Source organism: Aulonocara stuartgranti, assembly GCF_965226115.1.
Source record: "Aulonocara stuartgranti genome assembly, chromosome: 16".
Lineage (NCBI taxonomy): Eukaryota > Metazoa > Chordata > Actinopteri > Cichliformes > Cichlidae > Aulonocara > Aulonocara stuartgranti.
The window spans coordinates 21915067-22057740 of record NC_138952.1 but is presented as its reverse complement, the minus strand read 5'-3'; the positions used below and the strand labels follow the sequence as shown (position 1 = coordinate 22057740).

Below are 142674 nucleotides of genomic sequence, written 5' to 3'. Positions count from 1 at the left end.
AGGCCCATTCATGCAGCCTGCCTTTCCCCCTCTGATTCAATTATCATGTGCTCTTTTTGAGAGATATTCAATTAAAATGGCTCCCCCCTTTTAATTTATCTGAAAATAATTTGGCAAATATAAATAATAATTTCAAAAGGCTGCACATATGTAACCATGTGCACAGGCTTAACTTGGCCAAACTAAGTAGAGCAAGCGGGCGACTAACATTCATCTTGTTTAACAGGACATATACGATTACTGATTCCATATTTTTGCATTTATTGGGCCACAGTTTTTTCTTAAAGTTTTCTTTTTAAGATGGCTAATGAGAGAAAAAAAAACTCTTAGTTACATGATGAGAGCAGAACACTGGAAAAGGAAGGACAATTGCGTGACCATGAAATCGTGAAAGGGAAAGAAAAAGACAGAGAGAACAGCAAAACTACCTTATTCAAAAGGCAGCCTTTTTGTTGGGAGTATTCTCTACTGAATCTGCCGGCTTTCATTTCATTTCTCTGACATTCTCTCTGTCTGACCATCCAAGTCCTCTCCTGAGACAGATGAGTGGAAGCAGAGTTCCAGAGAGAGCTATCAGGATTAGGATAATTAATATCATCTCATTTCACTGTGATCCTCTCCGCGGCCCACTGCACACACAAGGACAGGATGCAGCGAATATTGTGGCAAGAGTATCCAGTCGGCTGTCAATCTAGGCCGCGGAGCACCCCCCCTCCACCCCTCAAATACACACACATACACACAACCCAACTCGCTCACATACAAATGCACCCTCCTCAGTGGCTAAATTGCAGTTTGAGAGACGACAGGGGAGAGGCAGCGGTGGCAGCGGTGGTGGGGGGGCCGCCGGGGCCCGAGGGACGCCATACAATGGAGCGTGCGGCTGACCAGCGTTCAGGTGAAATTGAATTGGAAATCTTCCATGGCTGGTTAGCATAACAAAGGGCCTCGTGGCTTTAGACAAAGGCTGCTTCTCTAATGCACAAAATCAATCTCTCTACGGGCTTGGTGCATTGTTCCCTCCCGCCATACAGGTGTTCCTTCAATGGTCCTTAATCAAAAGTGTCAAAACAAAGTTAAGAGTTATCTCTGCTCCTCCGCATCTGCTTCTGCAGAGCAGAAAGAGGAAAAGAGACCAGACACTCAGGAAGGCAAACAGCTGAGTGAATATGTGTGCATGCCTGTGTGTGTGTGTGTGTGTGTGTGTGTGTGTGTGTGTGTGTGTGTGTGTGTGTGTGTGTGTGTGTGTGTGTGTGTGTATACAGGATGCTGAATGCACTACATCCTACACCACAGTCTGTTGGTGTTAAAGTTGTGTCGCCAAAGAAGCCTAATCACATTTTTCTCCTCAGCCTTGTCCGCATGTGAGCAACTGGTACTCTGTGATGTGATCACTGAGCAAATCCAGGCATGAAAAGAAAGCAGAAGTTTGTCCCGCATGCTTATTTCACAGGAAAAGAGGGTGGCCGCAGCGAGGAATCATTTTTGAAAGATCTCTTCTTTTACAAATGCACCCTGCGCATCATTTCTCATCTCTATCTTCAATCTGAAGGCCTGATTGCTAATATTGGTAGTGGTTGCCTTTCTCTCTGAAGGTTGTTTAACAATGAAAAACACAATTACACCTCTTATGCACCCCCCCACCCCCCGCCATCCCCAACTCCCTTCTGCTTCACTATAACACTCGTCCCGCTCACTCCATTTCTCAGACCTTGACTTGTTCAGACTGGATTGAATCAAAGAAGAATAGTTAAAACACTAAATAGAGACCTTAGTCCATGGCCTTTTTCTCTTTCAGTCTGTAGGCTAGCAGATTCATCCACTATGAGAAGGTAAGAGTTATAGTTCTCCCTGGCTTTATGTACTCACTTCTGCTCCAGGGCATGCAACATGATATTTATACACCTGAACTTTAAGTGGCCTATATGACACTGTAGTTTTTACCAGCACCAAAAAAAAAGTCTTTAATGACTGTCAAAGATCTTTCATCTTGTGTTTTTCCAGTGGGCTGAACACATTAAATTCATACATTCTTTATGGAGAGTGTATGTATTGTATGGGTATTTTGATAAGGTGAGAAACTTAGTCGCCGTGCTGTCGATGGATTACTATATGTATACTAATGTACATAATATGTAGACTAATCCCATCTCCTAATAAGTAGCATCACAGGCTCAACGCCTCCAGTTTGACAGCCGCCAGACGACAATCTAACCACTACACATCCCTCTTGAACATTAGATACCATGTGGTTTAAAATGTCAGATAAGTGGCAAAGAAATCTCTGCATAATACACTTTAAACCGGCATTTTCAGATTACAGCAAAAGGGGCAGCAATATGATACAAGCTGTTTCCAAACATTACTAAGCTTTGTTTTTTTCTTGCAGTAACTTATTAATATGACTTAAATGTCGCTGCCCAATGTGGTAGCAATAAAAATCACAATGTGATTTGCATTTAGATTGTTTCTTTATAAGTCTTTTCTTTACCAAAGTGCTTGAAGACATGAGGCCATCTATCTAAAAGCCGAGTTTGAACCAGAAATAGACCTTTTAAAGGTATAATGATCCTAAGCACACAATCTGCCAAGAGCTCGCTCCAGAAAAAAAAGTAAAACATCATTATTGAAAAGTTTTAAAATTTGTGGCACTTTAAACTTTAAAAAGAAATACTCAAATTATCTTGCAGCTCAATTGAGTTTGCACTGAGGAGTGGTCAGATTTTTCAGCAAACTAATGGGACAAACCACTACACAATTATGCAAAAAGAAGAAAAAAATGCATTTTGGCATATAATTGACATCTGTACAAAGTCAGAGTCAAGCTTGTTCATCAGCCATGAGAAAGCTTTCAACACTAAAATGCTCCATGTGAAACCAGGAGAGACATCCTGCTGGACATTTCTGCTGGACTGCTTAGTAATGTGTCAGTAAAGCACATGGTTACTTCATGCACTGCATTTTTATTGACTAGTAATTAGTTACCTATTACATTTCAAAAGAAAACTTTCCAACACTGTACATTACTGTGCAAAAGTCTTGAGCCACCCCTCTTTTCTTTGCTATATTACTTCTCGTGAGCCAGATTTTCCCGCAGTTTTTAACAATAGCTCTCCAGGCTTTCTGAAGGTCTTTCAAAGAATTTCTTTGAACATTGGCTGCTTTTTCACTTATTTTCTGTCCAGTCCTTGCACCTGATCATTTTGAGAGGAATTTTCTTTTGTTTTTTTAAGCAATTTAACACTGACCTATGAATCATTCATTCAAGTAAACAAAAGGCATGTAATTCAAGGTTGTGTAACCAGTGTTGTCTCTACAAATAACAGACAGCTTGACAAAGAACCAGTTTTAAATCATATCTTAAGGCACTTTGGTATTAGCAGCCTGTCACAATCCAAATAATTTGTTCCCATTCTTTTTTAGTTGAATCTACAAATAATGGAAAAGATAAGACAGTTTGACAGGCCTAAAATAGTATTTTTGCACCAATAAGATTCCTGGAGAGCTATTTGCCAAAAACTTGGCTTATCTCAGCATGGCGTGCAAAGCGTTCTTAAAAAAAACTGAAGGAATTGGACAAGTGGAGGACAAAAGAAGAAGTAGGAGGCCTAAAGCACTATCAACAGCAGATGATCTGTATGTGAAAGTCACGTACTCAAGAAATAGGAAAAAATCTGACATAGACCTGAGAGATGCATCTGGTCCTTCATTTGATCTATCGACTGTTCACTGAAGCCTCATCAGCAATGGTCTGAGAGTAAGGGTGGCTGTCAATAAGCTATTCTTGAGGAAGAGAAACAGGGAAGAAAGGCTAAGTTAAGCCAAATTACATAATAACTGTATTGAACATCAGTGACAGCAGGTATTATGGAGGACAATTCCAAAATCTTTAGTTCAAATCATAAAAAATACACAGAGGAAGTCAGGAGAGTGGTACACAGTAAATGTTTACAGCCACTGTCATGGTTTGGTGCTGCATTTAAGCTATGGTTGTTGGAGATGTTTTCAAAATTGATTACTTATGAACACAGAAAAGTACCATCAGATTTAGATCAACCATGCAATACCATCTGGAAAGTACTTGATTAGAAGCTCCTTTAGTTTTCGGCATGACAATGATCCCAAACACACTGCCAATGGAGTTAAATCATACAGTGGGGCAAAAAAGTATTTAGTCAGCCACCGATTGTGCAAGTTCCCCCACTTAAAATGATGACTGAGGTCAGTAATTTGCACCAGAGGTACACTTCAACTGTGAGAGACAGAATGTGAAAAAAAAAATCCATGAATTCACATGGTAGGATTTGTAAAGAATTTATTCGTAAATTAGGGTGGAAAATAAGTATTTGGTCACCTCAAACAAGGAAAATCTCTGGCTCTCACAGACCTGTAACGTCTTCTGTAAGAAGATTTCTGTCCCCCACTCGTTACCTGTATGAATGGCACCTGTTTGAACTCATCATCTGTATAAAAGACACCTGTCCACAGCCTCAAACAGTCAGACTCCAAACTCCGCCATGGCCAAGACCAAAGAGCTTTCGAAGGACACCAGGAAAAGTATTGTAGACCTGCACCAGACTGGGAAGAGTGAATCTACAATAGGCAAGCAGCTTGGTGTGAAAAAATCAACTGTGGGAGCAATCATCAGAAAATGGAAGACATACAAGACCACTGATAATCTCCCTCGATCTGGGGCTCCACGCAAGATCTCATCCCGTGGGGTCAAAATGATCATGAGAACGGTGAGCAAAGATCCCAGAACCACACGGGGGGACCTGGTGAATGACCTGCAGAGAGCTGGGACCAAAGTAACAAAGGTCACCATCAGTAACACACTACAACGGCAGGGAATCAAATCCCGCAGTGCCAGACGTGTTCCGCTGCTGAAGCCAGTGCATGTCCAGGCCCGTCTGAAGTTTGCCAGAGAGCACATGGATGATACAGCAGAGGATTGGGAGAATGTCATGTGGTCAGATGAAACCAAAGTAGAACTTTTTGGTATAAACTCAACTCGTCGTGTTTGGAGGAAGAAGAATACTGAGTTGCATCCCAAGAACACCATACCTACTGTGAAGCATGGGGGTGGAAACATCATGCTATGGGGCTGTTTTTGTGCCAAGGGGACAGGACGACTGATCCGTGTTAAGGACAGAATGAATGGGGCCATGTATCGTGAGATTTTGAGCCAAAACCTTCTTCCATCAGTGAGAACTTTGAAGATGAAACGAGGCTGGGTCTTCCAACATGACAATGATCCAAAACACACCGCCCGGGCAACAAAGGAGTGGCTCCGTAAGAAGCATTTGAAAGTCCTGGAGTGGCCTAGCCAGTCTCCAGACCTCAACCCCATAGAAAATCTGTGGCGGGAGTTGAAAGTCTGTGTTGCTCGGCGACAGCCCCAAAACATCACTGCTCTCGAGAAGATCTGCATGGAGGAATGGGCCAAAATACCAGCTACTGTGTGTGCAAACCTGGTAAAGACCTATAGTAAACGTTTGACCTCTGTTATTGCCAACAAAGGTTATGTTACAAAGTATTGAGTTGTATTTTTGTTATTGACCAAATACTTATTTTCCACCCTGATTTACGAATAAATTCTTTACAAATCCTACCATGTGAATTCATGGATTTTTTTTTTCACATTCTGTCTCTCACAGTTGAAGTGTACCTCTGGTGCAAATTACTGACCTCTGTCATCATTTTAGGTGGGGGAACTTGCACAATCGGTGGCTGACTAAATACTTTTTTGCCCCACTGTAACTGGGTAGAAAAAGAGACAGTGGAACACTATCAGTCACGGACTGACCTCCCCAGAACCCAGACCTCACAATTATTTAAGCAGTTCGGGATCATCTTTTCATAGAATGGAATAAAAGATGAGCAAAGAAGAGCACTGAATGGCCTTCAAAAAGCCTGGAGAACTATTCCTGAGCAATATTTCAGACAGAGTTCAGGCTGTGTTGAAGAATAAAGTAGCCATGTCCAATATTGACTTTCAGACATGGTCTTTGGTTTTTATACTGTATTTCCATGAATGTTTGCACACGTGTCAATAAGTCGCTGCTTGAATTCCCATTTTCCAAACAAAATATAAAGACATCCACAGGATATTGTAATGTTATGTGGTGTCTAGCAGAGAATATTTAATGTGAAATGATGTGAAAAATTGTGCATGCCTGCTCACTATCAGTGTGGGTGTACAGTGCATTGAAAATCCAGGAGATTTTAGGCCACAGAAACACAGGACTTTTTTTTTAATCTGCCCTCATTTTCTAATTTGGACAAAAGTATTGGACCAGCCCTCTTAATCACCAAATTCAGGTGTTTAATTTAGTCCCACATGCAGCCATGCACTCTGCCATTACAAAGATTTGTGAAAGAATAGGTCCTTTTAAAGTGAATTTGAATGTGGAACTTGAATAAGACACTGTTGCAACAGTTTATGAAATATCGTTCTCCCTTGAAGTGGAAGAACATATGAAGCTGTAACTAACCTCAACACTCTTCAGCCACATGTGCTAAGGTGCGTAGTGCTATGCTGACTCAATAACTGGAATATTCCAAACCTGCTCTGGCATTAACACCAACACAAACACTGTACACCAGGAGCTTCATGGTGTGGACTCGTAAGACTAAGCACCTGTATTCGGGCCTTACATCATCCAGAATAACAGGAACCATTGGAGGGAACTGTTTAAAGAAAACCACCACTGGATTCTGTAGCAGTGGAAACATGTTTTACAGAATGATGAATCATGTTTCTCTATCTGTAGACTGATATAGATGGGTTTTCGTGTATTGGGACCCAGCTGACTGCATTGGGGCAGCTGTAAAGTGTGGTGAAGGAGGTTTAATGCTATAGGACTGTTATTCAGGGGATGACTTGGGCCTTTAAGTTGGGCTGAAGAAAAATCTTATTGCTTCAGCACAGATTTTGTACGAATCTATGCTTCCAACTTAGTAGGAATACCTTGGGGAAGGCCCTTTTCTGTTTCAGCATGGCTGTGCCATAGTGCACATGGTTAGATGAGTTTGGTGTGAAAGAACCTGACTAGCCTACACTGAGCCCTAGTCTCAACCCCACTGAACACCATTGGGCTGAAATAGAAAAGATATTGTTAGCCCACAGAGACAAGATTTCTACAATCATGTAGAAATCTTTTCCAGAAGCGTGGAAGCTGTCATAGCTGTAAAAGAAGGACCAACTCTGTATTTCGCAGCAAAATATTAAGAAACTAAGTTTTAGAATGAGATGTTATAAAAGCCACTGTGTGTATAACATGTAGGTGACATAAATTTTATTGCCCACATAATGTCAGCAGTCCACGGTTAAGATCATATTGAAGGGGAGAAACCTGAAATTTGAACCCATAAGGTTCTGTATTTACATGGGCTGTTCTTGGAACTCTCTAATCACATCTTGAATTTTTGGAAGTTGTATTCTTGGAAGAATGCGTTCTGGTCACCTCAGAAGTTGGGAGCCAAGGAGCCACTGCCCCAGAGCACTCTTACATCGCCTGCTCCACATAGTCAGATCTGTTTATTCAGATCCAAAAAATCTAAAGAGTCAAGCTTGGTTAAAATAAAAATGCGTTTGAAATTACCAGGAGAAATTACTTACCTCTGTAGCTGAAACCTTTTCTTTGGCCTTAGCTAATGCTTGCTAATGCATGCTTGCTGTTATTCATTTCAGTTGTGGAGTTCCTCAGTTGTGGTTCAATATCAGTATCAGTCATGATATCACCCACTACTGCTGTACAGATAACAGCAGTAGTGCTCTTTTTCCATGTCCAAGCAAAAAAGTTGCTCTCTCACGCTTTTCCAAAAATTGATCATTCCTGTCTGCTGGACAAGGTCATCCATGCATTTTTTTAACCCACTTTGACTATTGCAGTGTTGTACCTACATCAGTCAGAACTTATGTCAATGACGGCAGTTAATTAAGAACCCTGCACCGAGAAATATGAACATATTACTAAGGTTAAAGTTAAGTACATTGTGAATTGATTAAAATTTTTAATAATGCCTTTAAAAGCATAAAACGGTTGTATGATGAAGTACATTAAGGATTTATTAATCCCTTATTGTGGTTAAAGCACTGCAACTTAAGAAAACAGCAGCATGCAGAAAAACGTTAAAAAAGCACACAAAGCAGAGCTGAAGTTTTATTTCATTATGTTTTATTCAGCACAATGGAAAAATAAAAAAGCGTGACAGAAATTGAATAAAGCACAATGAAAGTCAAAAAAACAAACTCTCAACAGAAGTGCTCCTGGGAAGAAAATAACGTGACAGAGCAGATGCAGAAGTGACACAAACCAAAGGTTTGCACTGAGATGGGCTTAAGAGAAGCGCACGACTGACGGGTGTTGTGAGGGGAAAATGGTGCAGGGTAATTAATCACATGATACATATAATACTGTGGATACATGTTTGGTGTTTTTTGTTTAACCTCGTTTTCTACGGCACCATCTTCAGGACAGCTGAACTGGTGTAGCATTGTTTAAATCTTTGCATTATTAGCTGGCATTGTGCTTCTGTACCTTTAACCTACCCACAAATTCGACTTCAATCACAGCATACTACTTGTTAGCATGTTTTCTGTTATGCTAACACATTGCATGTCACTGAATTTCATTGTGTTGGCTGCCACTTTCATCTGCAAGACAAAATTACATTGAGGGTGGTTGCTTAGGCAGTAAGCATTTATTTTTCAGCCACATGGTCAGAAGTTCACCTTGTGATCTGAACATATCCAGAACAAATTTTTTAAAATTTCACTTTGTTAAATAAAGTGAACCTGGCGCTCTTGCTCAATATTTTTTTTTTCTATTGGCCTATCGATTGGTTGAAAAGTAAGTATGATTTCAACTGAAAAAGATTTTTCCGTGGTTCCCTACATCCTGTAGGCTCTACTTTACACTAGTGTGGACATATTGTTGTCAGGGCAGTTGAAAAATTAGCTTACTGTGGATGCAGTCTGTAGTGCTCTCTTCCACTATCTCAAGCTGGCTATCCACCAGCCCTCAACTAAATCTCTCACAGCCTCTCCTGCCCTGGCCCTTGGGAGGATTCATGCAGACTAGTTGATGAAAATTCACTTAGTGGAGAACACAAACAAAGCTGTCAGTCTTTAGCTTGCCCATGGGATAGAAGACGGCTATCGGGGTGGGTGGGGGGCAGAGTGGCATAGTAGGTCTTAAACTGAAAATGAAGAAGACAAGAAAGAATAGATGATGGGTGCTGTTTTAGTTTAAAAGAATCTAAGACTAGAACCGTGCTATAAGGAAGGATTACAGCTGGTTGAAGGATTGTTATTATAATAATACATTTTACAACTGCTTAAACAATCATACTGTATATTTTCAAATTTAAATAGCCATTGAAGCTTCAGACATGACAATTTAAAAAAAAAAAAAAGAAATAAAATAAAATAAAATAAAATAAAATAAAATAAAATAATGATCCTTGATTTAGTAATTTTTGCACCTTGAGAGAAAGGGTTTACCTTGCCATCACCACCACTAACAAACACATTTTCACTAATTGTTTTGTAAAATAAAATGTATTTTTAAAATTCAAATTACCCAAATATTCGAAATATTTGTTTTTATAGTTTTATAAAAACTAGGAAAAGGCTCACACTGGAGAAACTGTAGCAAGCGATTATTCGGAATATTGTAATATTGTAATTTCCTCCTCTTCTTATACCCGTTATCTCTCCTTCATTGTCTGTTTGTACTTCTCCCCCAAAAACAACAACAAAAACAACAACAACAACAAAAACCTTCTGAAACAATTATTCAGGTTCTTACCAATTTATTAACTAACTATTTTAGCTCTAATCCACCCATTGCTAAATTTATGATGGAGATTTTTTTAACCATTCTGGCATTTATTTAGGCCAAATTATATGGAAGGGCTTACAATATTAGTCAGTAATGATGATGAAAACTTTATTAATGAGGATAAATAAATAAATAAATAAAAACCACTGGCGTGTTTCCCATAACTGAGACACGCAGCATCAAGTTATTGACTCTCTCCAGCTATTCTTGTACAATTCAATCATAGGTTCACTGCTGCAGAACAACAGGAGGCAGGAGCGGTTAATCATTTGTTCAGAAACTATATGTGTCAACACATGATGGCCGTTACTGGTCTGATCGTACTGTGACACCCATGACAGTAATTACTGAGCACACACATGGACACACACACACACAGCTGCCACTGACACGTAGGAAGCAAGTCTCCAACGGTCTATTGGCCTTCACGACCAGATGGTATTTCCCACTGGCTTTCCTCACACAATCACACACATATTTGTAGGCCACATTTATATTAGTGTATCCAATACACATTTGTTACAGAGTGCATAAGTCTTCAGTAGTATTATTACTCGCATAATATTCTGGGTTCAAGGACTTACTGCTCCTGCAAGACGCAGTCTACATCACCATGTTTAACAAGCGCTCAAACTGATCACGACTGCAGAAACCTTGACCTCCTCCATCTACAGTTACTGAACATAAAGCAAAATCTGAGCGCATCACAACTTTATTGATTTATATTATACCTCAATAAGGATGGGTCACGGAAGAATACCCGAAAGAAAACTACATAAACATGCTCAGCATTTAGGAGCAAGGTGAGAGGCGTCCCAGAGGAGAAAAGTTGAAAGAGAAATCGAGTACATGGTAAAAAAGAGAGAAGTACAAACAGACAATGAAGGAGAGATAACGGGTATAAGAAGAGGAGGAAACAATGAATATGGAAGTCTCCCAGGCTACAGGAGCAAAGTCACCCCCTCGGTATCCCCACTGGGGCCTTTAAGGGTCAGCTGAGAACTAAGAGGCACATTAGTGTCTACTACATTGCCTGTTGAGGTGACTGGAGGAAGGATGAGAGAAACACAGCCATGCTTGGTGAATTATACATACATTCCTCCCTCTGACACACACACACACATAAACACAGGTTACTCCGCACTCTCTCTTATGTCAACCCTTCTTCAAGCCGTTCTGAGTCTCCATCTTATTTTTTTGCTGACCTGTATGTGGAAGGGTTGACAGAGGTGAGCACACAATCTCCCAACGCCCAAACACAGAGAATTGGATCACCCCTAGGGTGACCTTCTTGGTGCAATGCCTTGCCTATCTGCACCCTGTGCTGTCTAGGGGACCATTTAGGGCAGACGTTGACCCCTATTTGGCCCCTGGGGTTCGTTGCTCCTCTGCTTCGGCTGCTGGGCAACATGACAACCTATACAAGACCCTGTCAAACACATGACTGACACATACCCGCCCATCTTCTCCACCAACATTCACACCCGCGCCAGCAAATTATCCCAAAACCCAGACAGATGACCATGTCTTGGCTCCCTATTTGCTCTCTTGTCATCTTCCATATGTTGCGCGCGCACACACACACATGCACGTGCACGAGCACACACAGGCACACACACACACACTCAGTTCTGTCCTGGGAACCACTGTGTCAACATAAAGCAGGTTTCATATTGCAGTAAAAGGAGATATGTGCTCATCAATAAACAGCTTATATGGTAAATAATTGCTATAAACAAATATCTTCAAATGTATATACTGTACAGAATCTGTAGGCATGATTTTTGTGACTGGAACTCTCCTTGTTTCTGCAGGTACTTGCAGTCTAAGCAATACTGCCCAGACATAAGGAGGCTTTGGTTGTTGGCAGGTAAACTGTCCACATAGTGACCCAAACAGCAGCAGCACATGTGTACATGAAAATCTCTGCAATTGCTTAACAATTATTTTTGCTTTTTATTAATTGTTTTAAATTGATTTGAATTCATAAATAAAGACATAAAGACACAAATAAGGTTAAGACAGACATCTGCCCCACAAAAACTGGCTTTTGCCCTTAAAGGCTAAGTCAGAAGAGTAGCTGCCGGTTCCCAGATTTCATGGAAACGAAACCAGAACAAATGCACTGTATGTTATTTAGTCCCTGTTACTTTTTCCATCTTCCTGAGATTGATTTTGTTAGTGTTGCAGGGCAGTCTGATCACGCACTGCTCTTCATAAACCACAATGCATCCCATGCCTTTGCTGTACCTGTGGTGGAGATTGGCACACACACACACACAAGCGCAAACAAATTGCACGCACACATACAGAAAAGCCATACACACAAACACAAAAAGAGGGTCCCCGCTGTGAGAAAAAGAGCTACAGTACTCCCTACATCAACAGTGGCCTAGATAAACACAATACACACAAAAGAGTCACCCCATGAAAATAACCCTCCATCTAAGCATCACTGCACTTATCTACTCATAAACATAGGGATAAATCAATTCAGTGAGAAACACATATTTTTTTCTCTCATTTGAAATTACAGCTGCGGGACCAAAGCTAGAATGATAGCATAGGTCAAATTCACTAACCTCTTCTCTCCATGGCAACAGTCTACCTCTTACAAAAAAAAGGCTTAGTGTGGTTTGTTGAAGTCACTGAGAGATGTTTTTTTTGTTCTTGTTGTTTTTTGGTGACATGCTTGTGTTATGAGAGTGTTGGTGTATCTTTGCCTGCTTTTCACAAGGACACAAGAATGCATACATGTGTATACATTTACATCTGTCTGTGTTTCAGTGTGCGTGTATGTGTGTGTGTGTGAAACGACAACCCCGTTATCACAGCGTCTGTATTAGCATCGCAACGTCTCACCGCTTTGTTTTACTCTGACCTGTATAATCAGTGTCACATTAGCAACACAACAAATCAAACGCTGCGAGTTTCCCCTGTGCAACCTTTCACACACATGCGCTCACGCACACACACTTACATGCACACCGCATGTCCTCCTTCATGCTCCCAGCTGGCCACCATACTGTGTCAAACAGATGTTAATTAATATGATAACTAATACTTATTACACAACGCTGAAAGCTCCAAAACTACTAATTAAATTTCTTCTTATTCAAAGCAAAAAAGATGAAATGGATGTAAAACAACTCTGCCCTCTGTTTATATGCAAGCTAATGCAGTTCATATCAGTGTAGGCGGTTAGGTTTTACTATATTTGAAGTGTAACAGCACGCTGACTTGAATCAACAAGGCAAGTTAAAAGTCTCTCAGACTATAGTATTCGCGTTAACTCGTGAATGAAAACAATTGTTGACACGTTATAAGATTATTAAATGTAATAAACTGGTAGTTATACTTTAGTAAATAATTATTTTAGTGTTAAACCGTATTGAAATTATAATAACAGGTAGTCATCAGTGATGTTGTAAGTTATGTCTTTTTTTTAACCAGATAAGATGTACTACTTATTTGCTCTTTAAAATAAGTATTATAAACATCGGTTGCAATTTCATATCCATCCCAATGTTCACATATGCTGGAGACTGTATTTATTAGTTATTTACAAAGTTTTATTTACGTATTTTGTAACTTTAACCCAGCTATCCAGATGATGTTCGAAGCTGGTTTGCTCAATAATAATTGGCCAGTGAGTCAAAACCGGTTTTTGTTTTATCAGTTATTAAAAGGCCAACTTTTAACAAAAGTCCACCATTAACATTTATGATAAAGCTCAATCCAACAATTAACTAGAAATGAAAGAATCAACCACCAGAAAAATCCTATTCCCAATATTTTGGTAATTAATTTACTGTCTGAGCTTCAAAATTATGAGAATTTGCTGCTTTTCTTGTCCGTACAATATTATTGTAAACTGATTATCGTTAGATTTCGGAGCGCTGGTTGAACAAAACTTACAATTGAATGAGAAGTGCTTTACCCAATCGTTTCTTTTTGTTTTGGTTGGTGTTTTTTTGGGGTTTTTTTTTACATTAGGTCTCAAACAACTTTTCACAAATACATTAGTAACAATGCAAAGATATGAAACAGGATACACATACTTAGAGATTCACCACCAAATCAGCCAATTAAAGGTTTCAGTATGTGTGTTTTGTAATTCAGTAAAAACTTGTATTTATAAATAAATATCGGCTGTGAGACTTGAAAATCACAGCTTTGAGTCTTTGGGTCCACAGTTTTGGGTGAACCAGATATTGTGATTATTTTATGGAAGACTAATATAAGAGCCCGTATTCATGAGCATGTGTAATTGTTTATACATGCCTTAAATCCTTTTCCTCAACCTTTCAGTATTTAGTACACAAAAGTATTCAGATATCAGTCAATAAATTATTAAACAACACTACTTACAAGCAAATGACATTTAGTTAAGTATGTATAAATTAATAATAATAAATATATTTTTTGCTTTTATTTTTGCTGTTGTCAATTTGCCCAGTTTAATAGGAAGCCAAGGCATTACAGATACTTTGATTTGGTATACAGCTACAGCTTTTATTTGTTTTCTTCTTCTCCTTTTAATAAGGGCTCTTTTCCTTATCGTTTTAACCAAAAATGTCAAAATGCAAACGGAAGGATTCAATTAAACAAGGTTACTGAAGTATTAGGCAAAGTTTGGGATGGTGGAGAGTGAAAGTGATAGTATGATGTTCTTTCTCATGCTGAACGTGACTTTTAACACCAGCTGAAAAGAAAATGGAAAAAACAAAAAAATCCACTCCTGATGAAGACTATATTAAAAGCTCACTGACAAATTAATAAATGCAGGGGAGACAATTATTATTTTTAAAAGTGCATATTGGCTTTATCCACAGCAATGCAGATTCTTGTCCTGATTTCTTGATGCATGAGCAGGGAAGTCAGCATCTGCTCTGCTCCTTCTACTGTACACCCTCCAGCACTGAAAAAAGGGAGAAGAAAGAGGAAGAGAGGAAGGAAGAAACTGAGAAGAGGGGAGAAAAAAGAGGAAGAAAAGGAGAGAAGACAGACGGAGACAGATGGGCAAAAAGACAAGTGCGGAAAGACAGATGGGAAGAGGGAGCTGAAAGGAGAAGGAGAAGAGATAGAGGGATAGATTGAGCAAGGAAAAGGAGGCGTATTCTAGGAGATCCAGCTGACATTAGTGGGTGAGTTTATGAGATGTGATGATTAGCCAAATCCTGCTAATCAATGACACATTCACATGGGTTCCTGCTCTGTTGCTAAACACTAATTGGTCTATTCTGCAGCAAATAGGAAGATGCTGTTCCCCACTTCACTGTAAGCACTGCGAGCTGACACGGAGGGCACATATGGGGACACACACACATACACACACACACGCGTGTCAAATGTTACTTGCATGCACATACTGTACATCTGTAGCGGATTTTGGTGCATAAAAGGTCAAATTGAGACTGATTAAATTTGAAAGTGGATGAGAAGCAGAGGATCATGCTTGACTCCCTCTAACAATAAGGAGAGAATGGGATCCTAGAGCGGCCCAGTTGAACCAGCAGAATGGGTGGGTGGGGGTCGGGGTGGGTGCCGGGAGGGGGGTGGCGGCTGGAGAAGGAGCCCTAAATTCAATTTCACTTTGTTGAGCATTTAGATAATGTCCCCTAATGTAATGTCGGGCTGTGAGTGGATCCACAGTATAGCCTCGGCGGTCGTTAATCACAATGCAGCAGCAGCACCACCAATGTCTGAGGACGGGCACTGCAAGGACGGATGCAGGGAGTACACCTGCAGCTGTGTTGGAAGCAAAAACACCAAAATATTATATTTGATTATTTTTTCCAGTCGCCTTAGTTTTCGACTCAGCTGAACTTGAATTCCAAAATACGGCTTGTGCGCATTATCCATCGCTGTCAACTCAGAAATACAAGCAAGCTTAAGAAAAAAAGCTCTGCATAGATGTGTGGGGTTCACGCGTGTAACACACATGAACCGCATATGCTGCAAGTGTGTAACTACTGTATTGCACTACCTTATCATTGCAATTTGCTCTTGTGCACTTTCTTACACATTCTTCTGTTTAAGCCTGTCTGTAACTGTCTGATCGCCATTCAAACAGGATGATGTTCACGTTGATTTTTTAAACGTTTTCATATGTTTATGCTGGAGAACTTACTGAACATTGTTTTTAGCACAAGAGCCACTAGAAAATAGAGTTATGTTCCCTTGTGCATGACCAGAAAATACTGTGCTTGTTAAATTAAAGGAGACTCATATTTCTATCTAGTGACGCTTTTTTAAAGCGAATTGATTACTCAGGAAACAATCAATTCAGTTACTTGTCAGGTAAGAAGATGAGATATTCAGTAGTTCTAGTGCTTTTAAAAATACTTCCACAGTTTTATTTTTAATGTACTTCAATTTGCTTTAAATGGTAATTCATGGGGAAAAAAGCAGTTAGTAAAGGTCACTATAAGAACTTCTTCTTGGTTTAAAATACCCAGTTTTAATTAAGTTATGATGAACAAACATCTATATTCAGTAAAGAATCCCTCACCTCGGAGGATGAAGCTGTCTTAATGTCTGATATATTTTTATTCTCACACAAGCACAAACAGACAAACGTCGACACCCACGGCGTGATGAGTACCGTCGATGTGGGGTGTATTCCTCACTCGGTGAGTGCCAGTGGTTAACAGTGCTTTGCGTTGAAGAGGGGGACAAGAGGAGGGTTCACTCAAACACATGACTGCTACAACCTAAATATTAGTGCAGGGACTCTCCCTCTCTCCCTCTCTCTCCCTCTTTCTCTCTGAGTGCGCCTCAGTATGTGACGTGCATGTGTGCGTGTGTGTGTTGATGTAATTATGTGTAGAGGAGAGGCTGTTTGGGGTAAATAGAGTTGCAATTATTCTTTTAACCTGTTTGATTGTCAGTCCCACTAACACACGGGGCCAGGGAAAGATAGAAAACAGACAGAGAGAGAGAGACAGATAAGTACTGCATTTAGCGATAAACAGTGGCACACATTTAACTCACAGCTAAAAGGCCCCAAATTTCTCGATGACACGTATTAGCAGAAATGTGATTTTGTTTTTCCTTTGGAATAAAACAGCAGAGCGACGATTGTGTGCCTCCAACATAAAACATATATAATTTTCTAATTGTGTTGTGACCTCCCCGAACACAGTAAAAGCATGAAGCGATGAATGGATGGATTTATGCGTTCATATATTTTGTCACTCTTTTTTTTTCACCTTATTTCAAAGCAGCTTCAGATGTGCCAGGAGCGTTTAAAGGAGGTGCAAATATTTCTGCAATAAGTGATTTGATTGCTGCGTGTCATGACATGATAACGTGAACTGATTGAATTTGTGATACACTTGCTGCTGACAGCTGTTTGACTGAGCTGAAGTGTAATGCTCCATCAGCATCAAATGGAGTAACCCATTCAGCACCAATACTGGCGCATTAGAGAACAGGAAGTGCATTTTTATTTTCCCCTCAATACCTTCTAAATGGCCTCACAGCAAAGCGGATGACTGGGTTTTGAATGATTACATTTCTCCGGCAGCGATTTCAGGTGGCAGGGGAGTGTAATTCAGACCTTATTTTGAATATATGTACTCGCTACATTTAATGCAAATTATGTTACATTCAGTCACTAAATATATCAAATATAATCAATGACTTATTAATCATATCTTTTCAGATCTTCAGACTGCCAAAGTGTCAAAATAAAAGCACATAAATACGTATTAAATATGGGCTGCTCAATTTTCGATCAAATACTTTATATAGAAATATTTTCTCCTCCCACTCTCTCGTCATATTTTGCACACACACAGGCACACATACACACACACAACTAATAATGTTATCGGCTCAGATCACCAACTCAGCAGATCTCATCCACATGTCACCTGCAATAGCTCAACACATGCATGCACACACACAGATGCAGAGTTTTGTGCTCCTTGTCAATAGGACGTTAAGGGTTTTGGCACTAATGACCAGTGTAGAGATAAGAGAGGAGAGGTTAATGTGTTGCAGTGGGTGATCAAGATAAGACCGATCCCTTCAATCCTGCAGACAATGAGACAGTGAGAAAGGGAGAGAGGATTAAAAAAAACACAGGAGGAAAAATATCTACAGAAATACAAAGAAAAAAGAAAAAAGTGTGCTTGTTTTCTATAAGTTTCATTGTTGAGTGTAAAATTTTTGGGTTTTTTTTTTTAATTATTACGTTTTATGTATGAATAAGAGGATTCATGTCAATTTGGTCCATCAGTGTTTGTGCGCATAAATATGCACACAGCACACAGTAAAAACACTAAAGATGCAAACACATACAAACACTCAATAGCCACCACAACCAGCCAGTCCTGCCTTTCAGCGAACATGTTATCAGTGCAGCTCAAAAGACAAACCAAATATACGACCCTGTCTTGCATGCTAAATGGCTTTATTTGGAGGCTTTCTTTGCACCGGTTGAGATATGTGTGTTTACAAGTGAATACAGCTACTGTATTATGTGTGTGTACCTCTGGTGTTTTGTTTGTTCGGTCTATTCATAGCATCACAGGGTAGATACAGTTTATTGTGATTGCTAATAATTTAAGTAATTGCTCAGCTTTAACAGACACTCGGTGCACGTGTATCCACAAGCACACACACACACACACACACACACACACGCTTTCCTTCCTGTGAGTGAAAGTAACATAAAATGGCTGCCCACCCCCAACTCCCCCACCCCACCCCATCTGTGTGGCCGGCTGGGTCGGCTGACATTTGGACACTTGTCAATCATCTCTTTCAATAGCCAAGCGGCAGGAAAAATGAAGTCGGGGGGTCAGCAACTCAGTGTATCGCCATGGCAACAACTGCACTGAAGTTCATGTGCCTGCTGGGCCTGTAGTTCGAAGTGTGTGCAGCTCTATGCGTGTGAGTGTGTGTGAGAATGTCCATTTTTGTTTCGGTGTTGAGTGTGTGTGTGTGTGTGTGTGTGTGTGTGTGTGTGTGTGTGTGTGTGTGTGCGTGCCGTCTTCTGAGCCCAATTGTTCCCTATCAGCCGGAGGCAAATACTCCTCCCATTCTAGCTCTTCCACCTCTCACCTTGCAACCTCACATGCAGCTTTAGCCTTTTCTCCCTCCTTTCCCCTTTGCTCACACTTTTTTTTTCAAACTCTCTCCTCTAACCAGCAGGTCAAGGAACAAGGCCCTGCAGGAAGTACAGCATCCAAAAAAAAAAGAGCGAGTACTTAACCTTTCACCACCTCAGCCTTTCCCTCTTTTTTGCCCCTCTTTTGCCTCTTACCATTATCCTCTTCCTACTTCCTATGCCAGTGTGTGTTTCGCTGTGATCCTCTACTCACGCCCGCTCTAAATGCAATTGTTTTCTCATCCTCTATAGTTGTGCATTCATCTGCTTGTCAGTTTGGCCTTTGTTGTCGAGAGGGTGAGAAGCATGCATGTGTTATCCCATGTGGTTCACATGTGTAAGCGGGCCTGCGTATTCAGCCAAAGCACAAGAAAACAGAATGAGCGAGCGCGCAAGCACAACAAACTATGTGGAGTCTGCGCCACTGGAGGTCTGTTTATGGAATGAATGCAGAGGATAATTTGTGTTCTCAGCCAGGGAAAATAGCTCAGATTGAGCCTCAGAGGACAATCTACTGACCCGTTTACCGAACACTTATCGCAGAGAGGTTCACCAGCACTATTCATCCTTTTGGGGCTCCGACTGCCACACACACAAGCAAGCAGCTAGTCCCCTCCTATCTATCCAGACTTTAATGACAGCACGATGTGCAGAGACAGCAGCAACACAGAAATGAGTTCAATACAATGGTCCAACGGGCATGAAAACCTGTAGCTCTGGGGGAAAAAAACAAAAAAAACCCAACCTAATAAAAATTTACACTTACACTGTAGCTTCTGCCAGATTTTAAGGATTAGATAACATTTTAATTGGAGGGCTAAATGATAAACTTCTGCTACTTAACTGAATTTTTTATTGACACGTGTTGGAAAACAAAGCATGCATGAACCACACAGGTTTGCTCAAAGTATTTAAATTTATCGCCCCTCTTACTGAACATAGCAATTTTTATGAGTAAAATCTGCCGGTAATAGCCGTTTGATGTGGATTAACATGCTCCATTACCCCAATGCACCAACACTGCCAGAATCATTAAACACACACATACACACAGAGCTGCAATACGTAATATAGACACCAACATTGCTCCATCCAAAGGTCCCCCTAACAATATGCACACACACACACACACTTGGTCCAACACTCTCCTCTTTCCAGTTCCATCAATGGACAAGGCCTGACTGGAATTGTGTAATTCTCTGGGATAATTCATGGATAATTTTGGGATAATCTCCAGCAAACCATTCGCAGCGGTGCCACCCAGTTTGCCCGTTGCCTGATTACCAGGCACCAAATGCCAGCCACTTGTAGTGACCAACACCGCCAACAACCACTCTGATGCATGCAAATAAACAAAACAAACAAGGACCTCCAGCAGGGAAACATCCAGCTCGGCTTGCACAGATATTCAACAAACACTGCAGGTTATCACAAGCACACATACACACACATTTGCATACACACACTCATACACACGAAAGACAGGGCAAACAAACCAAAAAACACAACAATGTGAAGACATCTTGTTATATGCAAAAGCATGCGTGTTGAGAGCAAATCCAGCACCGACACACTCACGCACACAGAGACACACACACACTCACAAATAGGAGAACATATGCACACATACGGCCGAGAGGTTTTTCATTAGGTGTGATTGCCATCTCGTGGCAGGAGTAACCATATGATTAAAAATAAATGCAGCACATGATCTTCACTGTGACATGCAATTAAATGATCAGCGTTATGTCTTCTCATTTTGCACTGAAAGGCAAAAAGCACCTGCTGAAATCTATAGAAGTGTTATGATTTAAAACCTTTAAAAAAACAAGGTATACGAGCACCTGTTTACTGTTGCACATAATGTCACATTTATGGTTTTATAAATCTATAACATTTTTGCGTAAATACACACACACTGAGGCAAATAACAGAGAAAATCTTTGAGCACAGAACCTCAGGAGGCTTATGCTGGATGTCTTCTGCAGGAGGGCTACAGTGCTGGTGTATAGCTTGTTAAATACTGACATCTAGTGGCTCAAAGCAAAAACTTAGGTGCCTTAGGGATTGAAGTGCACGTGTTGGTCAAATGAAATATCACCACCTCTTGGCTAATACACCTGCATAACCAAAACAAGAAGAAAGCCTAATATATTTAAGCAATTACAGCAATTATCCAGATATTTCATGCAAATCATTTTCCCCTCACTAATATTTTAAATTCCTTGAGTTATTTCCACAGCACTCGTTTGGCGTGAAATAGCAGGTAGAGGTGTTTGCATGCACCTAAACAGAGCAGAGCCTTCTTGGTAATTATGACTAACAACAGTATTTACCTAACACCATGGCTCGTTATTTAACATTTTGCTTTCCAATGAAAGAATCCATCCATCAGTGAGACAGAGGGCTTCACACTCGGACACACACACACTTACATGCACACATCAAGTCCTCTTGATGTGCAGTTATGTGCAAACTTGCACACTAAAAGTAAAAACACAAACATTCCGTTAAAATGTAAAAAGCTCATCGCTCTGTCCATTTGATATTTACACCTGTGGACAAGTTTTTGCACAGTGTGTCCACAAAAACTTTTTTTTGCGTGGACCACAACTCCTGTATGTGGGTTACACCTCACAGGTGACACTGCACTTGTTGCACAAAAAAGTGTAAGAGCATGCAAACAGCCCTGACTCCCCCACACACACACACACACGCAAACTCAGTCAACCTATTTAGTACCATTTGAGATTTACTCACTGTTAATTCAAAGCTCTCGCTCTCGGTGTTCACAGTTTGGGTTTTGAATTTGGGTCCTCAAAATCCTCTCCCTCCACTTCCACGAAACTCTGTCCAGCATATACCACTTTAGAAGAAGAAGAAGGAGGAGGAGGGGGAGGGAAAAAAGAAAATTAGAAGCACAGCTGGCAGCACTTTTTGTTTCCCAAAGCTTCCAGAGGAATGGATGTTTCCAGTCACTTTGTAAAAATCACTCCATCAATGGTAACAAGCCCGTTTACATGAACCAAGCAGCTGCTCAGATCACATACAGGAAGCAGGGTCCCTTCAGTCAGCCTGTCACTCCACTCGCACTAAGTCCAGCACTTTTTTTCTCTTTTTTTTGGTCCTGCTGTTTGAGATGACACTTCTTTAGGGATGTGCAGCCTAAGCTGGAGATCATCGCACAGACGCAGCTTTGACCTGTGCGATTACAGATGATGACAGAGAGCAATAATCTGCGTGGACTGATGCATCAGAGTGTCAAGAAAGCTCACCTGCTCTCCTCAGCCACACTCCTGTCTCCGGGCGGTAAAAGCCCTCCTGTCATGTTTACACCAGCGCAGGCACACCGGTCTCCTCTCTCCTCTCTCTTGTCAGACATTGACTGTGGGGGGTTTTTTCTTTTTCCACTGCTCTGTCTCTGCACTTGACCAATCCACTCTATCAGCTCCACCACTCTCAACACCACACAGATTTGCACTGTGCAACCTTTTCCATTTTCTATGATACTTTCACTCACTTGCCTTCTCCCCCCACTGCTGCCAAACCAGTCACCTGTAGACTCAGAGGTACTCAAAACCATTTCCCAATCTCCCGCCCTCCTCGCCTCATTCTTATCTTGTCTATCTCTCCTACTCCTATTTTCACCTTCCTCACTCCCACTCACTTTTCACTCCTACCCACTTTCAGTCCTTTCCCTTCCTCTAATAAATCCTCTGCCTCTACCCAACTATTACAAATTTTCTCTGACCCACTATTTGCTATTAGCCCCTCGTCTTCCTCCTCCCCTTCTTCTTATCCCTTCACTCTCCATCGCTGTCTCTGCCTATCCTCCTTATATATCCTCAGCCTTCGCTTTGCTTTCTCCCCATCTCCAGCGGCATGAATATATTATTATCTACACAATGGGGCCCTGCTTATTGTTTATGAATTACCAGCCTTGCGGCCAAACAAAGCCTATTTTCATAAGAAACCTCCATTTCATTTCAGCTCCAATTAGATTGGGGGCTAAAGAATAGGAGTCCTCAGGCCTCAGCCCCTAAGGATGGCAGGTCCATTCAGCTTCATTCAATGGGGCCTTATTGCTTTCCCATACAAAAGAGCACGTGGATGGGCTTTCAGACTGAAACACCAACCAAAAATGACTGGGAGACAGTACTGTACAATAACAAATCTTTAAAGAAAGGACACTGAGCGCTTATCCTCCCATCCATCAATTCATCCCTCACTCTTCGCTTTCTTCTTCTCCTCTGTTCGTATATTGTAAGACCTGGACATTAATGACAGACAGTTGAAAGAGAAAGGGAGTGAAAGAAAGAGAAGAAGAAAGAGGCAAAGCAGCTCAGTTTTTCACAATACATGTCAAGTCTAAATGATCACTGGCTGCTGAATAGACAGAGGGAAGGGAAAAGAAATGAGTCGTGTGTGTGTATGTATGTGTGTGTGTACAGCTGATTGATTCTCTGCTTTGAAAAGAGGGAGAAAAAAGAGTGAAGGAAAGAGAGAGGAAGACCTTGGTGCTTTTTTTTTCCTGAGCTCCACAATAGTCGGGGGGTCTGAGCTGTATTGTGGAGCAGCCACAGTGACAAGCTGTCACTCCATCCTGGTTGGAAGAAAGAGTCAGAGAGTGAAGAGGGGCTGGGGCAGGTCAGAACCCCGATAATATGCGTCTGCCTCCTTATTTCTAAAGTTTCTCACCCACCAGACACTTGACAGGAAGAAGGCGGCTCTCAAGTGTTCCCCGGGAAAGTTGAAGGACAAATAAAAGCAAGCTGGAGCCCAAATGTTAGCTGCAATGTGTACTTATGTACCTTTATGGGCAACATCATGCTCAGAGTGCCAGGTAAACTTCCCAGCAGTAAGGCAATGGCTCTTTTCATGAGCCAGTTCATTATTTAGGATAGAGAGGCAGCCAAACACTTTCAGGGAGTCATGCCAGCAAGGTCAGAGTGTGGCAGTGCTGGCCTGGCTTTATCTGCCGAGATCTGCCTCACAGGATGAATGCGAATTGTGCCTTTGTTCCTATGAAGGAATATTCAACATGAAACAAAAGGCTGCCGTTTTCATTACAACAGAGTGGACAAGGTGAGAGTCACAGTGAAAAGGTTGACATCTGCGCTTATTCATCCAACAACAGCCGGATGAGATCTTCTCCACCCTACAAAGCTTGTCGCGATTACCAGAGTGCACAATAGAATTCAATAGACTGGATTTTTTAAAAAGAGCTAGAATACACACAGACCACTATGATATCATGGTATTGCATGTAAATAGTCAAGCACTTTGGCCATCAGTTTTTCATGCCAAACTTACCTTTACTGTGTTAAACAAGGCAAGAGGTTAAGGTGATAGGGCACTTTTTAATGTGTGCAATAAACAGTGAAAGGCTGGGGGAGAAAAATAGATATAGGCTGGTATAAGGCCTATTTTTTCAATTTAATATTGCATTGCTTCCAAAAAGCAATGGCAGAGTTGATATCTCTCCTACCTTGCTTTCTTTCTCAGCTAACCCTCCTCCTTCTACCTCGTGGATCTGTTTGGAATATCATTCACTCGCAAAGTTCTCCCAAAACATGGGGGGATACACAAAACTGGTGTCAAAGTTCATAGAATGGGCTTGGTACCTAACAATTTGTGTTGAAAATGCGAATCAGTGATCGTTACTTACCTTCAGTTATTGTGGTGCTGCTCTTTCATTCAATAAGCAATCCAGTGTATTGGTGAGTGGCTACACAGGCCTCCTTCAGAACCTCCTCGGCTGTGTCTATTAGGAGCACTATTTTACCCACGGGTATATCCAAGTAACAATGTTGTCGAGCATTGGCGGGCTTCATAACTGCTGGAGAGTTCCAGGAAGTGTGGTCTGACTTCATGAAATATATAAAGCACATACAAGAAAGATGCCTTTTCGATCCTTTCCCATTTCTGACTCCACAAAGTTCTGTAAAACCCCTTACGTATTTTTGTTTTTATTGTTTCACATTGTCTCGCTGCCAGTGTTTGTGATTTCTTTTCTCTAATTGCCTACACTGAAAATATTTTCAGTAGGTCTTAGCTTGTGCTCTGTTGTGAAAATTGAAAACTTACAAATAAATAAATAACTAATAAGGCCTAGCAGCCATTGTTAGGCACCCTCCGGCCAAGTGAAGAATAACATCTGAATAAGATGAATTAATTCACTCATGTGTAGCAGCAGGACCGGGCGTATGGCTTTATTGCCCCTTACTTCACAGTTTTGGCTGCTTTTGGTTATTTTCATTCCCGTTGGCTTCATCTCCAGCTCCAATGGAACCCAGTTTAGCCCAGAGTCTTTATTCTCAGCACTAAACAGCAAAACAAAACAAAAACAGCAAAATCCAGATGTTTCCCTGTGGAGAAACTTCAGAAACCAGATCTATATATTGAGCAAGTTGAATTTAACCCCGGTCCAGATATTTGACATATAAATGAGAGGTAGACAAGTCAGCGAGCTTTTTCTACTGTCATCAAAGGTAAACACAGAGAGCCAAATATTTCATCGGTGCTTATTACAGCTCAGTAATATTGTGGTAATAGTGGTAATAAAGTGGTGATAATATGGAAATTTCAAGTTATTACTACAGTATTACCAAAGTATTAACTAATCCTATGAGACAAAACCAGTTACAGTAATAGCATAGTATATTGTATACACTCTACTGATAAACTGCTTGTAATAAATCCATAAAAATCTCTGCATTAAAATGTTTATATACTGACTTGTAAGAAGAACAGTAACAGGGTTGTGGTTGTTGTTATAAAATGTAATATTGTTTAATTACATGTTATTGTTTAGTACCTAATATACTAAAGCACAAAAGGAAAGAATATAGTGGTTTATAATGGTTTAGGCACATATTTGTGTTCATGATATTAGTGTTTGGCCTGTTATTAGCCAATTAGATACATTTCAATCTAATATTACTCAGCTACAGTCACTGTTAAATCTCACAAGCCCATATTTTAGTAACGATATACTATAGAAAACATACTGTTTCATTCAGTCTACTAAATTTCAGTGGAAACCACTGTTCTTTTAAACACTAGAATTATTTACTTCACATTTTCAGGTGAAGATGTTTTATCAGAAACTAAACAACATTTAACCAAAGTAGAGCTTAAAATAATAACTTGTTAAGTCTGTGGACTTTTGAAAAATTATTTATATATAAATTACTTCATCTACCACTGGAAAAAGTTTTTAGACAGGTATACTCTTTGGTGAGAGTCATTTTTTGACTTAACTTGTTGTGATTTTCTTGGGATAGAAATAAGTTCTGCTCGTAGCATCATGTAATTATTGGTTCTCAAACCTGTTGAAATATGGCGAGATTCCCAAAAAGGCTTCAAACCAGCACCTATCCACAGCCTCTGTGCATAGGTGCTGAAAAGAAATAATGAAGTAGTCACACAAAGGCGTATAAGCTGATTTTGTGGTTTTCTATGTCACCTAAAGCTTTCAGGCAAGTTAAATAAAAACTAAAAGTTTAATAGTAAAATTTTGAATTTAAATATTGGTATTCTTATTAGGTTTCCTGACAGACATGTATTAATCCCAGCGGGCACACAAGTGCGAGCGCGTGTGTGTATATATTCCTTCCATAATACTAAATGGGGATGGTGCAGATTTAGTAGCGGCATTCAAAAGCATACCTCAAAAAACACATTTATTTATCCCAACGGGCAAAGGCTCATCTTTTAGCAGTATTTACAATATACAGTACAACATTAATATCTGTACAGTTCCCTTAGGAAAAATGAAAAAGTAAAGTTGTCAAACAAAAACAAAAGAAAAAAATGGATTAAAAACAGACATAAAGGAGTTTCCTGGCACAAGCTTTGCTAAAGGTTAAAAACATCAGGCTTAGCCTGAGTCTGAGGAGGATACCCTGCAAAAAAATCATTTCATAAAAAATTAAATAAAGAGGTTATGAAATGGCTTTGTTCAAGTTAAGACTTGTCAAAGCCTTTGGACCATTAACACCATTAAAGTACCATTCTGTACAGTGGATAGTTGTGCCGTTAAATGATTGTAAACAGACGGAGAGGAACTCTCTCCAGTTATCCTCCAGCTTCGTGAACACAGCCACAGACATTGATGCTGGATGGTTCAGTACAGTCATGCTTGCTTAGTGATCAAGGAATGTTATTTTGGGACAGATGGTCGAGGAAGTTTAACAAGTCATCTCAATAAGGCCTGTCTATTAAGCTGAATGGCACTTAAAGTGCACTGGTGGATCCATCTCAAACAAGCCCACATTTACTTGCCTTAAGATGGACATTTACCTTCACGCAACTGAGCTTAATTCATGTCTTTCAAACAGTGCAATCAAGTCCACAGGTACTGTACAAGTTCTTTCTTTCTACAAGCTTCACATGGGTGTTAACTTGAGCCTCACAGGTTTGTCTCATCCCACGCTGGGTCATTAATGCTCTTCAGAACGTTTCTAACAACTTTTTCTAGATCCTTCCGTGCTCGCTGCTCTTCCTCCAGTGACCTCTTCATCTTCTTGTTATCCTGTGTTGGAAAACAATCATGAAATACATTTTAAAACAAATCTGAAGATGACATTTAGTCACTCAGCCTTTAAAATTATCCAGTTTTGACATCTATAATTTTATAAACACAGTATCATGAGTTACCCAACAAACATCCAACATCACCTGTTTCAGCTCTTGAACCTCATCCCTCAGGGCATATACCACGTCCACCAGGCTCCTATTTAAAAATAAATAAATAAAATTTTAAAAATAATTATAGAAATTAATAAAAATATTTACAACAAACGCACTTAGAGAGCGCAACTTCCCCCAAAGTGCAAGAGACTTTGATGTTTTGTGATTTTTTTTAATTTTTTTTTTAGATGTGGAAGGCCTGCTAAGGCATCATTGTGAGGTGGTAGGGCGAAGTACTTGAAAAAAAAACAAAGCAAAAAAACAATGGTGCTAACAATGAGTCATAGACAATTGTATTGTAGTTTTAAGATGAAGCATTACTGATTTTCACATTTTGTCTGACCTTGACAAAATTTTCACCCAAATTAAATCAACTCAAGCTGTTGTTGTTATCTACCATCACACAAAATTTGAAAATGATATCTCTAAAACTGCTAACAAACAGTCAAAAAAAAAGACAAAACAACACCAACAGTTTATTTTTCCTACAAGGAAGGCTGACACATAGGGCTGGGCGATATGGCGTAAAATCCATATCACAGTATATATCACGATATATTCTTTTCTTCCGTATTTTAGCACTATAAAGGCGCACTTAAAATCCTTTAATTTTCTCAAAAATTGACAGTGCGCCTTATAATCCAGTGTGCCTTATGTATGAATTCTGGTTGTGCTTAATGACCTCGAACCGATTTTATGTGGAACACGGCGCTCAAAAATCTGTCAAAATGTTTTAGTACGACTTTGGTAAGCTATGAAGCCGCACCGCTTGGTGTGATTGTCAGAGCATTACGGCTAGTGATGGTAAATTCGATGATTTTTACTGAATCGAGTTTGAATGAGTCACTCACCAAAATGAATCGGGTTTTTTGAGTCATTTGAGTCACTAAGTCAGTTGCCCAGAGAGTGCAAAAAATTTACATTTTCACTCAAACTTACTTTGTTTCTCTTTTCATGTATATCCTACGACTAAGATGAGTGATTAAAAAAGAAAAACAACTATTTTTATAGAGCAAAAAAGAGCAAAAAAATTACGATTTCTAAAGGGAAAATTCATTTTATTTATTGTTATTTTATTTTATTAGTATTTTGCTCAAATGTGTCAAATATATATTTTCTCATCTAAATGTCCACTGAGCTGCAAGCCAGAGGGCGGTAATGTGCCTTAACATTGGTTTCCAACCAAGAAGAAGAAGAAGAAGCTGTGAGCCAGGAGGGAGGGGGTGAGTGAATGATTCCTTTATGCTACAATTCAGCACAGCAAGGGAGGGGGTGAGTGATTCGTTCATGCTACGATTCAGCACAGGAAAAGAGGGGGTGAGTGAGTGATTCGCTTACGCTATGATTCCGCACAGGAAGGGTCAGGGTGAGTAACTCAAATGTGCTGTTGGCATGTTAGCAGAGCGATGCTACTGTGAACTGAGGAGCTATTGTCTTGATGTGAGCTTTGTACTCAGGGCTTTTTTTCCCAGTTCAGAGCAGAGCAGTTCAGTTAAGAAACTGGCTGTTGTTTCTTCCCCCATAATTGTAATTATAAGGTAGATAAATTTCTGCTAGTGAAATTAGTTTGCTAACAGCAACAGGGATGAGTCAGTGAATGAGACAGTTGGGCTTGTGAATCATGATTCACGAGTCAGTAAAGTGATTCTCAAGTATTGAACGATTCGTTCATGATTTGCACATCACTAATTACGGCTACCATAGTCAGGAGCCTCGCAGAGTAATCTGGGTCCAAAACTCTGTCCGCTTCAGGTCCCAAAGTCAAACGAACACTGCGGCATCACTGAGCATTAAAAACTGTCTAAATTCTTTTATCTTTAATAAAATGATCAGCGTTGCTGCTTTACCAGGTGTAACAATTAAGTTTAACATTTAGGCATCCATGAAAACCGAGCAGAGCTATGAATTAGCAGGAAGTTAGCTCGCTAGTTTCCACCTAAACATGATATAGCAGAGTTCTGACAGGGAGGTTTCTGGAAAAAACAAACAAACATATGGCTTTGCTATCACTTCCAACATTAACGAAGACAGAAAACTAAACAGCAGTGACGTTTGTAGGGTTACTGAAGTTGGACTAGCTGGTATTTAATGAAGTGCTATATGATTGCTAGCGAGCTATGTTAGCATAACATAAACAGTGAAGCTGGAGGATGAACGCTAGCTTTTTTCCACTCAATAAAAGTTAACGTGAGGGTCTGATGGCTAGGGACAAATGCAATCGCATGGCATAATGCTGTAAACGGACCAAATTTCAGTCAGGACTAGGGATGGATACCGATAGGTTCTGACATAAACGGTAGCAACCAGACCGAAAAGCAGCGCACATTTCGGTGCTTTTTTTTCTTGAGATGTCATACACTTTGGATTCTAGCCAATAATTTTACCTTTCCAAGGATAATAGGTGGGCCCAGGTACGTACGTTCTTTTAGAGCAGAGCTACAGATTAAAAATGCCCAAGGCAAAGCGGTCAAAAGTTTGGCTGTACTTCACAGCAAAAGATGCAAACTCAGCAGCCTGCAACAAGTGCTTTACGGTAATACTGTGCAAAGGAGGTAACACCTCGAATCTGATGAAACACCTGGCAATGCATAGCGTTTTTTTAAAAGCCGAGAAATGCACAGTATTTAATAGCTTGCTGCAAGACCTCACACCGAGCACATCTACTGCTGGTATGGTGCCTGTTATCAGACCTGGAGTTAGCAACATCCCCCAAGAAACCGAAGAGTAGAGTCGTCAAAGGAGCTTGCAAAGAAAAGCGTCTGGACTTCTTTAAGTTAATTGAAGACGTTTCACCTCTCATCCGAGAAGCTTCTTCAGTTCTAAGGTCAAATGGTGGGGAGTCCCAGATATAAACCTAGTGGGAGTATCCCCCCACAGAGGGACAAAAGGACCCCCTGATGATCCTCTAATCGCCTGAGCCAAGGTGTGAAACTGGGTGTGGGTCCCAATCAGCCAGAGTTTCGGGTGACTTCATTGTGAAACCTGGCCCCACCTTATCATGCGAATTCCTGAGGTCAGATGGCCCAGGATGTGAGTGGGCGTTAAGGCATCTGGGGAGGGAACTCAAAGCTGGATTATAGATGGCAGAGAGTTGGTGTCGTAAACCACCGCCTCTGTTCAAAGATGGTCGCTCACAGTGCCATCTATGTCCACTGTGAGCGACCATCTTTGAACAGAGGTGGTGGTTTACGACACCAATGATTAGAGGATCATTAGGGGGTCCTTTTGTCCCTCTGTGGGGGGATACTCCCACTAGGTTTAGGGAGCTTGCAAAGAAAAGCGTCTGGACTTCTTTAAGTTACTTGAAGACGTTTCACCTCTCATCCAGACGCTTTTCTTTGCAAGTCCAGACGCTTTTCTTTGCAAGCTCCTTTGACTACGATGACCTGGATGACTGAGAACCTTCACAGACATATCCCACTAGGTTTATATCTGGGACTCTCCACCATTTGACCTTAGAACTGAAGAAGCTTCTCGGATGAGAGGTGAAACGTCTTCAATTAACTTAAAGAAGTCCAGACGCTTTTCTTTGCAAGCTCCTTTGACTACAATGACCTGGATGACTGAGAACCTTCACAGACGAAGAGTAGAGTCCTGGCCCCTAGCCCTGCCAGTGTAGCAGAAATGATGACGGTTGATTATGGCAGCAGCAGCCGTTCTTCTCTGGTTGAGTAACTTAACGTTATTAAATTAATGCACGTAAGGTGAACTAGCAAACACCATCATAGTTACATGTTGTCTGTCTTCTTGTTTGATAGAGTGATACCATATATACCCCATAGCTGCAGAAAAGGCTAACATTATTATCTTTTTATAAAATAAAAAAAAAACAGCTAAACATGAGAGGTTTTAGGACAATGTTTGTGTTTTCCATTGTTTAAGCACCGGTTCCAACCAAAGGAGGTATGGTGTATCAACAGAAAAGGCTAACTTGGTTATCATTTTGCAGAAAAAAGAAACTGCTAAAAATAAAAACACAAGAGGTTTTTGGACAAAGTTTGTGTTTTCCATTCTTTAAGCACCGGTTCAAGCACCGTTTAACCCTTTAAGACCTAGAATAGAACCAGAGCTTATATTATATTTTTACATGCTGTAATGCCATTTTTGGGAACATTTCAAGTTGCTATACATCAATACAACCATTATAGCCCAAATTTTAATAATAGGTATGCATTAAGTGGATAGCAATTACATAAATTGCAAAAAAAGTGCAATAAACTACAAAAAAAATTGAAAATTGTTTTTGTTTCTTTAACATATATTTCTAATTAGAAAAATTTAAGGGGCTTATCAAAACTGTAAATACAAAAAAGTTGCACAAAATAGTTTCCCACCACAGGAAATTTATTTTGAGTGTCTTCATAGTTTTATTTTTATAATACACCAATTTTTATATACTGCAGGAAAAATGAAAATAAATATTATAGTGCAAATTTGCAAAAAAGCAGCATATGCATCAAAATAAACTATTTCCAGCAGTGCAATTTGAGTTCTAAGAATCCCAGAAACGAAACAGTTTTAAAAACACCAGTATATGCTTATGAGGCCCTGATGGTAAAAAACTACATTTCCGCAAAAATGACGTTACTTCCGGTTTCGGGCAGGTAATGGCGGACATGCGATAGTTCGCGCTGACGTCTATTCCAACGTAGGAAGTGTTACGAACAGCTGATCGGATCGGCAAAGCGTGTTTCTGGGATATTATGTTTTTGTTGCTGCAAGCGTTTTTTATGCAGTTTTTGCAAAGCTATATGTGGAAGGAAACCGTGACCTAGGACAAGCTGATGGCATAAGATGTAAGTACAACTCCTCCGGTTTCATATGCAAAAAAAATTATTGCGCTAGCTTACGTGGTTGCAGTTCTACAGGAATTTAAAAATAGTTGCGCAAAATGGAGCGTGCCCGCTCCGACCGGTTTTAAAGGGTTAAGCACCGGCACCATTTCAAAAGTACCGGTTTGGCACCGGTATCGGATAAAACCTAAACGATACCCATCCCTAGTCAGGACAACAACTGAGATAATCCATCCACAATACGAGGTTAGTCATTAATATACTGCAACAACATGGGAATAGAGCAGCTGCGAGAGAATTCAGCATGAATCAATCAATGGTACGGAAGTGGAGGAAGCGCAGTTTTTCGCTTTCCTCATATTCCAAAACGTGCTTCGTCTCTTCACTATTACTGTCGCCCAATTTGCAGACGATATTGCTTGCAGACAATATTGCTTGCAGACGGTGCGATGCTTTCGACCAAAACAGGCGCAGCTTGATGACACCATCAACATGCGCTATTGCGGCAGAGCGGTATAGTCAAAATCTCTACCTTTGGCCAAATTCATAGTTTCTACGGTATACTGTTTATACCGCCCACCCCTACTGACACATACCCTTATACAACTTATTTTACTCCTCACTAGACTACAGTTATATAAAAAAAAAACTGTAACACAACTGTCATTTCAACACAGACCTCAAATGGTGAGGAGAGCCTTCAGCTAGCTCGCAGTAATGACGCAGGGTTCCAACAACAGTTTTCTATATTAGTATGAATCAACTGTGAATCAAGAAATCACTTAAAATAGAACTTGTCAGAAAAAGTGGTCTAAAAGCAACACTTCACACCATTATTTAAAGAAAAACAGATGAGAAACAAAGTCATTGACATCTATCAGTGTTGAAATTGCTACAAAGCCATTTTTGGGACTCCAGTGAACCACGGTGAGAGCCATTATCTACCAATGGAGAAAACTTGGAACACTGGGGCAACCTTCCCAGAGGGAGCCAGCCTACCAAAAGTACTCCACAAGTGCATCAACGACTCATCCAGGAAGTCACAAAACAACCCAGAACAACATCTAAAGAACTGCAGGTCTCCCTCGTTTCTGTTCAGGTCAGAGTTCATGATTCAACAATAAGGAGCTCTCCCTTGGATGTCTCTAAGGAGAAAACCGCTGCTGACCAAAAGTCCAGCCTTAAACCTGATTGAAATGCTTTGGCATGACCTTAAACAGGCTGTTCATGCTTTAATAAACAAACCCTCCAATCTGTCTGAATCAAAACCATTCTTCAAAGAAGACTGGGCCTAAATCCCTTGCTTGAAAGCAGTTCTTGCTGCCCGCGCGTAGCACAAGCAGTTATTAGCCTTTTCCACACAGGGTCAGGTAGGTAAAATTTGATTATCTGAAACAGGTAGGTGTGTCAAATATGCAAAAAGATAAAATAAATAATAATAATAAAAAAAACAGGAAGGGGGCAAATACTTTTTCCACAGCTCTATAAGCACCGCATACAGAATACAGCAAGGACTAAGCTGAGTATTACAGGATTTAAAGACATTAGGCATAAACCAGGATAGAAGCATGGAAAAGAGAGTCATCCATCATCTTACTTTTCTTCCAAAGTACTTTGTCCATTGCGACTGGGATCCTCCAAAAGTACTTTCTCCTCACCGGGGATGATCACATGGAGCCCTGTTTCCCTTTGTGGCCCTGTTTCAACACAGAACAGCTCTTCAACAGATGATACTTCCGAACGCAGTAAGCCAGTGCAGTCATCTTTGGTAAATGACTTTTCCTTTTTTAAGACCAAAATCCGAATTTTATTGGAATGACACACAGCATCCAAGAGACACAAACACGCACAGCTGGTTGTAGTTGTGTGTTAGTCATGCACAGACCAGTTTTCAGACAGAAGACACAGAGGATAGTGAAAGCAAATGGGAGACACAAAAACAGAGTCATGTGACCATTCGTCATACACCTTGGTAATTTGAAACTAGCAAAGACTTCACCATCTCTCCCAAATGAAACCACATACTTGTTCTGCAAAAACAAAGTCACATGAATGCCAACGTCTACCAAATGACAGATTTATTCAAAACTCATAATACAGCGTTTGGGACTTGAACACTTCAGCAGTGTAGAACAAATACACTGAAGGCGCTGCAGATAAGACATGGCTACATGTGTGAACTGAATACAACATTTGAGCACACAGAGGACAATGTTGGCTAAAGACAGTTAGTCTCGTCACCCTGCCTGTCCCACAGTTCGACTTAGTTTCTTAAACCACAGAATACACCTGTCACAAAATATAGCACATGATATAAGGACAGTGATATTCTTAGCTCAAATACTCATAGAAGATTGAATGGGTTTTTTTCCTTGCTCCAAGATGACTAGTATTTACAGAAAGGGTCATTATGTGCTCTTTAGATTTCAAGTCCACTCTGACAGTATTCTGAGCTGAACAAGTAGTTCACATAGAAATGTTCCTGTATAATCATGATCTCTCTCTCTCTTGCTTGTTTTTCTTTTTAAACCCCTCAATGCTATCAAAACACAGAGGGTGAGCATTTACACCACAAATGAGCATTTACTTTACAGTAACACTGAATACTTAAGTCTACCTTTAGGATTATATCATACACACTCTAGGCAGACGACAAAAAGTACAGAATTTTAACAGATTCTATCCCTCAACCCACCCACTGGCCTGTTACATGATTGTGCAAAAGAACTCAAACACTTCATGTCATAAATTCTGTGTAAACGTTGATACAGACCGAGAAAATTTCAAAAAGAAAACAAACGATTCTTCCAGGGATCATTTTGTAAACATCGGCATACAGAATAAAATATAAATAAATTTTTTAAAAAGGAGCATTTATACCAAATAATAAATACAAGAAGAAGAAGAAAAAAAAGAGCAGTTCAAACTGTAACATGGACCAATATATTCTATGTCACTTACATTGCTTACTGTAAGAGGATGTCAGCCTGTACTTTTAATATCCAAGACTGGAAAAATACTTCTTCATAAAAATAGTCATTAACGCTAGATAGTATGGGAAGCCTCACAAGCCGGACAACACGAAGGCAAGTCTCGGTAATGAGGCCACAGCATAGGTGCTAGTTTGTTGCAACAACAAAAAAAGAAAAAGAAAGGAAAAAAGAAAGAAAAGGGCTGATGTTTTCAAATGGCATTGAACATCTTTGTGTGGTTGAAATTGTCAGAGCATACAACAAGAGCTACACCCAGAGTTATTAGTTTCATCTGTGATTTTATAACCATCCTCTCCTGTCTGAGAAGCCTGTCAAGCTAGTTGACGTTGAAAGCTAGTAAACATGGCTGACAAGCTGTTCTCCTGGAACATAACGCGACTTCATGACTCAAAGTTGGACGCAAGTAAATGCTTCTTCCCATGAATGAGTGAGATAAGAAAACTGATATCAATTCATGCTTGCAGGGTTAGAGCTGGAGCTGCAACATGTTTAGCCAAAACTAGCATAAAAACCTAGCACAACTTAAAAAAAAGGGGGGGCTGTCAGTCAACAAGCGCCAGTTAGTTGGCTAAAATTAACCTGCTTAATTTTGTTTATTAAAACGGTGACATTTAAAAAGGTCCTAGCTGTTGGATTTATTACCGTTAGACAGAGGCAGACTAGCTCTTCTCGTTCTTTATGCTAAGCTTCAGAGTCATACTGAACGTGGGTGTTATCACTCTTCACACAGAACTTGGCAAGAAATGTAGTGAGTGCATTTCCCCAAATGGTAAGTTGTTTCTTTAACGTATGGGACACATATCCCCCATCAAACGAAGGCGTTCAAGTTCTACTATAGGATTGTAACCGTTTTAGCTTGTAGCTCACAGACTGACACCCTTTGCTTGTTTTATATGAAACCTTTTATTTAAATAATTCATTAACTTGAGTATTAAACCATTATATAAATACAACCCTGTGATACGGACAGAAACATAACTAGACATTAAAGGGGACCAATTAAAATCCTATTCTTATTCCTTGACTCTACTAGAGTGTCTTTGCATGATTATTGCTCATAATAATCCTTATTTAGCTTATACTGGTCCTTTGTGTGGTCTTGACTTTAATCCAAGTTATTTTAGCTCCTCTCCCTTTTAAGCCACCAAATTTCTCCTTATTGGCTGTCTTTACAAACAGAAGATGTATCAAGAAGACCCCTCTCTTTATCGTCATACATCTCGACGTGTTGTTATGTATCCCGAAAAAAGAACAAATGAATGTCAAACTAAGCTTTTAGAGCACTGAATCCTGAAGGCTGAGATTTTGACTTGTATTTCAAAGTTGAAACTGTATATTTAAGAGAAAACTGGGAAAAGCATAATGGATCCACTTTAAGATCAGACTGAGGATCATGCCTTAGAGACTACACTAGGAGTAAACTATCAAAAGGAATAGTAATAAAAGTCACTTCTTCGCTTAAAAAAAAAAATCAAAGGAAAACAAATTATGTCCAATTACTTAATGCCAGCGGTGGTATGTAGTCCTGCAGATAGTCTGTCCCCCCCACCTGATACCAAAGAGCTAGAATTATATTTGCAATGGTCACAAGAGACGTACTAAAACTATCTGTACATCTGCATACTACTATAGGCAAGTCTGAAATTGAGTTTTTTGGTCATTTAGACGGTCAGAACCTTATTATTTATCAGTCTTGGTAGAACGACTTTAATCAAATTAGTAACACCTTACTCAGAGAGTGAAGTGATAATCTTCTCTTTCTGTAGCAGCTATGGACAAAGGACAAAAAAATTGGACTGAATTTGACAAACTATTAGGCGCTGAATATTTAATTAAACCACTGAATATTCAGTTTGGACTGAACACACAAAAGCTATCTGGAATGTTAAATTTCATGCTGTCACGGGTTTGCAACACAGGTATAACTTCATGTTCTGAAAATTCTATTAAACGTCGATAATTTGGATATTGCATTTGCATTCCGTTATATTTTCAGACAGCAGGGGGATATGTGCCTGTACCTGTGTAGCATCTGTGCTATGTTTCAGCATACATACTCTAGAAACACATACTGGAGAGGAGTAGTACATGGTAAATAGAATACAGTCGTTCCTGAAATACATCTGAATATCAGACAGGAAAAGCTCAGTCCCCACTTCTCCCACCCCTGGGTCTCCCTCCCACATATTCCACTCTGAAATCCCTGTACTCTCTCCTGAGAGCTTACCCCATTTATGTTCAAACCAGGGGAGTGGTCACATTCAAGATAAATTAACAATAAATTATCAAACACCTACTGCATGACAACTACAGAAAGAGAGGAGGCACATAAAAGGGGAAATGGCAAAGGCAACAGGGAGATGCCTGAAACATCTTCAAACAAACTGTCGAAAAATAAATAAAACAAATAAATTAACAAAAAAATTGAAAAATCATAATAGAAAATAAATAGATAAATTAAAAAAATCTTTTTTTTTCAAACACATTGAAGAGAAAAGAGGTAAGCAGGCTGTACTTCACTTCACAGCACAGCTTGGCAGTACTGTACGGTCTTCAGTTCTGGTGAGAGATGCAGCTCTTGCGTGGCACTGAGCCCATTCTGTAACTGTGCGTGGTCCAGATGGAGTCATAGTCTGAGTCCTCTGAAAGGTCAGAGGTCAGTTCTGGCCGGGACACGCTGCTACGGCGGCCCGGCGAATCCACGCAGGACTGGTCCACGTCGGCCAGCACGTGGTTGTGCATCAGGTCGGTGCCCTGCCAGGCTGGGTGGAGTGGGCGGGGTTGAGAGTGATGTTGCGAATGCAGGAGGAGGAAATGGTGGTCGAGGAAAGACGAGTGACGGCACAGGGAGGGAGGGAGGAAGGAGGAAGCATACGCAAACACGCAACAAATGGCAAATCATAAAACCAATGGAAGATGCAGGATGAGACGATGGATAAAATTATAGAAAAGCATCAAATAAAAGATGAGGAAAGGATAAACTCAAGGAAAATAATGCCAAAAGTAAAGGAATGGAGGAGAAACAGGAAGAAGAAGAGATACTGTTAGAGGGGTCAGTACAGAATAAAGTTAAAGAAAGGCACTGAGTACAGAATACAGATGCAGCTGCTACAAAGAGAACAAGATCCAGTATGAACCTCTCTTCTTTCGTTTGTATATCTGGACGGGTAAGAGTTTGTTTTTTTCTTACTAGAGTTAAGAGTCTGCCTGGTTTTGGCGCTGGTGCAGTATGCCTCGATAACTTTCAGGATTTGGGCGTCTTCTTCCAGAGCAGCTGTGCCTGAGAAAGAGACGGTGCCAGGAAAAAGCACATTTAATTCACATGCTAATGTCTTTGTTCTCTCACTATGAAAGAAATAGGAAGACTGATACCGCTTTGTTAGCCGTCTAGTGAGTAAAATGTAGGGAGAGAACAAGCTATTAGTTTAGCAGCACTGTTTAATCTATAAGGAAAAGGAGGTATACACAACAATATGCAGTTTTCCGTAGAGTCAGGCAGCAATTCAGCCATTTCTTAAATGTCATACTATTACTTTTTATGGAGGCAAAAAAGACTAAGCATATGAAAATAAAAGACTTTACACATACTCTTCCTCAAGGCAAATTCCTCTTCAGACTGTTTCCGCTCGGGTTTGCGCTTGGGAAGAAGTTTCTTCACACTCTTAGGACTTTTACTAAGATCCTGCACATGAAGGGCAAACGGTAGAATACTTTATAAACAGGCTATATTAATTTTTAAAAAAGGATCATTATTCATTTCACTAGCACATACAGTTTCTTAGCATTAGGATTATATAGTTTTAACATAAGCAACGTAAATCAGGTTTACCTCCTTGTAACAGAGGGCAGCAGAGGGCCGTAGTGGGGGTGCAGGTCGCAGGCAGCTCAGGCTCCATGGTTTGGGGGTATTTGGTGGTTCCAGTGGGCCCCACATCATGGTGTTGTGAGGTGTCCCATGGGAGGATGGGTGAGGCAGGGTGTGGTAGGTAGGAGCCACTGTCAAGGCCCTGTTCTCACCATGTCGGGATGGGGTGAGAGGGTGAGATGGGAGCTGAGGGGGACGAGAAGCAACAAAGTGAGTGAATTATACAATGAATATGTAGCTTGCAAAGAAGAACAATAACTGTACGGATTTACTCTTCATTTGTTTGGCGCTTACAAAAAGGTGTTTTTGCTGTTTCATACATGAGAATAGCAAACAAGCATCACAACAAAAAGCAATAAAAATACTAATGTTTAATTTTTACCCCTGTTCCAAATTATCTTCACATGCCTCAGTATCTATCAAGACAATTGTTTACAGTGCAGGACACCCAGGGCGTTCCAGATGTTTCTATAATGTGAGGCAATAAATGCAAGCCATGTTGATTTTCAGAAAATTTCTAGGGGTTATAAATTGAGGGGAGTTGATTAAAAAAGAACAATCAGGTCACGGTCAGAAGCAGATGAATAAGTGAAGGACCTCAGGTCACACATTGTGAGAGTTCAAAAGGATGGCGTGGGCTACAAAGGCCATGACCAAGCTATTGCAGATGCCTGCAGCCACAGCCTAAAAAGATCAGTAATAGGTACAATTCCACACAGTCAAGGTCCAAAGAAATAGTAAACCCAAGATGATGCCCCTTCTCACAAGAAAAGTGTTACGTGAGGCCAACAGTAACCCACATGTCGCAACCAAGGCAAACCTACAGAAAACCGATTTCAAAACAGACACTGCTCTTCGGGAGCAGAGGAGTGGTGAAAGAAAGGTGAAGCGTTCAACCCAAAAATACATTCCCAGCAGTCAAACGCTGAGGTGTGAGTATAATGCACTGGTCTTTGTTTTTCAGCAAATGGGCCTGGAAACCTTGTAAAAGTTGGTGGAGTCATGAAATAGGACTATTATATCTAGATTCTCAATGAAAGCATAAGCCAGGCTACCGAAAAACTTGGACTTGAGCAGCAATGAACCTTCCAATAAGATAACGATTCAAAACACAGAGCCAAATTATTCAAGAAATGACAAAAAAATGGATTTGGAGTGACACACCCAGAGCTTCGGCCTGAACACTACTGAGAGTTTGTTGACAGAGTTACAGGTCATGGGAAGGAACCCCTCAAACCTTAGGAACCTGGAGAAATTAACTAAAGAGGGGTGGGCATAAACATGGTTACTGCGGTCACAATTAAATAATCATGACACCAAACAACTGAGCAGGAAATGTGTAATTCATACTGGACTGAGCACTGCGGACTGAAAAATGTCACGAATAAATGTTCGGTTGATTGTGGGCACAAACTTAAGACACAAAATGCCTCCTTCAAGAAAACTAAATGTTTGCAGCGTCTTATTTTGTGAGGGGTCACCACAGTTCATCACCTGCATTCACCTCACCTTATCCCTAGCATCCTCTTCTGTCACAACAACCCTCTGCATGTCCTCTCCTTTACTACATCCACAAAGCTTCTCTGCAGAAAGTGTGTAGAAAGTTCTTTCCCTCCTGTTTGGCAGCTTCATATTCATATTTGAACCAGATATGGTATATCACGCTTCCATATTGAGTGTCCAGAGATCTACTCCTGGTTGGACATGCTAAAACTCCACTACATACATCTGTGACACAGCCCTATGTATGGCATTTAACTCATTTCACAGTGGTGTCACCAACATGCACAGGGGTACACCAAAAATAGAATTATATCAATTTGTTCTTTCTAAGGATAAATGCTAAATATTATGCATTTTTAAAGTTAATTTCAGTAAATGCAATTGTGTATTGTGGTCAATTCCAGTAAAAGTAATCAGCCACTTCACGTGGGTTTGCATCATCATTTGAGGTGATTATATGTATAATGCACTGTAATTAAAGGGTCACAGTCAGTGAGAAATCAATATATTCTGGGTTTCAATGAATAGAAAGAAAATGATCTACATGTGGGTATGTTAATCACTGAGTTCTGACCGTGTGGCAGGGAACAGTGAGTGGTTTGTGGCTGGGCGCTGTGGCTGCAGTGTGTTTGATTTGTCTGGTCAGGTGTTCCACCCAGTCCTGCAGGTCCTGCTGGTTGGTGCATATCACCAGGAGACGGTCAAACATTGTGCCTGCAGGAACAGGGACAGTATTGTTTAAAGTGTTAATAAAAATCCACAGGAATGAGTCAACATCTTGCTTGTAAAACGTGCCCTTACCATTGAGCTCGAAAGCATTTCTATGGGCTTCGCAATCTTCTAGTTTGGTTACTGTCATGCCTGCCAGGGGCAGTTTTCCCTGGAGAGTGAAATAACCACATCATACACATGACATGCAAGAAAAAATAAAACAAACAAATAATTTTTTTTAAATTTATTTTATATATATATAAATAAATGAGACTACTGACCTGGAATATGAAGCCACTCATCCTGGGGCTGGCAGACAGCATGAGGAGGATGTGGGGGAAGAGCATGAGGTAACGCTCATTTTTCTCCTAAAGCAGAAAGTGTAGAGAGTATGAGTAAGCATTTCTTTGTACAAATAGGATGCCTTTAGCTTGTATAGCCCACTTCAAAGTCTACAGATGAACAAATGGCTGCAGCAGCAAAGGTTAGGCAGGTATAAACAGTAACTGTTTTTAGCTTTAATTTAAATTTTGCGAGTTTTGGGACACATTTCTTTACCACTAACTTGAACTTTAACAGTAATTATTTTGACTCTTTGCATTGAACTAACTATTTGTACTATGTGTACAAAAGACTACAATTTATGCACTTTAATATTATATTTACAGGAAGCGAATATTGCAGCAGTTTATAGCAGAGCGAAGTATAGATGAAGGAGCCAAATAAATACCTCTGACAGCTGACTCTGGACCAAGACCTGGCTCATGTAGATCACAGAGCCTAAGGTTTTGATGTCATCCCCCTCCCACAGCCGGATGGATTCTGTAAGAATCTGCAGCTCCAGCTCCTTTCGTTTCCGCACCTCCTGGCACTGAGCCTGGCGTGAAAGAGACAGACGGCTGTTTCAAAATCTTTTCTTAAACCACTTCATTTCATAGAAAGTCTGGTTACGTGTTGTGTCTGTCTGGAGAGGAAGCGAGTTCAGCTTACCGACAGACTTTTGAAAGACGACATGCACTTCTGGATGTCTGGTCTGTCTGGGTGATTCTCCTAAAAAGGGCAGGCACGTTGTACATTTAACAAAAAAAGCTAAACACAGGAGCTGAAGAAAAATGGCTATCCAGTGACACACACACCTCCATGTGTCTCTCGAGCTCTTTAAGTAGTGTGGGGTATTTGTCCAGCCTCATAAAGGGTTTACTGAGGCCTGTGGTCAGGGTGAGGATCCCGGGACTGACAGCACCGCGCCCTTCCATAAAATCTCCCAATACATCACTGCAAGAGAACCAAAGACAAACAAAACATTTAAGCTACACCACAAACAGCATCATCACAGGGTCTGCACGCAACACATAAGTTGGCTTTGTTAGTTATTTAATAGTTTTAAGAACCACTGAAGGTCAAACCATCCTAATTGGCATTCTGATTGTGCTGCTCACTCCTGTTACCTTCATAAGGAGGCTTATGGAGGCAGCTAGACCTATTATTTCAATCAATCTGCACATTGTTTTTTTAAAAATCTGACTAATCTGACTGACTATTAATCTCTGGCTTACTTCCACAGCTTGTCTTTTATTCCGTCTTCCTTCTCTCACCCCAACCGGTCACAGCAGATGGCCGCCCCTCCCTGAGTCTGGTTCTGGTTTCTTCCTGTTAAAAGGGAGTTTTTCCTTCCCACTGTCGCCAAAGTGCTTGCTCATAGGGGGTCATATGATTGTTGGGTTTTTCTCTGTGTGTATTATTGTAGAGTCTACCTTACAATATAAAGCGCCTTGAGGCGACTGTTGTTGTGATTTGGCGCTGTATAAATAAAATTAAATTGAAATGAATTCATCAATGCTCTGTAAGAATGTCAGAAAATCTTGACTATTCCTCTCACTGTGACTTAAAGCCCAACGTGAGATGTTCACTTAGAGCCATAATTTGTTGAACAAAGATACTTTTTTGGTAATATTGCCTCTGTTCACTACCACAGAGGACTTCATCAAACATAAAACAATGTGTCAATATGTGAATTGCTTTTAGCTTTTTTTATACACAGTCCTCCACTTTCAAAAGGCTAAAAACACATTTTTATAAAAAAATTTAAAACCCAGTTTTAAAAAACCCACCTCTCATAGCTACCTGTACACCCTGGACAGGTTGCCAAGCTGACACAGGGCTAACACAGAGAGACCATATACAGACAATCACTTGCACTCACAGGCAAAATAAGATTCATCAATTAACCTAACCCCACTACCTGAATGACTACGAGAACCCACCCAGAGAGAACCCCTCCCAGACACGGACACAGGGAGAACATGCAAGCTATACCCTGAAAGCCCCGACCAGATGGTGGAGTCAAACTCAGAACCTTCTTGCAGTGAGGCAACAGTGCTGCCCACTTTATAAAGTCCGTATTTTGTTTTTTAAATTGCTACCCATTTGTCTCATATGGTATAAATTTGAAAATCCTTAGTGAGTTATCACATTCACAAGATTTGTTTTTAGAAAACCTGACCTCTTACCTACACTTTGAGGTCGAAGTCACTGAGTTTCAAATTTGTTCAAGGGTTTTTTAATAGACGCACCTATGATATCAATTTGATATCCTATATCGCCTCATTCGAGTTATTGTGTTCATGTAACGACATTACATCCATCAGGCTCTCAGGCTGAGGGGTAAAATGATAAATAACACACTGCCTTTTCAGCACCTCCATATGGACAGCATTTGTTACAATCCATCCAGGCAGTAACGTTAGAAAGCCTATGGACACGTTTAGAATGACGGATAATTCAATAAGTATCTACAAGGCTGACAAACTTCATATTTCAGATGCGACTCAGGTGAGCTTCTACAGCTCACTCGAGATAATCTCTCTCAATTTTCTGTCCTCTAGAGGTCCTCGCAGCTCCTTTAAATTTCATGTTACTAAGACTGCTGAGCAAAATTTACATTCAGCCTATCACCTCCAGATAGAGTTTGTGCTAATGCGTCAGACACATGAGTGAAAGAGAATACTGCACTTCCTCTTCTGTTAAAGCACAATCTGTCCAAACACTGATGGAGCATTAAACTGTTACCTGTGTGGTCATTCTTGTTGTTCTTGGATCTACTTACTTTGCTAATGGCTATCTTCTGGTCACTTGTTTTAATAACTAGCTGACATGCATCAGGTGAAATTAAGCCATCTCACAAACTTAATGGTTCAGTGTGCCCCACCTTAAGCCTCTTACGATGTCCCGTCTGTAATTTACTACTGCAAATACATTAAATTTAAAAAAAAAAACACCTCAACAGCAGTGTGTGTAACAATGGAATATCGACTGGACAGTGATGATGACAGTGACAAGCCTAAACAAGAGGAAGCTAAGACCAAATTTAACGTCAACAAGATTTGTTAACACGGTCATTTGTACGACCTGCTGTGCCACGTGTGGGAAAGGCCGACGTCACTGTTTAATGATACTAAATACAGCTGATATGAGCATACCTGTATTGGGTGAGTACATTAACTGCAGAGGGATGGTTCGAGCAGTAACCAACATAGAGAGCCTTCATCTGTGGCATGTGCTTGAGGAAGAAGCTGCCCACCCTTTGTTGGCTTTCTGGAAGCCTAAACAGATAAAAAACAAAAATAAAAAATAGGATCGCAGAAGGTCAAAATACACCTATATTAACTCTCCCACACTAAGAAGAGGCAATATGCACATATGCAGTGTAATTCCGTAAATTTCCATAGTCTAAGTACAGTCTAGCCCAATATCCCTGTAGTACATGCAGCCCAACACTAGATGTCCTTCTGTGTCTTGAGAAACAGTGAAGATGCTGCTGCAGTGGGGCTGTGTGTGCTGGGAGGGACTAACTTGGTGCACTCCTCCAGTGATTGGACGAGCATCTGCTGGAAGGTGCTGATCTCTTCCAGGTTTCCCAGAATCAGAGCCACATCTGAGCTGCTCAGTCTGGAAGAAAAAGTGATGAAGTACGGAGATTGGTAAAAAAAAATTATTCAGTAACACGTACAAGTAAGCCAAGGACTTCTGCCCACTTAGTCCTTTAGATTATGCAAAAAAACAAAAACAAACAATTCACGTGAATTTTATACATTTCAAAAGAACTGCATGTTATGTCGCATTATGTCTAAGTGAGTCATACTTTTCAATATTCTGAAGAGGTCGCAGGTAGTTCATCAGGAGACTCTGAAGGTCCTTGGAATATTCAGTCTCTGTTTCTAAAATGTTCTGTAACACCTAAAAATAAAGGAGAGAAATTAAATTATTATCTATAATAACAGACTTGTTATAGTCATTCAGAACGGCTATAACACTCATTCTGTTAAATATTTATTTGATTGCTTTCTAGTGCACACCAACATACAAGATTAAAATGTGGATGTAAATACACAGTGTATCAATTATTTTCACAATTTCTGTCAAGGTAATTAATAACACAAGAACAGAAGATGCATACATAATTTGATCTTCAACAATAAATAAATGAATAAAAACATAGCTTTGGGTTCAGTGCTGACCTCCAGCATTACATTTAAAAATGGATTACAATGCAAAATATTTATAACTCCAATAAGGGGCAGTTTTTTTTTTAATAAAATCAGTATTTTTTTTTTTTAAATATTCATTTAATGCAGTCGGTTGTACATAATCAGCCAAAAGACCCACATATACAGATAACCATACACAGAGTAGCTACTATGTGATAAAGATGCAGTGTGATAAAACAATTTTGCCCATCATGTAAGGCAAAATAACTGAGAGGACAGCTTCTTTCAGTGAAGGTCATTAACAGAAGGGAAAAAAGCAAAGACCCACACAAAAACAGGAAGACGTGAAACAAGAAAAGCCAAAGATAGTAACCACAGAGGTGCATGGAGGAAAATAATACTAACAGGAGAAAGCAAAAAAAAAAACTGTTAAGTTGCTTGCTTACCAAATTATAGTACGTCTTGCTGATTGCAGATGTGTCAAAGCCTTTAGGTGGGCTCTTAAGGGTGCCAGACTTGGGGGACACTTGTTTGTCTGCGATCAGAAGGGAAACAAATGATGTGATTGATGCAAGTATACACTGACCCTCAAGCTATTTTGAATTCAATATTACACAAACCACATCAACAAGCCAGTTTGTCTACCCACAGTTTATAAATCACTGCACACTTTATTAAGTACACCGTCACAGCACTAGGTTGGACCCCCTTATCCATTCAGAAGTGCCTTAATTCTTCGTGGCTCAGATTCAAAGTGCTGGAATCATCACAGTTGCTGTAGATTCTAACTGTAGCCTTTGAGTACAGTGAACTCACCGTTATATTTAAGAAACCAGTTTAAGCTGATTTGAGCCTCGCCATATGGCACGTTATCCTGCTGAAAAGCAGCCACGAGGAGATGTGCACATCATAATCATACAAGGATGGATGCATACTTCCATCCATTCCATCCATTCGCTTATCCTTTTCAGGGTCGCGGGGGGCGCTGGAGCCTATCCCAGCTGTCATAGGGCGAAAGGCAGGGTACACCCTGGACAGGTCGCCAGTCTGTCGCAGGGCCAACACACAGGGACAGACAACCATTCACACTCACATTCACACCTAGTGGCAATTTGGATTATCCAATTAACCTATCCCCACAAACTGCATGTCTTTGGACGGTGGGAGGAAGCCGGAGTACCCGGAGAGAACCCACGCAAACACGGGGAGAACATGCAAACTCCACACAGAAAGATCCCGGCCTGATGGTGGAATTGAACTCAGGACCTTCTTGCTGTGCAGTAACAGTGCTAACCACCGTGCCACCGTGCTGCCAGGATGCATACTGTCAGCAACAATAGTCGGTTAGCCTGTAGTGTTTAAATTAAATTACACTCAACTAACCGTGCCTAGGAAAAATTGCCCCCATCGCTACACCATCAGCAGCCTGAAACATTGATACAAGGCAGGATGGATCTATGGTTTCATGCTTTTTTTTGTCCTCATCATCTGAATTTAGCAGCAGAAATCGAGACTCATCTGACCACGCAACATTTCTCTAATCTTATGTTGCAGTTTTCAGCATGTGTGAATTGTAGCCTCAGTTTCCTGTTCGTAGCTGACAATAGTGGCACCCAATGTGGTCTTCTGCTGCTGTAGCCCATTTGCTATAATGTTTGATATGTTGTGAAATGTTACCGTTATCCTCGGTTGTAACATGTGGTTATTTGAGTTATTGTTGCCTTGGTATCAGCTTGAAAGATGCTCCTCTAAAGTGTGGCATCAACAAGACATTTTCTCCGAAAGAACTGTCGCTGACTGGACATTTTCTTTTACAAACCATTCTCTGTAAACCCAAGAGATGGTTGTGTGGGAAAATCCCAGTAGATCAGCAGTTTTTGAAATACTCTGACCAGGCCATCTGGATACCACTAAAAATATAAATTGTTTATACAGAAACCATTGGGCATACATTTATTTATTCCTTACGTAAATAAAGAAAACAACCCAAGCCAATTAACCGCCATGTTTTGGGTCACAGTGCAAGCAGAGTCATTTAAACTCCCACCAAGGTTAAAATATTCGAAATACGAGACACGGTGCACTTCTCTTGGCCTCAAGTTTCCGAACCACAGTTTTAGCTTGTTAAAATGAACCCTTCATGCAGAGAAAGCACATCTTGTGTTACTCGAAAACATCTTCACAGTGGCAGCGCTGTGTCACTGGCATCTCGACACAAGCGGGAAAAACAAAAGACTGCAGCAGATGTGGCACTACATTACTGTCACGGCATCGGGTGGAAAGATGGTGACAAAGGCAGCTGTGAAGCCGTGCAAATGGTTAGCGTGACAGAGATTTCTCTTTAGTATACTATTTTCCACAAAGGTATGCAGGGGCAGGAGATTTATTTAGAAATACGTGGACTGAAGGATGCAACTGCCAATTTTTTATGTTGCAACAAACACAGTGTGATGAATCACTACACTAAGGTATTAATATCTTGGTCTAGTGAGTCCAATTTTGGAAATAGCATGAGTGTCTCTAAATGTGAAATTTGTTTCAGAAATTCAACCAGTTAGTTATTAAAAGCACATCAGGAAGTTCTGCGTCTCCCATAAATTCTTAATCAGACCCTGTTAATCACTCATCAGGTTAGCCGAGGTACTTACCGGAGCCCTTGACCTCACGCACATAGTTGCTAGGAAACCAGCCAGTCTTGCCATTAAGCATCCCTTCCCACCAGCCGCCCTCCTCCTGACGAGTCACGCTGATGAAATCGCCCTTAGCAAAGGTGAGCTCATCCTCGTTGGTCTGCTGGAAGTTGAAACGTGCCTTGACCAGCAGCTGCTGTCCGCTGTTCTCTGACATGTCCTGGTGAAAGAGGCAGGAGCGTCAGCAAGGAGGAGGAGAAGCCAACGGAAATGGAAATAGCATTTGTAACCACTACTATACAGCAAATCTTACCATCTATAACTATTGAAGTCTTTGCTCTGATTTAACTAAAATGTGATAAACTGATTATTGCTATTAATATGTTGTGACAGACAGGCTGACCTGAACTGGTGCAAAATGATGGATTTCAGTAAGAGACAGTTCCTGCAGTAGAAACCTGAAACTTCTACAGTTCTGGTGATAATTTCTGTTCATTAAGTTTCCTACTTCTTAGAAATTTCTGACATAAAATTTAGACACTTGCTGAACAAGTGTCTAAAAAAAGAAAGCTTCTGTGATTTGCCATACCTCGGATGATGAACTTCATTATAAAGGCTACTCTCCTGGCACTGATCAAATTAGGGCTGTTCGATATAACGATATATTTCGGATGACGATATAAAAACGTCTATCGTTTCATTTTACAGTACCGTTTGTTTCGTGGTGTCGCAAAATAAACTGTTTACGGCAATATTTTTTCATCGTTTTGATGGTCACTGTAGTGGCTATATTAATTTCTTAAAGTTCTCTCTTTCTCTTATATTTAATATAACCACACTACAGACGGACAAGCACCTGTTTTTATGCATCGTCGTTAGCAACAACGATGTTAAAACCATCTCGTGTCCGCTTGTTTATGTTCCACACAAACCTTTCACCATAAAGCTCAAGATCCTGTTGAGACTTTTCAAAATAAACTGAATCACGTGAAAGAGCAGATTATTTACGGATGAGAAGCAAAAAAAAGCCGCCAGGTGCTAAAAAATAAACCTTAGACTCAAACGTTAGAACAGGCTTTTCCCCGCAGCACGCCGTGTAATAAATACTCACAAAGAAAACGGCGGCCGTTACAACTTATGTCTAAAAATGTATAGTTTCATGCATCTGTTAAAACACTGGACTCCAGGTACATGACGCGCAGCTGGAAACACTTCACGCAAGTCGAGCTGCCTGAGATTCACAGAATTTACAGAAAATGTTAAATTTTTGTGATTTATATCGCTATCAGACAATAGATGTCTTATATCGGGATATGAGATTTTGGTCATATTGCACAGCCCTAGATCAAATCCCCAAAAACTTCTCTATTCATCATCATCATTATCATCATCAAATACTTTTTAGACTAGATTTTTCTTCCAGGACTATGTTCCCTTTATGCTTTAAAATGGCTTAGGTGTAACTGTACGCCTCTTTCCGTGTATGAGGATGACATGCAAATTTGCTGCTGCCTCCATCTACCCCTGAGTCATTTGCCTGCAGCAAACTCTGCTCAGGCACTATAAAAGCACTTTTCAAAATGGCAGCATGTAATACTGGAGTCATGTGTCTGGACCGGAAACCAGTGAGCAGAAAAAAAGAATAAGAACAGACTGTTTGTGACACATCAGAAGTTCAATGTTAAGTGTTTTATTTATGTTCTCTAGAGTGTTAGAGCTGTAATGATAAATAACATATGCCTTTGACACATATCCACCAAATCTGCGTCAATACGGGTCAGAAGCACGTGTTGACCTTACCAGGCTGCGAAACTGGTTCTGCAGCAGCTTGGAGGATCGGGCCAGTGAAGCCTGAGAGGACAGCGACTCGAACGACTTGATGCGGTGGGCTGAAGAGTGTCGGGCGCACACCGAATCGCTGCCCACACCGATATCTGCGCAAGAGCGGGGAAATATAAATCAGCCTCATGACTACTCCCACGTCCATAATGACACTCTCACACACACACACTGCACATTTTTAACTGACCTGCAGTCACTTTATTCAGAGTAACCAAACTGCTGAGCACTTTGGAGAAGTTCAGTCCCAGCAGCAGGTCACTGGCCTCGAATGGCTACGGGTGAGAGACAAAAGAACATGAGCCTGACAGTCGGCCGCAGCGATGACAACACCGAGCAATCAGTCGGTAACAGTCAGCTGAATAATGTACATAACAAACACTATTGCAAAACACAGAGAGGATAAAACTCAAATATTGATGATTTTTCATTATTAGAAGCCAAACCATACAGGATACAGAGTAACACAGAGGCCATTATTTGGCGAGTTAAAACTTTTTTATCTTAAAAGAGATAAAGCATATTTCCCTAACATGACTAGTTATGAGTCCTTAGTAAGATGATATATCAATGCTGTATAAACAATAAACTTGTTCTACTGTTAAAACAGTTCTGCCTAACTCGGCTCGTTTTAGCAGAGTGCCCTCTGGTGGATAAACTATGCAACGACAGCACTCATTACATAGCTGAAGGGTGTTTCTCACATCTCTTTACTTTTTTTTAGATTGTCATTTCACTAGCTGGGACCACATCCTCAATTAGGTTGGACAGCATTCCTAGTAGATAATGGCAGATGGCGTAAGCATGAATTGAAGCCGCAATTTGGGGACTGGTGGTGGCTCCTGAGCAGATCCCCATCTACTAACCGTAATGAGAAGTCAATGAATTGAAAAAGGGAAGCTGGGTGGGACAGAAAAACGAGAACAAACAAGCTGTAGTGCCAGGGGATCATACATAGACAGACAACCAGAAGGGGAGTGTATGAGGTGTAATTATTATCTTATCAGCTGTTATAAATGCAGACACCAACATCGCCAAATAGCTAATATGTGTATTTTTATTATTGTTAGCAAAAATCACAAAAAGATAATAATAATTTTCTTTATATAGAATTATTTTTTTCATTTTCATCCATTCCAGCCATCATTATTCTTAACTGTTGTTTCCCTTCAGGGTCACGGGTGGGCTGGAAGCTCTCCCAGCTCAGTGGCTAAGAGCCAGGAGAGGCTGCTAGTTCGTCACAGGGCGAACACATAGAGACAGACAGCCATTGACATTCACATCTATGGCCTATTTAGAATCACCAGTTAACCTACTTTGCTTGTCTTTAACCTTCGGGAGGAAGCCTGAGTACCCAGAGAGAACTCAGGTAGGCTGAGAGAAAACGCAAACTCCACCGAGCAAGGCTTCAGTCAGCTGGGGGATTTGAACCCACAACCGTCTCTGTGAGGATATGATGCTAACCGCTGCAGTGTCACATCCTTTCATTTTGATCAGTGCGTTTTCGTACATCAACTCCTTAATGTGTGGGCTGCAGTACATTTGTGAAAACGCCTTAAGTGACAGAAACTGCAGACCTTGCATTTAATATACATAAGCAGGGAACATAATGTTGTTTACAACATTTTCAATCAGAATTCCTCAGGCTAGTGTGAAGTCTACTGTGTGAGTGACGTTTACTAAAAAACTAGAGCATCTAACCGTTTTGGAAAATGACATGAACTGAATACGTCTTTGACCTCTTTTGTAATACATCCTTTATTCAATCTGGTAATTTCAAGGAAATACAGATGTAAATGAAACAGAATGAACGTGAGCAGAAGAATCAGAAGACTGATGTGATAAGTATCCCTTATTTGGCTCTTTTCATGGAATTTCGTGACAACAACAACAAAAAGCACTGTCTGTCCCACCACCACCCTGACACTGGCCTCTCTAGTATGAATGGCAGTGACTGTATCTCTGTTGATGACTTAGGCTATCTCTTCCTGTGCAGTGCCTCCAAGTGATTAGTTACTCTCACTTCGGTAGCACAGAGGATGAGCGGCTGTGAGATACAAGTCTCTTTCATCTTCCGCTCTGATCGTAGACATGTCCTCAGGGAAAATGTGGATGACTGTTTGAGTGAGTGGTGTGGAACATAGAGTATGTAGGTGTTTGTGTGCTTGTGATTAAAAGCTACAAGACTCGCTGCCACTTCTCTAACATCTTAAGATTCAGTTTTAGACCCTTAAGATTTCTTCTTCAGTTTAAACAACAGCTTTTGCTTCACGGTGAAACATGACGAGTTATGTATATTAAAGATTTTTGCACGGCGATCATTAACATGACTAACGTGACGAGCTCCGACTTGTCTGCTGAGCCTCAGCATCATAGCCAGGTAATGATCCCCGCAGGCTGAAACAATGGTCCAACACCCTTCTGTGACTCAGCACGCTACAGCAGTGATACACTTGCTCTCACACCGTCACAGCTGAGGAAATGAGCAGTTATCTGCACAGGATGATAGAACAACCTGGTCCATATATACTACGTGTAATATGAGACTGAAGGATGAGTCGAGTAGATTATACTGAAAACAAATCAACACCGAAACAAAACTCTGAAACAAAAGCGCTCATATTAGGCGGACAGCGTTAGAGATGCTGTAAACTTACAGGCAAGGCAGCTAAGCAGTTTCCTGTTTGGCAAAACAGCAACAAACAACTCTTCACTGGCCAAGTCAGTCAGCTGATCTCAATCCAGCTGATCATGTGTTTGAATTCATGAAGACTGTACTCAGGACAAAAGGCCCCTGACAAAAAAGTCAAGCTTACAGACCAACAAGAGTTTTTAAAATCTTATTAGCTACTTTAGCCTTGCAGATTCATGGTGCTTACAGCAAATTGAAGGCTTTAAATAGCACGATACATGCCTTTTTTAAAGATCTCACTCGCTTTTAGTGCCTTAAAACTGTTAGATAATTTTTAACAATAAAACCGAAATCAACTTATCAGATCAGCGTAGCCTACAGACTGTATATAAAAGATGAGCAAAGCCACTGTAACTTCACCCATTTTGATGCCTTGACTGGAGAGTGTTACCCAATTGGTGTTTTGAAACCAGACATCACAAACGAGGAGTGGAGCTGTCTGAGTAAAAGTAAAAAAAAAAAAGTAAAGTGTGCGTGTTAGTCCCCATAGGGAAATAGTTCCTCTGCATTTAACCCATTCACCCAGTGAAGCAGTGGGCAGCCACCAGTGCAGCGCCCGGGGAGCAGTGTGTAGGGACGGTACCTTGCTCAGGGGTACCTTGCTCAGGGGTACCTCAGGGTAGCCGTTCAGTGGAGTCGAACCCCCGACCTTCCGATCATGGGGCCACCACTCTACCTACTGAGCTATCCCTGCCCAGTCTGAGTAAGACTGCATGATCAATTCTGACTCTAATGGGAACAACAGTTTACGAAATCATCATCACGTTTGTCCTAAGAAGTAAGATTAGCAATCGAACCCATGATGTCATCAGGAAAGTGTTTGCAGAGATCGCAGATCAATGGATCTAAGGGTTGTTTAACTGTAGAACTAACCAGAGTCACCCAGTCGGCCACTGCAGAGGATCCAGGTTTAAAGCCCTCGCGCTTTGTCTTCATGTTTCAGACCCAAACACTGTGTCCATCACTTATATTCAGTCTGTAGCCAACACTAGCAACCATAGACTGTTTGAGAGATACCTGGTGCTGAGTAACTATTATAAAATGGTAGCATTTACTCCTAATGCCACCAACAACACAAATACAATTAAGTTCAGTTCACTGATATGAATTGGTTTTGGCAAATCCTAGCAGACAGGTAGCAGCTGTAACACCCCTATTAATGCAAGCTTTTAAGACATCAGTTATAGGGACATAAAACGTTTTTTGTAGCTGGTCTTAAACATGTTTATTTCTGCTATAAATGGGTGTCTCAACATGGGAGTCTATAACTTTCTTTTTTCAACACCCTTCAGTGGTCATTTGAGGAATTTTTGCCACTTCACCGGTTTCATTTTTCAGCCCAGGGGGTTGCCACTTGGTGTAGACAGGTGGATTTGTTATTAGTCTCCGGGTTGGCATAGTGTTACTATTCCAGTGGGGCCAGAGGGGTAATGAGAGCTGTACTAACTGTATTTCCTCCTCTATAGCATCATTAAAGGGCCGTATTGCCAAGGTTCTGCTTAGACCCTCAGACAGCTGACACAACACAGAAATCCACTGAAAATAAAGACCAGGCTAACAAGTCTGATTTTCAGCGTTTGCTTTACAATTTCTTGCTTAAAAAGACAAAAACCTATTGATTTTCTTTAATGTGGCACAAGAACAAGACGAATTAAAATAAAAAACATTTGTCTCTTCAGCTTTCAACCAAGTGACATTAAACAGAACAAAGCTGAAGCCGAAGCACACTGATATTCTGGAAACCTTAAATAAACCATGCTGGACTCCAGGAAAGCTGCATCTTGAGCTCATCTCTGTGGCAAGCACTCAAAAAGCTGGTACCAAGATTGCAGTTTGATGGCACAGATACATAAAACGCTAAATCCTAAACGCTTTGCCTTTTCCAGATTCTATTTGGGATATCATCACTTCTGTAGGAATATGGAACTTTAAGTTTTATCGGGGTAGCTAGATGGGATAAGTTTGCTCTTTCTGAGGGACCACAGGGGTTATGGGAACTCCGATGATTCCTCTTCCTGTGGTCAAAGGCATTAATGTTGATGGATAAGTAACAGCAGGCGTCCAAATATCAGACGTGGTCGCAAGCATCTAAGCAGAATTATTAAAAATCAGATCGAAACGACATCGTTCCTGGTGAGATATTTCAACCACACATGGGACCGCAGCAAATCTGGGATGTCCCCACTCAGCCAAGTGTCCAGCTTAACTCTATTTAAAAGAGGTCGGCCAGAACTGCAAAAGCACAGTGCCCCCCCCCCCCGTCTTTAACATGCAAGCGCCCACTGCTCTAATCTACCATCGGACCAGTTACCCGGGGTCCGAGCCAGCAGTGCTCTGGATAACATCCATCTTTGCCCTGCAGCTGGTGAGCAGTAGGACTCCCATGTCCCAAATTACTGTAATCCTGCTCTCTACAGTTCACTCAAAAACAGTTTGCAAACAGCTGATCACACATGTGCACACGAGGATTGAACATCCTTTAAAAAAAAGAAAGAAAAAAGTGGTATTTGTGAGTGGTTCATCCTCAGGTAAAGTAACAGCCTGACACAAAAGAGGAGATAGGATGAGGACTATACGAGAAAGAAACACAGATCCTTGCTCAGCACTGCTGTCAGGACCTGTCCCTGCAGTCAGCCAAAGCAAAGGTCTTTACCAATAAAGCCATGCATGCACTCAGCTTGCTTTACTTGCATTTCATTCGTCTGTTACTACTAAAATGGCATGTTTCACACACTCAAATTGACAGTGCTTTTCCCCCAGCTCCTCCTCTTGTTCTGTAGCTGGAAGACTCACCAGGGAGAAGCAATGCTGAGGAACACTGACTTGCATTGTCAGAGTGGGACGGTTCAATGACCCCTCTATGCCCCAGCTGATACTCAGCCATAAACAGCACTCTGTCCTTAATTTGCAGACGAGTGGGGTTGGAAATTATACAAAATTATCCAGATATTTCTACACGGGCCCAGGAGTGAGGTGCTTAATCCGGGGACATGTTAAGACTTTACACCTTATTATTGTTATTATTATAACGCGTTAATAACCATGTTGGGACAAGACTGGCTTACATAACCATCCCCAGCCTCAGTGACTTGTTCTCAGAGACATGTTTATAGGGTGGCCAGTGTGAAATGGTGGTGAGGGTAAAGCCACGCATGAGCCCGAGGACAAAGCTATCTGGATTAATCAGACAGCGTAAACACAACACGTTCCTGAGACTGCGCGTGAGGAACGTGGATATTTCCACAGTATCAATCAGAGCCCACCGAAGTGGCTAAAATACTGCACATGCATCCACCTTACGGTAAACAAAAAAACAAAAAACAAAGCTCTCAGCCGAGCGATGGGTGATTGTTCTCGCTTGCTAATTCACTCCTCCTCCCACTCTGTCAGGGGCTCCGTCCCTCCACTCCATGGACGCATTGTCCATTGTCTCCTCCTGAACATGCAAACTCTACGTTTCATACAGCTTCTCTACGTGGTTAAGTGATTGCAATCCCCTCTACGCACACCTAAAATAAATCCGAGAGGGTACTCACCTCGACGCGGAAAGCCGTGCAGCCCTTCAGAAACTCTTTTATGTTGCTCAGGCACTCGCCGTCGTTCTTCGGTTCTTGGTAAACCTGAAAAAACGGAAACGCTGGTCAGGAGTTAAACTTCCAGTTCACGCTCGCCTCTCTCACTGCGGTTGCGTGCGGCTTTCATTGCCTTAAAAATCTATCTTCTTCTCCTTCTTCTTCTACGACGCGCATTCTACTGTCTCCCGTGTGTGAGCACTGACCGGGCCTGACACTCCGGGAGGCTGAACACAACCCCCCCTCTCAGCGGGGAAGTGGAAGAGAGTGCAGCGCTGGGTCGAGGGAAATGACGTAGACAAATAGGGATGCCCCCCTTCCCCGTCTTCCCCACCCCACCAACTTCTGATGTTGCTTTAGCATGTGAGTGCACTGGTTTTTATTCCTGTCCCATTTAAATTCGTGAAGAAGAATAATAAAATAAGGCAAAAATAGTGGGCGGTGTCGGTAAGCAAAAATATGATTTTATCCAAAGGACTGCAAAATTATGTTGAATCAGTAAAATATTCAAAACATGATCATCTTCATGATGATAAAGTTCAATCTACTAACAAAAAAATACATAGAATTAATAAAATAAATTCTATTTTAGCCTACTGATTAGTACATTTTATAGATGAAATCAAGCTTAGCAGTCGTTCTTGGTCAAACATATCTGCAGCATTCCTGTACTGCCGTTTCTTTTTATTTGACTTGCAGAGAAATATGAATGAACTTAGCACAAAAATTAAGGACATTTGCTTGTTTATTTTGCTTAAATGTTGCCATAATTGTGGGGAAAATGTATTTGCGGTTTGAGCAGCAGAGTTGAGTGTGTTGTTGCCCTCGCCAGATCCCCTCTGCCAGTGCCAAACAGCTTATTCTGCTATTGGATCTTGTTTGGTGTTGTTTATTGGTCTGGATGATTGAAGTCTAATAAAAACAACACGTGTTGGCAGTTTAACAATTTATTCATTTAACAAACAGGAGCTCCAGTAGCATGTGGAAGAACTGCTGTGGAATGGCGTCCCAGCCTTCGACCAGCATTTGTCACAAGTCAGCCAGTGTGGTTGTGTTGGTCACTCTGGCAGGAGCAGCACATCCAGGCTGATCCCACAGGGGCTATTCCATCCTCTCCACTCGCAAATTCTTGAAGTAGTGTCTGATATACATCACTCTGTGGGAGTGAGCAATGTCATCTTGGACGATAGAGTTTGGCCTCAGACTGTGGGGATGTGGGATTGCTACTGGTTGCAGAATCTCATCTCAAGCTCTCTCCAGTGACCTGGAGGCAATTTCAAAGGAAACCTTGTTTTTCCAGTGAGGGAGATGCCCGCCTTCACAATCACACTGCATACACCAAAAGCTGTTACCCTATTGGTGCATCAATCAGCATAGCGTTCTCCATATCTTCTCCACATTTTGAGCCAATAATCCAAATGCTGAAAGCAGAATATGAACACATCGCTGAACATAACGTTCTTCCGCATCCAGGTTCCAGTGCACATGTTGCAAACAAAAGCGCAAATGAGCCTGACAGTGAAAGGCAGGCCTCCCGGCAGCTCTATGAGACCAGAAATTGTCTAGATAGCGAGTCGTCGGCCATATTGTCCTGCAAACCTAGACTTCAAATCTGTAGAAGACTGCCTGTGGTTCCTAGGTGCTGACAGGTTGAGAAAACAGTCTTCATGTGGTGTCATCTTCTTGGGATACCCATTTGGTAGCCTGTCTCTGACATCCTCTGTTATATGGAAGTCAGTTTGGAAATGGTAGTAAGATTCACTCCAAATAATGCTGCACCTTGGTTTGGTGAAACATTAGCTTGAAGTTGCCCTTTGGCACAGGCCCTATCAAGATCAGTCAAATGTGGTATGCTTGGAGGAGACGGCAACTGACCGCTGTAGCAGGGTCCATGCTCACAGGTACTGACAATCAGGCACCTGATTGTCGGTACCTGCAATGCCAGAAGCTCAAAACAAGAGTCAGTAGCAAAATACGCTACATACTCAACTCTGCCTCTCAACTCACAAAAGCATTTTTCTTATAAATTTCGCACCATTTAAGGGGAAATAAACAGGCCTTCCAGAGGTGTAAGACTTATTGCTAAGGAGCATTGTTACAACAAATAAATCATTGACCAAACTTTATATTTTACCTTTCTGCTAAGTTTATCAATATATGTAAAAATGTCAAATGTAAAATGACAGAGTATTCAAGGTGAGTACCAGTTCAAGGATCTGGTATATGAGTGAAGGTTCCACAGGAAAAAACTCACAACATCAAACACTTCTCATTAGTTTTGTAATATGCTTCTTCACAGGACGCTTGTTTATGTTGGAAACTGTAATTTTCTGAGGTGACTTTTTTTTTCAAATCAGCTGTTTTGTGGGGGCAGTTAATGCTTGATGGTTGGTACTAGTATAAAGCCCTGATATGTGCTGTAAAAACACAGTAGACTAAGGAGGGAAATCCCTCTGTGAAACATACTGTAATAGGCTGCAGCTGTATCTAGCGTGTATCTAGTGGCACATCTGGCCACTTTATTAAGTCCACTGGTTGTTTTGCAAATATTTAATTAGCCAATCACATGGCAGCAATTTAGTGCCTTAAGGGTGTAAACATAGTCAGGAGGACCTGCCGAAGTTTAATCTGTATATGAGAATGGGAAAGAAAGATGATCTAAGCAACTTTAAATGGGGAACACTAGCTGGTGCCAGAGGAGCTGGTCTATTCGGAGTATTTCACAAACTGTTGATCTACTGGGATTTTCCCACACAACCATCTCTAACGTTTACAGAGAAAGGACAGAAAAACAGAGAAAATATCCAGTGAGTGGCAGTTCTCTGGGAGAAAATATCATGTTGGTGCCAGAGGTCAGAGGAGAATGCACAGACTGCTTCAAACTGTTGGGAAGACAACAGTAACACAAATAACTGCTTGTTACAACCAAGGTATGCAGAACAGCATCTCTGAATGCACCAGACAGTGTACCTTCAGGTAAATGGGCCACAGGAGCAGAAAACCACTTCAGGTGCCAGTTCACATGAGCTCACTAAATATAGAACGTTTGGTCTGATGAGGCTCGGCGTTTGTTGTGACGTTCAGATGGTAGGGTCACAACATATGCACGGATCTGTTGCAAATATGTCTCGAGTTCATGTCAATATGGACAAAAATCTCTGAAGAATGTTTCCAGCACCTTGATGAATCTGTACCAAGAAGAATTAAGCCAGTTCTGAAGGTGAACGGGAGGCCAATATGACTCTAGCAAGGGGTTCCTATAAACGGCCTGTGAGTGTAGTAACTTTTCTCTCTTGGCCACGCTTCAAGATTTATTAGCACCAAATGGAAATTTCACTTGTGATGGCAGAGCAATGCAGACACACCTGGTCACAAGCATAAAATAAGGAAACAGGTGTATCAATGGGGAGTCACTGCATGAATTTAAATTAAGTTTAAATCCACTATGGTGCCCCCCATGCCTTTGTTCTGTGCAGCTAGTGTGACTTGAACTGTTAATGAGCAAAATGTATCTTGTTTTTCTCTTGGGCCTCGTAAAATGTTAGCACGGGCTGCAACACATGGAAAGGGCTATCTCCTGTTCACATCTTCGGCTTTTTAGGTAGCTATCACGACTGACATATGGTCCAGCTGTGCCACACATCTTCCGATTTTGGCATGGCCATACTGTACAGTGCAGCCCAGAATGATAGTGATTGGTCAGCCTGAATTTGTGGTCACAGAGAGACACCCTACTTATTAAAAAAATGTAAACATGTCAAGACAGATAGGTAGATAGATAAAGTATCTTCATTTCATAGTTTTAGTTGTTTTTCAAATAAAAATTGTTCCTTGGATAGTGTATATTAATCATAATAATTTAGCAGACACACTGTATTAAAAATTCCTTCATCACACTTGGCTAATATGTCATTATTTGGCTGGTGCATGTTTTGGTTTAAAAAAAAACGTAATAACAATAATGATAATAATAATAATAATATTTCTATTCATTTACAGTTTCGGCTCATTGGATCTGAAAGCAGTTAAGAATTAGCCCGAGAGAGAGAAAATACATATTTTTATCTGGTTTTGTTTTTTGTTTTCCTTCTATTAATATGAATAAAGCTCATTACTCTATGTGGTGCTTGCACATTATTCATATGCTGGCATACCTGTGGCCACATAAGTGATTACTTTATCACTGCAAGCCTTTACACACACAAAAAAAAAACTTAAATGAAAATAAAGAACATTATTATTGTGACAGAAGTAGATTTAACATTATTGAGACATTATTTGCCCACACAGGATTCCACCCATCACCATATAAGGATAGGTAGCCTATAAATAAAAAAAAGAAAAGAAAAGAAAAGGGGGAGGCTGTCTTTTAGCCACCCTCAGATGTTCTCCTGCATGCTTGATGATCAAACATAACCTCCACCCCAGAGTGATATTTGTCATTTTAAGGGAGGAAAATGGAAAAACCCGTTTGGGCATTGGCAGGCAAATTTGTTGTTGTGAGGGTGCAGGTATAGCCTCCGGCAGCACATCCTCTTTTGAGGGAAAACAAATGGCCTCCTTCAGGTTGTTGCTGAAACCAGCAGACGCTGCTGGTAAGCTGACAGACACAAACACTGCGCTGTTTCTTTAAAAAGGGAGAGGGTCTATCGCTGTCTATGCGCCTTTGCAGTCAATGGCGGCCCACTCTTATAGCAATGGTCTGTGTACATAAAGCCCCTCATCCCCGGCGGATCAATCGGCGTGCACTATCAAAATACACTGACATACAAGCCGCATCCGCCGGGATTAAAGAGAAAATAAAACGGGTTCTTTCAACGATAGCAAAGATCTGCTGAGTGGTTAGAGCTGCATTAAAAGCATATGTCGAGGCCTTTATTTGAAAGCCTCTAAAGCATCTAACAGCTCCCAAAGAATGATCAGTCTTCATTTTGCTGTAGTGTTACGTTATTGAGAGCAGATTATTATTGGGTGGTACAGACATCGACCTGTATTTTCCCCCTCCCTTTTTCTCCTCTTTTTACACGCTGACATACGCGCAACCATAGTACTTCCATCGCAGACAATAACACGGGCTGCCGTGACCTACAAAAGAAATTTCCTCATGGATCAGTGGGCAGAAAGAGAGGCCAGACAACAAACCGCGTCGGTTTCCCTGTGCTGGGCAACGCGGAGACACGCCGACGCGGGCGGGCGGTTGGGGATGCGGAGGAGAGCGGGGAGTGAGTGTCGGCTATTTCCCTACCTTCTCCGTGGACCCCGGGCTGAGCCGCTCCAGGAGTCTACACAAGACCACCCCATCCTTCAGGGAGGTCTGCAGAAATGCCTCGGGATCTGAGATGGTCTTCTTTGGCGATTCCAGCACCCCGAGCGTAATCAACCATGTAACCGTCTGTTCCGCCGAATTCATGTCCAGTCACAGCAGATCCGATTCAACAAAGCGGCTGTGTTTTGGTATCTCAGCAGCTCAGCGCCCTGGTTACGCTGTCATCTGTGCGTTAGAACAGGAACAGCGTTAATCCAACCATATGATGCATGATATGAGAGAGAGTGTGTGTGTAGGGTGTGCTGTGGGAAGAAAGGGGGGGGGGGGGACTGTACCTCGGGTGGATGCGGATGACGGCTGGCTTGTGGAAATTCAGCAAGTCTGTTTCCCCCCCTCTAACCTGGAAAGCTGTCAAGTGAGGTTCGTTGTAATGCGTCGAGGCAGTGGACTGCATACGTGCGCATCGCAGCCGCCAGCCGCTTGTCTATTGGATGACATCACAGGAGAGGGACAAGCCTGTCCAACCAGTTGTTGGGGCACTTTTATCGTGTCATGAATAGGCTTTTACTGCGTGGCTTTGCATATCCTGCCCTTTCATCCGTTTTTATTATAACCACGCCACAGGCTATCCGTTGTTATCTGCTGTAAGCTGTGTGTTTTTTGGAGGTTTTTTTTTTTTGGACAGGCCTCAGTTGGAAAAAAAAATGGGAAGCAGCTGAGCAGACAAATCGGCTTACTGATGTCCTTTAAAAGACAAGCTCTGAAGAAAGGTAACATAAAATATATTTTCACCGAAGCTCCTTCATAACACCGATCTATGTATCCATAAAGACATGCTGCCAAGCTGCTGCATGGACTATTATGGTGTAGCCCTCAATTATGGGGTCAGGATAATATATATTGGAGGTAACATAAAAAAAACAACCAAATAAATTAATAAATAAAAAGTCGTTCTACTTAAAAAAATGTTTTTTTTTTACATAACTTTTATATTCACTGTAAAACGCTAGCTTCACACACACACACACACACACACACACACACACACACACACACCAATCTTCTACTTTTAAACAGTGTTACCGGTAAAGAAAAAAATAGCCCTGTTCTGTTTACAGTTTGGTTCAGTGTAAACAGCACACTGTGAATTTTACCCTGAGGGCATCAGCTCATACTCTTTGTATTTACAGAACGTGGTTTGGGTTACAGGTGTCATTAAGGCTCTGCCTCCTCACCAGCTCCTCACATAGTCCTAAAATATCTCCCAAAGAGAGGTTGGTGGGGACATTCCAGTTATTTTTCCTGCACTTTTGAAGCTTTGAGAAGAGTTTAATGGAAGAGCTACCGAAAAGAGTTTGTCATCTGCCTCAACAGGTGATAGATTCAGTAGATGCCCTCAGGCAGCTATTCATTCTATGCCTTTAGAGAAATGCACACATTGAGTGATTTGTCAACAAATATAATCCACCAGATGATCCCGTTTTTACTGAGAATCTAAATAAACGCTGACTTATGTGTCTCATTTTAAAGACTTGCCTAAACCGTCCACACATTCAAAACATATAATTAGACTCATTAGATGAAGGAAAACCACCTGATCTTAAAAAACATTGAAACTACAAAGAACTCAGACCGAAACATTATCATGCAACCATGTTAATATTAGGTTAGCCATTAAACTGGCCGTGAGGGGGGTTGAAGAAAATGAGCCAAATATGGCATCAAACTGACCAGGAAGAACATTGAAATGTGATTAAATAATGTGTAAATAAGGTGCTATTGAACAAGAGAATATTATTTAGCTCTCTCACTTCTTTTGTCCTGCAAAGGCAACAGGGAAAACGTTTAGGGGAGCTCTCATATTTCCACTGCACCCTGCACTGTAGCAGAGGAGTGCATAAGTTTCCACTTTGGCCACGAGGCGGCGCCCTCTATTCACTGATCTGTTCTAATCTTCTCAGCGTCGCATGAATGCCTTCTGGCTTAAGTTACGAGACACCTCTTGGTGGCTTATATGCTGCATGCTACACTAACACGGCGTGAACAAGGTAAGCAAGCAGCCAATTAATAATAACCCACAAAAATATGAATACAACTCCTGCTTTGTCTTCAGTGTATAAATTTGAGGCAGCATGGGTACAAGTGCTTCTTAATTAGACTTTTTTAAAATAAATTTTTTTAAAAATAGATTTTTTTTAAAAAATTGCGCAACATCTGGAAAAAAAAGTTATTTTCATCAAAACTTTATTAATAACTGTCAACACTTCTAAGTAAGCGTGGGCCAAAATATTGATATGGCAATATAGCCTATCGCTTCCATCTGCAATGCATTACTGATACATGGGTATCCATTATTTTTAATAATACATGTAGGCACTCTAAATGGACTCCCTCGCCAGTCTGACTGATCAGAGCGCAGATTTTATGACTCCTGGCGGTGGCATTTGTCAAGTTTATGAAGTGGAGGGATGTTAACAGTGAGGACCAAAGAAAAAAAAAACAGTTGAAACTGTGGGACACAGAGTAACTCTTTACTTACTTTGACAAGTTAGAGTAAGTAAAGAGTTGTGTATTTATTCACTGATGCATTACAGTGAATAAATACATAATTCCTTCTTTTTTGCCTATTTGGGGTGTTTTGGGGTTCTTTTATAGCTGTACAGATATTTAAGCATGACAGTGTTAAAATGTATCAACTATCTTTTAATGACTGTATCATTATATCATCATTACCATAAGCAATGTGTCATGATCGTTTTCTATATATTCTGTGATTCCTGCCACAGTTTCTAACAGTCGGAGGGATGTTTCAGAGTCTTTACTCCAGTGAAGTTTTTATTGTTATAAAGCAGCAGTAGATCATTTATTAACTACAAAGGAGGGGGAAAGGGAGGCTGGACTGTTAAATCAATTAGATATTGTATTTTAGAGAAATATGAGCACTGTACAAAAATGCACTAACAGTGTAGCTCACCCCGCTTCTGTTCTCCTCACACCTTCTCCATCTCCCTTATTTTGCAGAAAAGGAGTGTGTGTGGGTGAAAATGTGTACATGCATGCCTGCATGTGCGCGCACACATGTGTTGTCAGGAAGGGTGACTCTTGAGGCAAGCTGTGTTCTAAACAGGCAGCCGTTGAGGGATACCGCTGTACCTTTGAGGTCCTGTCACCATGGGCCTGTAACCAAGGGTGCCACTGTGTGGCTGTGGAGACTAGCTCCAGGCATTTCATATCCCTCCATTCCCAGTTCATCTGTACAGTTTCCACTCTGTTCCACAGGCAGATTCTGTACTTTCATTCTCTTTGCCTTTGTGTGCATGCAGAAGGAACCAGGAATAGTTTATGTAATATTAGAATAAACCAGTCAGATTCTCAGAGAGGTACTCCCACAGACTTCTCAGATGGACTTAAATAGCTCATTGCTAAAACCACTGGGTTCATTTGGACTCACTTTACACAGAATTTTGCTCACATTATTTGAAAAATGGAAATTATTACAAATAAACTTGGAAACGAACTGTTTGTTTATTTATTTGTTTGCTTATTTATTAGATATTTATTTATAGATAGGAACATTTACTCCCACTAATTACACTCAGCTGTTGAGTTATTATTAGCATCTTAGCAATTCACTCACTTTTTTGGCTACTGAGGAGATATTTCATTGGTTTATCCATACACTTTTCTAGAAGCTTGAAATGCAGTTTTCATTTTGATGATGACTTATTCATTTTATGTATTTATGCATTGCTTTGGATTTGTGCCTCACAGCCTATCCATCACTTTAAAGGAAGTCCAGTGTTCAAACCTTCTCAGGTCAGCTAAACTATTCTTTCTATGTACATGTTTCAAGGCTACTGGAAAAGTAGCCTGGAAGCATATTAGTTATCGTATTTGCTACATTTAACTTTTTTTTGTAACTTATCACTTAAATATGCATTTTACAAAGTATTTATTTATTTTGCTTGTTTGTTTGTTTGGGGAGGGGGGTTTGGGGGGATCATACTCATGATGTAGAAGTCTCAAAAACGTCTTAAAAGCTCATCCATTACACATGATAGTAAGGAAGTACAGAGTTCATTATAAGTATATCAGTGCACAAGAAATGAACGGAGCATACCATGTAAATAAAAATGAGTATGCTCACACAAACACATGCCACTTGTACTACTATACTATCTGAAATCAAAGAAACCATACAGAGAGCAAGTCCCATTGAACGAGCTAAAGTCAAAGGCTCACAATCAGTCTGTAAAGTCAAGTCCATCTCATGTCAAATCTAAACAAAAGAACAGCACACATGAACTCACAAACAAGCGCAGTCTTCTCATGTGCACGAAGTTTTTGATGTCTTCAGCATTTGGCAGATCAAATGAGTTTCTTCATGTGGGCTCATAAACAAGCAAAACTGAAGCGTGTGACAGAGTCGCAGAGTTATCTGTGACTGCTCCCGTGTTCGGTCTTTGACAGCTGCCATAAACAAAACCAGGAACACTGTGTTCTCTGAAGTGTGTGCAGCCCAAACCAAACTCCACATTTAATCAGTTAAAATGTTCCCCCTGTCCCTCTTTATAAAGAATATGCTGCTGTTACAGGGAAATAGCTGGTTTGAATGATCATGGTGTCACCTGTGCTTCTTTAAATCAATGAAGTCAGAACTCTAACGTATCAGCCTTTTTGTGTCCATATCTCATTCTTCTTCCGGCATCCCCCGAAAGCCATCTGAGCTAGAGAGACAGCTCATATTTTATTGTGACAAGGCAAAGTCCATCCAAGAGCCAGAGTTACTTCACAGGCCAGAATGCATTAAGCAGAATAATGGATGGGCTAGACAAACACACAGTGCCAAAATGTCAGAAAGAGAGATGATCAGACATACAGTACATTTTCTGTGGAGGGGTTGAAGCCTACAGCAGGACATGACAAATTCAATTTTCCTCACAACATGCTTTCAGCCAAATATTTTTTTTCCATGTGAGGTAAAGCTTTGCATGTAGAACTGCCTGCTGCAAAACTAATAATCATGTTTACCTGATCTTATAGCAAGAGTAAAATCAAAACAAGACACAGGAGCGTAAATCAGGTGCAACATGAATGTCCCTTTATGGCCATAAGAGGCGTGTGAAACAATGTACACAATGTGCTTGATTTGGCTCCCTTTTTGCCAAACTTTACTACTAATATATAAAAGTGATGCATGTTTACTTTGTCGAACATGCTTGCATAGACAACTATATGTGTGCTGATTTTCTATGAGCTATAATATGTGTGAATCTATGAGACTGTTTAAAGCTGATAGGAAAGTAACGGATAACTTAAATAACCACTCATTGCAACCTGTGAATGCAGAAGAGCACATAAAATATTGCACCCTGAAGCAGATGGGCTACAGGAGCAGAAGACCACACCAGGTGCTAGCTCTGTCAGCTAAATGCAGGACAGTGAAGCTGAGTCACTGATTATTGTTGCTGAATATGTCCATCCCCTTATGATCACAGTGTGCCTGTCTTCTGATGGCTGCTTCCAACAGGATGGAGTGTTGCAAAGCTTAAATCAACTGTCTTCAAATCTTGTCTCGCTACCCTGATCCCCAACCGGTTTCTGCAGATGTCTGCCCTTCCCTGAGCCTGATTCAGCTGGAGGCTTCTTCCTGTTAAAAGGGCGTTTTTCCTTCCCACTGTCACCAAGTGCTTGCTCAAAGGGGGTTGTTTCATTCTTGTGGTTTTCTCTCTATTACTCTAAGGTTTTCACCTTAAAATATAAAGTGCCTTGAGGCAACTGTTGTTGTAATTTGGTGCTAAATCAATTTTAAATCATGCTTTTTATTTGTTTTTGTTTCTAATGTCTCTGTAAAGCACTTTGAATCACCTTGTTGTTGAATTGTGCTATACAAATAAACTTGCCTTGCCTTGCCTATATAAATCAAATTGATTTAAACTCATTACAACCAAGGTATGCATAGGAGCATCTCTAAAACACATTGAAACACACAACACATTGAACTTTGAAGCATTTACACTACAGCAGCAGAAGACCACACCAGGTGCCACTCCTGTCAGCTGAGAACAGAAAACTGAGGCTACGGTTCTCACAGGATCGCCAGAAATTGGATAATCGAAGACTGGAACAACATTACTTGATCTTATGAGTCCTGGTTTCTGATGCAACACACCAATGGTGTGGCACATTTATTTTATTTTATTTTATTTTATTTTATTTTATTTTATTTTTTCAAATCAATGTTTCAAAGATATTGAGATATAATGTTGGGGAGGTAATGTATTTTTTGACAGACTTCAGGCACCTTAGCGCCATAACCTACCTGTGTATTGTTGCTGATAATGTCCATCCCTTTATGACCACAACACACCTATCTTCCAATAACTACTTCCAGCAGAATAAAGCACAGTCTCACAAAGCTCAGATCATCTTGAATCTGGATTCTTGAACATGACAATGAGTTCTCAAATGTCATCAAATTTCAGTCCAGTAGAGCACCCGGGGGATGTAGTAGAGCAGTAGATTCACATTATGATGACTGTGTGATGCTAATCTGTCAGTATGGACAAAAATCTCAACAAGGTTCTGTTTTGAGAGCCTTACTGAATCTATGCCATGAAGAATTAAGGCATTTCTGACCGTAAAAGAGGGTCCAACCTGATACTAGCATGGTGTGCCTGATAAAGCGTGTATGCAGAAACCAAGTTCTTACTCTTTAGCTGTTATCAACTTCCCGTATCATGTCATGCTATTATTTTGTGCTCGCTGCAATGCCCCAAGTAACTGAAATGATAAATAAGGCTACTCATACCTTCACCCTAGACTGGATGTCCCAAAACGTTTTCTAATTCTACATCATCGAGTGTGTCGTCAGTGGTGCACTCGACAGCTGACGGCTATGATCTCCCGTTTACGCACTTCAAACTTTTCGCACATCCACAGGTCCACTGAGTCGTGATCTCTCTGGTGTGAGCTACGCGTGTCATCCGTGACGTCGCCGGACCGCCTACCTCGCCCTCGGTCTGCCTCTCCGGTGAGACTCCGCTGCCGCTGCTGCTGCTGTACGGTGGACCTACGAGCCGGGACCGATGCCAGCGTGATGATGGTGGTGATGGTAGTGAGGGAAGGATCGGATCTGCTAACACCAGTCCTCACTGGTATGGACGCCGGAGGAGAGCACTGACTATCCAGGAACCATGCCTACTGTCCTCGCTGGCAAAGGGAAACTTTCCATTGTCTGCTTTCTGCTCCGATGCGCATATTCTCAGGTGAGAGGGCAAAGAGCAGGGACTAGGTCCTACTTAGAAAACAGGAGTAGACAGCTTTATGTCACTGTGCTTATTTTATAAATGTCATGGATGTAAATGCTGCGCTTCGTCCTCGCATTTAAAATGTCACAGATTTGTTCCTGAAGTAGTTCGAAAATATTATGTGAATAATAGCAGGTTCATCTACATCAACTGTGTAGTTAATATTTATCACTGTGTGCAGAATCGTGCTTTTTGTACTCCTTTAAAAAAATATATATAGCATCTGTAAAATTTCCGTTTAAAGCTCAGATAGAAAAAGGCTAAAAATACCTTGAAATTGAGCATAGCTTCAGTAATTGAAGATACTTTAAGAATGTAACAGGTGGTTTGCAGCCTTGTAGGCTTGCATGCTGTTTGCTGCAGGTATTGTGACGGGTTGTGGTTTGTTTGGTCCAGAGGGGGTTTACTCATCTGGGTATTGCACCAGAGCTGGAGCCTGTGATGTTAGTAGGCATGAACTTGTTAAACACATTGCACACGTAAAGTAGCACTGTGTGACTGTAAGTGTTAGCTGATGAAGCAGGGCAGACTTTTTCCTGTGCACCGCCACAGGTACTAAAATACTATCCTTCTGTGTTTGTTTTTCATTTAGACCTAAGGCCTCATAACTGTCTTGTGGGTGTAGCAATGAGACAGCTCTTCACACACACACTATTTTCCTTCTGCAGGCTTACACTTCAGCCACTCAGACACCATAGTGAGTCATGCATGCGAGCAGAGACACACACACACACACATGAATGCTTTTGCTGCGCTACACACATGCACTGAAATGAATTATAAAGTGCAAAGGAAAAGTTAAATGTGTAATTGTCTAAAAGCAAATTGTGAAATAGAGTCAGATCATTGTTCTGCAGGTCGGGGTTGATTCGAAACATCTGAACTCAGTATTTCTGCTGATACTTGGTGCAGCACTGTCATCTGTGGCAGACACGAAAAAACAAACGAAGAAAACCAAAACTCACAGTCAAGACGAAACCCACTCCCACGACACACACGGTTACACAGATGGGGAAGTGAAAGTAGCGTGAAGCATTTATTCTTCGTCTTAATGCTTGAGCTGCGTGGTTCTGGGTTTTTCATACAAGTGAGTGTGAATTTAAATTGTGAGCTCAAGTGTTTAAAAGGATAAATGTATGTGTGTGAGAGTTAGAGACGGTGGGGTTGCCTAATGTGGATGGAAACAGAAAGTTGCTTGCAAAAGAATCAGCATCCGGCTGATTATCTGCAGCTGTGATTTCTAAGATATGAGTCATCAAGAAGCTTCAGAGTCATCCCAACTCTCACAGTTACTGTGCATGTGAGAGACTCTCAGGTTTACAGTAAAGTGCTACGCTAAGGTATGAATGCAGCTGCAGCAAAAAGGCGGGAAGCAGAATGCAGAAGGTGATTTTTTTTTTCCTTTTTTCATTTTTTTAAGCCTGTTTGCATCCTTGTGATGGAGGCTGAAACGTAAAACCCGTGATCAACGCCCAGAGCGAGAAATGAACTAGCCCGTGTATTTACTGTGTGTGCGCTGACTGCATGTGCATCGCCATGTTTGCTAATCAGCGCGCCTAAGTGTGCAGTATTTGAAATTTAAATGAATACACCCACGCCTCACTTAACTGAAACTAAGATGCTCAAATATGATTTGTGTGCACAGTCAACAATAGCTCTTTATTCATTGTCTAATTGGTAACTAAACCTGCATCTTTTGCTTTGAAGTGTTTAAAAAAAATCCCTCTGTCAGGGAATATCTGTCAGTCCTAACCCTTAGTCACGTTCTCCTCAATTACCAAACATCTGTCCTTCTTTTTCCTCAGGAAAGAGGAAGCCAACACAACAGCTGTGCCAAAGATATATTTGAGGTAAGAAATAGCTCAAGTTTGATTTCAGTTGGTTTGTTTTTAAAGCATTAGCACGTATTACAACTGCCTTATTAAATTTGCCACCTCATATTTGAGATGTGTCTTGCACTTCTTACAGCTCTTTCATTTGATTGCATGTTTTTGCAGAGTCATTTCAGTCTGTCTTTAGACTCAGAAGGCTGATTACAATTACATTAATGCTTAAGAGGAGAAAATGCCAGCAGCAGCTCATTTGTGGGCTGCAGCCTGTGCATATATGCATATATATGCATTATCAGTTCATCTGCATTTGCTGAACACTTCTGTCATAAATGTCAGGAAACAGTGGAAGATATCCAGCTTTTTTCCACAATCTACACTAACATTTAGATGTCATTTTGTCTTTGACTTTGGGATCTCAGGATACAGTAGCATTGATGATTATTATTGATATATTTTAATAGAACACATGTGATAACATGGTTAATAATCCAGTATCAGATGCTATCTGGTCGACACTAGTGTGTAGTAGATTGTGGTTATTATTGCACCTCGAGGTTGATACCAGAAGTTTGTGCTTGTGTATCAGTTCATCTGGTTGCCTTATCACCACCCAGTAGCTGTAACTCTTCTCTTGTGCACCTTTTTTCTACAGTTACAATTGTTTTCCACACCTCTCACCTTTAACAATTAGGAAGTTATATGATAAATTAAACAGAAACTCCTCGTAGTGCAAAAACAAGAAGCATTTTAATTACAAAAACATACACAGATTTTTCTTTTATTTAAAGTTACTAAATGTTTACTGTTGACTGATACCACCTAATCATTCTGACCATAATTAACCAGATCTGAGTGTGTGCCGAGCGGCCCACTGGTCTAAGTTGCTACCCTGTGGACGGTCACTAGTGTAGACTGAAGAGCAGGGCAAAGAAGAAGAATAGAGTTACAGAGGACCTGTTGGGGAAAGGTGGGAGGAAGATAGCAACACATAATACTCCACCTGGGAGATACTGTTGTTTTTAATGGAGAAAAGGGAGTGAGGGCTGGTGCTGTGTCCTTGGTGACTAAAGGAGAAGAGATAATGAAGTGAAAGGACGAGCGGAGAGAGGAAACACACACCCTCCAAGGCTTAATGCTGAGGGTGGGAAGAGGGAGGAGGAGAAGAGGGAGAGAAAAAAAAAGTAATTTAATGTACATATATATGTGTGTGTGTGTGTGTGTGTGTGTGTGTGTGTGTGTGTGTGTGTGTGTGTGTGTGTGTGTGTGTGTGTGTGTATACATTATTATTTTTTGTCTTCTCTCTATCTTTTGTTTTTTCTTCTTTGGAAAGAGCCAGACTAGACTGTTTACCCCGAATTCCTGATTTTATGCCAAGCTAAGCTAACTGGATGTGGGTTTTATTAAACGCACAGATAATAAGAGTGCTGATAATTTACTTACCTGAACTCTTAAACAGAGTAAGTGCAGCAAATTAACCAAAATGTTAGCTGAATCCTTTAAGATCAGCTCCACCAACTCTCTGCCGCACACACACAAAAACACACTCACGCAGATCTTCTGACATCAGATCTGATAAAGCATGACCTTTTCCAGAGCATGCTCACCGCTTCAGCAGCCAAGAAACCCTCTGCTTTTGTTCTTTACCCAACGATTGCTGCATGCACGTATATATTAGAGCCAGAGCTGCCATGCTTCCACATTGGGACACATCTGAGGAATCACATGAGCTAAAATGGGGGATGAATGGTACAAAATCAAGACGTTTTGTTAGCATCTATGAGCTCTGGTTAGTCTGACTGCGGGCAATCTAATCAGAAGAGATTATGATCAGAGCTGGAGCAAAGGCGGTGTTCTGTGGATGCACTGCCTCCTGCGTGTGCCTGGTTTCCTCTCAAGTGCTGTGCAGAGAGAACAAATAAGAAATGGCGCACATTCTCGTAATAGTCCAGGTGTATAATAGTGTGTATTTACCACAGACTTTCACATGTCACCTCAGGGCGAGCTGCAACACACACACACACACACACGCAAACGCGCACACACCATCACAGTCTAATCTGTAAGTAGTAACACAGTTAATCATTTGAAATATACTATAATGTGTCATGCATCTAATGTCTGCATGGAAGCTATTATTAGAACAAACAACATAATGCACAGGTACTCATCAGACTGACAGGCCTGACATCTGTTATACTAACCAAGAAATATACAGATTTTATGAGGCATCCCCATTAAAACTGCTTCAACTGTGGTCGACCAAGATTTATTTTTTAAAATGTAATGCATGTAATCTTAAAGTCTGAGAAGTTTAGAAAATGTCCATCACAAGTTCCTCGAATATGAAGTTGTGTCTAAAACTAGTACAACTGTCTCAGTGTACAGGAAATCAAAAGCGAATGCTGATCTCTCTTTCTGTATAAATGAGTTATCAGGTGAACAGTTAGTAACCTGAATAGCACAACCCCCCCCCCCCCCCCCCCCCCACACACACACACACACACACACACTGTGGGAGCACATTTAATCTGTGGTAATAGCTGAAACACTGCATGCCACAGGAGTGAACCGAAGACCCTGCACTTTGTAAGTAAAGCAGTGTTTCCTGTAGCAGTCCGTGACGGGTGGGTCGATGATTCTTTTACTTACTTCCTTCTAGGATCTTTGAGGAGATATTTAAAACAGATCAATCCAGCAAAGCTACGTTTTCACTTTTATTGCATGTTCTACAATTGGTGATTGTACCGGCGCACTCAGCACTGATGAGCACTCGTTGCGGTTCGCTTCCAGATGTCTTTCATGCTCTTCTCCCCAGGGCTTCCTTCCACAACAAATGTTGTGATGAGCTTTTTGTGTGTGTTCTGACTCACGTATTGAATACCTTTGAAAATGCAGAATGAAAAATGCAACAGCTCTATGGTGCAGTCCTCCTGAAAACTGCAAAATCATGTCTATTTCTAATTTTATTAGATCACACTTTGAGCCCAAAATGTTCCGTTTTGTTCACATTCAAAGCTAGTGAGCCGCTGTTACATGCACCTGTTTTTGTACACCGACAGCTCTGGTGAGCCGGGGGTTTTAATTCACTGCACACTGATCACAGATGTTTCAAGCGTGCAATTCACATCTCTCAACTTACAGTAGACAGGGACGCTAACCCATATTCACAGCCAGACACGCTCCCCCTGGTGGGGAGGAACAGTGTTCATAATTAGAGTCAGCTGTTAAACATGGTGCTCAGGACTGTAGAGAAATGAAGAAAGTTCTGCTGATTTAGTATTCAGGAAGATTCATCCATCACAGTGGCATTTCACCATTGGCCTTTGACCCCAACTCTGCATTTCTGCTAAACAGGACATGACCCAGTCCTGGAGGGACTTTGGGGACTCCTTGAGGCGTGACCCAGCACAACGAATCCTGTACAACTCTAAGGTATGTCTGTGACTTTGTGTTTATCTTTAACGTCTGAAGTTCAGCTTTATTACTTCATTTATACATCATGTTTGGGGTTTTCTTTGTGAAGTAATGGTTTTCTGTATGATTATCAGTCTCTCACATCGCTGTGAAAGGATTTTGGTCAACTCTTCTTGACAACATTGGTTTAGTTCATCAAGGTTTAGGCATTCATTTATGTGTAGCTCTCTTAAGGTCCCACCACAGCATTTCGATCCGGTTGACGTTTGAACCTTGATTCTATTCTGTTGTAGATTTGCTGCTGTGCTTGGGATCTTTGTCCTGTTGCATGACCCAGTTTTACTCAGACTTCAGCTGTTGGACAGATGGCCTCCTATTTGACTCTAGAATAATGTGATATACAGAGTTCATAGTTGACTCAGTTACAGCAAGATGTCCATGTTGTGGGGCTGCAAAACCAGCCCAAATCGTCACCCATCCACCACCGTGCTGACAGTTGATATGAGATATTTGTGCTGATTTGCTGTTTGGTTTTCTCCAAACGTGGCACTCTGTGTTATGTCCAAACATCCAAATACTTAGATCTCCTCTGTCCAAAGCACTGTGTTACAGACGTCTTGTGGTTTTTTCCAGATGTAACATGTTGTTTTTAGAGAGAAGAGGCTTTCTCCGGTTCTACTTGTAGTGTCACAAACTTTAACATGTTAACTAAGGCCTGTAGATATTGCTCTTTGGTTTGTTACTATTTTTCTAGAGGTTTGCACGATCTGACCTGGAGGTGAAGCTGTTGGGATGTAAATTCCTGGGAAGATCTGCAGGTTTTAAAATTTTGTTCAACTGCTCAGACTTTCACCTCCTGGTTCTCATCTGTGTTTGAGGTTGAAGGACTGAGATTACGCTCGCTGTTTCTGAATCAGCGTGTCTGTGGTTGACAAGGAAAAACAAATGTGTGAAAAAAAACCAAACCTCAATCACTTCTGGTGATTTTCCTGCATATTATGAGTCAATGTTTATCTATAGGGACGACACATTTTTAACTGTTAAAAGTGAGATTTACTTACAGTTGTTTTGTTGTCTGTCTTTCCAAAGGATACCAAACAGCCAATTACACAACAAAGGCAAAGTATGTTTTTGCCGATTTTTCTGTCAAATTTGAATATCTGACATTTGTCATCATTTACAAGCAGCTCCCTGTTATTAGTGTTGTAATCTGGTTTCTTTCTCTCTGTCAGACCGAGGGGATGTTCCGCTGCGAATGGCCCGTCACCCTCATGTGGCCCCCCACAAATCGTAAGTGTGGCCTAAGGAAACACGATCCTCTGATGTTCCTCAAGCTTGAGCTGCTTCTGTAGCGCGCACACATACACACACACACAGAGTGATGAAACACATCACAAATACTCGTGCGTGTCACGAGAACTTCTGTAAACTGTATTCATCAACCTCATCGTGTCAGTAGCTGCGAGGAAAAACACGAGTGATAGCGAAAGAGGGGCGAGAGATGTAGACATCTCAGGTCAATCAGCTAACGGTGTTCCAGGCTACAAGTCGGGTTAAAGGTTACTGAACATTCCTGAAAGCTGTCAGTGGAGACCGATGTGCTGCTGTTTGTTAACTTTTTACATCCTCCTTTTAACGTGAAACACATGTTGAGTGGTGTAAGCCAACTATACAATTTCACAACCTTTGTTATGTAAAACAGAATTTTTTTTTTTTGAGGGGGGGGGGGGGGGTGACTTTACTAAAATATTTATAGAAAGTTCTTTTTAAACATTTGAACATGTTTCTGCAATGTAAATAAAGCTTGTGCAGTTACATAATATAACCAATACATAACCAGTCATCTTTACTGAAGACAATATTGAGTAAAGGGTTTAGCAGTGATTGGTTAATCTGACTTAGTTATCTTTGTATAGTTTAAGAGCCAAAGGTGCTTAATTTATGTGGTTTTGAAACTGAGTTTTATTTGTTTTGGGGAGAAAAATAACTGCATTGAAATTTAATTTTGAAATCAAAAGAAACTTAAAGTACTGTACAAAAGACTTAAACCACCACTCAACTCTTTATATTTTATTTCCAAGGAGCCAGACTTTCTTGTCATTTTGAAAGTCTTGCAATGTTTTTCTTTGGACTTTGGTTGATTTTTTTATTTAGTCCTTGTACCTGACCATTTTCAGAGGAATATTTTGTTTGGTTTTGCAAAAAACACTAGGCTAGTGGTCTCAAAGTCAGTCCTTTGTTATCTTGGCTGTGTGCTTAGGTTCGTTGTCTTGTTGGAAAATTAACCATTGCCCCAGGTCCAAAGGGCTCAGGAGCAGAATCATCAAGAATGTCTCTATACCCTGATTAGTGTCCGGATTCAGTCCTCCTTCTGAAAACATCCCCATAGCATGATGCTGCCACCACTTTAGGGATGATATTTTCAGGTGATGATGGCATTCACACCAAAAAGCCACACCATTTTTTTGTTTTTGCTCAGACCAGAGAATTTTGCTTTTTATGGTGTCCTTTGGCAAACTCCAGTTGAGCTGTCATGTGATTTTACTGAGGAGTGTCTTCATCTGGCCACTCTACATCACAGGGCTGGCTGGTGGAAGCTTCTCCTCTCTCCACAGAGCAATGCTGGAGCTCTGTCAATGTGACCATCAGGTTCTTGGTTACATCTCTTATTAAGACCTTTCTACCCCAATCGCTCAGATTGGCAGGGTGGCTAGATCTTGAAGACTCCTGCTGGTTCCAAACTTCTTCCAGTTACGGATGATGGAGGCCTCTGTGCTCACTGGGGCCTTTTAAAGCTGCAGAAATTTTTCAGTATCATTCCCCAGGTCTGATCCTTGATACAATTCTACAGGTCTGCAGACAATTCTTAGACTTCTTGGCTTGGTTTATACTCTGAGAGGTACAGTCAGCGATGGCATCTTATATAGACTGCCGTGTGTCTTTCCAAATTATGTCCAGTCAGCTGAATTTACTCCAATACAAGTTGGAGAAACATCTGACAGATGATCAAGGGAAGCAGGATCCACCTGAGCTCAATTATGAGTGTCATGGCAACATGTACTTGATACATGTTATACTTTTGTTTTGTTTTTTTAATAAATTTGCCAGAATTTTACACAAACGTTTCATTTTGTCTATATGGGGTCCTGAGTGTAGAATTTTCAGATGAAAAATAATGAGGGGTGGCTGAAGACTTTCACACTCTTTTTCACTGCACTGCAGCTCTTAATTTTTGAAGACATTAATAGACGGAGCTGTTCATGGAAATGCAAATGTCAGACTTTAAACACCGTTGAAGTGTTTACCTTATAATGTCAAATTGAGCCCATTTGAGAACACTGCAGATAACCATCCAGATAAGTGAGTGGATTTAAATCATGTCCTGGTTGCACCCTCATGTAGTTTCCACTAATGAATATATGTCTGAAGATCTGTGGGCTGTGTTCAAACTTATCATTTCAATAAAGAAGAACACAAACGTTTGGAAGTGCTGAAAATTTGAAATGCATCATTCTGATAGACTGATTAAAAAAAAATGTATCAGATCGAATCAAGTATGGGCTGTGAAAGGTGGTTGTCTGGCAGGAGAGATTAGGTTTCAGTTGGTTCTTGGCTTTGTGACTGTGTATTTGTTGGTTTACAGCATGCTCGCCGATGACTTGAAGCTGAGCAGTGATGATGAGGAAACTCCCACGGTAGGTAACACTCATCTTCCCATATTGTTGATCATTTCTTTGTCAGTAGTCTTGGCCTGAGGCGGACATGATTAGAAGATATTGAGAATCCTTGAGGAGACAGAGAGACTATGCGGGAGAGTGTGTGAGGACAGAGAAAGCCAAAGGGAAAGAAAAAGTGCCTGGCTTCTCCTCTTGAATGACACTTTTTCTAATGTGTATTATAACAAATTACTGTGTTTGTTTTGTGTCCCACAGGTGATTCATGAGTCAGCTTCCTGGGACAGACACAGGTACCTGCTTACAAATCCTTCACTTCCTTTTCCTTTTTCTTCTGTATACCTGTAAATATGAGTTAAATATTGTGAATAACAACAGTATATATGCCTGCGTACCCCCTCTGACCCCTCTCTGATGTTTGTGTGTGTGTTGACTGACAGCCTGTCAGCACAGCGAGCGCACACACATGGCAGGCGGGTGAGACATTCCAGCTCAGACTCCTCAGGCTCAGACTCCACCAATGAGTCAGGCAGCAGTAGCTTTCATTCCCGGAGCCCAAGCCGGAGTCCAGAAGTTCACCCTGATCCCGAGTCGCCTGCCAACATCCAGCCACTGTGCAACAACAAGGAGGTACCAAATGCTGAAGCCTCCCCGTCTGCGTTCTCCGTCTTCTCTGCCCATGTCTCACTTGTTTCTCTCCTTCTCTGTTTATGAGCCTGAGGGTGATTTCTCTGCAGGGAGTTGTGGGCTTTAAGGCAGTTGACAGCAGGTGTGGAGAGGGACAGAGCAATGAGGAATGCATGCAAGTGGGAGAGGAAGAGGACTTGGGGGTTGAGGGGCAGAGGTAGCTCGGAGAACTAGTGCGTAGGTGTCATTTTAAAAGTGTGACTCTTAAAGAGAGAAGCCCTCGGGATGTGGAAGTCATCAAAACCTGAATTCGGGTTGACAGTTACAACTAGACCTTTTTCAAAAAATAGATATTACAGTAAAAATAATGTGGACTGCTTGTTTGTTATTATCTCAAATAAATACAGATAGGGTGTAGGCCAGGGTATGGGCTGTTGGAGGTGGGGGGCATTGTAGATGTGTGTTGTGTGGGAAATGAAGGGGAAACCAGCTTCTCTTCTATGAATGCAAGGCCCTGTATGACATAGCATAGACTGTATTACTGAACATGCACAACATTGGGCCCCTATATAGAGGAAGGGAGTGTGTTTGTGGGGAGGGAGGGGGGGTGTAAACCATGTGTTTTTCATTTACGTCAAGTATTTGAGTGTCTCCCAAGGAACAGATGGGGGGTTGGAGTTGTGGAAGCAGCAAATCCAGAGTTCCAGGTAGTGAGAAAAAAAAGGGAGGGACAGAAAAGTAGGAGGGGAGGCAGTCAAGAGGGCACAAGAGATGCAGTGTCTTCTCTGGAAAGGGAGCGAGGGATGAGGGTAGGAGGGCAGAGGGGTCACTGTTTGGCTTGAGGAGTGGAGGTTTAATTTAGCTCCTGGTCAGCGAAGACAGAAAAGAAGTGAGCACGTAAGAGAGAGAGACGTTTGCGCTCCAGCTGTGAGTAAACTCTTTGTTGTTGTTGTTTTTTTACGTGAGTAAAAAGCTCCTACTTTCCTTCTGATTCTTATGGTTAGCAAGCCAGTTGTTGAGCAAACATTAAGTGAGTCATTTGGTATAAGTGGATGAGGGGTTGAGCTACTGTAACCTCAGTCCGAGTCCACTGAGCATGCGTTGGAAAGTATGCTGTTGAAAGGTTCTAATGTTGGAATTTATTTATGAGTCATAATCCAGATTTGTCATTTGGACTTTAAATAGTTTCACAACAGCTGAGCCGGTGAGGTATTTTCTCATGTGCTGTGAAAGTATTACAGTTTTACATGTTTCTATTAGAATGTGCAGATAGTGTGATATAAACACATTTGGGTGAGGCTTGTATCATTCCTTACGATGGTTGAATGTAAGATTAAGTGATCCGGAATCGTCTGTTCGCCCTGGATTATCACAAAATTAGCCCATAATGATGCAAAATAGGTCAGGAGGTTTAATTACTCTCCTACTTATAGTAGTAGTGTAATATCTTGGGGTTTTTTTTAGTAGTATTTCATGATTTAATGTTTGACCTTTCGATTGCACGTGTAGCCTGCAAAAAATTTACTGCATAATTAAGTCCTAACCTCTTGCTTTATTAGAAGCCCCTGCAATCTGGCAAGTCTCCACTGCTTTAGCATCGAGCTGTTTCTTTCCTCAAACTACTGAAATCATTCCACACTCTGTTCTATAAAATTATTTTTTTATGATTGAATTGTTCACTCACTTTTTATATCCTTTTGTGTCTGCTTTCTAGACACATTCAGATCAGGTTGATGTAAATAAGAATAGGTTGATGACAACTTTTAAGGACCTCTTTAGCCAGCATTGCCTTTTTATGTTGGAAGTAGTTGAAAAAAGTACATAAAATAGAATTATAATTAATTCAGCCAGTGGCAGTGATAAAATGCTGTGTGCATATGGCTATGTCAGTAATAATAATTCAGATCTACAGTGGATATAGCTGCATAATAGCATTTTTATTATGTTGTTCCAGCCTATTTCTGTATGTTGAAATCCTCACAATCCCCGACTGTCATCAATATTTTATGATTAATTTGTCTTTTTATCTCTCTCTGTTTCTGTGTTTTCTTAAGCCTGATCACCCCCCTGCTGCCCAGTGGCAGTTAGATAAATGGCTGAAGAAGTCGCGGAAAAAATGTGCCAGCACTGAGCAAAATCCCTCCCAGACTATTCCAGGACGCCTGCACTCTCCCCACACCCACCGAGCCCCATCCCCAGCAAGGTCATTTGACAGCAATCAGGAATACAGCCCTAGCCAAAGCCCTATTCCCAGCCCACAGTTCAGTTACAGCAACAACAACAGCCCCCTTCCAAGCCCTGGTTACAGCTACTGTCCAAGTCCGAGCCCATTTACCAGCACTTGTCAAAGTCCCAGCCCTAGTCCAAGGCACAGCCCAATTCCAAGTCCAGTTCTAAGTATTTGCCCCAGTCCATGTGGGACACTAAGAGACAGCCGTAGTCCTAGCCCTATAGCTAGAGATCCTCCAAGAAGCCCGAGTCCCAGTATACCTGCTCCTTCCAGGGTTTGTCACTACCCTGAGTTTCAGAGTCAGAATCAACCTCAACCCAGTCAATCAACCAATTCCCACAGGATAAAAATTAGGCCATGGATCGCCCCGGTGTCTGACACTAATACAAATATCAAGTCCACGAGTAATACTCATCTTCAGCCATCTCACAAACACAGACCCAAGACTCGACCACCACAGGACCAAGGCCAAAGTCAGACTAAATCAAAGGCTTCTGTCATTTTAACCTCTAGTCAGAATCAAAGCCACACATCTAGACCCAAGCCTAACTTTTATCCAAGCTCTAAACAGCTGGCTGATGTGTCCCAAACTAGAAACACATCACAGCTTGCGCAAATCCAGGGAAGCAGGTCCAGTCACAAGCCCCGACCTCCATTTCAACCAAATTCTCAACATAGCCCCACAAGAGCAAAGCATTTAGTCCCTACTGCTCGTGAAATCAATCCTCTTCATAATTCTCAATCTACCTCCAGAGCTGCTAGTAATCCTGGTTGTGGGCCAAACTCTCAGTCCATCCCTGGCCTCAAAAAACACAGGTCCAAGTCTTGGGAGGCCACTGCCCCCACCACTGTGAATGTTAATCACGCGAAAACAACACCGAAAAAACCTCAAACTAAGAAACAGGAGGTGGAACGCAGAAGAGATCATCTGACCACAGGAGAGGGGAGAAAACACGAGAGAAAGGAAGATAGACAAAAGGAAAAACAGCAAGGGAAACGGGAGCAAAAGGAAGACAGGAGGCTGGCTGAGGAGCAGCTATTGAGACGGTCCTGGATCCAGAGTTCGGCTGAAGAAGAGGAGGGGGAAGAGGAGGAAGGAGTGACGGAACAGGACAGGAGGAGAGAGGAGACGGCAAGAGAGGAAAGTCGGAGGAAGAGGGAGGCGCAACAACAGCGACATAAATGGGAGGCCAAACATAAAGTCCCTACCAACCACTCACATCAGCAAGGGGGGACAAAAAAGCGGGGAAGAAGTGAGGAGGAGAGACAGTTCCAGCCAGACCCGTCGCCTCCTTCATCTTCACGGTCCCCAACTCCTCAGAGAACATCCTCCTCATCCTCTTCTTCGTCCTCATCGAGTTCAGATTCTGAATCTGAATTTCAAGCTCCGATTACCAAAGTCCCAGCAGACTCCACCTCTCAGAGGAAACTCGCCAAGCCAGGGCAACAGGGCCCAGGAAGGCCTGACGCCAGCAGGCCTAAGGTGGTGCAGCAGAGACAACCGAGCTCAGGTAACCCGAGTGAGGACCAGCAAAGTGCGGGGAAGCAAAAACTCTACACCCTCGTCCCCTTTGGACGAGGGAACAAGGCTGCACCCCACTCCCAGCGAGGGCTCCGAAATCTGGTGGTGCACATAGACCTCTGTCTTCTCAAGAGGGTCCCAGACACTGCTACTCAATCCACTCCTAAAAAAACCTCCTCTTCCTCCTCATCCTTATCAGCCAAGGACAAGCAAATTGAGACTATGAAACACCTGCACGTCCCTGAGACACAGACTAAAGACAGCACAAGAAAGCGCAAGGTAGACAGTGTTTCCTTTCATTCTTTGCCAAATGTGACGTGCATGTCCACAGAAATGGAATAAATCATTGTGTTCTGCAGGAAAAATGTCATTTGAATACTTTTGTATGGTCTCATGATGTACATGTGTGTTTGTGTGTGACCAGCTGGAGAATGGTGTGTCACACAGAGAAAACAAGAGGAGTTATGCAGACAAAACCTCAGGCCACACAGAGTCGTCATCTTTCACAGCTGAGACCGTAACGACTGATACCGTGGACAGTGGGTAAGAAAAACTATGACGACACACTTCAGTTTGCACATACAGCCACGTGGCATGCACACCCAGTTGCACCGATGCAATTTAATCCCATATTATGTGGCATTTGTATCAATCAGGTGTGTGGAGGACGATTTGGACAGTAAGAGGCCGCTGTCTCCGCTGTCTCCCTTGTCTCCCCGGCCCCAGAGCCCCGAGATCCCCAAGTCTAACTCCAAAACAAAAGCTGCAGAACAGCATCACACCCACAAGAACAAAGACAAGAACAGAGATTCTGCGATAAAGGTAGCATAAACAGCTACTCTAAATAATGCCAACTCCACTTATTCCAACCATTTTTGCTCATCCTCGTCTCCTTTCGTGCACTCAGCCCAAGATGGAAGTGGAGTGTGTGAAAGTGTCGAAGCAGCCCCAGCCACCACCTGAGTCCTGGAGCACTGCAGCACAAAGGGGGACTGTGCCAAACCACGAAACGTGAGCGATCCCGCGTAGTCCACACAGTCCATTCCTGCACAGCCCACACTGCCTTTCTGTCATATAAAAACACAGACTGACAGTCTATGTAATCTTAATGATGATATGTAAACAGGATTATGTAAAAAGATTCCACAAAAATCACTATAATTAACCCAGATTGCATTTCAGACAATGTGTAATTAGATCATAATGAAGTTGTCAGGGGTCACGTGATTACATTTTGTTCATGTCTTTTAAAATTTTGAACTATACTTTAAAATTAGGAAACCTTTGCGATAAACACAAAACCCCATGTTTCACAGTAGATAAGGTCATTTGATTTACCCAAGTGTAAGTGCTGAATATTCAAAATACATTTAATTTGCTTTGCTAATACACTTTTTAATTGAAAAACATCACCAACATTCAGTACTTTCATTTTGAGACCATTACATTTTCCCTTATATCACCCAGAATGCTCTGCATGATCTCATAAAATACTCTTTACAGTCTGTAATCAACGTTATTGTGTGTTTGTCTTTTTTTTTCTAGTCCTCACCATGCTGAGTACTACTTACATGAAGCCAAAAGGATGAAGCACCGTGCTGATGCCATGGTGAGTCTTTGATCTTTGCTTGAATATAAATTGTTAATATTGAAATTATAGTTATTGCAGATAACGTGGAAGAAGTTTGGAGCTTATTTATTTATTTTTTTAAATCTGTGTTCATTAAGCATGCAGTTCTTTGTCTCTGTGTAGCTTTGCATGATTCACAGTTCAAAATAATCCTTCTTTGTGCATTTCTGGACTGTGATGTAGCTCCTCGCTTACAGTGTCTCCGAAATCACAGACTGCATTTAAAAGATGGGCATAGCTACTGTGACATCACCCATCTGGATTATGAACATGGAAGACCCTTGTTAACAAAGTGACCATACTTGGATGAGAGTAGGGAATGCTAATTTATCAGCTAATGTTAACAGGCTTGGTTTGGATGCAGCACCCAAAAACTTTGTGGGTGCACTGCAAAATCAGTGTTACATATAAATAAAATACACAATCCAAAATTTCACTCAGTGAAACAGCGCAAAACTATTCGACAGTTTGTAGCTCACATTATTACTTGTTATTTGTCGGATAATAGAAGTAAAAATTAAAAAACAACTACTCTTAATGCAGGCGTTCACAACGACTGCGTGATGGATTCATTTGTTTTTTCAAACTGAGCTTGAGTTTTCAGATTTTTCCGACCAATCAGACCACTGCATTCAGCAATAAACGTGCACCAATACTGAATATACAAATAGTGAAATAATCCAATTTTACCTCAGACACAGACACTGCTCTGGGTCAGTCGGCTCTCTAAAATGATTTCTCTCCCTCCTAAGATGTGTTCCCAACTCTGCCAACATGAGCTCAAACTGCCCCACTGACATCCTGAAATATGCACGACAGCGGCCGCGATACAGCTTCACCTCCTGAAATTCTCCATGCTGCTGCCTTTTCCTGGGAATCGAATGAACACAGACTCTCAGTTTCTTCTTTTTCTCGTTTAGAAACCTCAGGAGCAGCTGATCATCCCAAACAAATTAGAGACCAAAACTTTTTTTGTGCCAGGCTTTAAGTGCTATAGTGTAAATATGCCTATCAAGTTAGACATTTTAACATTGGGGTCTTTGTGGATTGACTTTTTTTTTTTAAGTGGCCAATCCAGGAATTGCAAGAACCATCTGAAATGAAACATTTACAGCACTTTGAAGCATACCCTTACAATAAAGATTACACTGACACCATCTTCTGGTATAAATTGGTTTATATCAGGGCGATTGGGGTGCCAGCCATACGTACAGCCAGTTTAGAATCACTAAATAACCTAGCATTTTGGCTTCTTTTGCCTCTCCAACTGTGGGAGGAAGCAAGCTACTGGATTCAAACCCAGAACTTTTTTTCTGTGACAGTGCTAAACATGTATCACTGGGCTGCCCAAAAAAAATTAACAAATAAAATAATATTTTGCCTCTTTTGATTATTTCTTTCCAGGTCGACAAGCTAGGGAAGGCTGTGAACTATGTTGATGCTGCTCTCTCGTTCATGGAATGTGGGAAGGCAATGGAGGAAGGGCCGCTCGAAGCAAAGTCTCCTTATACCATGTATTCGGAAACAGTGGAGCTCATTAGGTGAATGACATTTCAATGCTAAAGCGGTCACAAGTCATTTGGATTTGGATATGTGCATAAACACAAATTGTGGCTCTGGTGTTAAAAAGCCTGTTTCTTAAGGTACGCAATGAAGCTGAAGAGCCACTCTGGCCCCGGGGCGAGACAGGAAGACAAACAGCTGGCGGTTCTGTGGTACATATTTCTTCATCTCATCTGTTTAAGCCACATCTATCATCATACTGAAGGACGTGCATTTTGAGGATAATTTTGCGCCATGTCCGACTCTTACCCACAGTTTCCGATGCCTGGCCCTCCTTTACTGGCAGATGTTTCGCTTGAAGAAGGATCACGCGCTGAAATACTCCAAAGTGCTGCTGGATTACTTTAAGGTACATCTAAAAACAAGTCATTTACTTGAAAACAAGTTAACTTTTATGTGTGGATGACACGTCAATAAGCCTTGTTTGCATGTTGTTACAGAGCTCTCCTAAAGTGCCTACTACCCCACCCGGTTGGAGTGACTCTGGGAAGTAGGTGGATGATAACTTTGAATGATCGGCCTTTTCTTCAGCCCATTTAGTCCACTGAAACCACCGCTGATTGCCCATCACTCTGTTGTGTATGTGTGTTTTCACTCTTAGGGGTACAGGAGGACCCCCCTCTTCACTCTCGCCTAATACCAAACACCTCGCACGGGTTTCCCACGAGGGCAGCAGCTCTGCCTCCCTCATAAGCATTCCCCACCGTATCCACCAGATGGCAGCAACTCACCTGAACATTACCAACAGTGTGCTGTACAGCTATGAGTACTGGGAGGTGGCAGACAACCTTGCAAAGGAGAATAAAGGTAGTGGTGATTTAAATGGGAAATAAAAAGGGGAGAGATTACCATGAAAATATGTCAAATGCATTTTGGTTTTCAGATGTTTTAAGACCAATATCTTTTTTTTCTTCCTCATCAGAGTTCTTCAACTACTTGAATACTTTGTCTGGGCCATTGACTCTTCACAGTAGCATCGCTCACGCTGTCCAGTACACCAGGCAGGCCCTTCAGTGGATACGCATTAGTGCCAAACTCAACTAACTTAGAAAGGATTCACTATAACCTGCCCACTGGATCTCATTGACGGTAGAGGAGGTAAAACTCTGGAGAGCACTGAGATGGATGAACTCCCACAGAGCCTAATAACCCCCACAGTATGTTTTGGTGCATACGCTTCCTTACTGTGTGCACATTAAATGAGCCTCTTAACCATTTGCCAAATGTCCCTCGGACCTTGGAGGATTCACATGTATGTTCAAATTCACCCGGAAAGCCTTTTTCATACTTTGGAAGTAATCATTAATCTAGCGGACTTTTTCTCAAGGGGCCAAAGCAGGAGAATATCCTTAAAAAAAAAAAAAAGACCTACAACTAGAGAACTTGTTTGCATCTTTTGCTAATGACGGTTGTAATGATGTACTTTTTTTCATTGTTTTTACTGTGCAATATTTGATGGATGGTTTGTTTTTAGAAAAAAAAGAGGAAGACTTGCAAGAGAATAAAATGTTTGTCCCTTTTTATTTTTGAGTGTGGAGTTACATAAAGAAACTTTGTACTGAAGACGTCCCTCTGTCGGTTTACAAATTGGGTCTGGTTAAGGGTTACATGGAAATACATACAGGATGATAATCTTTTCCCTCAATGAGGAATATTTCTTCTAATAATCAGCATGTGAAACCCATCAGAAACCACTGGATGATGGCTGTATATAGTGCTTTTCTACTCTGAGCACTCAAAATGCATTTTACTAGAAGCCTCATTCTCCCAATAACACACAAATTCTTACAAGTGCTTTTTTCTACACCTAAGCACGCCCTGTCTAACATTTGCACACTCCAGTGGATGCACTAGATTTAAATATCATCCCCAAGAATACTTCAACATGCAGACTGGAGTAGCTGGGAATTGAACTACTGACCTTCTGATTAATAGACTGCCTGCTCTACCCCAATGTTGAGATTACTTGAGAGAAAAAATGTAGGTGGCTAATCAGAGGCAACATGTGTTGCATGTGTTTCAGTGTACTTAATGAACCTTTAAATAAGTGCAGGTGTACGTTTATAGAAAGCTACTTTGCATATTTTTGACCTTACTTGTGAATAAGGACTGCTCAGATGAACACACTTTCTTATGAATGTTTCTCATTAGGAAACTTAGTTCCTTTGATGATTTGGAGGAGGATCTTTTCTGGGCTTTTTTTCCATTACACTCATGCACGCACACACAGTCATAGTTGATTTACACACAAGAGAAGAAGGTCCGCACAATGTGACTGTAAACAGATTTATGTTCCCCAAAACATGAGTCATGAACACAAACACTCACACTGAGTGAAAGTCAGCCTCATTAGTCACCAAGTTACACTCTCCATCACTCCACTCCACCACTTCCTGCTGCACCAACACAGATGTCGCACATGAAGCTTCAGCATCCGATGTCTGGTACCATAGCAACAGAGAACAACCAATAAGGGGTGTGGGGATGGGAGGGGTGAGTGCTTTTTGGGACAGGCTTGGGTCAGTAGCATCCTTGCTTTCAGTGAAATACGAAGTCTCCAAACACAATCAGTAGCAGACTACTTGTTTATCCCCCTGAAAAATATGGCCCACTTTATTTACACTTCCTTTAACACGCAGGCTCCTTTGTTGCAGTCTATATTTTAAACAAACCGATCAAAGATGAGAAAGCTTTGATTAAGTGTCCAAATCAAACAAGGTACTGCAAAGGAGACAGGGCCCAGACTAGTTTTTTTATGCTCCTCAGCGTCCAACTCACTTATTTTGCTAGCGATGGAGGAAACTCCACCCCGTCTTTGCTTTTGCTAGCGCTGTTTTTAATACTATGCAAGACTACATTAAAAAATAGATAGCAGGTTCGCGCGGATGAGTGTTCACGTCCTCGTTCGTGCTGCACGTGCCTCTGCGTCACGGCCGTCAGTTGCCTATGAGATGAACGGCCATCTGAGGACAACCGGTGCTGGGGGCCAGACAGTATACGCACACCACGGAAAAAAAAAAAAACGTGTATGTGTGTGTGTCCCTAGACTGCTCCGCCAACCGCTGTTGTGTCGCAGAAAAGCGGACACCTTGCACACAAACCCTCCTGAGTTCAAATGAGCAGCGTCACTCTGAAATAACCGACTGTCGCCGCGACAAAATAGCGGCTTCACAACGGCGACTCGTTTTTCGGCTCCCGAGTGAGTAAACTAGCACCGCCAGTGGGTTAAAAACTGCACAGAGCTTTCTGTACTGTTATAGACAATCCAGGTGGCATGTACGTGACTGTCCGCGTAGTGGCAGCATCGCAGCTTCAAGCAAATACTGTATACAGTGCTGAAAACAAGAAGCCGGGGATGATGCGTCAAGCTACCTGAAAGGGTACACGACGATCGGAAGTTGGGCGTATTTTGTTTTTGAAAATAGCGGTTTATGCTAGGCAAATTTTTCAGTTTAAATCAACAGATATATAGAAATGTGTTTGATTTTAAGGAAAGCGCACTAATTATAATTTGGTATTTTTTCTACACTACATATCATACATACAGAAATACATTTTTAAAAACTATAGAAAATCAAATGCTGTCCACATGTTTGAATATGCTGAACGGTTATCTTAGCTTATGAGTGTGCGTTTTCCACAAGTTTAAAATATAACATAAAACTACTGTGTTAACAGTCTGGATATTGTAAAATAAGCTCATGTCTGCAGTGCAGTATATATGTGAGTAATCATACACACCATAAGAAATTACACTGGAGGTATAGGTCAATTAAATTCCACAGAATTTTGCTCCCTTACACAAAATGTTACCATAGTGGTCTATTTTTGTTCTACCTCTTTTGGCTGCTCAATATAGGGGTTGCCACAGTGGATCATCTGCCTCCATCTCACCCTGTCCCTAACATCCTCCTCTGTCACAACAACACTCTCCATGTTCTCCAAGAACTTTGTCTGTTGTCTTCCTCATCTCCTCCTGCCTGGCAGCTCCATGTCCAAGATCCTTTGTCCAGTATATCCACTGTGCCTCCCCTGCACATGTCCAAGCCATGCCAGCTTTGCTTTGCATTTGTCTCCAAATCGCTCAACCTGAGCTGTCCTTATGGTGTACTCCTTTCTAGTCGTGTCCATCCTGGTCAGTCCCAGTGAAAATCTAGCGTATTCAGCTCGTGTCTTTTTCGTGTCACCATCTCCAAACTATATACCATAGCATCTCATAAAACTTCCCTTTCACTCTTGTTGCTATCTTTATCTCAAAATTATTCTTGACACTTCTCTCTGTCCATTCCAAACCGCCTGCACTCCTTTCTTTACCTCCCTTGTACACTGTACATTGCTTTGGATGGTTGATCTCAGGTATTTAACCTCATCTACCTTCACTTCACCTGCTTCTTGCAGCTTCACTGTTAGTGTTTCCACAAAGCAGTTTCCTTTTCATTCACAGACATGCATTCTGTTTTGTTTGTACTGACTTTCCATCTGCAGAGCATACCTCCACTTGTCCAGGCTCACTACAGATGATGTCATCTGGAAACGGAGACTCCTGCTTGACCTGTCCGTCGTTATCATTACAAACAAGAAAGGGCTCAGAGCTGATCTCTAATGTAATCCGACCCCCATCTTGACTCTATTTATCACACCTCATGGCAGCTCTGCACACCCTTGTTCCAGAAAACCATAACAGCCTAGTCGACAACCTTTATTTTGAAAGTTTTGCTACCGGAACTACTTTTGCCTTGCTCATTGGTGCTTGCTGAGAGAGAGAAAAGAAAGCAAAGGGATTCAGGCGGTTGAAATGGAGAGCGAAGGGACTGGGAGGGTGAGTGAAAATGTTCAAGAGACATGGCGTGGCAGCATGACACAATAAAGGGGACCTCGGTTCACCAAAAGGAGTCCTCGGAATAACAGAATCGGGGAGGCGGAGGACTCGATCTGACTGTCAGAGGATTTTCATCTCGCTTTGCTTTGGTCTTACCTCGTTTAACCCAATCAGTGGGCACACAACGTTTCAGCTGAGCAGTATCTGCAGAGAGAAGTCTGTGGCTAACAACCAAGTCTGACAGGATACAAGGTAAAGCACTTCTCTTTGCGAGCAATCACTCAGGAAGGTTGGTTTGTTTACAGCCGTGGTTATCGCCACACTAAAGTTGCATAGTGTTATAGCGCTGTTTAACGCTGGGTTGCTAATTCTATCAGTATTGTTAGCAAGAGTCTGCAAAACACTCAAACTGTTCCTGATCCTTGATTTATAATACCATTTAGTGGCGTAGCGACATGCATTATTAACCAGCTAAAACCGCTTAGAGTTGCTAGGCTAATGCTAGCCGTCCACCTAGCTCGTACATGGAAGAAGTGACAAAGTGGCACATGGGGCTATGCTGTGACCGACTCGTTGTGACCTACCTGTCAACCGCAGAGAATCTGCCCGGGCATGTCCTTTGGCACGGACGGCTTTCCCTTAAAGTGTGCGGCCAGTACCATGGCATCTAAGCTCATTTAACATTGATTGGTTTAACTGTTGTTAATATCAGTCATCAACACTGGTTGCATTGTTCCTGCCATTTGGTTTGCACATGGGGAAGTTTTGTAAACAAGAGACATCACTCAGGAAGGACTGACTTTACTGTCACCTGGTGTTTAAAATAACTGCCACACCATCTGAGCAGCATTTATGACATTTAGGTTCATTTCAGATTGGATAAAAAGCTGTTATGCATCGCAAAGGTAATTTTCTTGTCCTCCTGGATTTAACCATAACCTGTGAAATTAAGTCAGCAGTTTTGTGTGCATTTATGATTAATAATAATAATAATAATGGATTGGATTTATATAGCGCTTTTCAAGGCACCCAAAGCGCTTTACAATGCCACTATTCATTCACTCTCACATTCACACACTGGTGGAGGCAAGCTACGGTTGTAGCCACAGCTGCCCTGGGGCAGACTGACAGAAGCGAGGCTGCCATATCGCGCCATCGGCCCCTCTGGCCAACACCAGTAGGCGGTAGGGTAAAGTGTCTTGCCCAAGGACACAACGACCAGGACAGAGAGCCCGGGGATCGAACCGGCGACCTTCCGGTTACAGATACGCTTCCCAACACAACTCAGTGATTGTGCATCTCTGAGTTGTTCTGTCTTTGTACTTAGGAATTGTCTCTCTTCTGCTTTCAGATACTCAGTATGAGTCGAGATGGTTGGATGAGGAAAAGAGCCAATGCCAGCGATGACAATGGTTGGGGCGAAAGGGTGAGTCTTATTTAACTCAGCTTGGTATGGAATGGAGCTGTGTGTAAGGATAGTCAGTTAAAAGGTATTACATGGTTTGTGCATTGTGTGCCTTCCAGCATTAATGGGGACACTAGGAACACCCCATCGCCCTCCCACACACTCATTATAACAGCTAAGAGCTGGATTTAGATCACTAGTTGTCTAATTGGTTAAGACTGGCATTCACATTTATGCTTTATAAGAAGAGTGACCTCTCCATATAGCAGTCCAATATACAGGCAAGGCAATAATGAAAACTCAAGTAGACAGCAATATATCATAATATGTGCAGAATAACTGAGTGAGAAAACCTCCAGTGTATGTGTGTGTATATATGTGTGTGTGTGTATGTTTAGATATTGTGTGCAATATTATGACTGTATATAGATATCACATAAAATATTTTAAAATCTTCATATTTTTGCTGGTCATGTGCAAACCATAAAAATCTGGTTTGTTAATTGTTTCCTGTTTGTCTTTTTGTTTCTATAACTGCTCTAATTACTGCATGCAGGGCGGCTACATGGCCGCCAAAGTTTCTAAGCTGGACGAGCAGTTTAGACTTGACGCCCCCAGAGAAAAGCAAAAAGAAGGAGCGTGCTCCAGCATCTTCACCGGAGTGGCTATTTATGTCAACGGATACACAGGTAATGCTTTGTAAATATTTATGCAGATTATAAATTTGGTTTGCCTCATTTCTTCAGCTGCTCCAGCATGAAGACCATAAATTCTCTCAGATTTCTCTCTCAGAGGATTAACTGATGAAAACAGTCTTCTGAATGCTGTTTTCTTTCAGAAATTAAAAAAGTACGTACAGACTTCTTTGGCATTTTTCTCACACTGATTTATTAGTTTTTTTTGGTTTGATTTATAGTTTCATAAATCAGTTTTTGACTGTCTTGATTTTATAACTCAAGGTACTGTTTTTCCACTGTGATCAAATCACAGGTTAGTGTATGCTTGATGTAGTATTGTATTTTGCTTTCATAAAAGCTTCGTAGCTCAAAATCATCATATGAAAAATGATCAAGGGAAAAAATAACTTGGAAAAACTGAAATAAACATCAGGCTCATCACCTGATGACATCTGCAGCACACTGGAGACTCATCTCACAGGCAAAAGATGCCAAAGTGCAGTAGCTTGTTAGTTTTTATCCACACAGTGACTATGGCTGTGTTAAAATTGCTGGTTTTTGAGGCACTGGGAAATATGACAGTGATGTATCCTGATGAGCTGACAGCTGTCATGATGCGCATCAAGATGCTGTCTAAGGTGTTTTTTGCCTTTTAGTAAGTTGACATTGTCATTTTTGCCACACTTTCATATTTTTGGGAGCAGATCCCAGTGCAGATGAACTACGCAGACTGATGATGCTGCATGGGGGTCAGTTTCATGTCTACTATTCACGCTCCAAAACCACCCACATCATCGCCACTAACTTGCCTAACAGCAAAATTCAGGAGCTCAAAGGGGAGAAGGTCATCAGGCCAGAGTGGATCACTGACAGGTCTGTTCATTGCAAGATGATAATGTTTATATTTCATATTTTGTTGTACAGTATTAGCTGAAAACCTTGTTTATCTTGTCATTTGTTTAAAACAGTATCAAAGCTGGGCACCTCCTGCCATATCTACAGTACCAGCTGTATGGCAAACACAAAGGCCCGCTCTTCCCTGGCATGACTCTTCGTCAGACCTCAGAGATTCCTGGACCGAGCCATGGGGTGCTTCAATCAAGTACCCATCTAAAACTAAATCTGCCGCATTGCAAAATTAAACCCCCTGTTCTCAATCATAAGAAGTCTTTATGCAGCGCTCAGAGCACCCCCATCCCCGTCCACATCCCCAACCAATCCCGACCTCAACCTGAGTCCATTCAGCACAGCTCTCCAGCTCGCTTTGTTAACCCCGAACCGAGTCACTCTGCATCCGGCCACCTCATTACAGATCCCAGCCACAGAAGCCCTTTGCACACACACCTGCTGCTTAATCCAAACTCCACAAAGCACCCACACAAGTCTCCGCAGTCTGCTTCCCCACAGGAAGCAGAATTAAAAACGTGAGTATGTAAAGTAAGTAGTTACACTTAAAGTGGACCTCTTATGCATTTTTCCTTATTCATTATTTAGCATCGAAACACTATATTTCAGACATTTGTTCTCCTTTCAGACCACTCTGATGTCATAGAGGTGGCCTATCCTTTATAATATGTTTGACACAAGGCTCCTGTTGTGCACACATTCGATGTTCAGATAGTCTTTTTCAGAATGAAGTTGGCTTAAAGGGAGATGTGTTAGCACAACTAATTTCAGATCGTGTAAGATAAATGAGGTTTCATTTGAATTGAGAATCAAGCAACTCTGGTAGACTCAAGTAACACAAATAAGGATCTGAAAATGTGAAAAATAGGTCCACTTTAGGTAATAGCTCAGTAAGTTCTGTAGATTTTTTTTTTTAAACTAACTTTACATTTTAAGGTTTTGAACAGAAATCTTTAAAGAGCTTGAAGTTTTTTTTAAATGTCATTGATTAAAAACTCTTCATGTCCTTTTTATCACAGAAATAGAAACTTGCAGACCTCAGTGGATGTGAGCCATTCGAAAATGAATGAAATCCAAGAGTGTAGCAAAGAAGAACCTCATCTCGCTGGGGCCTCAGATGTGAAGGATGCCCCCTTGACCAATGGACACACTCACATTGTTAATGGTGCCTTAAATTCAGAGGACCTGTCCCCTGTTACAAATCAACCATTTTTGATCAACAGCCTGTCCAAATGCAGGGTTAGGAGTTCACCAGATAAACCTCAAAGTCCTTCTGTACAGTTCCAGGCCAAGCCTGACCCCTACGAGTTTCCCCAAAGCCCTCCAAAGCAATCTGACCAGTCCCTTGTCCTCGTGCAGCAATCCAGCTCACAAAGAGCCAATGAGAAAAGACTTAAGCCTCCACCACCAACCTATCAAGAGGCTATAAAAGCCACTGAAAGCCACCTCTTCCCAAAGCAGCTTCAAGCACCCCTTCAGGTCGATATGATTTCTGAAAAGACTCTTTCTCCTGCATCTCGCTCTCTTTCACATTCTCCAGTTCGACTAAACGGAAGTCACCACAACGCCTTTACATCTGACTCTGCCTCCCTCAGCACAAATAATGTAACATTCAAATCTGAACCTCCCATGGACGAGTCATCGTCATCATCATCCAAGTCTTCAGCACAGCTGCTAGAACATACGGGCAGTTTGATCTCCGAGTTCTACTCTCACTCACGTTTGCACCAGATCTCCACGTGGAGGAGTGGCTTTTCTGAGTACGTCAATGAACTGCACAGCAAACGAAAAGGAGCAGGGGGCGCCAGCCTTCCTGGGAAAGAGCGTTTGAGGAAATCTGCGGCCCAGCGATCTATAGACACTAAAGGTAGGAAAGGTAGGGTTGCTGTGTTTGTTTTCTGTACATTTCTGAGGGCTTCTTTTCTTTATGTTGCCTAAAGACTTTGGACCAGGGATAAAAGATGTGCCCTTGCCTGCTCCAGCTGGGGACCTTGGTTGTATGTCAGTCAAGGTCTAGATCCCCTATAAAGGGGAAAAAAAAGCTTAGCAGTATATCATGATTTATAATTCTACAATTACCATTTTTTTTTTGCAGTTGTATGACTTATATGCTTGTATGCTAGAAAACCTGGTATATATTGAGTATAGCAGTGAATACCTTTAATTGGTAGGCCGTCGACATCATTGAGGCACTGCATACATGCACCACAATTGTGCATTAATATTTTATTTAAATCTGAAAAACTGCCCATTGACAATATTTGTATGTATTTGTTATGTGTCAGGTTCATCAGCCCAAGTCAGTGTTAAATCTTGTATCCTCCATGTGGACATGGACTGTTTCTTTGTGTCTGTGGGGATTCGAAATCGACCAGATCTTAAAGGCAAGCCACGTTTTTGTCTGTTTAAATGTGCTATCAGTAAATTTAAAAAAATATGGATGTAACACACTCGCTGCTCGTGTTTAAAATTGGTTCTTCCAGGTAAGCCTGTAGCTGTGACCAGTAATCGTGGACAGGGCAGAGGGCCTGTGAGACCAGGAGCTAACCCTCAGCTGGAGATGGAATACTACCAGAAAAAATACACACATCCACAAGCTGGTGAGATTGTCATAACAGTGGCTTTCACAGGCTTTTACATGTCCAGCCCTTCTGTAACTAAGCGTCCCCTCTCTGTTCACCTTTCAGAGAGCGCAGAGGATGAGATACACACAACTCCTTCACAAGAAAGCCCTGACTCTCGTACCAATGGAGTAGAGCAGGATGCTGTTGCTCTCTCAATGGCAGAGATTGCATCCTGCAGTTATGAGGCCAGGTAACCTATAAAAACAGATCAGGTCTGCCTTAGTTTCGTAACAATAAGAATATGAACATATATTCTTTCTTCCACAGGCAAGCGGGCGTAAGAAACGGCATGTTTTTTGGGAAAGCAAAACAGCTGTGCCCCGCACTGCAGTCTGTCCCATATGATTTTGAGGCCTATAAAGAGGTGGCCCTCAATATGTATGAGACTCTGGCCAGGTAGAAAAACAGCGCTATCTTTTACTCACACTAATTATGTTCTCCCTTAATTCTTAATATGCATAACTTATTCATGATTTTACTCTTTTCAGTTATACCCATGACATCGAGGCCCTCAGCTGCGATGAAGTGTTGATAGATGGCTCTGCACTGCTAGCTGAAGTGGGCGCCAGCCCTGAAGATCTAGCCAAAGCGGTCAGAGCAGACATCAAGGAGAAAACGGGATGCTGTGCTTCAGTGGGCATGGGTAATTTGTTTGCCTAGTTCGTACTGTAAAATAGATCAAGGCGGCCGCTGCATTTTACAAAGTCTGACTAATCTGGTCTCTTCAGGGTCCAACATCCTTTTGGCTCGGCTGGCGACTCGTAAGGCCAAACCTGACGGCCAGTATTTCCTAAAGTCTGAAGAAGTGGACGATTTTATCAGGGACCTCCCGGTGACAAGCTTGCCTGGTAGGTGTGCAGCACCACCTTCTGGACAATCCACTGATATCAATTCTGTGTGGTAAAATATTCAGTCAAATGATGGTGATGCTACTTTTTCAAGGTGTTGGGCCTGTTATGGGGAGAAAGCTGGCCCTCATGGGTGTGCGGTCCTGTGGTGACCTCCAACAAGTTTCTCTGTCTAAGCTGCAAAAGAAGTTTGGACCCCGTACTGGACAGACTCTGTTCCGCTTCTGTAGGGGTCTAGACGACCGGCCAGTCCGCTATGAAAAGGAAAGGAAATCTGTCTCTGCTGAGATGAACTACAACATCCGCTTTACTCGGGTTAGACCTGCTATTTGTCCTCCCTTCTGTGTCATGTGTTCTACTTCAACATGCCAGCTTTTTTTTTTTTTTTTCCCCTTCTAATCCTCTTATGTATCATTTACCAGGTTGATGAGACGGAGTGTTTCCTCACTAATTTGTCCATGGAAGTGCAAAAACGTTTACAAGAAGCAGGTCTGCGGGGTCGAAGAGTCACTCTGAAAGTCATGGTTCGCAAAATTGGAGCGCCACTTGAACCTGCTAAATACGGTGGCCATGGCATATGTGATCATTTAGCCAAGTAAGAAAGAGATCGTTATTCTGTCCTTGTGTGTTACAACTAAATCTTCATATTTTCTCCTCTGTTGTTTATCCTTACCACTGTTTCTTTGTAAGCTTATCTTTATCTGTCTCCCTTTTCATCAGGACCGTGATGCTCGCTCAGTCCACTGACAGTGGTCAGCTAATCGCTGCTGCAGTCATCAAGCTGTTCCACGCCATGAAGGTAGAGGTGCAAGACTTGAGAGGAGTTGGCATTCAGGTTCAGCTTCTTGAGGGACATCAGTCTGCAACACAGGACTGCCGAGGCCTGCGAGGACGCTCCATCAAAGAGATGCTGTTAGGCCAGGCATCGAGTGCCAGATCTAATAACCGAGGCGCGTTCGGTGTTTTTTGGTTCGGCTTGTCTTCATTGCTGTCTGTAAAAATCACTTACGTCTTGTAATATTATTACAGATGCTGCAGACGCGCTTCAGGAGAAGACTACTTCCTCTACAACAGTCCCAACAGCAAACTCCGCGCCATATCCTTTGTCACCTGCTGAGCCAGTACCCGGAACAAGCAAGGAACAACCAGCGTGCAGACAAACTCCAAAGCATTCTCGGACACGTCTCAACTTCAGTATCGAAGTCCCCTCCCCTTCACAGGTCAGGACTGGAGTGAAATGTCTGACTGGTAAAACAAAACCTAAACGGTAACATGCCTCTAACTGTCTCCTAATTTTGTCCAAGGTGGATCGTTCTGTGTTGGAGGCCCTGCCTGCAGAGCTGAGAGAACAAGTGGAGCAGTCGTGGACCAGGAGAGATGGGAGGCCAAATAACTGCCATTCCCCTGTTCTGCAGCTTTCCCCTCTCATTTCTCATCCAGCCTCTCCCCCTCGTCCTCCCCTTGCAACCGTACCTGCACTGAATTATCCACCTGTAGGAACGTTGGTCCTGCAGATTCCAAACCAGCCAGAAAGTCCAGGAATTGTACTGGAACTGCCCAACTTCTCACAGGTGTGTATGCTATAGATTTTTTTTTTTTTTTGGTGATGGTTTGCCGGTGGTTTAATTTTACAGTCTAAAGTAGAGAGAAAATCAGGAAAAATTGGAAACTGTAGTTTCTGTTGTACTCCATTCCACAGAAACATGTAGTGCCTTGCTGGCTTGTAGCAATTTTGCTTATTGGAGCCTTTAAACAGCACAAAGCGCTTTTCTCTACTGGAAATGTGCCATGAACACATGAGTTGTGACTGAAGCAGATGGTCCCACAAGTTAAAGAAAACAAAAGCTGGTTTCATTGTTGGTAGTAAGTGAGCTTCCCATCTGTCTGACTGCAGGTCGATCCAGATGTGTTTGCTGCCCTTCCCAAAGAATTACAGGAGGAGCTGAAGGCTGCCTACAGCCGCGCAACCGGTATCCACCCTCAGGTGAAAATGTGTAAGTCAGCAGATGAATTTCCTGAAGGAGTGCTTTTCCTTTTGATTGGTTGTTTTTACTTTTTATTTTTTTAACCCTGATTTTATTATTTGATTTTATTTTGTTTCTTGTTTGTTTTTTGTTTTTTTGCCCTTCTGGTTTCTCTGCAGTGGAGCAGAAGAATCCACTGCTGCAGCTAAAACAGTCTGGGGCCGGAATCGGCAGTGGTCGTGTAAAGCTTCGCTACAAGAGAAAAAACGCAGTCAGTCCTCTTAAAAAAGGAGCTTCTCCACTCAAGAAGCGTCCAACAACAAACAGCCCAGCCAAAAGCCTGCCACCTACTGGAAAATCACAGGAACCAATAAACAATCGAAAGGCAAGTTTGTCCTCTGCTCTATGCATATGATGCTGCCAACACGTGAAAACATGTGATTTAGTTGACTTATCTTTAAAAATTGCAACTTCTTTTCATTCCCAGACTGAAAATGGTCCCTCAACATCAGTTTCGAAACCAGAGATCCCACCAGCTGTGGTTAAATTGGCTGCTCGTCCTCCTCCAGCACTGGCAGGAGCCTGTGACTTGACAGACATTAAAACACTACTACGGGAATGGGTTACCACCATAACAGGTACACAGATGTGTTATGATGGCGTTTCCTGTGGTGCTGTTGTTGTTGTTGATTTTTATGGGTTTCCAAAAGTGCATCTTTATCTATTTATTTTTTGTTTATTTTTTTAGAACCCATGGAGGAGGACATCTTGCAGGTGGTGAAATATTGCACTGACTTAATTGAGGACAAAGATTTGGAGAAGTTGGATTTGACTATGAAATACATGAAAAGGTTAGTTCTGTGGAGTTAAGATTCCTCAATTTAACTGTCTTCCTCTTTCTTTGTTTTCAAGGTTTCACTTGCTTGTTACGCTTGAGCTTCGTTTTTTTGTTTTTGTTTTTCCCTGCAGGCTCATGCAGCAGTCAGTGGAGTCTGTTTGGAGTATGGCTTTTGACTTCATCTTAGACAACGTGCAGGTGGTTTTGCAGCAGACTTACGGCAGCACTCTGAAGATAGCATGAAGAAAGACGGGGTGCTCTCCTCGCTACATGCGATCGTTGTAAACAACACTTTTTTGATTTGTTAATTTCACAATACAAATCATGATGTCTAAATTCTGACTTATGAAAGATACAAATAATGGCTACACTTTTATGAGAAAGAGCCATGACAGTATTTTGAAGTATTTTGGACAAAGCGGTTGTTTTTATCACAGAACAATGATGATAGTAGCAGCTTTTTGGAAACTCACTTTCATTCACTCTTATTTTCCTACGACTCATTTTCATATGCAAGATTTTATTAAGGGCAAAAAAAGCATTAAGGGTATCTGTTTTTTGTAGCACTGCAAAACTTTCAGCTGGTATTAGATCGCATACTCCTGTGGTGACCTGAGCATTGGTGCTGTAGATCTGCTCCAGAGATCTGTTTCCAGAGACAGTTCAGGGTCATTTTGGGTTAGAGAGTCACAGAGAGTCAGATCTGGAGACGGCTTTCTGGCTCGATACCAACGAAGGCTGCTGTTAGATCTCTGAGTCGTAGCTGGACTCTGAGACAAACAATAACATCCGTTCCATCCAGGCCTGATTTCGAAATGTATTTTTTGTTTTCATTTTGGGGTTTTCCCCGTCTTGAGCGTTAGAATCTGGTATGTTAAATTTTCCTCGCTTGGATACGTGATCATGTTAAAACAAAAAGTATATTTCAGCAGTTTTACAAACCGCTTACCTTGTAGCATTCTTTATACATAAGACATTTTCAGAAATGATTGGAGAATTTTTTGGGGGGGTTTTCCCCATCATTGTTTTATCGGTGCTCTTTGCCACTAGCACTTATCTGTGAAGCATCTACTGCTGCGTGCAGCAGTGTTGCTTTTTCTTTTTTTTTTTCTCTTGTTTCTCGTTTCTTTCCAAAAAAAGAAGTGCCAAACGCTGTTATTATACTGTGTAAATAATGTTTTAAAGATCTTTGTCTAAAGTTTTAAAAGAAAAAAACATGTATGTAGAAAAATTACCTCTTGTATTGTTTACCGGTAGTGGATTCTTAGTAACTGTCTCTAAATTGTAACTCTTTAAATGTTTCTAAATGTTCCAACATGGAAGTCAGAAGCTGGCCAAAGCACTTGAGGTGAGGTTAATTGTTGATTCTCAGTAGCACTCTGATATAGGAGGATGTCGACAGGGGTCATGGCAATCAATGAGTAGCCTATGCATTTCTATTTTTTCTCACATAACAATGAGATGTCCCTTCAAGACCACGTAACATTAAATAAAGCATTTAGTGTTTATGCTGAATGTGCATAGGAAGAGGCGATCTGATTTTTAACTCTGTCACCCACAGTGTCTGATTCACACCCTCGAGACACTTTGTACAGCTTGCAGCTGTGTCGCAGTATTTGTGTGAGGTTTGACTTTAACAGCAGATGCAGCTGCTTGACTTGTGATCGCACCATGGAGGATAATTTGCTTGCAGTTAAAATGCGTGTTTTAAAAGATAATTCTGATATGCAAACCAAATCAATCGGTCATCTTTTGAAACTTGTTGAAATGAATGTAATTTAGAATGTGTGATTCACTTTCAAGACGTTGCCTCTCTTCACCTCTCACGTGTTTCCCGAGGGGAATGGCCAGAAGTTAAAATAAAAATATTAATAATAAATTGGCCTGTCTTGTCTAATCTGGCTCGTGCCTGAAGACCTGAAGCTGTGAAACTTGTTTGTAAGTTTTCTAAACCTTGGTAATAAACTGTAAATTCTGTATTCATTTATTTGTCTTTGCCTTTCTATAAACTGGCCTTCAAAAGGACTTTCAGCTGATAGAATATGGTTATGAAAATTATCTTCAGTGTGTCTGTTGTGTTATTCCCAGGTCTGACAGTGATGAGCATATAAATATGCTAGACATGTCTGTTAGAGATGTATATTATTTTGATGCCAAAAAACATTGAATTTAATAACTTATTTTGTATTGTTTAAATGGGATAAAGTTGACAAGCCACACCATTTTTTTTTTTGGGGGGGGGGGGGGGGGGGTCTAGAGAAGGCATATGATAGGATGGCAGGAGAGGAACTGTGGTACCTCACTAAAGAGTAAGTGGTAAAGAAGTATGTGAAGGTGGTGCAGGACAGTGAGACAGTGGTGAGGTGTGCAGCAGGAGTGACAGATGGCTTGAAGATGGGGGATTATATGAAGAATTGATGATATCATCAATGAATATATAGGACAAAGGAGGTTGCTTTTGGAGCTGTAGCGGGTATAAGCCATGGCAACAGCTTTAAAGCTTTAATCTTCACATTTCGACTTGATTCTCAAAATAGAATTTCGATTCCTCCTCCCCCCCCCCCCCCCCCCCCCCTCTTAAAATGCTATTTCAAGTCTTACCTCGAAATTTCGACTTCATTCATGATGTTTTGGTTTTGCATATAAACTACAAATATTCTTCAGCACGGGATTTACTGCAAACAATATATTTTTTCTTTAATACATCAGATGACAACTGAGCTTTTGGGTCGCTATAAACAAAAGCAGCAGTACAACGTGAAAAAATATAACACACACACACACACACACACAAAATAAATTAATAAATAAAAATTAACCCGTAGTATTTCACGAGTTGCCCGGATGTACTTCCCACGACGTCAGACGGGCCCGCTGTGACGTTGTATCCGCAGAGAAACGTTTCGTGCGCGGGCTGTGTTGACGAGCATCTGTCACTTTACTAGGTAATAATTTAATAGCAGCTTGGTTATACTTTATATTTTCGACAAAATGCACAGTTGACGTTCATTAAAAAAAAAAAAAGGATCAATACAACTGTTTCCAAAACTGTTGCTGTAACGTTTGTTAACAATGGCGGGGCTAATGCTAGCTAGTTAAGATAGCAAGCAAACGCAGACTGAGAGTTTATAGGGAGATTTTTGTTGAACTGCTGGCGTGTAGAAGTACGTGTAGCTACGTTTCTTAGTTTGTATAAGTTAGCTGTAGATACGTAAGAGGTACCCAGTTACGGTCTGTGCCTGTACCAGCTAACTGTAGGCACCACCGGGCAGAAACAAGGTGTGCCCCCTGCCGTTACTGGCTTTGTCTGCGGCGTTAGCTAGCTAAAAGAGGAGCTCTCGGACCAGTTTCTGTGTAAGCAACGTTGCTAACGTTACATTGTTGTACATACTTGATCACACCAGCTCACAGTGTAGGGGTAAAACAGGGTTTTCCCCATTATAAAATTTGGGAACAAAGGCGATGTCGAGATTCCTTTCTCTTTATTTTGCGTCTTTGCGCAAAAGAAAGCTTATAAATAAGTCGTATGAATAAGTTAACTATTTCCTAGTCGTCATGCGCTCCATCACGCTACCTTTGAACTTGTAGCCAGTGCAGTGTGGATGTCACATGACGGATACACATCAGCCACTGACATTTGCAGAAAGCCTGTATCAGCTGATATCGATATTAGGCACTGTGATGTTGTTATTGTCCTGCTGTCTGGTGTCATGTCTCACCATTGTTTATCTGCCCATTTTCAAACAGAGTCAGGCAGCCATGGCTAACCAATCAATGGAAATCATAGCAAAAGTTTTGGAGCAGTCAGCCAAGCTGGTGGAGGAGCAGGTGGATGCCCAGTTGGCCAAGCTGAATGAAATGGATGAAGATGATTTGGAGAGGCTGAAGGAAAGGCGATTAGAGGCACTAAAAAAGGCCCAAAAACAGAAGCAGGTGTGTGGGACAATTTATAATCACTGTAACATTTTGCTGTGTTAATTTCTTAAAGCAGATAAAATAATTTGAATCACTGAGAAGATTCACTTCTTATCCGCACCATCAGCAGAACCTAGTCTAAAAAATGAAACTTTCGACACTACAATTTGTACTGAAGTCACTCAGTTCTTTGAAGGATCACAATAAAAGACCTGGTGTCATGTTTATAGACTGCCTTGCTCTGAAGTTAGGCTACACAGCATTTGGGTCTATTATTCAAACCCTTTAAAGAGTGTTTTCATTGTACTCCACTATAATAGCTTTTCTTGTATTTGTAATCTTTTGTTTTGCTTTTCAGGAGTGGTTGTCTAAAGGTCATGGGGAGTACAGAGACATATCCAGTGAGAAAGACTTTTTCAGTGAAGTGAAAGACAGCAAGAATGTCGTGTGCCATTTCTACAGAAATTCAACCTTCAGGTAAGTCACTAAATGATGCAACAGGACCATGAATTAGAAATGTAATGTAGTCCAAAAAACAAAACAAAGAATCAGAGGTAGTTTATAGAAAATTAATATGTTCTGCAAATTAATGAATTTATTTATTAAAATCATCTTTTCAGACAAAATGACATTTCCTACGTGTGAAGTGTGGGAATTTGACCTTTAACAATCAACATTGTGCCTTGTTTAGCGTCAGTTTTTTTTTACTCAGTCGCCAAGATATTAATCTGTTGATGTCAGACATCTGAACTTGTCGCTCTGTCCTTAGATGTAAGATCCTCGACAAACACTTGGCCATCTTGGCAAAGAAGCACGTTGAGACCAAATTCATCAAACTGAATGCAGAGAAAGCCCCATTTCTGACAGAGAGGCTGCGCATCAAAGTTATTCCGACTCTGGCTTTGCTTATTGATGGAAAAACAAAGGACTATGTGGTCGGATTCACTGACCTGGGAAACACGGACGAGTTCACCACAGAGATGCTCGAATGGAGACTTGGCTGTGCGGACGTTATTAACTACAGGTGAGATGTGCAGTAGACTCACTCGAGCACCTTATGTGTTGTGAATGAAAACGTTTTATCTAACATGATCCCTTTTTCCTGTTTCTAGTGGCAACCTGAGGGAGCCCCCAACAGCGACACAGAGATCAGGAACAAAGTTCACAAAAGTGGAGAAGAAAACCATCAGAGGGCGAGGTTACGACTCTGATTCTGAAGATGACTGAAGAGGCTTGACAGTGTTCGGGTTTACTCTCTCAGGGCTACCTCATTACTAAAACTCCAGCAGACAGCCCACTTCCTTTTTTCCCTCTTAATTAAAAAAATAGAAATTACTAACGCAATCCACTGATTCATTTTATTTAAAAAGCATGTTTGTTTCAGCCTTATTTAAGGACTTATCCACCATGATTTATATTGGAATATCTGAGTAATAAAATGTATGGTTCATGAACAAGGGAGCACACTGAGCAACCACTAGCTGTTAGCTGTATTTTGTTTTTCTTGATTTACAGGTGTAATCATTTATTGTAGACAGCTGTCTCACGCACTTTCCTGTAACCTTTGTACGTCTCGTGTTGGAACCAAGTTCATGGTGCATGTGAGTGCCAAGATCATCTTTGAAGAGCAAAATAAATTTTTACATGACATTTCATGGTAGCATGAGTTTGACCTAACTAATGCAGACTTAATAAAAACAAGAAAAAGATGGGGAAAAAAACTGCTTGTGTATTTTTTGTGTTACTTCTTCAGGGTTAGAGGCAGCGTATTTGCAAGAGTTGTATGTTGCCTTTATGGATGAAAATAATACATCCTTAAACTCACTGGATACTTTTGTCTTCAGAACAATCTAAATTCTTCATAGCATAGGTTGAACATGGTGCTTGAAATATTCCTCAGAGATTTTGGTCTATATTCACAAGATTACACAGATGGAAGCATCAGAAGATTTGTGGACTGTGATCAACAACACTTGGGTAGGTTGTAGTGTTTAAATGATGCTCTGTTGGTACACAACCTTGGAGAAGGTTGTGTTGGAAAATCCCAGAATATAAGCAGTTTCTGAAATACTCAAGACTACACTGTCTGGCATAAACAACCATGGCACACTCAATCACCTTGAGGCATTCTGATACTGCAGCAGGCTGTAATGACCATGTCTAAATGCATGCAGTTGCTGCCATGTGATTGGCTGATTAAATATTTGGATTAGCAAACAGTGTACCATATGTACCTAATGAAGTGGCCAGTATAATTACTGGCAATGTTTTTATGTGAGCCTTTGTTCTTAGAAAACAAAATAGGTGGAGTTCCCATTTGCTGTTTTTGTCTTTAAACTGAAAACTATAACCATCTAAAAACATTTTATGGGCGTGGATTATTTGTAGCTGATGAGACTGGCTGGTGCTATGCTGAGCACGTTGAGCATTACTACAAAACTAAAAACCGCAACACAAAAGGGGGCCCTCGATTTCTATAAATAACTGTTTGGCAGTCTGATACAATTGAGGTGGTGAGCAAAAAACTTGTCTTTGGGATTTAGGAAGTCATTTTTAATTTTAACAATCTGAACCACTAACTGTTGTTGAATTATCTCAGAACCCAAATTACACTTTTTACCAAATTACTAGCTGTCTGTAAAATTAATATGCTGGTATTCAAATTGCTAAACTGTTGATATGTAGAAAAAATAAAAATAAATCAAGTTTTCTGGAAAAGTTTGAGTAATTCCTGAATTAACTCAAACTTAGAACAGTGGGTTTGCACAGAGTTGAATTTTTCAGATGCGACGTTAATGTCAGTATTCCTGCTTCATCAGGATGGCACTTTGCTCAATCATTTGAGAGACAGGTTGATGAGAACATTTAATCATATTCATCTGCAGCTCAGCATCAAAACACAGGAAACAGCAATCAAGAAGTCTGGTTGGTGCCACAGCTTTCTCTCACTGCAGAGAGAATGACAACAGGACATTTTCCAGGACATTCACACACGCAACAGTGGAGCTAAGATTCGATTGCCTTGTTGTCTACAGGTTGGAGGAGGTGGTGTACAATAAGTTCTCCTTTGCTGTTGATGTATGCATCGGCCATGTCATGCTCAGCAGGGAGCCCATAGGGAGTCTTTAGTGGCTGTATCCTGAAGGTATCAGAAAGAGATGGCAAAGGAGATATAACAGTATAGATATGTAGGCATCTCAGGCAACCTCAATTTGAAAAAAAACTAACCTTTTTTTAATAGTACTTTAAGAGTGATGTGTTACTACTTTTGGTTAATTAATCCTACCTTACAAGGTGCTTGACAAACTTCAGTTGGCTGTTGACTGCAGGAGTATTTTTATGAATTACAGGGACGTGAGCCTAAGTGCGAGACAAAGGCAGAGAAAATTATTCCAAAAGATAAAGGCTGTGAGCGTCTGCATGAGGTGACACACTCTGTACAGATCATTTATCCTGATCAGAGCTCCTTCAGGGTACAAGTCACTGTTGAAAGATGCTGAAAGACACAAAGAATTAAATGGAAATTCCTGAACTAAAGCTGACAGCAGTGTTTTGTTGTATGTGCAAAAAAAAACAAAAACAAAAACAAAAAAAAAAAAACATTGAACATGATCCGGTTACATTAAGTTAATCCAAAAGGAAAACAAAAACGATCTGTAGCCTTTACAAAAAGGGAACCCAGTTTGGGGTCCTGTACCATGACAGAAATTTTACCTTTTGAAGCCCGAGGTGTTTTATTATCTCTTTCTCCCAGTATGGCCTTCGCAGCGCACTTTTGACCCGCGTCACTATGTGCAGCTTGTGCGGCTGGTCTGGATCACCACCATATTTCTCGTGCTCTTTCGATCGCTCAGCAAAAATCTGTTAAGAAAATACAGAATAAAGGATTATCATTATTCCATGGCAGGATTCATCTGTAATGACGGGCCTAAAGCAACACTTTAAAAAAAAAAAAAAAAAAAAAAAAATGCTGAGTAGCTAATAATCCACCTAAACCATTGTGTCTACTGGACCTGCTGGAATTATACCCAAACTTACTTAATCCAAATAAATATTAATGTAAAAGAATTATATTTTGACACACACATGGGTAGGGCCACAAGACGTTACATACTTTGAGTGTTGCTAATTACTTTACAAATGTACAACATTATAGATTCTAAATTTATTCTTACCTCTGGTGGGATTCTGGATTTGGAGAATTTGCTTCTTGCTGACACATACCATGCACAAGGTGACAAAACTGGAGCTTCTGTCAGGGTCTGTAACATATGCAAACAGAGAGAAGGTAAAAAGCAAAGCCCAGTATCAAGGAAAATGTGTTTACTTACATATGTAGAAAATCTAAAAAGTTCTGTAGAGTTAAGTCTCAGAGATAGATTGCTGTTACTGGTGGTAGATATTCTTTTCTTTAGGGAACAAAAGTTTTTTTTGTTGTTTTTGTTTTTTTAATGATTTAAAAATCTGATATTCTGACACATCAGCAGATATTTTGTTTTTATCTTTCAGATCCACAAAATATGAACAGATTTCCCTAACATTTGTCATGTGTAGTTATCCGTTTACTGATTTATGCTTTGCCTGACTCTGGTCAGGTTGTTGGATTTGTGTTACTCCAAACAGCTAATAGCAAAAGGGAAATTGGAGCACATTCCTCCCATATTAGCTTTTCATCTCTGGATCCCTGTTAAATCTAGAATTAGATATAAAATTCTTCCTCCTTACATACATCTGATACACCTGAGCACTTCCACTTGTCTCTTTTCACTCCCCTTCTGTTTACACACCACTGCACCAAGTCATTATTGCATACATACATTTTTGCCTTCCCTCTCTCCCTTAGTCTGCTTTTTCCTACCTCTTTGCTTTTTTCCCCTCTCTCTTCTATTTCCTCTTATCACCCTCTCCAGTCACAGCATATGCCTGCCCCTCCATGAGGTGGTTCTGTCAGAGGTTTCTTCCTGTTAAAAGGGAGTTTTTCCTTCCCACCATCACAAAGTGCTTGTTCATGGGGGCTAGTTGAACTCTAGAGTCTTTACCTTACGGCATAAAGCGCCTTGAGGCGACTTTTGTTTTGATTTGGCGCTATATAAATAAAATTGAATTGAATTAAAGCATATTGAAGCGATTTTTGATGTGAACTGGTGCTATATATAAAATAAACCTGAACTGAATCTTAGATGACAATATTAGTATTAAAGTTCTAACTTTAATACTTGGAGCACTTTCTGCAGCAAATGTAGCCTAGTGCACATCACAGCTGACTGGATAGTGGTGCAGAGAAGCCCAGTGGCTTCACACAACAAGTGAGTTTCATTAATGCTGAGTTAGTTACAATGGCCTCATTTTCTTTTCTTTTTTTACATAACTGAGCACGTTGTATATGTATCCAGGACATTGGTCATTATATTTGAAAGTTTCGCGTCCTAAAATTCAGCACTGCAGTCATCTAGCAAACAAAATAAATAAATCCAGTAAACCTAGAAAAATCCAGTAACTATTCTCCAAGTCCCATCCCTGATTTGGGTTTCAGGTTTAGCTGGATTTTTCCTCAAGCAGCGTTAAACTAAATGAGCCCGTATGTCAACTTCAAGATGTACGAAACACTTTGTAGACAGTTCAAGTCTGAAACATTAAAAACGTGCAGTGATGTACCCACCTTTACTGATAAAAAGCTCAAACTGCGACAGACAGCTGACATGTTGTGTTCCTTCTGCTGCTCTTTAGCTAACAGGGGCTACGAGACAAGGTTACAGCCTTGCTAACCGCTAAATAACACGGAACTCGAGCCTAACTAACCGCTATGAAAAACTGACCTATAATCATACCAAATTTACCAAGTTCGCACATTTAAACATTAATTCGGCACTGAAAACAGCAGTGAAACAGGAGAGTCACGCTGCTGTCAAGCCCTCTCTCTCCGCCGTCTTAACCGGAAACGTCGGGGAGTTACATTAAAAGAGCACCGCCTCTTCAAGAGCACCGCAATTTGCACATTGTTCCTACCCTAATTTTTCTAGTGTGATAAATATGTTGTTTGAATAAATTTGGACTTAATAAAAACTGAAAATACTTTAACTGTGTGTTTTTATAAAAAAAAAAAAATACATAACCATCAATTTTCTAACCAAGGTCATTACGTTTCTCCGGGAGTTATTTTTATGGGGCACTCGTGGGTAGCGCTACTTCTCTCAGCTTCTTTCCTGTCACTGGTGAAACGTGAGGTTTATTTAGAGTTATATAGGTCTTAAAAGACAGTTGAAAGACAGAACAATGACACAAAACCACCTGTCGGGAATGGAGGCGTCCGCCGTGTCTGTCTTGAAGCGAGCGGTGGAGCTGGACCAGAGCGAACGTTTCCAGGAGTCTCTCATCTGCTACCAGGAAGGCATCCAGCTGCTTATGGACGCGTTAAAAGGTCCTCCTTTAAAAATAAATAAATATTAATAATTACATATTTTAAACATTGCCCTGAATTACGCTGAACGTCTTTTTTTTAATGTTCTCTTTGTCCTGTGAGCAGCTGTAAAAGATGACTCAAAGAGAGGACACTACAGAGAGAAGATAAAGGGCTACATGGACAGAGCAGAGCAAATCAAAGTTCATGTGAATCAGATGAAGGAAGGTAATTTGCCAGTAATGGAGCAAAAAAGGGCAAAGTGGGCCGGGCAAAGATGAATTACCCTGATCGACTGAGCCTCTTGTTTGCAGTGGTTTTGACTGTTAGACCTGTAGCACCTGTGTGTAAATGAGAGGGAGACAGGTGTAACAGTGGAGCTCCAAGGGGCAGAGGTAGATGTAGCGACCCCGAAAGGGAGCAAGAAGTAGAACTTTGTGGTAATTTTGACACAAGCAAGAACTCAAATCAGGTGAACAAGGTGCTTCAGTGTTGCATATGACCAAATTAATAATTTGCACAATCTTACTGACCCTGTTGATTTGGGTTGCTGAAGCCCACTTTGCCCTGTAATCCAGCTCTAGCTGAATATTGACTGTGCGATCTTCTCAACAACCAAAATCTTGTTTATTGTTTTGTTATATCCCTTACATTTATGTATAAATCTAATTATGTCTAGTATCTCTTATAGGCAGGATCCTATTCCAGTGTAGGACTGTGCTGGTTAAGTTTTTAGATTTAGGGGGAAAATATATGGTAAGAGCCACAGCTAAAGAAGGGGGTTTTCAAAATTTGTGTTTCTCTTATCTTCCCTGATAGATGGGAAGTACCACGAGCAGATAAGAATATCAGAGGATGCTACTGGTTACAGCTATGAGGTTCTGTTCAAGCCATACATCAGCAGCGCTCTCACTGAAGTCTGGGTGGAGGACCCGTACATACGGCACACCCACCAAGTAAGAGTTTTGTCCTCATTAACTGGGGTTTTTATTCATTCCACTCTGTCATCAGTCTTTTATCAGGCTTTGTTCAGAGGTTGGAGCTTATCTTTAATGAGTTTATCCATTAATTTGATACCAATAGAATGATACTAGAGGACTAAGTCTGCAATACACGTATACATTTTCTGCCTTGGGTAGCAGGAGCAGCCGACAGGGGGGACATAATCTCTTTAACATGTCCTGGTCTGCGCCAGGGTCTCTCTGTGGCCAGAAAGCCTTCAACATTTAGATGGCTGAAAGATTTATTGATTAATAGAACTATCACAGATTAGTTGAAGTTAAACAAACAAATGTTATAAAAATCTGTCTGGTAGGTTATGAAAAGACTGCTAAGCTGACTTTAATTAAACTTTTTGTAGAGGTCGTGTATGGGAAAAGGAGGAACACATTCAGTTATGATGTGGATGATGTGTTTGATAAAAGCCTGAACGCATATACTGAAAATCTTTTTTTTCTCTGATCATGTGTTGCAAGCTGCAAGCAAGCAGCTTTCTCCTTATTAGTTTGACTAGGACTTTATAATAAATAATTGTAATTTTATGTTTATGATTTAAAAATCAGCCCTAAACTGTACCAACCTTATATAATATGCCAAACAAAGCCCTCGCCTTTCCTCTCACAAACAGTTGTACAACTTCCTTCGGTTCTGTGAGATGCTGCTAAAAGCCCCCTGCAAGGTGAACAAGATCCACCTCCTCACGTCGCAGGATGAAGTGAGTTACTCACACAATAGAGCTGCATTTTATAGTCAAAGCTGAGCAGCCACTGCTGTCTTCTCTGTTTAGTTTATACTGTCATTTCCCGTCCCGCAGGCTGATAGTGGCCAGCAGAGCGGCGCTCTGGCCGAGTTGAAAGAGAGTCTCAGCGCTCACGGAGTGACTCTAGACCTGCAGTACTCCTCCACTATCCATGACCGGGAGATCAGGTACACCTGCAGATTTTCCTCATTTACAGCAGCCACATACGTGCAGCATGAGGAAGTTCATCCTTGTGACATCTGATGTTCACTTCTACATTAACACTCCATTGCTCAAAATACGGTCTCTTTTATCCCAGTAAATTAAACCTGATTTTATTTTTAGGTTCGATAATGGTTGGATCATAAAAATTGGAAGAGGGTTGGATTACTTCAAGAGACCTAAAGTGAGACTACGCATTATATACTTATTAGTATTCATCTGTAAGTATGGAGTGGCTAAAGTGAACGAGATCTTTCTGTCGTTTGTCTCGCAGGGCCGATTCTCTGTTGGATACTGTGACTATGACCTCAGGCAGTGCCAGGAGACCACCGTAGACATTTTCCACACCAAACACACAAAAACTCTATGAGACTCACAAAGCTAAAATGATTATTTTTTTGCCAAGCCGTTTAATTTACTTACCTGCCTTCCAAACACAAGCAGATCTACAGTATTGTAGGATTTGCTTTAGCTTGCGGGTGTCTGGGGACTGACTTTTATAACAAGATGGGTTACTGTTTGATTTCTGCTGCACTGGAACGTCTTAAATTTCTGCTAACTGTACTGCCGCTGCTATTGGTGAATTTTTAAGTTCAGTTTTCAGTTCTTCAGTTTTCTATGATTTTTTTTCCGTTTTCTATGATATTTATGAAAAATATGGATATTTTTATCTTTTTTTTTTTTTTTTACTTCCACAGATTGTAATTCTACAGAGACCTTTTTGGGGGGAAATTAATTATTTCAAAACATTTTTTCTAGATTACTTTACACAATTAAAAATGTATTTTTGTTTAAATCAAATTTAAATTTAAAAATACAAAACCAAAACATATTTAAAACGCATTAATAGTAAAATGTGTTACAGGATTGCCAACTTTAGGCCCTTTTTAAATGAATTGCTTATGATGGGTAATTGGACCTCTAGGTAATGAAACATTAGGCCCTTTTCAGTTGACTGGAAATGTACCGTCCTGATTCTATTAGTAGATTAAAGAAACCAAACATGGCCCTGAATATCGTTTTGTACTGAAAAATGAATAAAATGTAACAGTTTTTAAACTATTTATAATACATAAATGCAGAATAAATATTAAAACTGACCAAAGTGTGCTGAAAGATTGTGAGATGCTTTCTTGTTTTCTACAGAATAAAAAAGTCCAAGACACAGATAAAATGAAAACAGTGACCAAGAGGACGAGAGTGGGTAGAGTTACACAGAAAGGTGCACTTACAGAAAGTGTTTATGGTAATCAGCTGGTTGTTTTCCAGGTTATTATAGGGTTAGGGTGGAGGATTACTCTAAAACCTAGAATTAAAACATTTTATTGAACTAAAAAACAAAAACTAGACTTGGAAAAAAATTAAACTAACTGAAAAGATTTTGTGAACTTGGAAAACTGACTAAAAAATGGTAAATGGCCTGTATTTGTTTAGCGCTTTACTAGTCCCTAAGGACCCCAAAGCGCTTTACATATCCAGTCATCCACCCATTCACACACTGGTGATGGCAAGCTACATTGTAGCCACAGCCACCCTGGGGCGCACTGACAGAGGCGAGGCTGCCGGACACTGGCGCCACCGGGCCCTCTGACCACCACCAGTAGGCAACGGGTAGAAGTGTCTTGCCCAAGGACACAATGACCGAGACTGTCGGAGCCAGGGCTCGAACCGGCAACCTTCTGATTACAAGACGAACTGCCAACTCCTGATTGGTCAAATTTTATCGTAGCTTGTCTGATGAAGCGTTGATAGACAAGACTGAGTCCTCTGATTCAACTAAACATTTGCCAACAATAAAAATCTGACTTAAAAAAAAAAAAAAGAGCAGATGCAGGTCAGTGCAGATCAGACCTTGTCATAGTCTCCACACAGTCAGATTATATCCATCAAAAACCACTCATTCACTTATACACACTGTATTTGATTCAGACATAGGTCTTTACATCTGTAACAAGTTCACAAACATTGCAAATCCCATTCTGACTCTTATTACAACAAAGTCTAAGCTTAAGGCACATTCACCACCTGCTTCATAGCTTTCATACATATTACACTGATCAGCAGATTGAGCAGTCATGGAGCACTGAACTCATGATTCCTTAAAAACCTACATATTTCCACAATTATTGAATTCTGGATAAGGTTATTAACACTTACAATTACCGGAGATGTACATGTTTAATATCTTTGACTGATTTTTATGTCCCAAAGCTATATTGTAGCCATAGCTTCTTCTGTTTCTGCTGGCTCTGTATTGGTGCAACATTTCATGCATGTAAGACACTGATGTCTAGTTAACGATTACCATCAAACTCTTATCTGAATCCAGAATCCCAAACTAAATACAGATAAGCTGCAGGGGAAAGCTTGTTCAGTGGTTTCAGATATCGGCCAATTGTTCTTGGGTGAATCAATGGAAACATCTTGCCAAAAAAAAGTCGTCTATAAAAGTGAAAAAATGAAAAACCCCAAAGAAAATTCCCTCACATTTTTTTCACATTTGCTAGAATGAATGGTAACCCTCGTGACTTCAAACAGCGCTGTGATCGGATTATCTATCGGCCTTAATCTCGATATGCACAGCCCTCATCTGGCCTGTGAGAGGAAGAAATTATAATCCATCGCAACACCACATGAATCAGAGACTGCCATATACTGCTAAAAATCAGTACCTTTGCTTTCTTTCTGTCAGGGGGACAAATGCTGTGATGACAAAAGCAGAAAGTGCAATAAACGTGTATGATGCTTTATTATCTACAAACAGCCTCCCTATGATAGCAGATATTAGCCATAATCACATTACATCCCTATTATAAGATAAAAATAAGCCTGTGTGTGTATTCTCCTTTATGTGTAGATTATGGACAATAAATCTATGAATGAGGGAATTAAATAAAACCACATCCCAGACTGTTATGTCACTGTGGGCTCTTATCACGGTGCATGTGTCCCGTTGGATGTAATCCAGATGTTACCCAGCTGGATGTGGGTTCTGGTGGGAGAGACGAGGATTTATCTGTAAGGAGACTCATTGGAGATGCTGCTCAGCCAAGCTTCCAGACACATGGATGCAGATGCAAGCGTTCGCATGCCAATTCCTGCAGGCCCTCCCTCTCGCCGATTGTAGCCCAGTGGCCTAGATTAGCTCTCCCATCTCCCAGTACTGTCCTGTGTGAACGCGCAGGAAGTAGGACTCGCAGGAACAATGTGTCATCTCGTTGCTGCGAAACAAGGCGTCGTCTCACAAATCGTGAAAAATGTGTGCGGGAGTTATAGAGGAGCAAAGGTCCCAGGCGAACATTTCAAAGACCGCACCTTCAGGACTGTGGCCAAACAGTCTTGGGTGAAAATGATGTGACGTGCTGGGAGGTGGCTGATTCCTGTTTGTTTTTATTTATTTATTTCATTTCTGAACGCTCACAGCACACCCATAGCCTCCGCTCTTTGATCATCGGAAGGGCGTGAGCGAGCCTGTGCAATATGTAAACAGCTCTATGAGCCATAATTCCTATATTCATGTCCTCTTTCCAGCTGGAGCTTTATTTTTTATTTTTTTACCCTCTACTCTCATTTCTGGGTCTAAAATCAGGTTAACGTTTTATAAGGAGCTTAGCACAGAGGGCCACAGTGTGCCACTAATGTAATAGAGTATCTCTCTCGCTCTCTTTCTCTCACTCTCTCTCTCTCACACACACACATTCTCATCTGTCCTCTTTTCTCTTGTGCATTTGCTCACCCTGTCAGGAAGTGACCTTCTCTCTCTCTCTCTCTCCCTTTCTTTCTTTTCTCCCAGCCTGTTTTTTTTCCCACCTCCCTCACTCCCTTCCCTCGGTATCTCCCTCCGTCTGCAGATGTGGTATGTCTGAGGTTTAATCATTAAGGCAGGGACACAGCTGATACAAGACCGCTCCGTGAAGAGAGGAGGACGATCAGGAGGGACAAGTTGAGGTGCTTGGTTTTAGATTTTTGGTAAGTTCAGCCGTTGTTTTCTTTTTTTTTCTTCCTCCTTCCCCATCTGGAGTGCGTGTGTGTTTTCCCCCAGGGAATGTCACCTGGTGGAGAAATGTTGCAGCGTTGTGGATCATTACGGCGTTGTGAAATCTTACAAGAATCTCTCTGCAATGTCAATAATCCACCAGATTATCCTCTGTTTCTCTGGGAGCTATAGTTCAGCTCAGTGAACGGTGAAACCGCAGGGAGCACTTCACTACGGAGAGGAAATCAAGTCTGAGGTTTACATACTGTTTAAATCGATTTGCTTAAACTGATCGCAACTTTTTTGAGGATCGAGTGAAAAGGGTGTAATCGGTGACATGAGAGGTGCAGTGTGGACTTTGCTTGTTTGTCCATAACCTGGCACATCTTGTCTTATCAGGCAGTTATACAGCCTCATGCTCTGTTGACAACAGTTCCTTAGATACACCAGCACCCTGCAAAAGGTGGGATATACTAATGTCAGGCCGGTCTTCATGAAAAAAATTGGAACTGACTTTAGCATAGAGTAGCACGCCAACTCAGTAAGATGGTAAAGCAGTGAAGGAAGATTTTAGCTTTTGCTTTGTTCATCATATGTGCTGTACAGTGCGATGCCATGCTTCAAATCCACGTTCTTGCTACTCTGCAGTACCTGGGGTGTTTTTTCTTGGCAATGCCACATGTAACATCGATTAAGACGTTGTTCATCTTGACAACAGACTGTCCTCACCCAGCCCTCCCAACTGATAATGAACAGTAATAAACCTTTGAACCTCAAGTCCATGTTTACTCCTGCAAAGACAACAAGCGAAGTGTTTTCCACTGAACACTTAACTGTCATCTGCGCTACACTTTTTTTTTTCTTTTAGGGATCAGACCGATGGAGTCTTTCTCGGGAGACGCAGAAGAAAGCGCAGAGGACGTCGCAGGTGAGGTGATCTGTCTCGTAGTTTAACCTGAGAGTGCTAACACATCGTCATGAAGTGAAATATGAAAGAGATGCTCATTGATAGAACGTCTCGAAAACAGAAAATAGAGAGTGTGTGAGAGCACGTGAGTTCTCCTTGTTCACGTGCGCGTGAAATGCTGTGACCTGGATCTGTCTCGGTCTCAATCTCTGTTAGGACGTAAAAGATCCAAGATCAAGGATCTGAAAACTCGTCTCTTTGGGAAAAGTAAGAGAGCAGGCGGAGAAGGAAATACCAAACTCAGCCAGTCAGCCAGTGACATCACTGCAGGAAAAGATCTCGGATCAGAAGAAGATTTGGTGTGAGTGTTTACGTGACACGACGCCTTTCGAAAAATTCTCTTTCAGGTTCACTTACTTGTCCTTACTTTGACTCGTCCTTCTTCTGGCTCCACTTAGATGCGCACAGGCCATCATGGGATCGCGGGCACTGTCCCACGACAGCATCTTTCTGGATGACCTGGTCATGACAGAGCCTGAACCCACCAGGGTCTTATCTCAGGAGAACGTTCACAGCAAAATCAAAGCTCTCCAGGTACGGCACTTCTTTATTTTAGGCCTGTTGTTTAAACTTATGGTAACAGTGACTCTATTAAAATCCTCGTGATGCGCTCTGTCATCACAGATGACGCTTCAGCAGCAGAAAATGCATTTGGGCCCACCTCCTATGGTCCTGCCAATGAGACGTCCACCAGATCTGAGCAGCCAGGAGTCACTTCCTCACAGTCCTCCTCATGATTCAGGAGAAGACAATACATCTCAGGAAACCCTTACAAAGGTGCATAATCCTGCTGATTAGATGATGCGTGGATTCAAAAGCAGGATTTGCATTTGTTTAAATTTAACAAGCAAGCATAAAGTGTTCTGATCATATGTTTTTATTCTCAGCATATCCCATAAAAAAAGGCCAGCGCTGTACCCCCATTTTTTCCTATTATGGTTATAACTGAAAAAAGTGGGGTTATAAATACCTATATAGCATCATTTAAGAAAACAGTATATAGCAATCCCTAAAACAGCTGGTCGCTGTAAAACGTTTTATTTAAGCAGGAGAAAGTGGTGCATATGTTGGGGACTATTTTAAGACACAGATTAATGCACCGTAAATCCTGAGGATTTACGGTGTACGTGGGATTGACTGGACAGAAACTTCAAGAGAGGAATCTGTCATCTGAAATGCTGTTTCCAAAAGTCGAATCAGTGATGGAGCCAGAGGGTTCTTATGTAAGGTGCACTGTTAAACTGTGTCCCTGCAAGCCTGGCCCCTCTTTGGCTCCACTCCATATAGAATATCAGATAGGTAATAGAGGTTATCAACAACCTGTTAGGTGAGGCTGTGTGCAGACAGGAATAGGACCCAAGGTGCAGACTCCGGAGACAGTCGTGAACTCAAAAAGGCTTTAATTAGGTACTCAAAAATATAACATAACTAAAAAACTCAAAACAAACTTAAACTGGAGGAATGACAGAACACACAGCTAGGAAAACGGTAGATCGCGACACGGACACAGAGAAACACAGGGCTTAAATACACAGAGGGAGCAATCAAGGAATGGGTAACAGGAGGGAAACACAGCTGGGGCAAATCAGGCCTAACGAGACAAGGGGAAGCAAAACCAGACACATTAACATCAGACATGGACTTTCAAAGTAAAACAGGAAACACATAACACAGACTGAACAAAGACACAGACTCGCACGCACTGCAACAGAGGGAACAGAGACGTGGGACCAGGGCAGACACAGACACTGACTGGACATGGGGATATAGCCACTAAGGACACACAGAGACGCGAACTAGACAAGGGGATACAGCTGACAGGGGAGACAGAGCAGCTAGAGAAGACAGAGACATAAACTATAAGACAGAACTCAAAGAAACCAAAGACTAGAAAGTATAAATAATATAATAAACTCAAAACCCCTGGGTCAACGACCCAGGCATCCTAACACAACCATGTGTGATACATTGACATAATAATCCAAAACACTGTATTTTGTAGTTCTTTCTCTTAGCCCATTGTTTGCAGGATTGTACAGCGATTTTGTTGGCCTTTTTTTCTTTGCAGGCGATATCTCAGCCAACATCTCGCACTCTCTCACCCATCCCCAAACCTGCACCTATCAAATCTCTTCCCTCGACTCCATCCCATGCTTTTCCTCTTTCCGTCCCCTCTGTTTCTCCTTCTGCTGCTGAGGTCCCGTCGGATTTTAGAACACCGGCTCAGTTCGCTTCCCGATTAGACACTTCTGCCGCACGCCACCGAATGTCTATCAAACCCAGAAACCAGAGGGCCAGCACTAAGATGAAAGCTGCCGCGGTAAGTTGCTGTAGTTATTTCTCTCTCTTGTATGCTCTTTGTATAAGCAAATAGTGCACCGCCACTTCACTTTCCTGCCCTTCATATCTCTCGCTCTTTTTTTATTTATCTTCAGACTGTCTCTCAGTCTCATTTAGACACCATGAACAACATTGACCGACCCGAGCCTGTCAAAGAACTAAAACACCATCTTGGTGCTCAAGAAGAAGTAACAGTGGAAACAAAAGAAGAAGAAAAAGTTGCTGTTCCCATTGTACATCAGCGTCTTCCTTCAAAATGTGCAGAAATGGCACCGGTCACATCAGAGGTGGTACCCAAACCAACAAGTCAAAGTTTCTCCAAACAGGACTACGTTCTTCCTGAGACTGTAGCCTCCCAAGTACCTCGAGTTAAACCTCGCAGACGTGTGGGTTCAGCATCTGGTGAACGTCCACACTCGTCCTTCATAGAGTCAGGACTGAAGGAACAAAGACAAGGGGATTTGGAGAAGCAACTAATGCCTCATGATGATAATGCCTCAGGAATGGCATTCAGGTGTTCCTCTGCTAGCCAGGAGGTTCAAGGTGATAGCAAACCCACAAGAGGAATTAAACGATATGCCCAAGGATCTGGCTCTTTCCACTTTTCTGTCACTGCATCGAAAAACAGAGATGGAGAAAGACCCCGATCGGGCAGTTTTTTGGGAGTTTTGGAACAAGCTGAAGCCAGGAACAGGATCAGTAGGGAAATGGAGGAGAAAAACAGGGAAAAGGAGGAAGTTAAAGAGCCAAGAGAGCATCCTTTTGCTTTAGGAAGGTTTCGTCAAGAAGGCGCACCACCTAAAACCTCAGCTGTTCCCTGGGACAGGAGTGACAGCTTCAAAAAGGTGGAATCAGTGACAGCATATAAAGATGCACCTGCAGACACAGGCGCTGCTGAGGCGGAGGAGATCGAGAGCAGCCAGGAAGAGGTGGAAGAGGCGGTGGAAGCAAAGGAGCCCCAGGAGGAACAAGGAAAAACAGCTTTCGGTGTCAAACTGCGCTCCACATCTCATTCACTTCGATTTCGGCTTGATACATCTTCTAACAGGCATTCAAAGTCAGCACTGGGTGAGGACCAAGGTGACCAAAAATGCCAAGAAATAAGTGAAAAAAAGTTGCAAGAAAATGCGTCTTGGATGCCATCCTCCTCTGGAGAGGTCAGACCAGCTGGTGAGTCTTTCAGAGCTCCTGACATTGCCATGTAGAAGGTTTGAAAGTACTTAAAATAGTTTTTAAAAATGTCTTGCAAATTCAGAAAAATCCAGCTAAGTAAATTAGAACTAAAAGGAAAAAGCTAAAGAATTTAGGCAAAATGTGTAAAGTAAAAATAAAATAAAATAAAATAAAATGAAGACTAGATTGAAATAAATATGTAATAATATAGCATAACGCTGACATAATGTCAAAATATCACGCTGATTATAGAAGCTGATGTTTAATTTGGAGATCTGCTTTAAATTTACACTGATAGTGAAGCAGCGTCTCACAGCCATTATCTCTTTGATTACAGAGTTAATATTACACAGATGTGCACCGTTGTTGCTGTTTAACATGGTAAATAATCACTCTAGGAAGATAAGATTTTTACTGATCACAGGGGAACTTTGTACTCATTAAGATACCACCCGGGCAAACTTTAACGGTAACAGTGCTGCCGAGCGTATCTAACAGATTTGTGTGTCTCCCTTAGATCAAACCCCATCTGGCTTCTCTCCTCCAGTCAAACATAATGCTCCATTTGCCAGCGAAACGTCCGACGTTCAGACGACGCCTGCAAACCTAAAAGAAGCAGAAGCTACACCCCGGGAGCCTCAACCTGCCCCGCAGGCGACCTCATCTGAGGTGTCCTGGATGGCTCTGGCCATGGAAAAAACCAAGAGCCTTCAACAGCTTTTCATTAGTAGATTCCCCAGAGATTTTGCAGGAAATTTACAGGCAAACATGCAATCTTCAGCACGACCGCAGGCACAAGCGCAGCCCACAAATCCAACAGAGACTTTTACACAAGTACGGACACAGACTGTGCAAGCTGCAAAGCAGCCATCGGCAGAAACGAATCAAAGCAGAAGCCAAGCACAGACTGTCAAAACATCACCAGGATTTCTGCAACAGAAGGCATCTCCTGTGCTGTCCAATGCCTCCAGAGATCCACAAATGTCAAAACACACCAGTGAAGACCAGATGAACACAACTAAGTCTGCCTCACATTCAGTGGTAACCACCAATCCGTGGACAACCCATTCTCCTTTGCGCTCCCCTTCACAAACAGACACCTCGTTTCAGCTTGCACAAGGCAGCGCCACACAGTCTCTTGCGCAGTCTTACCTTTCCTCAGGCCAGCAGCAATCCTCCTGGAGCAATCGAGGTCTCCAGTCTGCCCAGCAGCTCAAGCCCACACCTTCAGCGCAGACTTCAGCTCCCGCAGCCTCGTCAGCTGTTGGTTCTGCTTCAGCTTTTGCCTCAGGAAGAGGGGAGAGAGAAGCCAGTGAGCAAAAAGAGGCTCCGCCACTCACAAGCCGAAGAGCATTTTGGTCTGGTTCTGTAAGCGAGAAGGCTGCTTTTTTAGAGAGACGGGGAGAGTGGACCACACCACCTGGACCCAAGGGGGTTTGTGGTACTTCTTTATAACTATCTTTCATATCATTTGCCATCCTCACAGTGCTGCCTGACCTCCCCTTGCTGTCTGTGGCAGTCAGATCAATGCCCATTTGAAAATATAAATGTTTAAAAAATCTCTAAGTCTCTATTTGGCAACTATAACAGTAGCCTAGCATGTGTCCGTCATTCATTTGGTGTCCTGGTGGCTACCAACATATTGTTTTATTGCAATGGAACTGATGATTTTGACTGGGTTTATTAGCAGGTTAAATTTATGATTGTTTCTGGACTTTTTATGGCACTTTCTCACGGTGGTTGAAATGCAGGCCATGAACAGATAATAGGGATTTTTTGAACTGACAAGATTGTCCTGAATGTGTGTTCTTAGGTGGAATTGAGGAAAACGCATACAGACATGCAGGGATCAGGTGAATCCCCTACCTTGGCAAAAAACGCACCTGTGATCAAAGATACAGATGAAAGACAAGCAGTAAACCTTGCAGGTGTGTTTGCTCAGAGTGATAATAAATCATTGCTGTACAAACACCTTTTTAATATTCTTAATGAACCCATTTGACCTAGATTTTTTCTGCGTTTCGTTTTTTAGAGTTAAGCCCCACCAACGTTGCAGAAAGGTCGCGTGAGGACAGATGGTCACGGAAAAATGCAGCGTCTTCTTCATCACCGTCATCATCACCCACACTGCCCTCAGTGCTGCAATCCATGTCTGACAGCGGTCAGCCGTCCTGGATGGAATTGGCCAAGAGGAAGTCAATGGCCTGGAGTGATAAGACCATGGACTAAGAAGGACACGAGTCGATGAAGAGCCCATCATAAAGACTAAAACCGCTTCTGTCAGACAGCCGGTTGTTTGATGCCGTTTTAATTTGGATTTAAGTGTTAATGTTTAATTACGGAAGAGGATTAGGGCTACTGGAAAAAAGAAAGTGGGCACGTCTTTTTTTCTTCTTTTCCAGAATTCTGAGGAAAACGTCAGAATTCTGACCGTAAAGTAACAATTTTGAGGTAAAAGAATTTTGAGTAAAAAGTCAGAATTCTCACATTAAGGTCAGAATTCTGACTTTTGCCCACTTTTTTTCCCGGTGGCCCTAATCCTCCTATTTAATTGAGAGTGAGGGAAGCAGAATATCTTCTGAAAGTTCATCATGATCGCTGTTATTCAGTTAAGGACGAATATTTCATGTGATTGAGCATTTCACAGCTCTTAAAAGTTTATGTTAAATAATAAATTTGTAAGGACGAGTTTGTTGTTGTCATTGAATGACTTAAACTTCAAGTAAAACGAAATGGTCAAATTACATCGCAGTATAGTCATTCACTTGGTATCACCTGAATATCTCCTGAAATTGTCCATCAAACTGCTAAAAATAAACTTCTTATAACACACAGTATGTGGAGAGCGACAGTCAACGCTGAAAAATGTCCCGAGCTACCTGTTAGATTAACCTCTTGTCTGCCGGTGTTTCCTGGACGTTTACTTCTTCACTAACTTAGTCCACAGCCCCACCTGCAGGCCAGATCTGAGACCTTGTACTAAGCTCTACAGCATTACAGCAAACATGGATTCAAAAATGGTATTTTTTATTAAAAAGTCTGAAATCAACAGGTACCTTATTTTCACACTTTAAAAAAGATGGGTGTGGTTTAAAAGTAATAAAAAATAAAAAGTAAATTAAAGCTGACATTTTCAGGACCTCTCATGGCCTTACACTGTTAACATGACTTATAATAACCCCGTACCATTGTTAATAATTCATGTTAGCCCATGCTACACCCACACAGGTGAGTCATCTCCTGGGACTATGTGGGTGACGTCGCTGTCAGCCTTGTTTGTGCATCAGAGATTCTCAGTGTGAACATTTAGACTTCCTAATGTCTGCTAGATAAATGAGGCTAGATTTGTGAGTTCATAAGTTTTAATGTATAAAACAACTTTTGAATTTTTTTTCAATTAGGCAGTTTATACTTTCAATCCTTTTTACAGCCATATATTTTGTAATAATTGCAGCGTCAAATAATAAGAACAAGTACAGGACTTCTCTTTGACATCAGGAGACTGCAGAGTATGAAAAAGGTTATCTGATGTCACAGTTTTTACACTGGGATGTAACCCATAATGCACTGGGCTCCCAGGAGACAGCAGCTCAGCTGTGAAATTAGTGTTGTCTGGGGAAACGCAGAGTAACACTTTTTCTTTTAATGAGCTTTACATTCTGAAATATTTAGCACACAGACTGGCCTTAAGTATAACTCTGTCACGACAATACATTTTCTGAATTTAAGGTTAAACAATTTAAAGGAAATTATTATTAGGGAGGGAATAACAAACCCGACTGATGCTGATACAATCTTGTAGTTAAAGTGGGAGATGAAAAAGAAGCCAACAAGTATTGTTAGCTATAGGTTATAAATACTCTACTCCAAAATCTTGTGCACCTGGTTGTCAGACAATCATGCCGGTATTTTCAGCTTTAATGGAGAATCTATAGTGGAAAAAAAGAATCCGCTCTACCTGGATTTGATTTTCATCCCCACATGGCTCTGTTATCTGGCTGCCACATAACGCCTCTGGAGAAGCCATTTCTTTTTCTACAGGACTCAGCTATGTTTGCTGGCACAAAACAGTTTTCTTTGCGTCACACAAACCCAGTCAGGTTGCGTGTTCTTCCAGGTAAGTTTTGCAAAAGTTCTGTTCCCAGTCATCAGTCATGTGTCCTCTGTGTGGCACCTGAATATCATCATAATTATAAAACTCACTGCCAAGGTAATCACAACCTTAACCATCCTGCAGCCCAGGCACTCACAATACAACTGACTCACTCACGTCAGTCTGCTATTCAGTTCTGCACCATGCCAGCCACCCACAACAACAACACAACTCACCTGTGCATTAGACTCCAGATAATTATAGGACATTAACTGATGTAACAACAGTTCACTGTCACTTGTTAGCAGAAGAGCAGATTGAAAGAGTAAAAAAAGTAAGAACTTCAGAACATGAAGTCAGACTTCCACGTTTGAAGGAATGAACTGTAAATGATTCTTTTCTCTTTGCATTACTTGGATTCAGACCTCCTATAGGTCCACTCTAAATGCTGAATATAGTTACTTGTTTTAATATTAGAGTACAGCTTCTGTCTTTAACACCAAGTGAAGTCACCAGCAAAAGAGCACATGTTCTTTAGCAAAGATTAAACAAAGACAAGGTTAAATAAAACCTGATGTAACGTCATTGGTCTTCACTTCTATTGTGAGTTAAAGAGTGTTTGTGTCTTATTTACTGTGAAGTAACCGGGACATCCAGAGCCAGTTTGGCTCCCTCACTCGTTTTTTCCCAGGGTGAATGTAGCTGTTGATTATAATGTGGATTTGGGGTCCTGTGGGTTAATAAAATTATGACAAATGACACATCCAGGAAACCTTCTTTTACACAGTCATTGTCTCAGCCATGTGTATAAAGAGTAATATCACTCCTAGCTATAGTTTGACAAAATCAATATCTTTGAATTAGAGAGACGGTGCCATGTTTGTTTATTACTAGAGATGGCACGATACCACCTTTTTATGTCCGATACCGATATCATAAATTTGAATATTGTCCGATACCGATATGAATCCGATATAGTGTGTTTTTTAATTAAAACTGTTTTTTTAATATCTTGCTGCATTTTGTATAAGTTCAGATTCAAGTTTTAAAAAAACAAACAAACACTAAAGCTATTCTGTTATACCTGTATGCAAAAAATACACTGCACCCAAAATATTTCATAGTTCAGCAATACTGATCAATCTAATAAACTTAAACCTACTCCATCCTCCCTATTCTGGTATTTTAAAGAATAAGCAACCTAATTAATAGGGTTGCAAACTCCCACTAAAAAAAAATAAAAAATAGGGAACCACCCTCCACCTCATGATGCTTAATCGACGTAATCAACATTAATTTGATGCAGTGTGGAAAAAAATGCACGGAAAGCCATTATTTTTCAAGAATAATTAAATAGATTCAACATCTTTCTTCAACAGAATTGCAGACTGCACAGATGGTACCTTCCCAAAGGAAAAAGTACTATAGCTTACTAGTGTATATTAGGCTTAATAGTTACTATATACAGTAATGGACTTCTATACATTTTACATCATATTAAAACTTTGGGTGTAAGATTCAGATAATTAATTATTAAAAACTAGACATTTTAAATGAGAATAAGAAAGAAGAGTATGTCTTTGTGCCCCCCCCCCCCCCCCCCCTTTCCCTGTAAATGCCCTATCGGCCCCCCTTGGCTAAACTTTGCTAGATCCGCCCCTGCACACTTACCAGCCGTCAGCTACGTAGAAAAAGATCCTGGTGTAGAAAGTAATATTAAATAAATTCTAACAACAGCTTATCAAGCTTAAACGTGCTGCTGTTGTTCAGCCGCTGGTTTCCTCTTTCTGGCGCGAAGTGGGCAATAAACAAACAAGAGAGACGGACTCGCGACAGAAAAGCTGATCAGCTGATCATTGATCAGTTTCACGATTGAAGTAGCAGCAGGAGAGGGAGGGGGAGAGAGAGCCAGTCGCTCCATATATCGGTTGTTAAGCTTAACGCTGGAATGCTTTACAAACATTCAGAGATGAATTTACACACTTGCTTTACTTCTCTCTGGGATAACTTCCTCAGAGATGAAATGCTGGTTTGGTAGCGAGGCTACAAATACACACAGCCGCGCTATCACATGAGCACACTGCTCCGACGTGCTACGGTTATGAGCCGAGTTGCGCCATGTCGCAAGTTTTGTGAGGTGCTTTTTTGATATTTAATGGATCGGATTACATTTTTTATTTCTCTCCGATATCCGATCCAGTAATTTAGTTTATCTGACCAATACCGATACTTAATATCGAATCGGTACATCTCTATTTATTACTGTTTAATTCTTGATGAATACATTCATATTCCTTTTTTTCCCTTTTAACAATTCAAAAACTGAACATTAGCCACCTTTGTAGATCCAAAGCACCTGGCATTTCTTCAGCTTTGCGGAGACTGTGGTGGTAAAGTGGGCCATCTAAAAATCTGAAGGTTTGTGGTTTGATCCCTGGCTCCTCCTATCTGCATGCTGAAGTATCCTCTGGGAAAATACTGAACCCCGAATTGCCCCCGATGCATCCATCAGAGTGCGAGTGCAAATGTTAGACAAGGGTTAGGAAAAACCTGCTTGTAGGAATCTGTGTGTGATTGGGTGAATGAGGGTTGCAGTGCTCAGTCACTGTAAATAGGTGCTATATCCGGCCATTCATCAGATGTACTAAAAACTTGAATTACTTTCCTCCTACATGGTTTAATATTTTACTCTCTTTTCTCAGGCAGTTCGATTGTGCTGTTGTAATGACTAATGTGACTAAAACATTGCCACTGCAAACTATACTAGTTCATAATGCAAACTGATATGTGACTTTAGTATTCCAAATGTCCACGTAATCCACTCATCCCTGAGGTAATGGGCTACTACAACAGGACTAATGAAATAAAATCCACGTCATGCAGGCAGTATTGTAAAGATTTTATTAAAAACACATACTTTACAACAAAGCTACATCTCTATTAAAAAAAATCCAGTCACAATTATATTTTGGTGTGGGTGCATCCAGATATAAAAAACAGTCCATCTTCCCGCAAATGTAGTTTCCATTGCTACCGTTACTGCTTTATCCACGTACAATGGATAAAATATATATATATATATAAACAATTTTTAAATAGTGGAAGGCAAAAAAGAAATTACTGTAAAAAAACAAACTTGACAGCAAAACAAAAATAAAAACAAATAACCACTGTATCTTTATTAAACTTATGCTTAACCAGGAAGTAAAACTAGAAAGTAGGGATCTCTTCTGCGAGTCCTGGATCTTTTTCAGCACAGGCACCTTTTTACAACGACAAATGTACTTAACCCAAAAAATCCATCACCACACGTAAGACAATTCAAGAGAACTAGGACAAGAATCACATACAATCATATTAATAACAATCAATAATATGATTTCATGCAGCTGCACATCACCTGCAGTATACACCATCACCCACAGGGTACAATTATACTCATACAGTATATTTACACTACTAAATGAATCAACAACATCTTTGTTCCTTCCAGGTGACCAAACAGGCACCAACTTCTTTATCTTCATTTTTACCGTTTTCAAGAAAAGATCAAAAGACAGAAATGTTTCAGATGACTACAGTGGTGTTGCTATGGGAGCTTCGATCCTACGAGAGAAAAGTGAAAAAGGTGAAATTAGAATTTAAGATGAGGTTACGCACACAGGTAGAGAAAAGCACCAAGACATTAGAAGAAAATAAAAAATGAAAGTAGTTAAGACTAAATGAATGGCACTTCATCCACACCTTCAGGTATATTTGTAATCTTTACAAATCAGTCTTTTGCTTAATTTGCAATTAATTAAAAACCCCTAAATGCAGTTCTGTGAAATTGCCCGCTTTTATAGTTTTCTCATAGTTTTGCATAAAACCTCTTCAAACCATTTCATACACTGAATCATTTCAGTGTATGAAATGTATCTATTTTCTGTGTCCTCGGTCAGGATTCTAAACATATTTCAGTTAAAATACAATAACTCTGGAGTCGTTGTAGGATCACAGTGGTGCACTGACTGATACTGCCAACCTAAAGGTGTGGCTGGGATATTAAAAGCCATGCAAGATAAAAGAAGAATAAAACAACACACCACTGGGTCAGAGTGTGTCACTAGCTGTGTGTGGATCTTACAGAAAGGCGGTCGTAGTTCTTCTGGTTGTTACTGCGTGGAGGCTGAATGTCGATGGAGTGGTAGCTGGGAGGCAACTCTGACCAGTCCTTCCCTTTTCCTCCTTTTCTTCTCATACTGTCCTCTTCATCTGAGCTCCAGGACCCGTTGCGGTGCAGGGGAGGTGAGTAGCTCCTCTGCCTACGAGGAGCTCTGCTTTGTAGCTCATCCATGAGGTCATCGCGACTTCGGGCACGGTGCCTGGACGAACTCCCTCTCTCATTCCTTGAACTCCTGTGAGATGCTCTTCCCCGCCTGTTGTCCCTATCCGAATCATCAATGTAATCACGCAGGATTCCCCGCCTGGGAGGAGACGCACTTCTGTATCTGTCTCTTGATCCACGACTGTTGCGGTGGAGACCACCTGCTGAGCGGTTTGTACTCCCACTGGACTGGCTGGATATCCTGAGAGCCCCCCTAGCTCCATCTCCACCACCAGGGCCCCTGCGTGAAGAAAAGCTGGGTACACGCTGGATAATAGGAGGCAGGGTGATCACTCTTCTCTCCATCCCTCTCGTCCCCATCTCATCCAGTGCTGACAACACACTCGGAGGCCCTGGTGTGTAGGAAACTTGTGGAGGAGCATGCTGAGCCTGTAATGGAGGCACATTCTGGACAGCATGAGGAGCCATCCCTGGTGCAATGACATCAAGCCCTCTCACTTGATTCTCGAAGTATTCCAACACCTGGTTGTTACCATGAATGCTGCCACGCACACTGCTGTTGCCATAGTGTAAAGGAGGAGGTGGCGGCTGCTGCTGTAGGCCCATGGGTGACAGCTGCATGGGAGCCATGGCAAAGTTGTGCTTGTTTGGGTAGTCTGAGTATGAATCTGAAACCAAACTGACAGCGATTAAGAAGATAAACAACAACTGTTGAACCTACATGAACTCAAGTTATTCTCTGGACATTTGAAGGGAGGAGTATTGTTTAGAGGAGTATTGCCAAATTTGTACACAAACAAGGAATTTGTCGCAGTGTCATGATGCAAAAAACAGTGGTACAGAAATAGAACATATGGTATTTGCAGTATATGTATATATATATATTACAAAAACACAGAAAAGGAATATATACTAACTACCTAGAGATACAGATATACAGAGTACAACTAGAAAATAAGAAATAAGTAAGCCTACGATTAAGTGCTTTAACTGAATCTGGTGTGCAATGTTGTTATAGGCTGACTAAATAAGGTTGTTATTGTAGCATATAGTCCAACAGCCTGGGGAAAGAAACTATTCTCATGCCGTGAGATGTCTGTTCTGCAAGGTGCATGAGTGCACAGGGAAGGCAGGGGTGGGCCCAATTACATTAAGAGATTTGATTGAGCAATCCAGTGTCAGTAATGAAAATGAACGAATGGGCTGCTGTCAGTGCTTGTAGGGCCGGTGCATATGTGTTGCATGTAAACGTTTTACAATGAAAGGCATTGTGACCACTGAAATGCTCACATGAAGTGTTGAACCAGTATTAAACACAGACTGTATAAAAAAGACAAAGCCAGTACAGAAGATTCTTAAACCAGTATTCTTTCTATTGGCCAGCAGGGGGCAACTCCTCTGACTGCAAAGAGAAATCAGACTGTATATAATTTTACCGAATAACTATTCTTGCTTTATTGCCTTAGTAAACATTTTTCTGTTTACGTGCTCAATCACTTGTTTCAACACTTCCTGAATACAACATGAAGTTTATTTTGTGATTTATCATCAGCTTTAAAGTAAAAGAGAAGATGAAGCAGAATATGTTTCAGGTCAGTGCTAAATTATCACGATGCATGTTGTACGAACATGCAGTGCCCTCCGTTTCTGACTAATATCAAAACCAGATTTAAAAAAATACAAACAGGTGTGAAAAAGCAAGAGTGCACAAACCAATGAGGGAGCTTTGAATCGTCTTTTATGTACAGTCTATGGTTTTAACGCTGTTAGAGTAACACAGATACAGACAGGGCAGCATAAGCAGATTCCAAAAATTGAGGCTTCTTGCAAAAAAAGAGTTCACGTGGTGGAAACAAACCACATTACAACCAGAGGTAAAATAAATAAATAATAATAAGGGCATGACTGCAATACAAGCCTGCTTCAAAGGTTTCTATTGCAGGTCTGCTACCTTCACCAGCTGAAGTGAATAAAAGCTCTGATGCCCATATTCAGAATTCCACATTGTTTGGGGGTTTATTTTACGTCATTGCAAATAAAGGATTAAGGACAAGTCTTATTGTGCTTTCCCTCACTCACCTGAATACAGAATGGGAACGCCCTGGGAGGAAGCATTGGAGCTGATGGGAGCATAAATGGGCTGACCATTCATCCAGGGTAACATAGCTTTCCGAGCTTCTTTCAGCATCTTGTGCTCCATCACAGCTGAAGTCAAAGCACATGGAGCAAGCAGTTCAAAAAGACTGATATAGGTACTTAACCAGCAGATACTGATTTACAGCAGAGGGTAATAATAATACTGCTTGTTTTTAAAGTACACTGGACCATCTCAGTAAATATTCTGTCTTAAAACAAACTGAGGGGAATTTCAGCTTACATTTCTTTACTAATGTATTTCCTCTTTTGTAGCATGCCGTGAGAAGGGCACATAATTACAGTGTGTTTGCAGAGTGCATATTTCACATATTTTCGAGAGCACACAGGGCTGCGCACACACACAGGATTATATGAAACACAATGACACATCTGGCAGCTGCGGCGACCTTCAAAAGAACAGTGCTGCATACCATTTACAATTCATGTCCTCGTCAAACATTTAGAAATTTTTCTCTATGGATTTTAAATTAGTTTGATCTATATCTACTCATAATAACTCTCTTTATCTTAGACTACAGGCTTACTTAAAAATAATTAATCAGTTTAAAATTGCAAAATGGTTTATGCAGTAATAATGAGATACGGCGTATGGGTTCTCTCCATGCACTGTGGTTTCCTCCGATGGTACAAATACATGTTTATTAAAAACTTGTGAAACATTAAACTTTTAACTAATGCCTGATTTAGACTTCTGCAGGGAGCCATTGCAGAGATCTACGTAAGTCGCCGACGTCATTGCCCACATTTATACTTTTAAGTGGCTATGTGTTATTTACCATGTAGTCGTATCCCAGTGTTTCATATACAGTGTTGGGGAGTAACGGAATACATGTACCAGCGTTACGTATTTAAAATAAAAAATATGAGTAACTGTATTCCGTTACAGTTTCCGTTTAAATAGGTGGTAATCAGAATACAGTTACTTTGTGGAAATAAATAGAATACACGGCGGTCATTTCTTGTTTCATATGTTAGCCTATGCCCACTCTATGCCTTCTCCAATTTAGGTGATTAAAAACAGTTGGGTGCAGGTTTAGCTCAGTTGGATGAGCATGTAATCATATGTCGTATAGCTGAGAGAGGCCGGCCTGGGTTTGAGTGCAACCTGCGGACTTTTTTTTCTCAGTTTCCATTCAGGATTAATACATTTTCTCTGATTCTGATTGCTGGAAATCCAAACAAAACACACAATAACAGGCTCTAATGTAAGCGTCCTGTTAATGTTGGTGGCGTCAGTTACATGGACCCAGAGCCAGCATTTCTTACTTGGACACCACATCATAACAAGAATGGGATGGGTGAAACTTCAGTATCTTCGGTGTACTATTGTTGTGTGATTTTTATCACTATTAATGAAGGCTACTCGCCACCAAGCTAACACTGTTAGCTGGCGTTGGCTGAGGTTAGTCCATAGACTGCAGACTGTTAGGCCGTTTCTAAATACTCAAGTACGCAAGTCTGTACTCGCCTTTTCGCTAGTCTGGACTTCGGAAGTTCACACAGGAGTCCGGACTTCCCGAGAACGCAGCGCGATCGTTCTACAATTGGAACGGCAGTGTACTTGATGAGCTATGACGTAGATTTCCAGCTGAAGCCTATTCAGCTGCAGTATTTCTACTTTGCCACATAGTTACATGTTTGAATACTTTTCTGGCAACAGAAGTTTCTTTCTCATGATTTAGTGAAGTGAATCTTCCACATGTAGAGCTACAGCTAAAAATGTACAATCAAAAAAAGCATTTCTTCTACCTTTTTCTGGACAGCAGCATGTCCGAGGGCAACAAGGGCAGCGGACGTAGCAGCAACAATTCTGCGGGCAGCACTGACAGCAGCATATGCAAAAGAGCATGATGAGCAGGAGACCACCGATGATGATTAACAGGACCGTCAGCCAGTCTGGAGCAAGTGACAGTAAAACATAATTACTGACAACATTACTGATATAGCAGTATATTTTACATTTTACTACCTCAAATAACTCGACTTGAAGCGACTGAGGGGACTTACGGAAAACGATGAGCTTGACTTCACGATCCGAGTCCCCTGTTGTGTCACCGGGAGCATCAATGGTGCAAAAATACACACCGTTATCCCACCACATCACCTCAGTGATGACCAGATCAGCAGCTGTTGTCAGAAAACATCACATTAGTCTGAAATGTGAAAGAAATTGAAATACATTTAGACTGTACTGCAGCATTATAGTTATGATGTAATCAAACATACTGTTTCGAATTGTAATTCTGCGGTTCCTGTATTCCGCACCCAGGATGGGCTCATTGATGCCCCGTTTCTGGATGACAGTACGAACGGTGCGCTGGCGGTCCGGGCAGTCATTGGAGGGGTCCTGACCGAGCTGCAGAGCTGCCTGATAGGCTTTAGGAAAAAAAGGAAATTATTTAAATAGGAATATAAGTACATATGCTGCTTAAACCACTGAAAAACAGTCTGATAGGAATTAAAAATATGAAGGAAAATTAAACAGTACACACAAAGATTAAAAACACACAGCTGATGCCTCAAACCTGTGTAAAATAAAAAAAATACAATTTTTATTTAAATTTTTATGAAAATATGCATAATGCAGAGCCTTGCAGGCTGAAATTAGACATGTCTGTAATTCTGTATGTGTTGGTGTGAAAAGGAATGCAAGGATCGGGTGTGTCTATATGCACACCACACTGAAACAGGGCAAACACAATGGAACCACTGCACGCTTGTCATGATCTCTGGTATGGACCCTGGGATTTTCAGCGGTGTCGAGTTGTGGGTTTTTTGTTTTTGTATTCTTTGATATTCATAATGGTTTCCCCTCTATTTGTATTTGTATTTTCTTGGTCTCTTTATGTTTTCTTGTTTTGTGCTTCTTAAGCACATGCTGGAGGTTAACTCCTGTTTTACTTGAAGATTAGTTTTGTTCCCTGTCTGTCCTCCCCTGATACCCTGGTTGCTTTCACCTTTTGTTGATTAGTTTTCACATCTCACTTCTCATCTGTGTCCCATCCCCCATCAGTCCTCTGTGTATAAATAATCCTGATTACACTTTTTCTTTTATTGTGCTGTCACTGTATCCCTGGGGTTGTTCCCTGGAAACTTTGGATGTCATTTGTTATCTCGCTGTGGATTTTGTACTTTGAATTTAACCATGAACCTAAAAAGGTTGTTTTTTGTTTTCTTAGGTTTTGCATTTGGGTCCTTTACTAACAACCGTAGTAATACTTAGCCCAAAGTTAAAACTCAGATATGCAATGTTTGGATCCACTGTGCATCTTTCTGTTTGTCAAAATATTTTTGAAAATTACTGTTGACTTATTTGAAATGTTGTCCAGCTGAATTAAATTTTAATTAGTAACTTTTTGAATAACTTGTGTCGTGTTCAGGGTGCTCCCCACCTCTCACCCGGGGCTCAAGGCTCTCACAACCAGGGCCCTATACTACAAAGCAAGATCAACATACCTAAGTTATCTTTCTGTTATCTGGAGTCACTTAAACTAACACTGGCAATCTGGATAAGCATTCAGTGAATCTGGTTATCAGCTCGCTAAGTAAACCCATCGTTTCCCCTGCTTGCTGACGTGAAAGTGGCAGCATCTGACTAACCCCACTGATGGGTACCGGGAGCAGAGCGGCTAATTTTGAATGGAAGATGAAAACAATAATATTAGAAACATATTATTTATCAAAATTATTACATTTTTATATTTTCTAATTAGTTTTTATTTTTATTTCATTTTGATTACTCACTCGCTTTTAATTCATTTCAGTGTCAGTTAACTTGCAGAGCGGGCTTGTCTCAGATTAGTTTTTAATTATTGAAAATGTTGTTATATATATATATATATATATATATATATATATATATATATATATATATATATATATATATATATATATATATATATATGAAAATAAGGAAAACATACTGTTTGATAACATTTTGAAATATTGACTTACCTTTTTGTGCACAGATAGCTACAACTGATTTACTTTGCTGTTAAGACTGGTTTGTATCAGGATCTAAGTCAATATTGAATACATTTTTGGTAATTTATAAAAGACTTGCATATTTGAATCCTTTGGTCTACAATAATAGAAACACAGGATTCTGAGACCAGAAAAGGGAGCTCATATCCTGAATCCTGTGCGGCAAAGATTTGAGCAACAAAAGGAAAGAAAAAGGGGTCAAAGTTTCAGTTAAATATTAAACAAGGTGATCCACAGGAGTCATTCATCCAGTCGGGCTGAAGACTAGAACTGTAAAAGCAGAAATTACTGCCTCGCTGGTATACGCCTTCACCAGCAAGTCACGTTGCAGTTTTTGTCAACACAAAATTATAAAAGTATTTTAACTGAAGATTGAAGGTGATTCTAATAAAACAAACGCTGTGGCCATTACAAAGCTGGAAAGTGCTTCAGGCGTGGATGCTGACAAAATGAAACTACAAACTATGAACACACCAACAAAGCACAGAAAGAGTCTAATCTGTTAATATCTGCTCATTTTAAAGTACGTGTATCAACAACGTACCATCCTCTTCTTCCACCTGTAGCCTCACCTGTGGAGTAGTAATCCAGTACGGGGTCTTTACAGAAGGATTTGAACTTCCAGGAGACCAGGACGTCCTGCTGGTTCGCTGAGGTTGAGTAGTCACAGCGCAGAATCACAGAGGCAAACAGCATCGTCCTCCTCTCCGTCTCTGGAACATTCACTGTAACGGACAGCAGCTCTGACACAGGAAGGGAGAATGGTGAGATTGGACTTTAAAAACTTAAACAGCAACAACTGATTTGACACACACACAATTGGAATTGATATTCCATCAGCCAAAAAAAAGACCTCGTGCGATGGCTGCTGAGTGATGGATTGAAAAGAATCTGACCAAACTGGTTAACAGTTTACGCTTGAAATGCTTAACTGTGCGCAGATTGTACTCTATTATTACAAGTAATAACAGCCTTCAGTCACGATCTATAATGGCAAGTTTTGGAAAACAAGCTGATGACAAAAAACATCTGCTGATGGACAAATGTATCAGTTAAAGTTAAAGGTAAAAACTTTCTCCTCAGTTATCCTTGAACGATGCCAGCTTTACTCAGTAGATTTATATCTCAAAATACAAGTCCCCAATCAGTTATTTTCCACAGTTTATTATCTTTGTTCCGTCCATCCATCCATCCATCTTCATCCGCTTTGTCCGGGGCCGGGTCGCGGGGGCAGCAGCCTAAGCAAAGAGGCCCAGACCTCCCTCTCCCCAGCCACCTCCTCCAGCTTATCCGGGGGAATACCAAGGCGTTCCCAGGCCAGCCGAGAGATATAATCTCTCCAGCGTGTCCTGGGTCTGCCCCGGGGCCTCCTCCCGGTGGGACATGCCTGGAACACCTCACCCAGGAGGCTCCCAGGGGGCATCCTTGTCAGATGCCCGAACCACCTCAGCTGGCTCCTTTCGATGTGGAGCAGCAGCTGCTCTACTCTGAGCCCCTCCCGGATGGCCGAACTTCTCACCCTATCTCTAAGGGAGAGGCCAGCCACCCTTCGGAGGAAGCTCATTTCTGCCGCTTGTATCCGCGATCTCGTTCTTTCGGTCACTACCCACAGCTCGTGGCCATAGGTGAGGGTAGGGACGTAGATCGACCGGTAAATTGAGAGCTTCGCTTTTACACTCAGCTCCCTCTTCACCACGACGGACCGGTGCAGCGTCCGCATTACTGCAGCTGCAGCCCCAATCCGTCTGTCGATCTCCGGCTCCCTTCTCCCATCACTCGCGAACAAGACCCCGAGATACTTGAACTCCTCCACTTGGGGCAGGAACTCATCCCCGACCCGGAGTGGGCACTCCACCCTTTTCCGGCTGAGAACCATGGCCTCAGATTTGGAGGTGCTGATCCTCATTCCCGCTGCTTCACACTCGGCTGCGAACCGTTCCAGTGCGAGCTGGAGGCCCTCACCCGATGAAGCCAACAGAACCACATCATCTGCAAAAATCAGAGATGAGATTCTGAGGCCACCAAAGCGAAAGCCCTCCGCCACTTGGCTGCGCCTAGAAATCCTGTCCATAAAAATTATGAACAGAACCGGAGACAAAGGGCAGCCCTGGCGGAGCCCATCACCCACCAGGAACGAGTCCGACTTATTGCCGGCAATGCGAACCAAGCTCTTGCAACGGTTGTATAGGGATCGAATGGCCCGTAGCAATGGGCCAGACACCCCATATTCCCGCAACACCTCCCACAGGACACCCCGAGGGACACGGTCGAATGACTTCTCCAAGTCCACAAAACACATGTAGACTGGTTGGGCAAACTCCCATGCACCCTCAAGTATCCTCGAGAGGATAAAGAGCTGGTCCAGTGTTCCGCGACCAGGACGAAAACCGCATTGTTCCTCCTGTATCCGAGGTTCGACTAACGGACGAACTCTCCTTTCCAGCACCCTGGCATAGACTTTCCCAGGGAGGCTGAGGAGTGTGATCCCCCTGTAGTTGGAACACACCCTCCGGTCCCCTTTCTTAAAGATGGGGACCACCACCCCGGTCTGCCAGTCCACAGGTACTGCCCCTGATCTCCACGCAACATTGCAGAGGCGTGTCAACCAGGACAGCCCTACAACGTCCAGAGCCTTCAGGAACTCGGGGCGGACCTCATCAACACCAGGGGCTCTGCCACCAAGGAGTTGTTTAACTGCCTCAGTGACCTCGCCCCCGGAAATTGGCGGGTCATTCCCCTCATCCCCAGACTCTGCTTCCTCCTCGGAAGACGTGTCAGTGGGATTAAGGAGGTCCTCGAAGTATTCCTTCCACCGCCTGACAATTTTCTCAGTCGACGTCAGCAGCGCTCCGCCAGCACTATACACAGTGCAGGTAGAGCACTGCTTTCCCCTCCTGAGACGTCTGACGGTTTGCCAGAATCTCTTCGAGGCAGTCCGAAAGTCTTTTTCCATGGCCTCTCCGAACTCACCCGAGTTTTTGCTTCAGCCACTGCCCGAGCCGCATTCCGCTTGGCCTGTCGATACCTGTCGGCTGCCTCCGGAGTCCCACAGGCTAACCAAGCCCGATAGGACTCCTTCTTCAGCCTGGTGGCTCCCTTCACCTCTGGTGTCCACCATTTGGTTCGGGGATTACCACCACAGCAGGCACCAACCACCTTGCGGCCGCAGCTCAATGCAGCAGCTTCGGCAATGGAGACGCTGAACATGGTCCATTCGGACTCAATGTCCCCAGTCTCCCTCGGAATGCTGTTGAAGCTCTGCCGGAGGTGTGCGTTGAAGATCTCGCGGACTGGGGCCTCTGCTAGACGTTCCCAGCACACCCTCACTACGCGTTTAGGTGCACCAGGTCTGTCCAGCGTCCTCCCCCGCCACCTGATCCAACTCACCACCAGGTGGTGATCAGTTGACAGCTCAGCCCCTCTCTTTACCCGAGTGTCCAGAACATATGGTCGCAGATCTGCTGAACAGGGTGTTCGTTATGGCCAAACCGCCATGGCACCGCTCAGGTTCAGATCAGGGAGGCCGTTCCTCCCAATCACGCCCCTCCAGGTCTCGCTGTTGTTACCCACGTGAGCATTGAAGTCTCCCAGCAGGACAACAGAGTCTCCAGGTGGAGCACCCTCCAGCACCCCCCCCCCCCCCCCCCCAGGGACTCTAAGAAGGCTGGGTACTCTGAACTGCCACTCGGCGCATAAGCGCAGATGACAGTCAGGACCCGTTCCCCGACCCTAAGGCGCAGGGAACAAACCCTCTCGTCCACCGGGAAAAACCCCAACGTACCGGCAGCAAGGGGATATTAGGATACCCACCCCAGCCCGCCGCCTCTCACCAGGGGCAACTCCAGACTGAGACAGAGTCCAGCCCCTCTCCGGGAGACTGGTTCCAGAGCCCAAGCCATGTGTAGAGGTGAGCCCGACTATATCTAGCCGGTACCTCTCAACCTCACGCACTAACTCAGGCTCCTTCCCCACCAGAGAGGTCACCTCTCTGGTGGGGAAGATAACATTATCTTTGTTATAAACTAAAATTTGTTGATGCACTAAATGTTAGGAACTATGTGAAAAATGTCTTTAAACCATTTCTGCAGTTAATATTGCGAGTCTTCTTTTTAGAGATTGTTCAATCCAAAACTTAATATCTTCTCATCACAGAGCCATTTTTAAACTGAAGAAGACACTTTCTAATAATATGAATATGAATATGAATTTATCTCCTCACTATAATAATAATAATAATAATAATAATAATAATAATAATAATGGATTGCATTTATATAGTGCTTTTCGAGAACCTCAAAGCGCTGTACAATTCCACTATTCATTCACTCTCACATTCACACACTGGTGGAGGCTACAGTTGTAGCCACAGCTGCCCTGGGGCAGACTGACAGAAGCCAGGCTGCCATATCGCGCCATCGGCCCCTCTGGCCAACACACTATGCAAATAATGAATACTAAATACATGATACTGAATTACAGGTTGTAGATTTTCTGGTTCCCACATGTCAGGCTAACGTGTAAATGAGCAAAACCCAGTAGGAAGATACTTAGGAGCAGAGACTATGTTCATATTTCTACTTATAGTTGAAGTTGCTTCTTTTATTAAGTTTGAGCTGAAAAGTGTTTGTGATCATTGAGCTCTTAAAAGTATTTGGTACTTTTTTCCTTTAAATCATAGCTGCGTTAACAATCTATGGCACAAAATACTACAGTTCCAATAAACAAGGCATCTTCAAATTACTTGTTTTCATTGACCAACAGTTTAAAAACAGTTTCACTAGCGGTGGAGTGTTCTCCACATGTTCTGTTCTCCACAGAATATTTGCAATTATTTCCTGCTCCCCTTTGTGTCATTAAAAAAAAATCAAACAAAACATGTTTAGATTAACTGTCATTTTGGACAGTTACAGGAAGTCATGATGGGTATATTAACCAGTCTGTGATACAAGTGGAAAGCATGTTAAAAAGATGATACGTGATAATTAAGTCAGCTGCAGTGCTACTTATCTGACAAAGATTATTTTTTACTGTGTGCTGACATAATGTGATACATTCAGTGTAAAGATTGCACAGTATTACACTGAGCCACACCTGTGATCATGGGAACCTGTTTCATGAACGATATCAAGCTATTTTATACAATTACAATACAATACAATTTTATTTATATAGCACATTTAAAAACCCGAAGGCACACCAAAGTGCTTCACAGTAATATGGAGAGTCAACATAAGTCAAAAACAGGGTACAAATCGGGCACAAGCACAGACAGGATAGAGGCACTAACAGACCAGGAGAGTTAGATAAATACAAAATATGCTACGAAGACAAAAACAGCAGTAAAATTAATAAAAATAATACATTTAATAAAATCTAATAAAAGATTTAAAAGTTTAAAAATTAAAAGATTTAAAAGGGTATTAACTGGTCGGGAAAGCCAAGTCAAATAGATATGCTTTTAATCTTGATTTAAAGGACTGGATAGAGTCTAAGGCTCGAATAGAAGCAGGGAGGCTATTCCAAAGGTTGGGTGTAGCTGAAGCAAAGGCACGATCGCCTCTGGTGTTCAGTCTAAACTTAGGTTGGGCCAGGAGTAATTGACCTGATGATCTTAATGCACGACAAGGAGTGTACAAATTGAGGAGGTCAGTGAGGTAGCTGGGCGCAATGTTATTCAGGATTTTAAAAGTGAGTAGCAAGATTTTAAACTCAATGCGATATTTGATTGGTAACCAGTGTAGATCAACAAGAGCCGGAGTAATAGGGTCAAATTTTCTAGTGCCAGTAAGAAGGCGAGCCGCAGCATTCTGAACGAGTTGCAGCCTTCGAAGAGAGAAGGCTTGGAGACCACAGTAGAGAGAATTACAATAATCTAACCTGGAGGTCACAAAAGCATGGATAAGTTTTTCCAGGTCCCTGTGTGGTATATAATTTCAGCCATAAGCACTCTTGCCAAACAGGTAATTTTTAAATTCTATTGATAAAATCCCTTCATAGATCCTGTTGAACACAGTCTATTAGCCCATATGAACATCTTGGCACTACAGAAAAAGGCGAACCAGTGGTTTAAGGTTAGAATAATCGGATTTTAAAAGTTTAAAATGGTCTGTATCTGTTATTTTGACTCATTAATCCAAATAAGTCCTCAATTATAGATGACCGCTGTTAGTAAATTATTATTATTAATAAACTGTTAGCTGAAAGTTCCTTTCCTTTAAAAATCAATAAAAACTCAAAAGAGAGGGGTTAACATAAACGTCGCTTTGGCCCTCTTTTGTTTACAGCAACTTAAACAAACCCCCCACGGAAAAGTAGTGGAGCGGTCACGTGACCACAGGTCGGCCTTGTCCTGTTTACACCTGCCAATAATTAACTTTTAAAAATTACTGCTAGTTTCGACTTTTTTGCTTTAGTCGACACACATCTCCATTTAGAGCGACATGTATGAGGAAGAAAGTGCGTTTGCTGGAGAAACCTTTAAAGCCTCACCTGTTGGCAGGCGAACCAGCAGAAGCGTCATCAGGATCATATTTCGCATCTTGCTGCTCTGTATCCTCCCGCGGAAGCTCGACTTCTTTTACTGACTGAAAATCCACAAAAATCCGGAATGTTTGTAGGAAACCGCCTCGCACGCGCCGCTGCACATACTAACGAGACTTCAGTTAAGCTACAACGTCAGCCCGCTCGGCTGTGCGGCTCGCTTGCGATGAGAGGCGAGTACCGTAGTTACAACGTAACAACCGACAACCTTCCAGTAAAGAGGCGAATCATCCCCCCTCCCCGCTGGCCCGTTCCTCCACACTGCTCCAGGTGACATCAGTGGCCCCGCCCCCTTTGGCAGGTGCCGCAACAAGGAAAGAGAAAGAAAGAAATAGGACGATACCGAGATAAGCTTAATATACGTTCTATGACACTGGATACTATAGCTCAGGTGAAAAACAGTCCCTCAATCAGAAGTAGGGGAGACCGGGGATAGTTGTAAAGTGGGTCAGTTGTAACACTTCCAATTTCTCCAATCAGGGCTAAGTTTCAAATGATGTGACTCATCCTGTGCATGCCCAATTCAGTTCTGCTATCACATGTGAAAAATCAGCACATTTTGTCAAACACAGACAATTTAACATGAAAAAAAGTAATTTGTATGCCAAAAAGTAAGTTTTTCTACTTTATTTCAATTTCTAATAGCATTATCTGCTTTGCAGTTAAACTCATCAAACTTAAATTATGTTATTTGTATGTCTATGGGGATATATTCTGTGTAGGTCTTTAGTGCTAATGTTTTAGTCGTTGGCTGTAATGTTAGCTAGTTCATGACTATAGGAGTCTGGGTCAGTTGTAACAGCAACAGTCTGGGTTAGTTAACTTGTAACAATAATGCAGATGTTACAACTTACCACACTATTACTTTAACTTATATTAAACAAGTTGGGGCAACGACATCAGCAGAGAGAGGTTCACTGGTCGCTTTTGTATATGCGGGTAATGCCA

General features: G+C 41.4%; 8 protein-coding genes across 12 annotated transcripts; 5 read left to right on the top strand and 3 right to left on the bottom strand.

Moving 5' to 3' along the window:
• Positions 1-26637: 26637 nt before the first annotated feature.
• arhgef7a (Rho guanine nucleotide exchange factor (GEF) 7a) lies at positions 26638-68951 on the bottom strand. 3 transcript variants are annotated; one of them, XM_082507284.1, is made up of 23 exons: positions 68826-68951; positions 62350-62498; positions 61994-62239; positions 56713-56796; positions 50675-50759; positions 50446-50579; positions 48664-48865; positions 46462-46550; positions 45670-45764; positions 45381-45476; positions 45008-45130; positions 42665-42803; positions 42519-42578; positions 42259-42405; positions 41810-41896; positions 41619-41697; positions 41392-41531; positions 39279-39500; positions 39038-39131; positions 38640-38729; positions 34054-34153; positions 27652-27706; positions 26638-27505 (listed from the first exon to the last, which is right to left on the bottom strand). In XM_082507284.1, the coding sequence occupies exons 3-23, from the start codon at positions 62156-62158 to the stop codon at positions 27383-27385; spliced, it is 2409 nt and encodes an 802-aa protein (XP_082363410.1). In that variant the 5' UTR covers positions 62159-62239; positions 62350-62498; positions 68826-68951; the 3' UTR covers positions 26638-27382. The 3 variants fall into 3 exon arrangements, with proteins under 3 accessions (XP_082363410.1, XP_082363411.1, XP_082363412.1); XM_082507285.1 differs by lacking the exon at positions 68826-68951 and having other exon boundaries at positions 62350-62682; XM_082507286.1 differs by lacking the exons at positions 26638-27505; positions 27652-27706; positions 34054-34153 and adding an exon at positions 34520-38211.
• An 11-nt stretch (positions 68952-68962) lies between these two features.
• aff3 (AF4/FMR2 family, member 3) lies at positions 68963-87339 on the top strand. The gene is made up of 19 exons (XM_082507283.1): positions 68963-69282; positions 71130-71174; positions 74511-74588; positions 75660-75693; positions 75803-75860; positions 78214-78265; positions 78503-78537; positions 78685-78874; positions 80926-82902; positions 83048-83166; positions 83280-83445; positions 83531-83634; positions 84169-84232; positions 85658-85794; positions 85897-85968; positions 86072-86165; positions 86257-86306; positions 86418-86623; positions 86739-87339. Exons 1-19 carry the CDS (start codon positions 69211-69213, stop codon positions 86858-86860), a joined length of 3675 nt encoding a protein of 1224 aa, XP_082363409.1. The 5' UTR covers positions 68963-69210; the 3' UTR covers positions 86861-87339.
• Positions 87340-90308: 2969 nt separating this feature from the next.
• On the top strand, positions 90309-101880 carry rev1 (REV1 DNA directed polymerase). Its single transcript, XM_082508418.1, is given in 22 exon segments — positions 90309-90887; positions 91987-92061; positions 92597-92729; positions 93422-93590; positions 93686-94141; positions 94643-95490; positions 95909-96007; positions 96107-96223; positions 96311-96437; positions 96515-96643; positions 96736-96890; positions 96976-97095; positions 97190-97410; positions 97518-97690; positions 97816-98092; positions 98094-98315; positions 98400-98666; positions 98990-99089; positions 99239-99444; positions 99547-99697; positions 99808-99910; positions 100029-101880. Coding segments are annotated over 21 exon segments (4251 nt in total). The 5' UTR covers positions 90309-90887; positions 91987-91995; the 3' UTR covers positions 100141-101880.
• An 862-nt stretch (positions 101881-102742) lies between these two features.
• On the top strand, positions 102743-105521 carry txndc9 (thioredoxin domain containing 9). The gene is made up of 5 exons (XM_082508209.1): positions 102743-102842; positions 103645-103830; positions 104171-104289; positions 104582-104836; positions 104925-105521. The coding sequence occupies exons 2-5, from the start codon at positions 103657-103659 to the stop codon at positions 105037-105039; spliced, it is 663 nt and encodes a 220-aa protein (XP_082364335.1). The 5' UTR covers positions 102743-102842; positions 103645-103656; the 3' UTR covers positions 105040-105521.
• Positions 105522-106664: 1143 nt separating this feature from the next.
• mrpl30 (mitochondrial ribosomal protein L30) lies at positions 106665-109776 on the bottom strand. Its single transcript, XM_082508210.1, has 5 exons — positions 109472-109776; positions 107988-108074; positions 107527-107673; positions 107099-107172; positions 106665-106951 (listed from the first exon to the last, which is right to left on the bottom strand). The coding sequence occupies exons 1-5, from the start codon at positions 109511-109513 to the stop codon at positions 106819-106821; spliced, it is 483 nt and encodes a 160-aa protein (XP_082364336.1). The 5' UTR covers positions 109514-109776; the 3' UTR covers positions 106665-106818.
• Positions 109777-109974: 198 nt separating this feature from the next.
• mitd1 (MIT, microtubule interacting and transport, domain containing 1) lies at positions 109975-113277 on the top strand. The gene is made up of 7 exons (XM_082508208.1): positions 109975-110230; positions 110336-110437; positions 111029-111165; positions 111837-111923; positions 112023-112135; positions 112293-112353; positions 112444-113277. Exons 1-7 carry the CDS (start codon positions 110086-110088, stop codon positions 112537-112539), a joined length of 741 nt encoding a protein of 246 aa, XP_082364334.1. The 5' UTR covers positions 109975-110085; the 3' UTR covers positions 112540-113277.
• Positions 113278-115673: 2396 nt separating this feature from the next.
• Positions 115674-123313, top strand: cracdla (cracd like a). 3 transcript variants are annotated; one of them, XR_014271818.1, is made up of 10 exons: positions 115674-116138; positions 117014-117073; positions 117269-117413; positions 117511-117646; positions 117737-117889; positions 119181-119432; positions 119548-120622; positions 121143-122066; positions 122439-122553; positions 122658-122768. XR_014271818.1 is itself a non-coding variant. In XM_082508206.1 (10 exons), exons 2-10 carry the CDS (start codon positions 117025-117027, stop codon positions 122852-122854), a joined length of 3039 nt encoding a protein of 1012 aa, XP_082364332.1. In that variant the 5' UTR covers positions 115682-116138; positions 117014-117024; the 3' UTR covers positions 122855-123313. The 3 variants fall into 3 exon arrangements, 2 of the variants coding, with proteins under 2 accessions (XP_082364332.1, XP_082364333.1); XM_082508206.1 differs by having other exon boundaries at positions 115682-116138; positions 121143-122059; positions 122658-123313; XM_082508207.1 differs by having other exon boundaries at positions 116122-116138; positions 117014-117078; positions 121143-122059; positions 122658-123313.
• Positions 123314-127605: 4292 nt separating this feature from the next.
• Positions 127606-142452, bottom strand: ildr1b (immunoglobulin-like domain containing receptor 1b). Its single transcript, XM_082508983.1, has 8 exons — positions 141676-142452; positions 135759-135929; positions 133429-133578; positions 133210-133329; positions 132952-133098; positions 131125-131250; positions 128845-129713; positions 127606-128324 (listed from the first exon to the last, which is right to left on the bottom strand). The coding sequence occupies exons 1-8, from the start codon at positions 141722-141724 to the stop codon at positions 128286-128288; spliced, it is 1671 nt and encodes a 556-aa protein (XP_082365109.1). The 5' UTR covers positions 141725-142452; the 3' UTR covers positions 127606-128285.
• Between the last annotated feature and the right edge of the window lie 222 nt (positions 142453-142674).

Excerpts from the sequence above, each read along its gene's own strand:
- arhgef7a (XM_082507284.1), bottom strand. The coding sequence starts at position 62,158 with ATGAATTCGGCGGAACAGACGGTTACATGGTTGATTACGCTCGGGGTG. Across the intron at positions 50,580-50,674 it reads TCTGAATAAAGTGACTGCAG|ATATCGGTGTGGGCAGCGAT; the intron begins GTCAGTTAAAAA and ends GCTCTTGCGCAG. Across the intron at positions 45,131-45,380 it reads TCACTGGAGGAGTGCACCAA|GCTTCCAGAAAGCCAACAAA; the intron begins GTTAGTCCCTCC and ends TTATCTGTTTAG.
- aff3 (XM_082507283.1), top strand. The coding sequence starts at position 69,211 with ATGCCTACTGTCCTCGCTGGCAAAGGGAAACTTTCCATTGTCTGCTTT. Across the intron at positions 85,795-85,896 it reads GAAACAGTGGAGCTCATTAG|GTACGCAATGAAGCTGAAGA; the intron begins GTGAATGACATT and ends CTGTTTCTTAAG. Across the intron at positions 86,307-86,417 it reads GGTTGGAGTGACTCTGGGAA|GGGTACAGGAGGACCCCCCT; the intron begins GTAGGTGGATGA and ends TTTCACTCTTAG.
- txndc9 (XM_082508209.1), top strand. The coding sequence starts at position 103,657 with ATGGCTAACCAATCAATGGAAATCATAGCAAAAGTTTTGGAGCAGTCA. Across the intron at positions 103,831-104,170 it reads AGGCCCAAAAACAGAAGCAG|GAGTGGTTGTCTAAAGGTCA; the intron begins GTGTGTGGGACA and ends TTTGCTTTTCAG. Across the intron at positions 104,290-104,581 it reads TACAGAAATTCAACCTTCAG|ATGTAAGATCCTCGACAAAC; the intron begins GTAAGTCACTAA and ends CTCTGTCCTTAG.
- mrpl30 (XM_082508210.1), bottom strand. The coding sequence starts at position 109,513 with ATGTCAGCTGTCTGTCGCAGTTTGAGCTTTTTATCAGTAAAG. Across the intron at positions 108,075-109,471 it reads TGAGCTTTTTATCAGTAAAG|ACCCTGACAGAAGCTCCAGT; the intron begins GTGGGTACATCA and ends CATATGTTACAG. Across the intron at positions 107,674-107,987 it reads AATCCAGAATCCCACCAGAG|ATTTTTGCTGAGCGATCGAA; the intron begins GTAAGAATAAAT and ends TTTTCTTAACAG.
- mitd1 (XM_082508208.1), top strand. The coding sequence starts at position 110,086 with ATGACACAAAACCACCTGTCGGGAATGGAGGCGTCCGCCGTGTCTGTC. Across the intron at positions 110,231-110,335 it reads GCTTATGGACGCGTTAAAAG|CTGTAAAAGATGACTCAAAG; the intron begins GTCCTCCTTTAA and ends TCCTGTGAGCAG. Across the intron at positions 112,354-112,443 it reads ATTACTTCAAGAGACCTAAA|GGCCGATTCTCTGTTGGATA; the intron begins GTGAGACTACGC and ends TTTGTCTCGCAG.
- cracdla (XM_082508206.1), top strand. The coding sequence starts at position 117,025 with ATGGAGTCTTTCTCGGGAGACGCAGAAGAAAGCGCAGAGGACGTCGCA. Across the intron at positions 117,647-117,736 it reads GCAAAATCAAAGCTCTCCAG|ATGACGCTTCAGCAGCAGAA; the intron begins GTACGGCACTTC and ends CTGTCATCACAG. Across the intron at positions 122,554-122,657 it reads ACAAGCAGTAAACCTTGCAG|AGTTAAGCCCCACCAACGTT; the intron begins GTGTGTTTGCTC and ends TTCGTTTTTTAG.
- ildr1b (XM_082508983.1), bottom strand. The coding sequence starts at position 141,724 with ATGCGAAATATGATCCTGATGACGCTTCTGCTGGTTCGCCTGCCAACA. Across the intron at positions 133,099-133,209 it reads AGTCAAGCTCATCGTTTTCC|ACTGGCTGACGGTCCTGTTA; the intron begins GTAAGTCCCCTC and ends CACTTGCTCCAG. Across the intron at positions 129,714-131,124 it reads CGTTCCCATTCTGTATTCAG|ATTCATACTCAGACTACCCA; the intron begins GTGAGTGAGGGA and ends GTTTGGTTTCAG.